Raw genomic sequence first — 144,179 nt, forward strand, 5'->3', positions numbered from 1 at the left:
TTTCCCCTCTGGGTTAGAAGGTCAGATAGTAGTGAGACAGGGAGATATAGTGAAGAATGCGGAAAAACAAGCATTTATTGTGTTGTTAGGCTAGTTCTTTTTTTCAAAATTTGAAAACGAACGCAACAGCATGCTCAAAGCCGCCTGTGAGTCAGAATCTGTTAAATTCAGGCTTAAGACGAAACAGGAGCTGAGCCCGTACACAAATTTGAGATTTTTAGGTAAAAGGTAAAAAATATCGCCGTCGCGGTGACGAGTGTGGCACCCCGTACCTAGCTAGAGACTATCCCTTGTGTGTGTACCAACAAACCAAATTTTAGACAAATATGATACGTCTTCTTCTTCTTTGTCGTTGTACTCTTTGCAGAGCGTCGTGGTCAACTGCTGATATCAGGCGCAGATGTTGCTTGCCGTACGATTTCTCGCCATTTTTCGCGGTTGGGGGCCATTCTGGCAAATGCGTTCAGGGGACCCTTCATGGCAGATTTGATTTGGTCAGTCCATCGCATAGGTGGCCTTTTGCGCGGTCTTTTTCCGTTTGCTCTACCCTGCACCACTAGACGCTCTATGGAGTCGTTGTTCCTCCTCGAGACGTGACCGAAAAAACTGAGTATGCGGGTCTTTACGAGAGTCGAAAGGCGCTGCTTGATACGGAGTTCTTTAAGGATGGAGACATTAGTCCGAAACTCGGTCCAGGATATCCCCAGCATTTTCCTCCAGCACCATATTTCTAGGGCGTCTATCGTCTTTTCCTCTGTCTTTCGGATAGTCCAGGTCTCCGCAGCGTGTAAGAATATAGGAAAAACGACGGCCCGTACAAGCCGAACCTTCGTGGTGTTTGTGACGTTTCGGTGATACGTAGCCTATACGTAAAAACTAGCCAAGACAAATCTTTTATAATTTCAGGATTTTCTACACAGCACAGAACATGGGACCCATATAGATCTCAATTCCGTTGTCGGCGAATCAACAACGACTCATATTCTTAATATTGAACTTAACTGGCTCTCATTTCACATTTATGTTTTAAATTAATTATAGGCATAGACATACCATATCATATTATAAGTACAAAGTTTCAGAGCAATCTAGCAAGTCATTTTAAAATGAGAGCGTAACTACATTTGTATGGAGAACCGAATTTGCTGCGGACGCACTATGTAGCATAATCGGATTAGGACCAACCTCGAAATCTCTGTAACAGTCATGAAATTTATTATGTATATAAATTAAAGGCCCCTTTTTCATGCCCAAACCATTTAACATTTGGAGATCTCGAGGAATCCGAGCCATCTTGGAAAATGTGTACCATCAACACAACAGTCAACATTAAAACTTATTAAATTCTACACAAAAAAGTCCTCGATATCTTTGCAGAACAATACATCTTGTTATAGAGAATACTTGCTGAATCTAAGTTTAACGCTTATACACTTCCAGGGGACATTCTTTTAAAAGGAAACTCGGAGGAATATGAATTCTATTTTTAACTATACATTTGTACGTGGTCTACCCCAATATTAACATTTTACTCTACTGTGACTATACCAGAAAGAAGGGTTATGGGTGTACGTACTGATGATTCAGTACACCCAGTAGCTAGGTATTAGGATACTGGACGGATTTTTTTAAATGACGTATCGTTAGATTTCTCTTGCCATTCACAACCTACTTTTACTTGTTCTATTAAAGAAAAATCAATACAGCCGCCTTGAGAGGACTCCGAATATTAAATCATATTTTTTCTTCTAGCGCCTAAACTATTGAGCGGAGTACAGTAAAACAGACATCAGTAGATCCACAGTTAGTATACAAGTGCTATGCAATACAAAGTTACTAAAATTAACGGAAGAAAAAAGTTTAGGGCTAAATAATACGTCATTTAAAAAATCCGTCCAGTATCCTAAGGTACAGGGTGTCCTGAATCCTCAGTACTTATACCCATAACCCTACTTTCTGGTTAAGTTGCAGTCAAGTAAAATATTGATATTGGGGTAGATTATGTACAAATGTATAGTTAAAAGTGGAATTTTTATTGTTCCAAGTTTCCTATTAAGAGAATATCCCATGAAAGGGTATAAGGGCTAAATCTGGGTTTAGCAAGTATTTTTTACAGCAAGATCATTTTTTTTCGCAAAGATGTCTAAAACTATTTTATGTAGAATTTTATAAGCTTGAATGTTGCCTTACACGATTATTGAATAAAGAACGTAGATTTAGAGTAAAACGCGAATTTCTCCTGGATGGTCCACATTTTCCAAGATGGCTGCGGTTCCTCGAGGTCCCCAAATGTCAAATGGTGTGGGCATGAAAAAGGGGTCTTTAAGGGGCGTATATACATACCAAATTTCATGACTGTTCAGACATTTCGAGTTTGGTCCTAATCCGACTGTGCTAATGCCACTATGTACGTAAACTGTAACTGTACTGCGGACTCAACCTTCACGTTATAATTTTTTAAGTATTAACGTTGACATAGTAACGAAAATAATAAACACGTCAATTGAAGTAAACAATATTATTATATGCAAGAAAATTTTGCAAAATAGGTACATTAAACATTAATGATTAATATGTAAAACACCATTAATTATTGAATTAAAATTATGATTTTGTGTTAAAAAATATGAGACCAATTATACAGCCCGATTACACGGGCTACATATTAAAAATGATTATCATGGAAACAGTAAATATACACAGGTGAACAAAGTTATAGTAAAATAGGTGCATAATTTCAGAGCTTGCCTGGCCCACCTGTACCACCTACCATGACCACGGCCGTCTCCTACTATTATTTTTTTCTAATACCTATGGCCTTACTAGCGAATAGTATTCCATGTTCTTGATCCAGAATTTAAACCCTTAACTACATATTTGTGGCACTTGGGGTTGAATTTGAAACTGTAGGGCACTAGCGTGGCTCTATGAGAGCGCCTTATTTAGGCTTCTGGTGACCAGAGGATCAGCATTGTTAACCAGCGCGGAAATGCACCCAGCCTTCTGGGCACCCTACCGAGCGACCAGAATATAGGGCAAATATTTTATGTATACGTTTTTGACTTAAGTGTTTTTATCATGTTTTATATTTAAACTTACAGATGTCGAACTACCAGCAAAGTTTTTGAAGAGGTGTAGTTTTTATATTTCCTGGTACCAAACTGATACAGGAAATTGGAACATCAGTAAATAATCTACACCGAAGACAATGAAATATAGTCACATAATACTTTAATGTTTTATTTTATTAAAGAAATCGGTAAAAAAATGTGTTAACTGAAAAAGATAAATTATTTTATTTGTAGTTGAATAACAAAATATGTATTTAATCTCCTTTTAACATAGGAATTCTCTTTGTGTAGGTACATATAAATAATAGGTACTTAGGTCTTGGTAAGTAATATAGACAGGACAGTAGGTCTTATCTTAATAATTTGAGACCTCATACATGCGTTCCGATATATCTGATGGCGACTGTACATACAATGGGGTCGCGTATACGAGTACAAAGAGCATTAAAATAGTTGTTGATAGACCAAGTGAGCGAGCTACTATGGTACCTATCTTTATATCAATTTTATGCATTATGTAATAGCGCAATACAGAATTTTTTTTTGACAAATGTAGTATTATTTTTATAGTAATAAAGGTTATTCATGAACCATCTCGTAATTTAAAAAAAACGGACTTTATCTCTAAATCATATGCCTTATATTTACAGATGTGTTAGGTTACAACTTGGTTCGTGAACGTGGTTTAGAAGCAACTTGAGACTGGGTGCGGAGTAAATTGCATCAATTTTTTTTACAATTTTGAGCGTTTCTAGGAGAATATGTGGAGCGAGCATTATTCGACGTGTAGGTGTGGGTTCAACAAAAAGATCGCATGTCAATAGTGCTTTATTGTCGTTAAAATTCAATTAATAATCGCCTTTATCGACCATCAACTGTGTGGTCACTTTTTAATTGATTGACATTGTCAGGTATAGTTTCACTACTCGCCGCCGCATTATTCATAGCGCATTACTTATACTATCGGATACAAGATGTCGCTGATTCTTGTAAAGTTATGTTTTAAAAAAAAAAGACGCCTTACTCTATGCCATATATTGTATGAAAGGAAGGGTATTCCCTGTCGTACGTCAAAAAATCCAAGATGGTGCCCAAGCCCATAGACAATAAAGTCTAGCAATAAAATCAACACTTGTCAAAATTTGACATTAGCAATCCACAGTCAGGTGACAATCAAATCAAACCGATCCACTTCGAGTTCAGGGCCATTACAAACTGTATAGTAGTAATAAACAAAGTTGATTTTAGTTTGATTATTTTTTCTATGAATGAGTTTTGATTGTTCCAAATGATAATATCCACAGTTGATAGAATCAACACTTGATACAATCAACATGCGATAGAATCAAGTGTTGATTTGATGTGGACGCGAAATTTGACAGTTGTGCATGTCGAATAAGGCCCCAGTGCTTCATACTGAAATAAGAATCAAGGAAAACTATACAATCGCTTCTACTCGTGACATCACTGCACAGGAAATGAGTTATAAAATGTAGCCACAACGTCAACGGCGAAACAAATAAAGCGGCGCAAATATGCTGTCTTTGGCGAAGGCTACGTAACATATTTGCGCTGTTTGGCGTCGTAGGGGTCCAGCGCCAAATCTTTGTTTAAAGCGATATCCCAGCGCCTTGTGGATGCCTCTGGTGACCAGAGGGCTGGTACTTCCGCCAGAAAAGGTCTGGCCATCAAACGGTAACGCTGCCAGTCTTCTGGGCACCATGACACAGTGACGACCTGGGGAGCATTTTTTATTTATAGGTTTATTTTAAGTTTTAAAATATAGGCAGTTCAGTTAGTTTATTTATTTGTTATTTAAGTTTAAGAACCAACTAATAAAAGTTATAAAATGCTACTTAAATTGCTAAATGGATTATCAAACATGTACTTTTAGATCCAAAATCTCTCAAGTATCGTCAAAAATAATTTGAATAGCTTCGTATGTATGTATGTATATCTTTATTGTATATAGAAATAAAAACACGGTTACATACTAAATTAAATACAACAAAGGCGAACTTTTTCTATGGGATGTCTTCCAGTTAACTTTGAGGAAATTAGTTGAACAAAAGTTCGTTGAATGAATGACAAACACAAACAAAAGTGTACAATCACTGAAATTAATGAAATTAAAGTTTTGAATACACATTCTTCATCTCGATTCTTCGATTCTTTTCATTTTTGCTTCGTTTACGTGTAAACATTATTGAAATGACGCAGTTCTAGGGCAAAATATATTCAATAATGCAAGAAATAACGGAGACATAATCATAATTAACATTGCTATTGATATTTAAGTTCACACTGAACTTGTGGAGCAGAGTTTTCACTAGTTGACTATAGTTATACTACGGTTTTTAATCACTGGAAAGAACTTTCAAATCTGGCATTTTTTGTGGTAAAATTTAGAAGTAAATTATAAGTATTGACCATGCTACATTAAATAATTCCATTATTATAAAAATACAGAGCCTGATAAAAACTGAACGCTTACTTCTGTGGAGTTCTTTCTAATGCTAAAAAAACGAAGTATACACGGTGCTACATGAGGAAACCGAAAGATTTTGACAGTGTATTACTGATCACATTTAGAGACTAAAATGACATATAAACTTTTCTGAACTTCGCCTAGTTTCAGAGTTAATACCAATGTAAAAAAAAAACATCTTATCGTAACTTAGTGCAAAACGCCTTTTTGACTGCGATGATGCCATTATGGGGCGTAGTCTAAATATCCTTATTGATAGATGTCAAAAAGTGACAAGTAACCTTTGCAAGAACTAGTTTTTAAAATCGTAAAAAAAAAATTTCAGTGCCAGTTTTACCATAACATTAACTTTTTATGTACAAATACGTTCACAATTTGAAAAAAAAAACTTTTTTTGGCGAAATTTACTGTAACTCATAACATTTTTTCCTTCTTTTGGCCTCAGAAGTACGTGGTTAAAATCTTGCGGGTTCCTCGTGAGCACCGTGTATATAGGTGGTTTTACCTGAATATCTAGGTATTTAGATACTAATACCTACTACACACCAACGCCAAGAAACATCAAAAGCCTAGAATTATCTGACTTATCATCTCAATTCCAACTAGCATTAAGACCTAATTAGCCCGGATTATTTAACTAAGTTACCGACTGAAGGAAGCTGACATTGGAAGAAAAACTCATTAAGTGCAATAATAGGCACTTATTACCAAAATGAACGTAAACAGAGAACAGTACAGAACTTGTTAATTGGATTCGTACATTCAATTATAATTGGAAAACACGAGCTGGTTAAAAGAAATTGCGGTACTACGGTATCTCGTGAAAAGTCATTTTTTGTGTGAAGAGTTTTCATTGGGTGTTATGGCACAGGGCAATTCAAACGTGCACCTAACATGAAACCGATATTAAAATAAGAATAACTTTGGAATCATAATTATCTTGAATTAATAGAGATATACCTAGCCAATGCAAAAAGAAAGTAGACACTATGCTTAACATAATACTTAAACAAAAAAAACTAATCTTCTGACATAATCAAACTATAAAAATCTTCTTCATCTGGCGAAAAGGAAAGATCGTCTATACATCCACCGAAGACATCTGACGCCAGTGGCGCCGTGATTTTAACTAATGAGATTTCACTTATAAAACGATTACGCTTACGCGACGCTTGGTGCCCAGAACTTCACGCGTCGCGTACTCGTAACGTTTTTACGATACGCTTTTAGCTCCGTGTGCCGAGTTTTACGTATCTCTTTTAACTTTAGTTAAAATATTTGTACATAACTCTCGGAAAATTTTGTACCGCGTTAGGATATCTATTAGCTAGCCCGACAAGCCGTGAGGCGCGAAAGTAAAGGGGCCCGCTGATTACCAGTTCGCCGGACGATATCGGCCTGTCAGTTATTCGCGATTGTGAGGTTTTGCGAATAACTAACAGGCCGATATCGTCCGACGAACTGGTAATCAGCGGGCCCCTTAAGAGGACCACTACGATGAGTATCTTCCCGCTTACCTTCAGGCGGGTTGAACGTCGTTTAATATTAATACAGTACCTGGGCGACCGAGCTTTGCTCGGTTATAACTATTTATTGTAATATAGTGGTTGTATAGGTGATAATCTTAACTACATTTTTTTACTAAATTAAACTTGTCCATAACAATAAAAATTAAAATATTATATATAAGCTTGAACATATTAAAAAAAACAAAAGTTAGTCACCGGGCGGGATTCGAACCCGTAACACTGGTTGTTTCTTGCCGCCCGCTTCTTAACCCGCTACGTCTTAACCAGACGGACAGTGGCCTGCAACACGAAATTAGCGACAATATTCGGCGTCGAAAGAAAAACGCATGAAAACTCGAAAACACGCGTTTTCCCAAACATAAGACTAATCTAGATCGATTGTTTACCCCCAAAAACCCCCATATACCAAATTTCAGCGAAATCGTTAGAGCCGTTTCCGAGATCCCTGAAATATATATATACAAGAATTGCTCGTTTAAAGGTATAAGATAATAAAATGAATAGAGAGTAATAGTTAAAAAATAACGCAGGGCAGCTTGTGATGAGCTGTTGGGGAGTAGCGGCCCCACGTACCCGAGAGCTCCTGGGGAGTTGTGTCACCCGACGGTGGGTGGGTGTGACAGGATTCTCTACCTGCCCAGAGTGGAGGCGCAAGAGTTGCGTCCTCGAGGGTTATGTGGAAACATAAGTGGTTAGTCGGCTAAATGCCATGTTTAATGTCCAGTGACACCTCTCTTCCCTCAGCCCTCACACCGGTGTTGCCCTTGAGCCATCCTAGATGTCGCTTTTTGTGGGGGCCCATGTTGTGGGGGCAAGTCACCGCCTGGTTTCATTGGAAAACTGCGTCGTCAAAATGATATTTATATTTTAAGATTTTTATTATTGTATGTATATTAGTCTGTAAGGTATGTATATATGGGCCATAGTTGCCTGAAAATAAATGATATTTAATTTATTTTAATTAGGCAGGCGTCCGGTTTTTTATCCCACGACTGACGAAAAAAATCGACAACGAATACAAAAATTGTCTTTACTCCAAAAAGGATTGTCCAATTGCGTCTTCATGCTTAAAAGACTTTATGGACAACGAAAAAAATAACTCATGTTTTCATTCTTTTCTATGTACCTAAGTGAAGTATCTGTTGGTACTTCAGTAATCTGTCCTAATGCCCCATTACGTCAGCGGGGTCTCTAATCACTTCCTAACTTATAATTGGTTTAGTTTAAGCCGTTGGATATGAAACTCTATCGAATATTCATAATAATAATCCTCATATGATCACCAGCTTCTGTCCGCGACCTCGTCTACATAGAATAATATTGCCATATTTAGGTCATAAGCCACTGAAACAGGTAAGGCTGGGTGGTCAAAGAAAATACCCAGACGCTTTCAAATAAATTATTTTATTTTAAATTAAATAAAAGCTTTGCCGTTCGAGAGCCGTGGAAAAGGTCCGTGAATTTAAATAATAGTCCGTCTGGTTCCTTGGCAGGACGGTACTCCCCTGTCGCGCTAGCTGGTCGCATCGCTGGACCGCTCCAGGTTGAGATGGGGAACGATGGGGAAGTACCGTGGACCGCTAGTGCAGTTGTGGACGGAGGCGCCTGCGTCCCTAGGTAGCCAGCTAGGTAGGTAGGTAGCTAGGTACTCTGCGGCCGGCCGCGAACAAGGAAACCGCGCCGCTGAGGGTTTTCCTAATTCGGAACTTGCACCCTGGAATTTACCACGTTTATCCTTCGGTACTTGTATGAAATAGCCGCTCGGAATGAACCCCCACGAGGTCGCTGAGCTAGGCGAAAGGGAGCAGAAGGCAGAAGGCTGGTGACGTCAGCGCTTTAAGAGGAATTCTTAGTTGCGATTTTTCCATAAAAATACTCTCGACTGTTTCCTCCCTGGATTTTTAAGCAATGAACTTTTTAAATAAGATCAATATCTGTGCTGCTATGTTTTGCTTTTTTGGATTATTTTATTTTGAAGATACTTACAGCGCCTCGAAAATTGCAAAAACGGCTCAATTCAATGGGCTGCAAAAAAAGGCGCAGTATACAAATATGACAACAAATATTCAAAAAATCAAAACATAGCAGCATTGATAATTTCTTCCTCTTGCAGTTTCCAAAATTTCATAAGGATTGGTTGCGTTTTGGAGGAGGAAACAGTTGAGAGCGAAACCTCGATTTTTGAGTTTTTTGCGTGGGATTTTTAGTCCAAGCTGCAGTTGTCCTTATCGCACGCACGCACTCCCGCCCACCGCAGCGCGACAGAAACATAGCTTCAAAAATTCGAGATTCGAAAAGTTGCTCAGCTAGGAAAAATAAAAACCTGGCGAAAACATGAAAGGAAGGCGATGTTGAAGATTTGCCTGAGCGTTTGACTGGTTTGTCTCATCTTCGCTCGGTTAGGAGTTGGAATACCGCCCCATGAGAGAAAGGGGCTATTCTGAGAGGCATGAGGTAACAAGATACACAAAGTTTAAAGTTTTGTTTTTGTGTTATTTATTGTCTTTATTCTTGTCATGTTTTATATTACTTTTTTGTTTTGTTAGTAATAAGGTGCATAAGGTTGAAATTGATTTGATACTGTGTATCCACTATTGCATGGGTTTTTCCTTATTTGTAATAAAGTATTGAATATTAAAGGTTACATTCGTATAGAGACTGCAGCAGCGTTATTGCAAATTGTATTACTGCAAGAAATATCATGGATGACGAAATGGACTTCCTACTGGTTATAGTTAGTTAGTTATGCTGGTATTTTTCCGCAATTCGACAACCATTGTGCCTATTTTGCGTGAAAACGAGGTAGCACTACTCTAGCCACCCCAGCTCCTCCACGAAATCTAGCAGTGCCTTTAGGTTGCTAACTGCCTCCTTTAGGGTGCACGGAGTCCCTAGGTATTTGTTCCTGTATAGTTCTACCTGTTTACAATCTAGGAGAATATGTTTCGCTGTTTCCTCTTTTTCCATACGCGCTCTGCACATGGGGCTGACCGTTTTACCCATATTATGGACGTGTTTGTTTAATGTGTTATGTCCAGTAATTAATCCTACTATTTTTCGTAGTTTGTGTCTGGGTGTTTTCAGTAGTATTTTGGTGAGCTTGTGGTTTTCATTTCAGCCCAGAACTTAGTATGCAGTTGTTTGTGATGTTGGTCTAGCTGGTTTTGTATGTAGGATACTGGTATGGGTATGATGGGTTCGCGTCCATGTGCCGGTGTTTCTGAACCTTTTCTGGCCAGTTCATCCGCTGCATCATTTCCTCTTGATCCGCTGTGCCCCTTTATCCATTGTATTGTTACTTTGTTGCCTTCTTTGCTCACTTTAGTGAGGCTTCGATGGCATTCGAGTATGAGTTATGATGTACTGGTTATAGTCTGCAGAATTAAATAATGCTTATGCATTTTTATAGGAAATTTTCAAATGGTCATTTGATGCATTGCTCATCTCATCACCATCATCATGTTGACGTTTTTCCGGTTGCATCCTTTAGAAGCCCAGGGTCCGATTAAGAAAGATTTTTGTTTTGAGAAAGTGAGGTCAGATGACAATCTGGCCTTGATCAGAGGGCAAACTAGATAAATCAGCCTTATTTAGGTCAATAGGCTGACCGTTTAACATCAGGCGGGCCGTATGCTTGTTTGCCAATGACGTATAAAAACGCTCTGTTTGTCGGCTGTTCTTAGAATAGTCCCCCTAACTCAAAGAAGCCAATCAGATTAGCACCGTAATAAATATCGATCAAGCGGAGGATTCTATTTGCGAGTATTCTCGCCTACTGGCTCAATGCAAATTACATTCACATTCGCATCCTGATTGGGACCTGCCAGCTTCATTCACACGACGCGACGTGAATCTACCCATAGGGGAGAGGAGCTTAAAGCGGGTACCCCACTATAAACGGCTAAGCGCTGTTTTATTGCAAAATTAAGTGCGGAAAGCAAAGTATGAAGGTATGTGTAATGAATGTAATGATTATATGAAAAACCCTAAATTTTTAGAAGTTCTGATCACTAGAGTTATGATATATAATGTTAACTAGACGCAAAATAAAGAAATAGATGAGGCTCACGCTTTAGGCCTCCCTCCCCTACATTCTGTATGGCAAATGTACAGTTACACTAGCCTACAAACAGTTAAAAACTGTAACTGTAATAGTAACCGCTTGATTCCGTGTCACTCGACGTTATTTTATAAAAACCGGCCAAGAGCATGTCGGGCCACGCTCAGTGTAGGGTTCTGTAGTTACTCTTCCGTCACAATAAGCTAAACTGGAGCTTAAAGTATAGTAAATTGTTAACCAAGGGATGAAACGGTACCTTTCACGCCAGTTAAACAAATAGGCAAATTTGCATAATCAGTACCTAATTAAAGTCTTTTTACTATGAAGGGGAAACTTTTTGCGATAACTCAAAAACAGCTAAACTGATCATATCCGCTATAGTTTTCATTTAAGTCTTTCTTAAGCTTTACTTCCACGATTTTTTTCATATTTTTTGGACCTATGGTTCAAAAGTTAGAGGGGGGGGGACACATTTTTTTTTTCTTTCGGAGCGATTATCTCCGAATATATTCACTTTATCAAAAACTGTTTGTTGAAGACCCCTATTCGTTTTGAAAGACCTTTCCAACAATACCCCACACTGTAGGGTTGAAGCAAAAAAAAAACACCCCCACTTTACGTGTAGGGGAGGTACCCTCAAAAAAAATATTTTTTTAGATTTTATTGTACGACTTTGTCGGCTTTACTGATTTATATATCCATGCCGAATTTCAGCTTTCTAGCACTAACGACCACGGAGCAAAGCCTCGGACAGACAGACAGACAGACGGACATGGCGAAACTATAAGGGTTCCTAGTTGACTACGGAACCCTAAAAACGAGCCCCGCTCAGCTTAGCCATTTCTCGCTCATTTCTCGTTCGCGGTGGAAACCGGGCTTAACAGAAACTATTTTAATATTTCTAAGCTCATTTAGAGCTTACTAACTATTTTTAGTTTATAGTTCGGGAACTATTTTACATTAAACAAAGTTATAATTACCTACACGAAATTATTCCCGCGCCCAAAACCCCAGGGTTTAATGAGTTAAGCGGGAATTATACAACGTGATCGTCCATACAAAAAGACAATTCTCCATCATTTTGACACAATGAAAAACTATGTTATTTGTTAAAGCGAAACCTATAAACCTAGAATATATTATGCTGAAGCGATCGACATCAAAATCAAAGTGATTTGTTAAGATTTACTTAGTAGATAACGTTTGAAATGGAATTTCATAGAAAAGTACCGTGCTCTAGGATCGCAAAGTTATTATTTTACAACCGAACTCTCTTCGTAGTTTGTATGTAAATATGCTTAAGCTCTTCTCTTTTTTTAATTTTGTTCAAAGCATAAAACTGGCTCCGGATTCAGTTATTAAACTCTTTCAGTCTCGAAATTGTCGGGTCTTGCTTTATTGAAGCTATTTGGGTGTGAATTTTGTTATTATGGAGAAATCTACATAATGTGGAAAGGTTCTTTGATGATTTCGAATTGTATAAAACATAACTTCCAAATTATGTTTCAAAATCTACCCGCATGCCTTACAATCGTAAAGCCCGACCAGAAATATACGATCATATGAAATTTATTTTTTATGCTCAGCACACACGAAAATATATTGCCAGTTATTTATTTATTCCCCTCAAAGTAGGGGGATTTTAACAACATTATCGAGCTTTTTTTTTTTAGCTTCGAGTCGACAATTGGCGAGAGGTCGCACAGGACCGACAAAAGTGGCGCTGTCCTGTGTCGGAGGCCAAGTCTCATTTTGGGTCGCTGAGCCAACGGAGTAAGTAAGTATTATACTTGGTTATCAATAATTTGGAAGTGTGTGCATTATATCCGTAAACCTAACACGGGATTTGCTTATTTGTTGCACTTCTGTATTATGTGCAATAAGGTTTAAATAAATATTTGTTGTTTTTCTTCATAAATTATTAATAACAATATTTCTTATTTATTTATTTTATTATATTTTGGGATTAACGTCAACTATTGACAACCAAATTACATTTGCTGTCAAATTAGAAGCACAATTTGTCTTAGACAATCATACGACCACTATCAAGAGGTCGCTGTTATTGTCATGTATAGCGTGACAGTTCAGTTTAGTATGAAACAATTAGTTCCAATGAAATTCCGCAATATGGCGCGTGATCATATATTACTGGTCAGGCTCAATATCTTTAAAGGATACTTATAAATGTTTTTTTTTTACACTAGCTAACAACTGTAACAAGCTTATTATACTAAAATTTACATTTTATAGTAGATCGTTTAAATATTCATTCACAGAATAATTGGTTTTATGTAAAATACTTTCTTTTTCTTCTTTTTCCTACTCCTCTACTGTTATCTGTCATTTATGCATTCATTAACACGAATATAAGAACATACATAAAAGATTTCAAGAAAAGTCTATATTGTCTATTCCTCATAAAAGCTCTTGTGCTTTTATAAGCTATAACGTTACTGCGATTAACGGCCACCAACCTAACAAAACCAAAACGAATACAGTTTTAAACTAAGTGCATTGCTGCCAACTTGCAAAATATTCATTTGGTTGCATAGTAAAAATAATTACTTCATAAGTCAGAAACACGCATGTGACACCCGTAATATAGCAACACCCATAGACTACGAAGACCGCTTAGCGTTGTTTGTTAGTCTACGTAGGCTACGGTGGCCAAAATTGAGAAAAAACTGTCCAAAAAATTAATTTAGCAAGTAGCAAGTACCAGGGCCTCATGAGTTACGAGGAGGTGTCGCCGACCGGCCGGCCGCGGCCCGGGGCGGGCCGGGCGCGTAACAAGGTACGCTCGCGCGTCTTGGCTATATACTTTTGCTGTAATTTGTTTACCTAAATTAAGATTTATTTTTGTTGACTCGTAGGAAAAATATTGTATGCAACGTTGTATAAGTAGGTCAAAAAATTCTCGTGGCGTATTCCTTTACAATGTTCGCCTACGCCTTCGGCTCCGGCTCACATTGTAACTCACGCCACTCGCCTTTTTTGACCCTTCTTATACAACTGTTGCATAAAATACTATTTTAATTTCTTCAGGTAATTTATTGTACAAATGTAGTTTTAATCGGAAAGGTGACGGTATTAATCTTGAATTGTGTCTAGATTGGTAGGACGAGAGTATGTCGCCTCGTCCTGTGTAAAATTCTGTGTATTTATGAACAGCAAGTTTCCAGAATGTACAGTAAGTATTTTGTGTTTTACGAAGTATGGCTTGCAACTATCGGGTTCTTCAATATTAACTATTATTCGTATCAGGTTTTTTTGCTTACTGAAAAGGGAGGGGGCATCACTACTATTTCCCCATAAGATTATTCCATACAAATTGAAAGTAAGATGCTTCGCATTTTAGCACTCTAGCATCTCAGCCGTTATCAACTCCACTCTTATTTTAGCGCTAGTTTTACGAATTATATTAATTGGAATAAATATTTTGTTTCATTTCTAATAATCCGCAATATTCGTATATTCGGATAATACAATTGTTTTCTACTCGTCGACTGTAATGGTTGAGTTAAGATTTCGTATACCAAACTATAATTGCGTATCTTTAATGAGCTCCCAACTCAACTATAAAATTTCTTTCGATACGCTGTAGTCAACTATAAAATAAATTGAACAATCACGTGCCGCCACCCTGGCTTAGAACGGGGGACGGGCGGGCTGGAGCTCGCGCGTTTATGTATTTTTGTCTACATAGATACTTATTTCATTTATTAATTGCATTCCATGGTACATACAGATGTTATCTTAAATTAAATTTTCATAACATGGACCCTGAGTAGGGTATTGCAAGTTAACCTTATTAACTAAATACTTAAAATTACCTTACAAAACATATTATTACCAATTGCCTAATATCTAAATTTAGTAGTCTACGTATACTTCCGAAAATAATTTAAAATATATTACAATCATTCGTTTTAATAGTAGTTATTCAATGTAAATAACTATACTAATAATAATAATACGGATTAAAATATTATATATTTAAAAAAAATGCAGGGATGTCAATAAACATATAATAATAATAATCGAATTTAAAATGTCGCGAGTCTTACTAACACTAATTTCTAATAATAACTAGCGTGTAATTAGCTAAATAATAATAATGTCAATTCATTAAATCATTCCATTACATTGAGACAAAGGTAAAAGAAAAAAAAAAGATAGAAAAAATAACTTACCAATTTTCATTACTTATTCAGATTTTTGATGACTCGTAGAAAATGTTGAAAATTGTATACAAATACAACAGTGATATAATCAAGCTTTTCAATCTCGTACCTCACTAGCTTCGTTGCCATTTTATCACGATTGTATAAAATACTATTATTATTAGAACTATCCGAATAAGAAAAACGGACGGATAATTCCAACCATACCTATGTCCATGCTCCTGTTACTCGAAAATCAATCAAAATGTTTACTGAATAAGGTTTATTCTCGCATAATTAAGCTACTAGTGTTAATTAGAAAATCGAAGTTAGATGTTCGATAAATTATCCTGCGTCCGACAAAAGTAATTAATGCTGTCAAAAACAAAAACAACTGCTGTCAGGGACGAGTCAATAATGGAGACTGCAATTGGCAGGGCCCCATGGAACCCGATTTCTATTTCTTTTCATTTTGCAAGGCAAAAAAAGGTATTATTCGTTTTATTCAACAGAAAATTATTTTTTCTGCCCTCCGGTCGGAAAGCGTCAACTTTGCTCACGCTGTGCGCTAAACGAAGTTGCCACTTTCCGCCTCCGTCGAGCAGAAAAATAGTAAGCGCACCACGGGAGGAATCGTAGGACATTCCATCCCGCGTATTTGCTACCCTCGCCATCGGCTCGGGTGATAATTTTACACGCGGCATGCAATGTTCTACTTTTCCTCCCTTGGGACACAAATAACTATTGGCGTCCCTAAGTAATTTATAGGTAGCATAAGTCGCTCCTACATTTTGCTCGTACTTGTTCGTACATGTACTGGCTCGAGCGAGACGCACGAGTGACTGACATCATTTAGATATCATAAAGATAGTTTATTATATATCATATTTTGCTGTACGTTTGAATTGGCCTCCATAATAAGGAATTATTTTAGCACTTGCTCAAATTGGCCTCCTAACCTAACTAGTTGGTAGTGTCCCTGCCTATGAACAAAGGTAATTTGAAATAGAGGAGTATTGTCAAAGAAAACGTTGTAGCGACGTAATTTTACTGCCACCTTTCGACACATAACGAAGCAGGATGTCCCGGGTTCGAAGCCCGGTATTTGTGCGTTTATTTTATAACGAATATTGTCCATGAGTTATGACTGTCATCTATATACGTATGTATATAGTCGCCTCGTATCCAAAGTACTTACAAGATTTGCTTAATTTGGGGCATAGAGTGTAAGATTTTCCCGGAACATTATTTTATTCATTTATTTATATGGATTATTTTGCGTTTATGTAGACTATCTCCAGTGGGTTATAATTTAGGTATAGGCATTTTCTTTATTTCGGAGGAATGCGACTTATGGAAATTAGCATTATTTGTTTTTCACTCGACTCTGTCGACAAGGACATCGATCGACATGCAACTATTTCGATAACTATTTAAACGGATGAATTCTACAAACGTACCTAAATACCAATAAAAATAATTACGTACCATTTATGTCAGTAATATATAGGTAATTATAGTTAGACCGCCCGGGTCGCTCTAATTTCCTACACTACATACATAATACAGATAGATAAGTAAACAATTCCTCAATTCAAGCCTCATCGCTTATCTAGTCTTAAAAATAGAACAAAAAAAAAAAAAAAGATGATGTGATCTTCGATGGTGGTATTTTTTGAGACCTTTGCCCTAATAAGGGGTAGGTAAAGGCAAGGGATTCGGGAACATTTTTTTTAATTTTCAACACTCGTCAAATAACAAAAACATCCTATTGATTTAACACATGCCATGTACAATCGTGTGTTTTTTGATCAAGGGAAAACTTAAATTTAATCTGGATGAGTAAATGCCAAGTTCTTCTAAAAGCATTAAGTATACAACTTTATTTAGGTAATCAATTTTATGCATAATGCATGCATGCGAATAATTCGGCCAAATACACAGAATACATTGCGAAACTTGCCGAATACTGACTAATTACCGATTATTGGGCCTCCAAGTTCGAAACATACTAGTGACATCTACAAGAGACATTAAAAAATGTATGCGTCTATTCAGCTTCCAACTTCACTGTCATGTCGATGTCGTGTCCGTGAGCCACATAAAATATTACAGAATTTTGTCGTTAGATGTCGCCGTTTGACATAATTGTTTAGTTTAAAAACACTTTATAATTATGAATGATGGATGATAAATTGTTATTAAACTTTGCTTGTATTTTATTTTCCTTTAAGAAATCGTCAACATTTTTAATTTCTTTAAAAATTAATGGATAGTGAACGCGACTTTATTGACATTACATAAAAGTCTTTCATTCACTAGTCATAGGACAGATATGACTTTTTTCAAACCTCTTCAAACCATTCACTTGTTCGTTCAATTATCGAGTGACGTCCGTAATTTTCAGTGACGTAAATCGTTTTCTTTCATGTTTCAGTTCAGTGTGGTTTCAGTTTCAATTTCTGCTTAGTTAGCTGCAGCACCTGAAAAGTCTAGTTTTGTATTAAAACACATAATAAATGTGATTATTTACATTCCAATCAAAATGTTTCCAAACATAAACACCGCAGTTTTATGATTTATGTGAAAATTGTGAGCAAAACAAAGCCATGGATGTAAGCGATAGTCCCAGCGATTATGATGATGGTGGCGAGATCCCTATCTGGCAGGAGCCCCGTCGGGAGCCCCTGGGGGCTCCTAAGGAGACGTTATGCGACGAGATGCAGGAGCAGAATTCTGGGGACAGATTGCACGCATTGGAGGAAGAACAAGAGATATTATCGTCTTCCGTGTTTTCTTTGACCTCGCACCTGGCGCAAGTGGAGTTTCGTTTGCGACAGATATTGAAAGCTTCGCCTCAGGAGAGGGATGCTATGTTGAAGGAGTTGGAGGAGTTCACGTCTCGAGGAGTGCCCGGGGCGAGGGCCGCACCGCAAGGGAGCTCCGGAGAGGCGAGTTGCGCGGAATGTGTGGAGCTGGAAACCAAGATACGTCGACAGCGCACCAAACAGGCACATTTCATTGAGAGGTTGCAAACACAGCTGAAGGAACTTGAAAGGTAAATGATGCCTTTCTAATTTGACCTTTTTTGGCTGTCTATAAGGATGAAAGATGCCACAAGTGCCTTTATTCTCAACTGAAAACATGGATCCTTAAGCATGGCTCTATAGGATTTGTTTACATTTATTCTTACAAAAAATAAACTGTGTAAAGATATTAACTGATTTTTTAAACTACAGAAGGCTCTTGGAAATGTTTGTAGCTAACTCACAAAGGCCTTAGCACGAATATTTAGTTTAAACCCAGCAAGCTGTACAGTCAGCGTCAAATACTTTGTAGCAGTCAAAGTGGCCAAATAGTTCGGTACACCATACTAAATATATGGTGTACCGAACTATTTGGCTACTTTGACTGCTACGAAGTATTTGACGCTGACTGTACCCGCACATTTTTCATTACTTGTACAATCAAATGCACATTACACTTTGTTAAGATAAATACTTACCTACTCTTTATACCTAAGATGGACGACTTACCTACCTAACCTTTATACCTAAAAACTGCTGTGTCTAAAACACCAGAACCAAAAAGTAATGAAATAAACATATTTGTATTTTGTATATTATTACAACCTCAGTCTCCTAACCTAGTTGCTAGTGACTCAGTTCGAATCCCAGTAACAGCATTTATTTGTGTTCATCGTGAATATTTGTGACCGAAACCGGAAAAATGTCCCACTTTGTTGCTTGCCATAAGGATATCTTGACAGGTTATTTGTATAAGGATACAAGCAAATCTCATCCTTATGGCAAACAGTGGGACGTTTTGTCACATTTGTTCCAGAGTTATTTGTTAATTTTTACTTGTTTACAGGTTTGCTGCAAATCCAGAAGCAAGTGACAAACAGCACAGAACTCTTATAGAACATTTACGATCTGAAATAGACCGCAGTTTGGAAGAAGGCTGTCACCAGCCACTGAGTGCCGATGAGTTGAGACATCAGATCAACTGTGCAGTCCGGCAGTATGCTGACAAACAGCTCTCAAAAGAAGAAATCATCTGTAAACTACAAGCTCATATCGAAGATATGCAGAAGTTTATAAAACTCATGAAAAATGAAGATCTGAAAAATTCTAAATCTAAAACACCAGAACCAAAAAGTTCAAAGTCACAGAACTCTTTTGACAAGACATTTAACAAGAACAAAGCTAATAATGATGATCTTCGAACAGAGACTATTAATTTAATGAGAAAAGCAAGTACATTAATTCAAATTTTCACTGTTTCACAGTTCGGTTGTTCGCCAAACTCAAGTAGAAAAGTTGAGAGGCAATCGTCAACTATTGTCACGCACTGGGGTAATCTCAGAGCAAAGCTAGAAATGTCTATTGATGCCGTTCTCCATCTAGTCTCACGTAACAGACAGAATCATAACATAATGGACACATATGACAGTGAGTCTGAAGAAGGTGGCATTGTAATCAATGATATACCATTAACAACAGCGGTAAGAAGACATTTAGCTGTAAATATCCGTGATTTGCTTCAACACGGCCTAACAGGACCAGAGTCAAATTCTCTAGTTCCTTTAATAGGTTGCTTCCCTGTCCGAAGATCATCATCTAGTGCTACACATGTATGGGATCTCATTTTGCGTTACTATGACATCAATGATGGTGACCGATTCAATTCTACACCGGCTAGGAAACTCAGTCAGAGTTTTAACCTAGATATTGTTGGTGGAAATGCTATTTCCAATAAGCAAAGTTTGTTAAGCACTATTGGCAGTATCATAGCTTCTCACACACCTTATAAGAGAAGTTATGATGCTCATTTTAAAGCATTTGTCTGTGCTGCTCTAAATTCTCACAAACTAGTGCTATGGTTGAATATTATACTTAAATGTCGGTCTCTGGTTGATTCATATTACTCGTCGACCAGCTATGTTGTTAATACTGGATTTCAAGATGCTCTTCAGAGCCTAGACCGCCTAACCCCACACAACTTTGACTTACCAGTCGATCTCGCTGTAAAACAGTTCCAAAATATCAAAGATGTATTTATGTAATTTATTAATTATTAAGAATAATTTTATACATAATCAATGATTAAGGCCTGCAATGCATTTATTATGTACAGTTGCCATCAGATACATCCGCGCGGCCAAGGTGCTCACAAATATCTGAACACGCCTCTATTGTCATGGCGTTGACCACCTCAGCCGCTCCGATATATCTGATGGCGAATGTACTTAGCCTAATTGTAAAATTGGTTCTAGTCCATTTTAGTATTCCAAGTACATATTATTAGATTTAGAAATTTGTTCTAACCACTGGTTTCTCTTATCAGAGTATATATATATATGTATATTTCTTTAGTAAATAGGTACTAGTCCTTATACACTGATCTGAATTGCTCTCTAAAAACCCTTTTTAATGCTAATGACGTGAAATGACGTCACAGAGTGATATACAAAGCACCATAAACGATTATAGTTGTCATCAAATGCTTTCAAGTGTGTTTGTCTTGTAGAGAATATGTTGGCAATTAATGACATCTATATGACGAATAGCAGCGAAAGGGAATGACAAATTTTCTCCAATCATGCAATAGTAGTTTGTAAAGCAATCAATACATTCCAGTATTGTGATATGAACACTATTTTACTTATCCTTATTATAGTTACCAGATCCGACCGTACCAAAGATGTACCAAAGTAATTGTTAAGAGCGCAACCTGTAAATTACGGAATATTATCGCTAAATATAACGGTAGCTAAAGCATCTATGTTCATTTTATTTTATTGTGCCCTATTTTTTTATACATTGCATATAGGCAGTATTATTAGTAGATATTAGCCGTTTGAAATTTTGAACGCCAAGAATACGGAAGGTGGAGGTAAGGAATTAAATCTCCATGTACCAAAAAGTGTCATCAAAAAACATTAAATAGGTGACACTAAGGTAGAAGTACTAGTGCTCGACGCTGCACTAGTATTCGACATGGGCACTTTATGTCAAAGTGACAAGGATTATGTTCGAATACAGAAAAATCTTCGTTGTTCAAATTTAACCTATATTTCCATGAAATAAAGTGCCCATGTCGGTGACTAGTGCAGCGTCGAGCACTAGTACTTCTACCTTACAATACCTAGAATACTTGAAAAGAAGATCAAATCATAGACAGCGCACTTTACTCCGTCAATAACGCCCAGGTTCTTAGCTACTCTAGCGCTACTCTGGAGAGATTTGGAACTATTATTTATAGCTGATAGCTGGACACTTTTGCAACAGTTCTACCATAAGAGATTTCACTCCTTATAAATCCACACTCCATAGCCAAGAACAAGGCGTCGCGAGTTATCGCGCCCATAAAATAGCACTAGAAACGCTCTTATGGCATGACTTATGCTATCAAAGTAACCTTGTACCAATTACTCGCTATATAGAGAGAAATTAATGCTTAAGTGAACTAACTATAGCCAACAAATGTCGACGTTATACGGAGTGAATCGTTATATCGAGCGACGTTATATGTAGTTTACACTGTATTTAGAAGCGTGTGCGTACTACCTTCCCGGAACCCAGAGGGCCTACTGCAAACCACGTTCGGGCCTTTCTGTCGCACTCGTAAATTCGTACGTAAGTGTGACAGGGAGGCAACACGTCGATCGTGGTTTACGGTAGGCCCTCAGGGGGCCTACCGCGAAAACCGAAATTCGCAAATTGCGGGATCTTTATCTTTTACCTTCACTGAGACGTAATTAGAATTGGAGTCACAGAGAAAAATGCCCGCAATTGACGAACTTCAATTTTTGCGGTTATAGCCCAGAGCACCCGCACCCGCCCGTCGTTGCGGACGCACTTTACCTACAATTCCACCGCGACCCGCGACGTTCCGGAAACCAGGAAGCTTTCGTTTTGTTATGAATTTAGCACCTTGTAATGTTTAATATGTAAAAATAAATGTTTTTTTTTGGAAACTCCTCTGAGATCTAGGAGTATATTAGTATATATAATTTTACGACTCCAAGCTAGGCGTCGTAACAAAATCCATTTAAGCCCACGCTGCCGTTTACTTAGACAAGTACTTACCTACGATCGGGTACGTGGGCGTGAATGTCAGAGGGCAGAAATACGATAGCGTGGGTGTTTATCCCCTATAAGTAGTAGGTAGGTACAGTCAGATTTAACAAATTTTCGTTTTAATCTTATTTCGCTGCGACCTTGAAGATGATGATGATTGGTACATGCCAATTAAATGAAAGCTGTGCGTGAGATGCGCACCAATCACAAAGAAGATCTTAAAGGTAGTATCAAAACCAAAACAAGTTGTTAAATCAGGCTCCTGGAATTGCTATTAACCTTTTTGACGTTAATGGCGGATATATCCTCACCGCAGGTCCAACGCCGAAGACGGATTAATCCGTCACAGATCACCATAGACCTACGTGCATATGTATAAAGTTCAATTTTGACACTACACTTCGGTGACAGTGACAGCTTTTGTGTTTGACACGGCGTCGAAAAGGTTAAATACTGAACAACTACACTGGACATTGGCAAAACCATCATAGATTTGATGAAGGGCATTTTTTAAAAGACGAAGAAGGTTAACCGTCGTAGCCACTCACTTGCTTTTGGTAACTGTAGTTACCAGCTGTCACCCTTATTTTATAATAATAATAGAAGTCACTGAAAAATATGACGCATGTGAGTGGGCAGTCTAGCTGCAAGGGTAAGATGGTCGGCTGTCTATCATTTGTCACCCTACCTGTCACGCTCTAACAAATACGTAAGTGCGAACGTGACGGATGATATGACAAGTGACAAAAACACGACCATGATACCGCTGCTGATGCTGATATTTAAGATTTACTATATCAAGCCAATTTCGCCGCAATCTGATAAATAAGACAAAACTTCGTGTAACTTCATACCGGCGGCGACACGAGCGCGCTCGATGTCAAATTCTAAGCGGTTAAAAGGTTAAGCGGGTGAGATGTTTAACCTTTTGACCGCCAAAGATGTCATATGACGTGCGCGGCTACAGTCCAATATCAACCTTCATGCGTACCGACAAGGTTCACGATTACGCGCCGCGTACGATACGCGTGGCGTTCAAAGGGTTAAGGTGAACCCAAAACAAAGATGTGTTCTGATCATTTTGAACATACCGCTACCTTCTATCTAATTGGGACCATCGTTCGGGAAATATTGGAAAGAAAAATCTCTAAATTAAGCGATACCGATAGTACTGATACCTACCCCCGCTGCCATTAAAGTACGAAAAATGTGCGAATTTACACCATACTTACGTTTTTCCTTTTTATTTATTTAATCGTATGGCGTATTAACATAAACATTTCAAAATATATAGCTAAATAAAATAATTATAAATCTACATTCAGGGTCTCAAGCCACGAGATTGCGTCTGGTGTTAATTTAAGCAGATCTTCCGGGGGGCCTGAAAAAGAGTGCAAAGGGCAGCGCTGTATAATATGCTCGATGCTTTGAACCTCTTCACCAAAGTCGCAGAGCGCAGAGTCCTACCAGCCCCATTTATGGCGAAAATAGTTACAGCGCCCGTGACCTGTCCTCAGTCTGTTTACACGACACCAGAGCTTTCGTGACAGGCCAAAACCGTCTGGTTTCGCTGTGGGATCTATGGCTTGTAGGGTAGTTCCAGCAGTAATTTTGCTCCACTCGTACTTCCAGCTCTGTCTGACGTCAAAATTCCTCAGTTTTTGGGCTGTGATGCATGCTGGGTGGCGAGACTTAAGGCGTTGGGGTGGGGGGTGGCAGAAGGGCTGGTGGCAAGGTAGAGAATGTTGCGCTTGTATTTTTGCCGCTACGTTTTTCCTTATAGCCAGTTACTAAATTCAGAAGGCTAGAAGCTAGTGAAATGAAATCCACAATAAAAAAAAATTAAACATATATTTAATGAGTAAATTCACAAAAAGCTTAGCAGTAGGTATATAATAATATTTACAATAACAATTTCAAAACATCCTAACAAAACAATCCACTGTATGTACCTATAAAACCATTAAATCTAGTATGGAACAAAGCAAATTATCTTAGGTACGTACCAAATATTTGTTACTTGAATGTATAGACACTTGATAAATGAATAGGTACCTACCTAAAGACACGGCTAGGTTGGGGACAACTGTCCCACGAGATGTGTTGCCAGCGATGTCGGTGAAGTGCCGCGACGTTGCCGTACTTCGCTCGACATGGCGGGCGACATTGCGCGTTGCATATGATGTCGCCCGACATCTCGAGCGAAGTCCGGCAACGTTGCGCCATTTCACCCGACGTCGTGGGACAGTTGTCGCGCATTTATACGATCCTACCATCTATGTTAATATTAAACTGTAACCGTGCACGTCTATGGGTGGGTGTGGGCGTCTTTGGCAGTGAAAGGGTTAAGTGCCTGCGTATTATAATGATTTACCTAGTTACCAATATCTATCAGCATTCCCTAACAACACATACTTAAATGCAACATTGTCTGTTTTTGTTTCTGCGCATTCATTCACTTGACCGCGTTTCCTGCCTGTAAGTTTGCCGGCCGCTCACTTAGGGTCATTCTACTTTTTATTGCAGGTCTACAGTTTCAAACAGTCTTGAAATACTTACACTAGCTACTAAAAAATGATAAGCACAGAATAGGCCTAAGTATTTGACCCTTTGTTTTATTTTTATTTTTAGAATTTATAGCCTGGAACATACAATTAGGTACCGTACCTCATAACGACATCTTGGTTACTTTAAAAAAATATTTTGGTTACAAGCTATCATTATTGCAGCATTAAAATGTGCTTTATGTAATTTATGTTGATATAAAATATTAAAAAAATACAAATACAAAAATGGACAAAAACACCTGCTGTAAAAAGTAAAATGACCCTTTAACAAGAAAGCCTATAGCGATAATGAATTAGTCTACTTAGGTCCAAGCATATTCTCTGGCTTCACCCATTGGTCGAACTGTTCCGCCGTGAGGATGCCCAGCTTGATGGCCGTCTCCTTGAGGTTGCCTCCTTCTAGGTGCGCCGTCTTGGCTATTTGAGCCGCCTGAATGAATTAAAATAAGATTAGGTACGGTAAGTACTTCGGTACCAGTCTTGGGCATAAGGTGTCCAACACTGGTACTGACAGGTTGTGATGGACACTTCGTTCTTGATTATAAAAATATAGGATAGGTAGAAGCAATTAGTTGTTGCAAAATTATTGCATAACTCAAGGTAACGTTCATCGCTGAATCGGTCGGTCTGATGTGTCTTTTTCCCTTTCTCCAAAAATAAATTAGGCTACATGTCAAATTTTACCTAAATCGATACAGTGGTTTATACATGTTGTGTTGCCTTATCACGTGGTCGTTTGCCGAAATAATTTCATTTCAACAACGATTTCATTTGGCAACGCAACCATTTTTTCGAATAATTTTATGCGGTAGCATTCGGCAATTATATGAGAACCCACCCAACTTATCGTATCCGATGTAAGGGTTGAGAGCGCGGTGACCAGCATGAGCGACTGCATGATCTTGGCGATCCTTTCGTTAACCTTGCCGCCGAGCAGTTTTTGTTGAAGGCTTGGCAACGATTTAGGGAACCCACCTTATCGTATCTCGTATCCGATGTGAGAGTTGAGCGCGGTGACCAGAGCATGAGCGACTCTCGTTAGCCTTTATGCCGAGCAGTTCTTGTTCAAGGCGTGCAATGATTTAGAGAACCCATATTATCGTATCCGATGTACCTAAGGGTTGAGAGCGCGGTGACCAGCATGAGCGACTGCATGATCTTGGCGATCCTTTCGTTAGCCTTGCCGCCGAGCAGTTCTTGTTGAAGGCTTGGCAACGATTTAGGGAATCCACCTTATCGTATCCGATGTATGGGTTGAGAGCGCGGTGACCAGCATGAGCGACTGCATGATCTTGGCTATCGTTTCGTTAGCCTTGACGCCGAGCAGTCCTTGTTGCCTTGGCAATGATTTAGGGAACCCACCTTATCGTATCCGATATGAGGGTTGAGCGCAGTGACCAGCATGAGCGACTCCTGCATGATCTTGGCGATCCTCTCCTCGTTGGCCTTGATGCCGAGCGCGCAGTTCTTGTTGAAGGCTTGGCAACCGTCACCTATGAAGTCGTATAGTAATTATTGAGGCAGCTGTTTAAGTTTACCCTTAGGGACGGCACCGACGGACTGCAACCCGGCTGCTATTTGTATGGAAACTATGCAGTTGACGACCATATAGATTGCCGCCGTGTTGCAGTCCGTCTATCGGACCGTATAAAACTGGTTTTACTTTGCTTTTACCTGACTACGTTTATAAGGAAAAAGTAATTCAACCTGTCTGTCGTAAAATTCTGAAAGACGAGTTTTATAGCCTTTTTGTCATACCCAAACATGTGACGCACTCCCCGACATCATTGAAATAAGTTAGCAAATATAAACGACGCCTTTATAGGTTCTTGGCCTAATAATAAGCCTAATAGACCGCAACACATTAGATACCATCATGGGCTAGTAACAATCTGCGATATAAGAAATTTCAAACTCATTTTAGACTACTTTTTCGTATATAGGGGTAAAAAGTAGCCCTTCAGGAAGTACAGAAAGGTAAAAAGAAGGCCCATGAAAAACAGCGTAGTCTAAATCGTGTATAAACATGAACCTAGTATTTTAATTGGATCAGGCATGAGCGGTGGGGGAAATGACCGAACGGGATAGTCTTATTATGTATCTTTCAGTAAGAGTAGCACAGAAAGCGCTATATGGTTTGTCCTAGTCATAGTAGTCTTCTGAAGGTGTTTGCCGACAGGTGGGACTCACCCATGTTAAAAAGATGGATCAGCCTTCACACTACTTTTGTAAATTTTGATTGGTGACATGTTTTAATTATTATTATTATTTGACGAAATTTAATTTTAATTCTATACATTTTATAATTTTCAAAATTTAATTTAATGCGTTTAATTGTAATATCTTAATTGTAATTGTTGTTATATTGTTTAATGGACAATTTAAATTACTGTAGAGATAAGTTATTGACATTTTATTATTTTACGCTCATCCGGTTATGTCTGTGTTTGTGATCTCTGTATGTACTAACAATAGTCTTGTAAGTTATGTTGTGTAATACTAATACTAACACTTTTATGGGTTTTGCCTGAAATAAAGGATTTAATAATAATAATAATAGTATCACTTGTGCTTCCTGCCTACTTCTAAAGTCCTAAGTGACGTAGATAAGTTTGTTGCCTACCGTTTTGTATGACGGGCAACAAATAACCCGACCAAATTACGTAGGTTGCTTTTGGTATGTTATCAGGAATATTAAAACTTGTTTTTTAATTTTGTCGCTTTGCATATGTCCTGTTCTCCTCACAGGCGCATGCGGTATATCACATCTATACGATCCTTCTAACCATAAAACTAACCAATAAGTCTAATAGACCGCAGAACATTAGCCACCATCATGGGCTTGAACACGTTGAGCTCGAAGTGTCCCGTGGCTCCGCCCACGGTACACGCCACGTGGTTGCCGATCACTTGCGCCGCGACCATGGTTATGGCTTCGCACTGCGTCGGATTCACCTTACCTGAGAATATTTGAGAATTAACCTGTGAAGCATAGCATTCCTGCCGGTGAGTAAGGTTGCCAGAGCTCAACGAGGGTGCGGAGTGTTAGGGTCGACAACGCGCATGGAGCTGCAGGCGTCCATAGGCTACGCTGACCGCTTACCATCAGGCGGGACGTATGCTTGTTTGCTTGCTATGCGTAGTATACAATTTTTTTTTTTACGTCAGAAATTCTCTAAAAGCTTATTTCAGTCTGACAGCCACAACAACTACTGCATGTAAACATTCATGTCAATTAGACCCCAACGTCTCCAATGTGACATTTTAGCCAGTAACCGATGTCTAAGTAGGCGAGAAATACTGGAAAAGAACAATGTTGCTAAAGGTTACCGACAAGGTAGTCAGACCAAGATGGCGGTGATTTCGACAGCCTAGACAGTGCAAGTGTTATTTTAAACGACAAACTTCTATGAAATTGCGACACTTGCACAGGCTGGGCTATCAAAATTGCTGCCAGCTTATCTTGGTCTGACTCTTGAAACCTTTTCACTTAAGCAGCTCGAACAAGCCTACTTTCGTCACTCTCCAGGGAGTGACGAAAGTGCGGCTTTCCTAACTTTAGGGAGTGACGAAAGTACGACTTTCCTCACTCCAGGGAGTAAGACAAAATAGCTTTTTAATTTAGTGAAGGCCCTGAATACAAGAATAAAAACTTTACTTGATGTTAATTTTTTTTTAACCTTTTATACGTTCTTATTACTGAGGTGAAAAGTTGTGTGTCACACGAGAGCAGTTATTTTACATCTCGTGTTTTTGACTCCCTCGCTACGCTCAAGATTCTAACTTAAAATCAACACTCGCAAGAAAAACTAACTTTCCTCTCTTGTTGCGCAAATGCTTCATTATATTCTTTGATCCCGTTTATCTTCCCCAAATAAATCAAATGCACTCAGTAACTTATACAAATATATTGCTTACAAATAATTATTATCTTTATTTTTGTATAGTAAAAACAAAAAACAAAATGAGGATCAACATGTACAATACAATAAGTTGTAAATAATCGAAATGTAGGTACAATATAATGATTTAAGTACAAATACAGAACAATTGTCGTTGTAGTTATTATTTTCGAATATTTACTCCAAAAAACAAACCAGTAAATTGAAGTAGATTAATCCTACTTTCATTTTAATTCATAGCTGAGAAATAACTCACATTAAATATAAATGCGAACACATTTATTTATTTTTGCCACAATTAGCAATCCTGACAGTTCTTTACATAAAATTCATGATAATAAATTACCTAATTTACATTTTATAATAAGATGTTTACAAAACGAAAATACTGGAATAGTGTAACTAGTCCTTGAGATTATCAAAGTATTACAGTCTCTTTCTATTTACTGTATTCATTGCCGAAGAAAATTTGAAATAGAGGTGGATTGTCAAAGAAAACTTAGCCACACTAAAATTACTGTCATCTTTCAACACATGATTAAAACTTTTAGAGCGCGTTTTGACTTTGATCCTTAATCTTTCACTAATATGTGTTAAATTGCTAAATATCAAAAAGTGGCGCCATCTTACCGGGCATAGGCCAAAAGCTGTGGCGCCATCGGTCGAAACGATGCTGCCATACCTTTGATAGCTTTTATATATATATATAAATAAATAATAAATATTATAGGACATTATTACACAAATTGACCAAGTCCACAGTAAGCTCAATAAGGCTTGTGTTGAGGGTACTTAGACAAGGATATATAAGTAAATATTTATAAATACTTAAATACATAGAAAATACCCATGACTCAGGAAGAAATATCCATGCTCATCACACGAATAAGTGCCCTTACCATGATTTGAACCCGGGACCATCAGCTTGGTAGGCAGGGTCACAACCCACTAGGCCAAACTGGTCGTCGAAATATATATAAGGATCAAAGTCAAATGGCGTTTTAAAAGTTTTAATCATGTGTCGAAAGATTGCAGTAAATTTACTGTGGCTACAAAGTTTTCTTTAACAATCCACCTGTATTTCAAATTCTCTTAGCTCGTATCCAGTTAATTAAAATGTGCCTATGATATCATTAGACGTCTAAAGTCATCAGACTCAATAGCAAGTAATTGTTCGAGAATGTCTTTATTTACGACGCAGTCAGTGGGGCGAAACTGCGCTATAACCGCGAAAATCGAAGTTCGTCAATTGCGGGCACTATTCTCTGTCACTCTAATTACATCTTACTGAGAGTAAAAGAGAAGTATCCCCGCAATTAGCGAATTTCGATTTTCGCGGTAGGCCCCCTGATTCTTTCTTTCGCCATTTTCAGCTTCGATCGGCTCAGTATTGCTTATTAGGGTTGGCAGAACTTGACGTCCTTTTGCGTGCGCAACCACAGATAAAATGACTTGAATTTTGACAACCCTAAATAGCCAAAAGGGATAGTGCTATACAATAGAAAGGGACAACATGATTTGTCCATGAATCGCTATTAAACTGCGGTTTTGTAGGAAGTTTATTTTCTGTACAGTAGTACTATTACTTACTTTGTTACGCAGTTTCAAAATGTGGATGTAGTTTTGACAGCTCAACTACACGACTACAGTTTTTTTGGATAAGTTTACACAGTTTATTTGTTATGAATAAATATGACATTGATGCATCAAGGTTTGTTTACAGTTTGTGCTAGTAGCGCCCCCTACGCAGTGTTGCCTCCTTATTAGCAAAGAGAATTTGAAATAGAGGTGGATTGTAAAAGAAAACTTTGTAGCCACAGTAAATTTACTGCCATCTTTCGACACATGATTAAAACTTTTAGAACGCCATTTGACTTTGATCCTTATTTTTTTTAGATTTAATCAAGTTATTTATTAATGAATCACGTACAGTCAAATAAGAAACAAAAAGCACAGATCCTTATTCTTTTACTAATATGTGTTAAATATGTTAAATATTAAAAGTGGCGCCATCATACCGGGTACACCTCAAAGGTTATGGCGCCATCGCTCGAAACGATGCCGCCATTCCTTTGGCCCATGATCTATTAGATGGCGCCACTTTATATATATATTTTATTTTTATATAATTTAATTTTTTTGATATTTAACAATTTTAACATATCAGTGAAAGAATAAGGATCAAATTCAAATGGCGTTCTAAAAGTTTTAAATATGTATCGAAAGATGACAGTAAATTTACTGTGGCTACAAAGTTTACTTTGACAATCCACCTCTATTTAAAATTCTCTTTGCTATTAGTTATAAGTCATCAGTGGCACATGACTCGAACGTTCTCTCCAGTATCTCAGCAGCCTCCGTGGATCTCGTTCTCATGATGAGTTGTCTACTTGGGTCCGAGCATGTCCTCGGGCCGGACCCACTTGTCGAACTGCTCCTCGGTGAGGATGCCCAGCTTGATGGCGGTTCCTTTGAGGGTGCCTCCTTCTTTATGCGCGGTCTTGGCGATTTGGGCCGCCTGGAAATGGAAATAAATAATTATATATATATTATAGGGTCATTCTGATACAAATTGGCTAAGTCCCATGGTAAGCGAAGAAGACTTGTGTTGTCGGTTTTCAACGGTCGGCTCTTTATCATTTGTCACCATGTCTGTCACGTTCTAACAAGTATGTACGTGTGAAAGTGACGGGCATAGTGACAAGTGATAAAATTGGAACCATGCTGCCACCGCAGGTGGTCTTCGAATCGAGCTAAACCAGTGAGACCGAGCGTCCATCATCATCATTACCTTATCGTATCCGATGTGAGGGTTGAGCGCGGTGACCAGCATGAGCGACTCGTGCATGATCTGGTTGATCTTGGCCTCGTTGGCCTTGATGCCCTTGGCGCAGCCGTTGTTGAAGGCCTGGCAGCCGTCACCTGCAAATAACATGTTATGTCTATAAGTCGACATTTATATTGTAAATACAATATAAATGTCACTTGAGAAGAAATGGAGAAAACGAACTCCACTATTTATTTTTTATTGCACAATACATGAAGGTACAAATCGCGGACTTAATGCCTTAAGGCATTCTCTGCCAGTCAACCAATTACTTTATTAACTATGAATTTATCAAATAAAGAATCGTCGAATTAAGAGGAAAGAGGACGGCCGCTTTTCCATACAAACGTAGTCCCCATTTTCCTCTATGGATATTGACGATATGGAAAATACTTTTATGTTATTTGATGTGTATTCATTTAATTTTTTTAGTTATTCTATAAATTAGGAGCGTAAAACAGATTTCATACACATTTTAAATGCTCCTAACTCTTATAACATCTCTCTATAGACATCTTCCCTGATACATAGAAAGGGGAAAAAAAAGAGTAGAAGCCCTCACTGGAGGACTCGCTCGTCACGTTATTAAGCATTCAACCAATCTGCTTATAGTCTGACTGATCGCAGATATAACTAGAGAAAAAAAAAACTCTTATAATAATTATAAATTCGAAGAAAAAGCAGGGGCATAGCTGTGGTTACTATACAACAAATTGTTATAAATATTTTCAAAAATGTTAATAGTCAGAGAGGAAAATGGGGACTACGTTTTTATGAAAAGGCTATTTCGCACGGGTCTTCCTCTTGAAAACTCGCGAAAAGTTTTTGAACGGGCTGTATCCAAGTGTTACTTAGTACAGGTATCAAAGTTTAAAGTTACACTTTCAAATTAAATCTGGACCCGCTGCACATTAATTATTGTTATTATTTTAGAGGTATAAATTGTTATTGGCATGAATATTTAATATTTTAATTTAATCTTCAGTAACTATTCATTTACTATATTATTAGTTTTTTTTAATACCTATTTATATTACTATATAAACCTATTTATTAATATTTATATGTCACTCCCCAAGGCCTTGGCAGAATAACAGCGTTGCAATTTGCCTCGTTTGCGAATAGCAACAATATGCTGAGACAGGGTCTTTTCCCTGCACACATTGCTGGACCCAAGTGTGTAATTTTCGGATTTTAATGTGCACATAATTTATATCTGTTGTTTTTTTGTTTTTGTTTTGTTATTCTTATCATTATCTTTCTATCTTATTTCTTTCATCTTCTTGTCCTGTGTATGTGTGCTTTATGGAATAAATGTCATTTCTTTCTTCTTTCTTTCTTTCAAAGTGAATTGAGGTAGATTTTCGAAGAGAACTTTGTAAGAAAGCATAGGCCAAAGGTTATGGGGCCATCGCTCGAAACGATGCCGCCATACCTTTGGCCTATGATCTAGTAGATGGCGCCACTTTTTGATATTCAACACATATCACTCAAAGAATAAGGATCAAAGTCAAATGGCGTTCTAAATGTTTTAATCATGTGTCGAAAGATGGCATTAAATTTACTGTGGCTACAAAATTTACTTTAACAATCCATCTCTATTTCAAATTCTCTTTAGTGTTACTTAGTACGGGTGGCACGCTTCCGTTAAGGTACGCAATAAAATTCAAAGTCCATCTAAGTTAACTTTGCACCGACTTTGACGTGACAAAACGAGGAAGTGCCATTATTATTATTAACGTCATATTTTTGTATTATTTATAGGGAGCGTGCATGAACTATAGGAGGCAGCACACGAGCCGTCAGATTTTTGGCGCGAGGCGTAAATGTGATGTTTTTTGTTCCGATGTACCCCACAACATGGCAGAACCTACTATGCACAAGAAAACACGTGACGTGTAAATGTACATGTTTATGGTTCCGATTCAGGCCACAAGATGGCAGACCCTCCAACGCGCACGGTCCCTATAGTGACACTGTGCTGCACGGAGTGACTCCGTCTGACTTTAGCTGCTCCTGCAGCGACGGCTGTGTGACGGCATAGTGACGGTTGGCGGTGGCGGAACGCGTGACGCTACATGAGCGAGCAGCTTCCACGTGTGTCACCGACGTCGCGCCGAGCATGTTCGCGTACTTTAACACTACTCATATATACTCGGTGCGATGGTCGTGACAGACGTTGGAGCTTGCTCATTTATGGATTATTATGTTAAAGTTTTTGGATAGTAATAATTATTGTATGCATTCCACAGTGCCTTAGTGTCTCACTGTAATACTGTGTAATCGGTATGAATAAAATAAAATGAAAATAGCCCAGTTTCATTGGTCGATAACTCGATGTCACGTTGGCCACGATCATGGGCTTGAACACGTTGAGCTCGAAGTGTCCGGTGGAGTGAGTGCAACATACCGAGCAGCCGGATGGAGCGCAGCACGTTGGCCACGATCATGGGCTTGAACACGTTGAGCTCGAAGTGTCCGGTGGAGTGAGTGCAACATACCGAGCAGCCGGATGGAGCGCAGCACGTTGGCCACGATCATGGGCTTGAACACGTTGAGCTCGAAGTGTCCGGTGGAGTGAGTGCAACATACCGAGCAGCCGGATGGAGCGCAGCACGTTGGCCACGATCATGGGCTTGAACACGTTGAGCTCGAAGTGTCCGGTGGCGTGAGTGCAACATACCGAGCAGCCGGATGGAGCGCAGCACGTTGGCCACGATCATGGGCTTGAACACGTTGAGCTCGAAGTGTCCGGTGGCGTGAGTGCAACATACCGAGCAGCCGGATGGAGCGCAGCACGTTGGCCACGATCATGGGCTTGAACACGTTGAGCTCGAAGTGTCCGGTGGCGTGAGTGCAACATACCGAGCAGCCGGATGGAGCGCAGCACGTTGGCCACGATCATGGGCTTGAACACGTTGAGCTCGAAGTGTCCGGTGGCGTGAGTGCAACATACCGAGCAGCCGGATGGAGCGCAGCACGTTGGCCACGATCATGGGCTTGAACACGTTGAGCTCGAAGTGTCCGGTGGCGTGAGTGCAACATACCGAGCAGCCGGATGGAGCGCAGCACGTTGGCCACGATCATGGGCTTGAACACGTTGAGCTCGAAGTGTCCGGTGGCGTGAGTGCAACATACCGAGCAGCCGGATGGAGCGCAGCACGTTGGCCACGATCATGGGCTTGAACACGTTGAGCTCGAAGTGTCCGGTGGCGTGAGTGCAACATACCGAGCAGCCGGATGGAGCGCAGCACGTTGGCCACGATCATGGGCTTGAACACGTTGAGCTCGAAGTGTCCGGTGGCGTGAGTGCAACATACCGAGCAGCCGGATGGAGCGCAGCACGTTGGCCACGATCATGGGCTTGAACACGTTGAGCTCGAAGTGTCCGGTGGCGTGAGTGCAACATACCGAGCAGCCGGATGGAGCGCAGCACGTTGGCCACGATCATGGGCTTGAACACGTTGAGCTCGAAGTGTCCGGTGGCGCCGCCCACAGTGCACGCCACGTGGTTGCCCATCACCTGCGCCGCCAGCATGGTCAGCGCCTCGCACTGCGTCGGGTTCACTTTGCCTGAAATGTTAACACTCTTGTGAGAACATTGTATTACAAAATAACAACTGTGACTGCTACATAATGAAAGGCATTAAAATACAAGAGTTGGTTTATGAAACAAAGACGAGTGTTTTAATGCCTAATTGTACTTTTACTCTTATAGAATACGACTATTAAATATACTAAGTAAAATGGACCTGGATCTTGAATCCGATATCTTCTAAATAACATGAGACTAATCATGATACAAATGAAATTTAGTGATGTTTTACAAAAAATGTACAGCAATGTACATTTAATCTAATCAATTTGATATTAGTTCTAAATGTTAATACAGCTTTGAAGTTTAAGAAGAAGAATCAACGATATTTACCCAATATTATTCTTGCAAACGAAGCATTAAAAAAAAAATTAACACTAAGGTAAAAAAGCCGTTATTATTTGCCTTTCACTATTATAAAATCACATTTATAAAAATTGTTATCAAACAAATCAAATTAAATACTTTTTTTTTTAAATCTCATACACAAATCACACTTTCTACAATATCGAAGTTTGACAGTGATTCAGGGACAAATCGTGCTGTCCCTTTCTAATGTATGGCACTATCCCTTTCGGCTATTTAGGGTTGTCAAAATTCTTGATTAGTTATCATTATCTTATTTTTGGCCGTGCACGCATAGGGAGGTCAAGTTGTGCCAACCCTAATAATTGATCGGAGCAATGCTGAGTTGAACGAAGCCGGGAATGCCCGAAGAGAGGAGTGTCGCCCCACTGTTGGATGTGAAGAGGATGTGGTAGTGAAAAAAAAAAAAGTCTTTTATCAATAATTTCAATTTACAAATAAAAAAGGTCCACGTTCTTATTATATTCCAGGCATATGGAGGGCCCAGGCTCATTCTCCGGCAACATGAGTTCTCCTAATCCACATCTGGGCTCAGAAGCTAGCAGTCGTATGTCGTTTCCGATCTTCATGAGAGAGATTAATGAGAGTTCGTGTAAGACGCCTGCGATTAATATGATGTTTGTTAACTGACTATGAATAGACCTTAATGCAAAAAAGTCTATCAAGGCTAGTGCTTCTGTTTATACCGAGCAAGATAACTGTGTGTCAGCTAGTAATGTTGTGCTACATAAGTTATATAGGTCACGATAGTTGACCTCTTACATACTAGGCATAATGGAGGGTCCAGGCTCATTCTCTAGCAGCATGAGCTCTAACCTACACCTGGACTCTAAAGCGAGCAGGCGTATGTCGTTGCCAATCTTCTTGATAGCCGGCAATATAGTTATGTCTGCTAGAAATTTAGTATAACTGGTCTCTGCTAAACTGAAAATTCCTTAACCCTATCATGTAGACGCAATGACTGTTGATTAGTTTAGAGTGATTTTGTTATAACGTACCAGGCATGATGGAAGAGCCAGGCTCGTTTTCCGGCAACATGAGCTCTCCAAGCCCGCATCTGGGCCCGGAGGCGAGCAGGCGTATGTCTTTTTTTTTTATGGATGATAGGCGTTTGACCACGATCACACCTGATGGTAATGTATGATGCGGTCTACGGTGGGGCACGCTTACCTATGAGATACCTATTTACTCTAGCCTTGAAGAGATTCAGATTGTACTCATGCGGAAACACAGACTCGGGCAGGGCATTCCACTCCTTGGCAGTTCGCATAAGGAATGTTGAAGCGAAACGCTTCGTGCGTATTTGTGGAATACCTACCATGAAGCGATGCCGAAGTGCCGATTGTCTGGTAGTCCGATGGTGAAATGGGGACGGAGGAATAAGGTTGTGCAATTCCTCAGCACACTCTCCGAAATGTATCCTATAAAAGATCGTTAGGCTGGCAATCTTGCGACGATGCTCCAGACTTTGAAGTCGAGCATTCGTCAGATCGTCGTCATTAATAATAAATCTCTTGGCCCTCCTCTCGACTGACTCGAGCGCTGGTTTTTGGCTGAACCATCCCACAGATGTGAACAGTATTCCACACACGATCGGACTTGTGCTTGGTAAAGGTCGAGCAGCTGCCTAGGTGTAAAATACTGCCTCACCTTGTTGAGGATGCCTAGCTTTTGCCGTATGATCTTCATGATAGCAGGCAATATAATGATGTCAGTTAGAAATTTTGAATAACTGGTCTCTGCTAAACTGAAAATTCCTTAACCCTATCATGTACACACAAGGACTGTTAATTATTTTTGTTATAACATACCAGGCATGATGGAAGAGCCAGGCTCATTCTCCGGCAACATGAGCTCGCCGAGCCCGCAGCGCGGCCCGGAGGCCAGCAGGCGCACGTCGTTGCCGATCTTCATGAGCGAGCAGGCGACGGTGTTGAGCGCGCCGTGCACCTCCACCATGGCGTCGTGCGACGCCAGCGCCTCGAACTTGTTCGGGGCCGTCTCGAAGGGGATGCCTGGAAACAACAAACAAGTGCCAACATGACACCTCTAGCTGCCCACCTTACAACAAATATTGGCGGTGAAATTTGAATTAACTCCTCGAGTCCCAGGCATACACAATTAGATAGTGTCAGAAACTTTTTGACTTTTATGAAATCGCGGGTGCGATATGGAGTCCGTGGAACGTGGAATCTGTGTGCTATTTTGTCATCAATGTATAACTGTTACTGGCCTTGTACTATGTAAAAATACTTATGTAAATTGTATATTTACGGCTAAAGTCTAGAATAACATTAAAATAAAATTAATAAAGTAGCAAATCGGACAATTGAACTCCGATTTTAGTGACACCTCGGGTAAACACGGCGTAACCACAGAACAGAAATCTACACCAGGCGATCATAAACAGTAAGAAACTTAATAGTAAGCGAGGCGATGCAGTTTCAGGGGTCTTAGTTTGCCAGCCAAAAAACGAGCTTGATTTTTTTCATTTACAATTGGATTTTGACTGTTGTATGAGCTTCAAATCTTCTAGTCGTTTGCTCCAAAAGTACCAGGCGATCATAAACAGTGTAGAGTTTGAAGCGATTTCCGCGGTACATTTCTCGGCGAAGCCTGATGTGGGTTATGAGGCCCGTGCTTACCGCAATACCGTCGAGAGCAAAGTATTATGTCCTAGACACTAGAATTATATATCGTTTTAGTATAAAATTGATACAAAAACAGGATTGAGTAGTAAATTGGTCAATCGAGTAATTTTTTTAATACCTAGAACATATTATCCACTGAACGCAAGTACCAGGCAACCATAAATAGCGAAGAGCTTACCAGTGAGCGAAGCGATCTCCGCGGCACATTTCTAGGCGAAGCCTATGCGGGTGTTGAGCCCCGTGCCGCCGAGCGCCAAGTAGTGCAGGCGGGGGAGGATAACCTATTTATTATGTCCTAGATACTAGAATGATCTATTATTACTATTATTAGCATATATTTCATACGAAAGCATGATTGAATAGTAAATTGGTCAAACGAGCTACCTTTTTAATACCTAGAACATAATATCTTAGCTTAAAAAATTGTGGCTTTCCGATACTTTGGTTACGACTTCCTAATTATTTGGAGTACTTCTACTTTTTTAATTTCCTTTACTTTTCTGGTTCGAATTCATATTTATTTATATTATATATTGAATATTTATTTATTTTTATTTATATATATATGTATGCATTATTTTATGTTTATTTTTCTATCTATGTATATTTGTATCAATGTGTATTCAAAACGTGCATTTCATTAATTTCAGTGATTGTACACTTTTGTTTGTGTTTGTCATTCATTCATCGTTACTTCTGTTTTACTCATTTCCTCAAAGGTTAACTGGAAGAGATCCCATACAGGGATAAGTTCGCCTTTGTTGTATTTAATTTACTCTGTAACTGTGTTTTTCGTGTTTTTATTTCTATGTACAATAAAGTATATACATACATACATACATACAATATCCACAGAACGCAAGTACCAGGCAACCATAAATAGCGAAGAGCTTACCAGTGAGCGAAGCGATCTCCGCGGCACATTTCTAGGCGAAGCCTATGCGGGTGTTGAGCCCCGTGCCGCCGAGAGCCAAGTAGTGCAGGCGGGGGAGGATAACCTATTTATTATGTCCTAGATACTAGAATGATCTATTATTACTATTATTAGCATATATTTCATACGAAAGCATGATTGAATAGTAAATTGGTCAAACGAGCTACCTTTTTAATACCTAGAACATAATATCCACAGAACGCAAGTACCAGGCAACCATAAATAGCGAAGAGCTTACCAGTGAGTGAAGCGATCTCCGCGGCACATTTCTCGGCGAAGCCTATGCGCGTGTTGAGCCCCGTGCCGCCGAGCGCCAAGTAGTGCAGGCGGGGGAGGATAACCTATTTATTATGTCCTAGATACTAGAATGATCTATTATTACTATTATTAGCATATATTTCATACGAAAGCATGATTGAATAGTAAATTGGTCAAACGAGCTACCTTTTTAATACCTAGAAAATAATATCCACAGAACGCAAGTACCAGGCAACCATAAATAGCGAAGAGCTTACCAGTGAGTGAAGCGATCTCCGCGGCACATTTCTCGGCGAAGCCTATGCGCGTGTTGAGCCCCGTGCCGCCGAGCGCCAAGTAGTGCAGGCGGGGGAGGATAACCTATTTATTATGTCCTAGATACTAGAATGATCTATTATTACTATTATTAGCATATATTTCATACGAAAGCATGATTGAATAGTAAATTGGTCAAACGAGCTACCTTTTTATTATTATTTATTTATTATTTTTTATTGTTCGGAGAACCAACAGCTATAGATTGTACAATAGTTATATATATAGATAACAAAGAGCCAATTATAGGTTCCCACCGGTAGCAACAGGTTAACAGATAATTGGTGGTTAGCACTAGATTTTTTTTTTTTTTTTACAACGTGTTACCACTAATATTTTTAAATATTAATACTTATTATATTATATACTGAACAAAGAAACCAAAACTTATTAGTAATCTTAATACGTTAATCGATACAATAATATGCCAACACATACGACTCGCTCACTCAAGTAATTTGTCTGTTAGAATCCGTCTTATAGTTGTGATGTTGCTATTAAAAACGTCTATATCCCGCTCCTTCGTTAGTTCATTTAGACTTTTACCAGCTCGTAGTAGAAAGCTATTCTTTCTGTAATTACGTGATGAAAAAGGAATTGAGAGGGGAGGGAAGTATCTTTTAGACCTAGATGGAGTATTGAAGGAGAGCTTAGCGAGCAATTCAGGACAATCAATGTTACCATTTAAAATATTAAGTATATAAGTAATATCTGCAATCTGTCGACGTTTATGTAGTGGGATAAGGTGATGTTTTTTACAAATATTCTCATAATTGGATGAATTATAAGGAGTTTTCATTTTAAAGCAGAGGTCTTTTACAAACTTTTTCTGTATACGTTCTATTCTGTTAATGTAAATATTATAACTGGGGTTCCAAATTTGAGACGCATATTCAAGTTTACTTCTGACATATGTACAATAAAGAACTTTTATAGTTTTAATTTGGGTAAAATGTAAAGAACTACGCATTATGAATCCCAAAGTCTTGGTAGCACCAGTTACTATATTATCTATATGAGTATCAAATAAAAGCTTTGAATCATGGGTGACTCCCAGGTCCTTCATACATGACACAGATTTAAGCACATGATCATTTAGCTTGTACGAAGTTGGAATTGAACTTTGTTGTCTAGTGAAGGTTAAAGTAAAGCATTTAGATACATTTAGATCTAATTTATTGGTCTGGCAATATGCAACAAGACGTGTAAGGTCATCTTGTAAAAGAGCAGAGTCATCCAATGAATTAATTTTGGTAAAAATTTTCATGTCGTCAGCGAAACATAGCAATTTGGAAGTGTGGAAACAATCACTGATGTCATTGACAAATATATTGAAAAGCAAAGGCCCCAGCAACGATCCTTGAGGAACGCCACTGGGAACAGTTACCCAGCCAGACACATAGTTGTTAATGACAACAGCTTGCGACCTATTGTCAATATAAGACGTGAACCAGCGCAACAGATCACCGTGAATACCCATATTACTTAACTTGAGGATTAGCAATTTATGGTCAATTTTATCGAACGCTTTACTATAGTCTGTGTAAACTACATCTACTTGACTACCTTCAGACATGACTTTAGTTACATAATCATTAAGGAGTATCAAATTTGAAACGGTAGACTTACATCGCAGGAAACCATGTTGGAAAGGACTAAAATAATTCTTAATTGCCGCATATACTTGAGTATAAACTAGTTTTTCAAGTACTTTAGCAAGTATACAGAGTTTTGAGATTGGCCTATAATTAGTTACTTCCGTTTTTGGGCCTTTCTTATGAACGGGTGTAATGTAGGCTGATTTCCATATGGAAGGGACGTTACATTCAGCAAATGAGCGCTTGAATAGTAGAGATATTGGAATCACAATTGTATTCGCGCAATTAATCAGAAAGAGGGCCGGCATATCATCAGGTCCAGCTGATTTGGACGGATCCAATTTTAACAGTAACTTTATAAGAGCATCTGAGTTAACTTCTATATTACTTATATGTGAGATAGAACCACCCACAGAGTCAACCGGCACCGCTTGATCAATACTAGGCGCAGAAAATGTTGTATAGAAATAGTTAGAGAAAGCCTCACATATATCAGCGGCCGTATTGACCAATCTTTCGTCATACTTTAAACAACTCGGTACACCATGTGAGCTAGAACGCGACTTAATGTAGGACCAAAACTGCTTCGGGTCTCTAACGATATTATTTTCGAGGCGTCGAACATATGTTGCAAAACATGACTGTTCAAGTTTTTTGACCCTGTCCCTTTGAAAATTAAAAGAGATTAAATCTGATATATTACCATATGTACGGAATTTTCTTAGATATTTAGATTTCTCTTTGATAGCTTTTTTTTAGCGCGGGCGAATACCACTTAGGAAAACTATCAGTATGACATATTTTACTAGGGATATATTTAAATCGCAGTTTTTTAAATGTGGAATAAAAAAAGCTAACCGACTCCTCTAATGAGCGTCGCGAGAATTCATCCTCCCAATTAATCAAGGTCAACTCGTTGTTAATGGAACTATAGTCACCTTTATTGTAAAAATATTTTATGCGAGGAGCGGGTTTTAAACTACTTATTTTTGCAAATTGAATCGAAACTAATATAGCTTTATGATATGGATCAATCGGTACTAAAGGGTCCGAACACTCACTAACATGTACTACATCATTGGACAAGACAAGGTCTAATAACTTACCATACTGGTTACGGACATCGTTATATTGATTTAAGTTTAGCGTGTTTAACTCATCAATTAAACTACACTCATCGTTAGTTTTATAATTCGAGGGAATCAAAGTAGAATGCTGATGTGTCCATATAATATTGCTCATATTAAAATCGCCTATTATTAAATACTTGTCATCACACCCACGTAATACCGCTTCACCTAGGCTGTTGAGGAAATTAGATAATTGCTGTGAGAAGGTATTACCATTATTTTGTTTACATAAGTATAAAACACATAGGTGCAGTTTAATTGATGTGTTTTGATGGCCCTTAATAGTCAAGGTCACCCATAGATCCTCGGCTGTTGATTGATAGGTAGGTTGCGGAATGACTGCCAGCTCCCTGCGAGTAGCTATAATAACGCCACCTCCTCGATTTTGGCCAGTTACAAGCGGATCACGGTCTCGCCGCCAAACGACATATCGATCATCAAATAACTCCGTGTCCAATACTCCATCTAGTAGCCACGTCTCTGTTAGTAAAATTATGTCATAAGATGAAATGTTTAAGTTACGATAAAATAAAGAAGTTTTGGAACGGAGTCCCCTCACGTTTTGGTAATAAATTGTAGGATAAATACCTCCCTCGTTATTATTTAAAGCCATTTACGAGTGCAATATACGCAATAATAAAATATCAACAAATTAACCGAGCTAGGTAAACAGTGAATTAACTTAAATAAGCGTATTAGGTAAAATAACTTCATTTGCAACTGGAAATAAATGTAACGCAAAGTAGAAATCGTAAGAGGACATAAGCGGTTTCTAGTAAGTGCGAAAGAGCGAGTAATTAAGCATAACTTAAAAGGTCGATGATAGACGAAGACAAATATAGTTAAGTGAGCATGCCCTGAGCGGCGCATCTGGAATGCGTATAGCGATAAGCCGTGCACCCGATAACAATAAATAGCTGGACCGGCCGGGCCGGGCCATGCAGTGATACTCAAACTTTGGCATACATGGCCGAAATTATTGTTAGCACAGGTTGACACAACTTTAGCGAACAGAGAACACTTTAAAGACAAAAAGAAAACTAAGATCCAAATTAAAGTAATCTGTTTAAATCACTTTCGTTGTTAATGACGTAAACTTTCGAGTTGTCATCCTTGCGTACGTGAATCTTCGCAAATTTCACCCACACATATTTATAGTTCTTGGATTTCAATTCGGTTTTCGTTTTTGTTAGCAGCATTTTATAATCAGGTGTTAGATGATCATTTACAAAGATCTTGTTATGACAATCCTTGAATCCGAGTTCTTCCGCTGATATAGTCTTCCTCAGTCTCGCCGAAGCAATGAAGTTTTCTTTAATATATCGATTAACGAAACTAACGATGATGGATTTTTCTTTAGAATTGTGAACAGGAATCCGGGATATGTAATTAATACTGTTGGTTTGTATCGGGAACCCAACTATCTCGCCGATGTGTTTCATGATGGTGAAGAGGTTCTCATTATTCTTGAGTGGGACACCTTTAACTTCTAAATTTTTTAGACGGTACCATTGGTCACGATTTGTGATCTCACTCTTAAGCTGAGCTAACTGTTGGCTAAGTGAATTAATTTTGACATTATTTGCTTCGAGATCGGGTATTTTCTTCTCAACTTCGTCTAAACGCAAAGTGCATTTAGTCAAATTAGCACTATTTGATTCGCAAGAATTTTTTACCTCAGCCAGCTCCAATTTTATATCTTTTACGTCTTTCACTAGACCTGGGAGACACGCAAGGTGAACCTCCATTTGATTCAGCTTCACCATAATGGAATCAAGATCAGTAGCCTTGGAAGTTGTAGGTGTTGGCTTTTTGCATTTTAGGCACTTCCACGCCGCTTTTCGACTAGCGCTGGGTTTTCTGTATTCTTGCTCAGTTTGGTTAGCACAGCAATATCCTATATTATTTTCGCAAGATCCACAGCGAATAGCGTCACTAACATCGTCACCACACAAAGCACACTGCATGATAGAAATATTTGTAAACAAAAATGAAACTTTGAGAAACACTGGCTAGTAAGACAAGTTCCGTAGGCTAATAAGTGGACACGTGCGACGTAGGCGAGCGAGCGCACCAGACTCTTTTAATACCTAGAAAATAATATCCACAGAACGCAAGTACCAGGCAACCATAAATAGCGAAGAGCTTACCAGTGAGTGAAGCGATCTCCGCGGCACATTTCTCGGCGAAGCCTATGCGCGTGTTGAGCCCCGTGCCGCCGAGCGCCAAGTAGTGCAGGCGGGGGAGGATAACCTATTTATTATGTCCTAGATACTAGAATGATCTATTATTACTATTATTAGCATATATTTCATACGAAAGCATGATTGAATAGTAAATTGGTCAAACGAGCTACCTTTTTAATACCTAGAAAATAATATCCACAGAACGCAAGTACCAGGCAACCATAAATAGCGAAGAGCTTACCAGTGAGTGAAGCGATCTCCGCGGCACATTTCTCGGCGAAGCCTATGCGCGTGTTGAGCCCCGTGCCGCCGAGCGCCAAGTAGTGCAGGCGGGGGAGGATAACCTATTTATTATGTCCTAGATACTAGAATGATCTATTATTACTATTATTAGCATATATTTCATACGAAAGCATGATTGAATAGTAAATTGGTCAAACGAGCTACCTTTTTAATACCTAGAAAATAATATCCACAGAACGCAAGTACCAGGCAACCATAAATAGCGAAGAGCTTACCAGTGAGTGAAGCGATCTCCGCGGCACATTTCTCGGCGAAGCCTATGCGCGTGTTGAGCCCCGTGCCGCCGAGCGCCAAGTAGTGCAGGCGGGGGAGGATAACCTATTTATTATGTCCTAGATACTAGAATGATCTATTATTACTATTATTAGCATATATTTCATACGAAAGCATGATTGAATAGTAAATTGGTCAAACGAGCTACCTTTTTAATACCTAGAAAATAATATCCACAGAACGCAAGTACCAGGCAACCATAAATAGCGAAGAGCTTACCAGTGAGTGAAGCGATCTCCGCGGCACATTTCTCGGCGAAGCCTATGCGCGTGTTGAGCCCCGTGCCGCCGAGCGCCAAGTAGTGCAGGCGGGGGAGGATAACCTATTTATTATGTCCTAGATACTAGAATGATCTATTATTACTATTATTAGCATATATTTCATACGAAAGCATGATTGAATAGTAAATTGGTCAAACGAGCTACCTTTTTAATACCTAGAAAATAATATCCACAGAACGCAAGTACCAGGCAACCATAAATAGCGAAGAGCTTACCAGTGAGTGAAGCGATCTCCGCGGCACATTTCTCGGCGAAGCCTATGCGCGTGTTGAGCCCCGTGCCGCCGAGCGCCAAGTAGTGCAGGCGGGGGAGGATAACCTATTTATTATGTCCTAGATACTAGAATGATCTATTATTACTATTATTAGCATATATTTCATACGAAAGCATGATTGAATAGTAAATTGGTCAAACGAGCTACCTTTTTAATACCTAGAAAATAATATCCACAGAACGCAAGTACCAGGCAACCATAAATAGCGAAGAGCTTACCAGTGAGTGAAGCGATCTCCGCGGCACATTTCTCGGCGAAGCCTATGCGCGTGTTGAGCCCCGTGCCGCCGAGCGCCAAGTAGTGCAGGCGGGGGAGGATAACCTATTTATTATGTCCTAGATACTAGAATGATCTATTATTACTATTATTAGCATATATTTCATACGAAAGCATGATTGAATAGTAAATTGGTCAAACGAGCTACCTTTTTAATACCTAGAAAATAATATCCACAGAACGCAAGTACCAGGCAACCATAAATAGCGAAGAGCTTACCAGTGAGTGAAGCGATCTCCGCGGCACATTTCTCGGCGAAGCCTATGCGCGTGTTGAGCCCCGTGCCGCCGAGCGCCAAGTAGTGCAGGCGGGGGAGGATAACCTATTTATTATGTCCTAGATACTAGAATGATCTATTATTACTATTATTAGCATATATTTCATACGAAAGCATGATTGAATAGTAAATTGGTCAAACGAGCTACCTTTTTAATACCTAGAAAATAATATCCACAGAACGCAAGTACCAGGCAACCATAAATAGCGAAGAGCTTACCAGTGAGTGAAGCGATCTCCGCGGCACATTTCTCGGCGAAGCCTATGCGCGTGTTGAGCCCCGTGCCGCCGAGCGCCAAGTAGTGCAGGCGGGGGAGGATAACCTATTTATTATGTCCTAGATACTAGAATGATCTATTATTACTATTATTAGCATATATTTCATACGAAAGCATGATTGAATAGTAAATTGGTCAAACGAGCTACCTTTTTAATACCTAGAAAATAATATCCACAGAACGCAAGTACCAGGCAACCATAAATAGCGAAGAGCTTACCAGTGAGTGAAGCGATCTCCGCGGCACATTTCTCGGCGAAGCCTATGCGCGTGTTGAGCCCCGTGCCGACGGCCGTGCCGCCGAGCGCCAGGTAGTGCAGGCGGGGGAGCGTGGCGCACACGCGCTCGATGCCGTACGTGAGCTGCGCCTCGTACGCGCTGAACTCCTGCCCCAGCGTTAGAGGCACGGCGTCCATTAAGTGGGTTCTGGAAGTTAACAATAAATTATTATCAACAAGCTATTTTTTTTAAATATAGAAAATCCGAAATGTTTGTAGAAAATTTTTGAAGTGAAAACTTCTTTAGAGGCGCTGTGCACTTTTTGTGATGGAGAAAAAATGTTAAACTCGCGACAGGTCCCGTGACCGATAGATTTGACCGATTGAAATTTCGTAAGACGGACACGTGACCTGATCGAATAACTGTTACAATGTCACTGAAGCCAGTAGTTAAATTTTTAATGTAATACACATTGTCATGTTTGTGTACGATAGCGCAATAAATGAATATTGTATTTAACCACATAAATGATAGTACTTTTATACTGATAATTAAAGCATTCGTGCAAAATTATTCTCTAACCATTCCAAAATATCAAATATGCACAACATTAATATTCAAGTTTTCACTTCTGCCGGCACTCCCGGATAGCAATTCGTTGTTTTTTTTTAAAGAATAGTAGGAGAATAGAGGAGGAGCCTCATTCTCGCAACTTGGCCTTCGGCCTCGCGTGCTTGGGCGATCCAATGGGACGCTCCGGGCCTTCGGCCCTACGCAAACTCATGGATATATGTATTCTTCCGATCCTCACCTACGGTGCTCAGACTTGAAGTTTGACTAATGCTCAAAAGTTTTCGCTCAAGGTTTGCCAGAGAGCGATGGAGCGCAGTATTCTTGGTGTCAAACTGACTGACAGAATCAGAAATCTTGCCCTCCAAACTAAAGTAACCCACTTGGACCTGACAGCCGCTAAGCTTAAATGGGACTGGGCTGAACATATCTGCCGTATGCCAAACGACTTGTGGGCCAAGCATACTACCGAGTGGACACCAAACATAGAGCGGCGTCACGGCAGACCTCGAAGGAGATGGCGGCATCATCTTGACGTCTTTCAGAAAAATTGGTCTAATATTGCCATAGACCGAGACGCGTGGAAGAGAGGGAGGCTGTTTCACAGCAGTGGAACACAACAGGCTAACAAGACAAGAGGGTCAAAATGCAATCCCAATGCATTCAAAGTTCCCAAATCCTTCGTGGAGAACGGGCTGTGAAACTCACCTGCCAATCTTTATGATCTTGCTGAACTCCTTAGACTTGGCGGCCATGGTGTCCCTCAGCGCGACCAGGCCCGGCATGAGCCTGTCCCGCAGCTCCATGGCCACGGCTATGTGCATGGCCGTGGGGTAGGTGTCGTTGGAGCTCTGCGACTTGTTGACGTGGTCGTTGGGGTGCACGGGGTTCTTGGAGCCGAGCTGGCCGCCGAGGATCTGGATGGCGCGGTTGGAGATCACCTGGAGATTGTAGAGTGTGGCTTAATTTTCAAACACGCACAAAGATAACAAGCGACAAGCAGTCTGACTGTCAGGACTGTTGCATTTCAAACGTAGACAGAATCGTAGTCTTGAAGTTGGTAGAAAAGAAAGGGATGAGTATAGTTTTTTTTGTTGTTACTGATTGAAAAGTTGTGTTTGCCAGACTATATTATCCGATAGATATGTTTGCCGACTGTGGAGGCACCTGGTGGCTTTGACTGAGTGACCTGTATGTTTTTAGTTTATTTTAGGTTAATTAGTAAATAATACTGTTAGCGCTGTGGCAACACCGCTAGTTTTGTCTACAACCAATGATTGATGGAGATGCGGCTCCAATCTGCCAACATAGACGACGGAACGGCGGCCAACCAGAGAGCGCGATGCCAGCGCCGGAGTTTCGCACATGCGACACATCGACGTGCAGCGCGACCCGAGCATCGACCTCTTGCATTTTAACCACTGAACTGAACGCGCGTGTCCTAGACAAAGAACCTATCAGTTGTAACTTGTAATACACCATTAAAACAATGGTACTACTTTAAATATATTATTTTTTATTTAAATAGCGCAATAATGCGCTAACAAATACTAAGAGTAGTTTTATTAGGTACTCCGTGAAGATGAATTAACAAAATCGATGGATTCAAAATATCTGAAATAAATGATTATTTAATCAAATTTAAAGATGATCCACTACAAGGTTGGACAGAATCGAGAAACCAAAAGCTCTGAATATTTTGCCTCCGACAGCTCACTCAGCCCAGGAAAGATGGTCCTAAATTAGAAGCTCGTAAAAACTCGACTCGTTTTTACGAAACTAAGCTCTTACGAAACTGATGAAATGCATGTTTCGATAATTTCAATGCAATAAAACAGGGGTTGTAAGTGCGTTGCCGGAATTTAAGATGGGAGTACACTTTTTTCTTGAAGGTTTGAAGGTCGTATTGGTCCGGAAATTCCACAGTTCAGCTGTGCGAGGCAGGAAGTGGATATATGAACATGATCGCAATTTTTTTTTAATACTACGTCGGTGGCAAACCAGTCATACGACCCGCCTGATGGTAAGCAGTCTCCGTAGCCTATGTACGTCTGCAACCTCAGAGGAGTTACATGCGCGTTGCCGACCCTAACACTCCGTATACTCGCAAGATCTATGAATATGAATGGCCAGAAACAGTTTTTGGTGTGAACTCTTCAAGGTTATAGGCTCTTTTCTTCTACTATTTTAATGAGTAGGAGCGAGTTTTTTCCACTGGGTCGAAAACGACTCAATGGGCATAAATGGGTTAACCCAGAATGACCCAGTAACAAGTAACCATGACATTCCTAACTTCAAGTGACAAGAATCGAATTTATCATCAGAATATTTAGCATCATTTGTATTTATTTAATACCTACATTCGATTGCAAAATTGTATATCCACTTAAATGCATTCATTCATAAAGTATCCATACAATTTTACACCACATGATCATATTCAATTTCCTATGATTTTTATGAGGTATATAATAAAATGCGTAATTTGATATTCATTTTATGACTTTAACTGAGGATAAACTTAATACATGAGTACTAAAGAATAAAATCAGAACAATATAAACATGAAACAATGAAGTATTTTGCAGCATTGTTTGCGCCATTGAAATATTTCTCTTATCGCTGTCATTTATCGCATTGTTTATGGCAATACAGTAAAACAATAAAACGTTATATAATTTTATACCGACATTATGTTATACTGAAGCTCTCAGTCGGTTACTTGTATTCGATAAACATATTGAGCCAAGTAAAGTTCTGTATAATTGGTAATACGGGGTTTTTGAAATAAGAATACATGTTTTTTTTTTTATCTGACCATACTCTGAGGGGCGAATAATGTGAATATGTAGGTCATACTAAATAACATTTACTATAGAATTAATTGTTAACAAGCAGAAACGTCTGCGACCGATGCTATTAAGCTTAGAATAAATTTAACAGTGGAAAAATTACTGTCTTGGGTGAGACTTGAACTCACGGCCTCTGGATCGATACTCCAGCGCTCTGCCATCTGAATTTGCTCCCTATGGATGAGGTCTTGGTGGCTCAGATGGCAGAGCAAAAATGAATCATCGGACGAATTATTTGGTCGCCGATTGAAGGAACTTTTATTGACCAAAACGCTGTATTCTGTCAAAGAATATAAAGAATAAAATGCCAATTATTTGATTTGATTTTTAATATTATTTATATTTATAAATTATTAATTAGAAAATTTTGACATTGCTGCATTCTTTTTTTGTCCCTATTATTGTATTATTTAAATTTTTGACTTTCTGACATTACCTAGGTTGTCCTAGCTGTATTTTTTATTTTTATATTCTTAATTATTTTGACAAATATTTCTATTTATAGAAAGTGTTTTTATAATTATTTTATTATTATTTGTTTACTGTTTTATTTTATTCCGATTCGTAGTTATTATTATTATTGTTGTTATTGTGTTGTGACGATCTTTTTGTGAATGCATTTTAATTTGACATGTAAAATATAATGTACATTTCCAACAAGAAAAAAAAAAGAGCGCTGGAGTATCGATCCAGAGGCCGTGAGTTGAAGTCTCACCCAAGACAGTAATTTTTCCACTTATAAATTTATTCGAAGCTTAATAGCATCGTTCGCCGACGTTTCTGCTTGTTAAAAATTAATTTAGTATGGGTAGCACATTGTTACTGGTGAATTTCCAATGTGACTTGGAACTCCGGTAGCCGTCTAAGAAGTGTAACGTTCTTACAGTAGATGTCGCTAGGGTCCCCTAGACCCATATGGTGGAAAATTTGCTGCCTATGGATGAAGTCTTGGTGGCTCAGATGGCAGAGCGCTGGAGTATCGATCCAGACGCCGTGAGTTCAAGTCTCACCCAAGACAGTATTTTTTCCACTTTTAAATTTACTATCGAGCCAACCCCTAAATCGCGAAAAAGATATTTGCCTAGTTTTATCATAGTATTCTAACTGCGGTGTCCATCATCAGATCAGCTAGATAGTACGATTAGTACAATAATATTGCATTGTCACTCAACTTACGCGAGTAGAGTTCCAGCTCAAACGAAAGATGGGAAATGGGTCCAAGTAAGCTTCCAAGGTTTGACCCGAACATACATACATACATTGCAAGTTTAATAAAAGCTTGTAAAAAGGGAAAATGTAACCTACCTCATTGGTGTTCATGTTGGACTGTGTGCCAGATCCGGTCTGCCAGATGACGAGGGGGAAGTGCCCCTCCTTGTACAGCTTTCCAGAGATCACGTCGTCACAGGCTTGCATTATGGCATCCGCTGGATTGCAATTTAAAAATACAAGTTAGGATAGTACATTGTATTTATCCTCGACGTATAGCGGTCCTCGCTTCACCTCGGCCGATAAATTGCATCGAATAAAATGGGTATTTATGCTATATGAGTTAAACCCTACGCTTTTCACTTCTAGATATTGCGAGAACATAGGTACAGGCGTATTTTACATATTTAAGTGTATTTTATGTTCTCATGTGCAGGTCTCATATTTTTTTTATTTTTGTTAATATGGCGGAACCAAGGGGGTTGTCTACAGCTTACTTCTAGACCGAGTGAAGCGATGGTCTCCATTTCAACTTGGGAAAAATGCTTTCGTACAGTCACGTCTAAAAATATCGATACGGACAAAGTGCCAAAAATATGTATACACTACCTTAATATATAGGCAATAAGGTCGTGGATGTATATTTTTGCCACTTCGTCCGTATCGATATTTTTTGACGTGACTGTATGTCCTTATGTTCTCTTCTACAGTTCGCATTTTTCAACCGATTCCCTTGAAATTTGGTGAGCAAGTTCGATGATAGTATGGATTTTTTGTCGATTAAGTTTTTGTTTTTTTTTTCTCTTTTAGGGCAGAAATCACGCGAGTTTCGATAGGAAGTATAAGGGGACCTCACGTGTATTTTTCTACAGTTAACGAAACCACATGTGTAGACACTTTTTCTGGGGTAAACATAAATTTAACTTCGCACTTCAAAGTAGCGAGTTTTACGAAATTTTGGAGCGCGTATAATAAATATATCATCATATTCATACCAAAAATAGAAAATTTACTAAATAAATTACTATTTATCTTAAAATTAGATTAAATTAATAAAAAAAAAAACGTGAGGTTATGTGGGGGAGGGGAGGGGTAGCCAAAAATATCACCAAAGGGGAGGGGGGGTCAAAAAATAACGCAAAAGACAAAGCCGATCTTTTAGGTAAACTCTTTGCGTCCAACTCGACTTTGGATGACGGGGGATACGCGCCGCCGACCATACCGCGGTGCGAGAGCTGTATGCCGGATGTCCGGTTCAACCAAAGTTCAGTGCGTAAAGCACTTCTTTCCCTCGACACTCATAAGTCGAGTGGGCCCGACGGAATCCCTCCGATTGTGCTGAAGATATGTGCTCCTGAGTTGGCACCGGTCTTAACGCGTCTTTTTCGGCTCTCTTACTCTTCTGGCGTAGTCCCAACCTCGTGGAAGTCAGCTTTGGTACACCCGATCCCTAAAAAAGGCGACCGCTCAAATCCATCCAACTACAGGCCAATAGCTATAACCTCCCTTTTCTCGAAGATAATGGAGTCCATTATCAACTGCCAGCTCCTTCGGTACCTAGAGGACCACCAGTTGCTTAGTGACCGACAATACGGATTCCGTAGAGGCCGCTCGGCTGGTGATCTTCTAGTTTACCTGACACATCGTTGGGCACAGGCGATCGAGACAAAGGGTGAAGCATTGGCTGTTAGTTTGGATATAGCGAAGGCCTTCGATCGCGTTTGGCATAAAGCACTTCTTTCGAAGCTACCATCTTATGGGCTTCCCGAGAGATTATGTGTATGGGTCAGGAGCTTTCTAGCAGACAGAAGCATAAAGGTCGTAGTTGACGGTAAATGCTCAGACTCCATGTCTGTGAATGCTGGTGTCCCCCAAGGCTGTGTGCTATCACCCACCCTATTCCTTCTTCATATCAATGACATGCTGCAAATCAGCGGCATTCATTGTTATGCTGATGATAGTACGGGTGATGCGTCTTACACCGGCCGCACCAATATCTCTCGGGAAAACGTCATAGAGAGCCGGAACAAACTTGTGTCTGAAATTGAGACTTCCCTAAAAGAAGTCTCTGAATGGGGTCGACTTAACTTAGTCCGTTTCAACCCTACCAAGACACAAGTTTGCGCGTTTACCGCAAAAAAGTTAGAGTTTGTCGTATCACCTCGTTTTGAGAGCACTCCCCTGACTGCCACACCCGGTATCGGAATCCTTGGCGTCGACATCTCGAGTGAAGTCCAGTTCCGCGGCCATCTAGAGGGTAAGGCTAAATTAGCCTCAAAAAAGCTCGGTGTGCTCAACAGATCGAGACAGTATTTCACACCGGCCCAACGCCTACAGCTTTATAAGGCGCAGGGGTGCCCGCACATGGAATACTGTTCTCATCTATGGGCAGGGGCACCCCAGTACCAGCTTCTTCCTCTGGACCGCATCCAACGAAGAGCGACTCGAATTGTCGACTGCCAGTGCATTTCGGATCGGCTTGACTCCTTGGCGCTGCGTAGAGATGTGGCCTCGCTCTGCATTTTCTATCGCATGTACAACGGGGAGTGCTCCGAGGAATTGTTCGGATTAATCCCTGCCGCTTCTTTTCGCCATCGCCCTACGCGACAATATTTCCATCCTCACCACTTAGATGGTTGGCAGTCCTCAACTGTGCGTTTTTCCAGGAACTTTCTGCCTCGCACAGCTAAACTGTGAAATGAACTGTCGCCTGCGGTATTTCCGGACCGATACGACCTTCAAACCTTCAAGAAAAGAGCGTACTCCCATCTTAAAGGCCGGCAACGCACTTACAACCCCTCTGGTGTTGCAGGTGTCCATGGGCGGCGGTAATCGCTTACCATCAGGTGATCCGTCTGCTCGTTTCCTCTACCATCTACCAATCCTCTACCATAAAAAAAAAAAAAAAAAAAAAAAAAAAAATAACCGAAAAAACGCGCGATTTGTTCACAAGCCCTTACCCAGAGACCTATAAAGAGGCACTCACCGATTTTTTTATCAAGACCGAACTCGATGTTCACTTTGGCGGCGGCCTTCTTCAGGATACCAAAAGCCACGATAACGGGGTACTGTAACACAAAAAAATATATTCAAAAAACGTGGCTTCTACTATCGTTAACACTGTTCATTGATGTATACCTTATTGCCGCGACATTAGGTCCATTGATGGTTAATAAAACGCCTGTGCACACCGGATGCGTGTACGTAGACTTGCGCGTGCAAGTACGCGTTGCAATATACAGATCTTTATGAGAAACGTCACACCGCTTGCGTGACGTGTGCGTGTACAGCTCCAACATCTTAGCGCACGCGTGCACACGCATCTAGTGTGCACAAGCGTTAAGAGTGTTGCTGTGAGTACATGCCTTGAGAGCGTAATCTGAATGTATGGAACAGATGCGTTTACTTAGATATTGACCGACGACGCGCATCCTAAACCGTTGATAGTAGGACCTTGAAATTTTAACAATTTATATTAATGCAATATAGAAGGGCTCCACTCAAGAGTTTTTGACATGACGGGGTAACAAATATAAAAACCGGTCAAGCGTGAGTCGGCCTAAAGGATAAAAATAAAACTCATCTGGCAAACTAATCTGTTGGTAGGGCATGACATTCAAAATTTATGTGAGGGGTCCTTTTGCGCCTACATTTATTTCAAATGTGCCGCCTTTTTCAACTAAAAATGTTTACTTGCCTGGTACATATGAAAAAATATACGGAATATTCATTATCTATCTTATCTTATCTTCTAATTACCGGGGGCCCTTGCGGATACACTTCGACCCATAGGGATCTTTTGTGTAGTTGCCCCCTAAGGAAAGACCCATTAGCTACTCAAGAGCCTTTTTGACAATTTCCATGTGTCGGATGATGGAGCTCATGGGTAGCCTTTTGAATTCCTTTGGTTCCAGATAGCCTGTTCCAAAGTCCTTCATTCTTTGTCTGGCGAGGGCGTGACATTCACAGATTAGGTGTGTAACTGTCTCTTCCTCTTCACCACACATTCGACAATCGGTGTTGTCAGAGTGTCCCATCCTGGCCAAAACCCCTTTGACCCCATAATGGCCCGTAAACACCCCTGTTATAATTTGGAGTTGTCTCCTGCTAAATTTCCATAGCTTTTTGCTCCAACATTATATTCATATTCATTATCTAAGTCCTAACCGACAATTAATAGATACAGATGGCTCCCAAACCACAAACGACATTTCCAATCAATTCTAAACCAATTTCATTTGATATCACCGCTGCATGTAAATGTGGTTAGTTTTAGTTAGCGTGTGGTCGCTGCGTTTGGCCCCAATTTTGTATTACATTTCATCACTTGTTTGTGTATAACTTGTGGAAATATAACTGACCTTACGGTAACCTTTTGTTTAATTGTTTGTCATTGGGTAAATAGCGATGATTTTAGTGTTTCGTACAAAAACGGAATCACATCTGTAATGGAAACGTTAAATGGGAGAATCAACTTTTTAGCGTCACTCGTTGCCATGGTTACGATTAGTTGTCCAAGGGACAAAAGTTCATTGAAATACTTAAATGTATCAAACTTGCGTTTTTGTGGTCGTTATAACCAATGTCCATAATTGGCCCCCTACTAAGCATGTTTATAGAACGGCATACAACGTCTCTTCAAACAAACTGTGCCACTGTTGTCCCTTGGACAACGGGACAGGATAACAAAACAAAAAAAGTTGATTCACCCAAATATCGTACCTATTAAATTTATAAATGTACTTTTAGAGCCCGGCCAGGTCATTTTCCCTCCTTTTTTCGAAAGCTCTGTACGACCAATTAGGTTTCAGTTTATAGAAATAGTTTAAGTACAAAATGATTTTATTAAAATTGATTATTTTGTCTAGCTAATACATTTCTTTAAAAATGGTCAATGTTCTTCTATCTGTACTAATTTAAAACCAACGAATCTTTTTGCATTTTATTAGAGTCAGGGGCTGTAACCTAACCCTAATAATCCTTCTCGTAGTCGGGTAAAAAATATTGGTTGTTAATTTCTGTCTAATTTGTAGAGGTCTCTGAACTACGAGTCACATGACAAACAGTATATATGGAAACATGTCGCAATACTGTCAATTCGTCATGTCATGCGTACTGAATAACAAAACGCGTTATAATGCCGATAGAAAGTGGCTCAGGGTCTATAGCAACACACAATTATAATCAAGGTGACATTAGTCCTAGCTTTTATATATAACGAGTTTTTTGAAATGTGTAATTGTAATACTAACCTAACATTATAGGTATTACATTAAATTCTCAGATTCGCTGTACTTTTACACTTCTTCTTCTTCCTCGCGTTGTCCCGGCATTTTGCCACGGCTCATGGGAGCCTGGGGTCCGCTTGACAACTAATCCCAAGATTTGGCGTAGGCACTAGTTTTTACGAAAGCGACTGCCATCTGACCTTCCAACCCAGAGGGTAAACCAGGCCTTGTTAGGAATAGTCCGGTTTCCTCACGATGTTTTCCTTCACCGAAAAGCGACTGGTAAATATCAAATGATATTTCGTACATAAGTTCCGAAAAACCCATTGGTACGAGCCGGGGTTTGAACCCGCGACCTCCGGATTGCAAGTCGCACGCTCTTACCGCTAGGCCACCAGCGCTTTACACTTATAGTTCTAAAATTATCGTCCAAATCGTGTCACGAAACGAAATATGAAATAAAGATCACATTTTTACCTCCGAACGAATAGGTATGCCTAAACGAAAACAGCGTAAAAATATTTATAATACATATGGTGCTACTTTACCGCACTAGTGCGAAAATTAGCGTATTACGTTACTGTGTCGAACATTTAAAGGGCCATATGTACTGTAAAACGTTGTACGATACATGTGCGAATAGGTTTTTCGCAACTCGTGTCGATTTAAAACACTCCCTTCGGTCGTGTTTTAATTTATCGCCACTCGTTTCGAATTCCTATTTTTCGCACTTGTATCGTAATGTACTATTACACTACATGTGGTGCTACTTTACCGCACTAGTGCGATAATTAGCACATTACGTGACTATGTGATGCCTATGTCGAAAATTTAAAGGGCCATATGTACTGTAAAACGTTGTTCCTACGATACATGTGCGAATAGGTAATTCGCAACTTGTGTCGATTTAAACTCCCTTTGGTTTTATCGGGTTATCCGCCTCTGGTCAAACGAGTGATTAGTCAAAATACGCTTTTTGTCAAAGGCTCGTTTGGTCAAACAAGCGATATGCCAAAGTCGCATTTCGTCAAAACGTTTTTGTCAAAGGCTCGTTTGGTCAAATGTGGGTTTTGCCAAAGACGCGATTCATCAAAGTTGTTTTTGGTCAAAGGTAGGCTTTGCCAAACTATAATATTGTCTAAGTCGCGATTCATTAGATAATGCTTTCGATAGTTAATGGTACAGTCAACCTCATAAGTAGCTGAACACTTTACTACCTGATTTTAAGAAAACGGGACTTAATCGCGTATATTCATGTTTATTACCTTGTCGCTTGTTCGCTTTACTACCGTGTCGCTTTCACTCATTAAAACAAATTCGTATGGTACAGTTAACATGACGCTTAATGCGACAAGGTATAAAACTGTTCAGCTCACCGTACCCCCTCTGGTACAGTAGTACTACCAGGTAGTTCTACTGAAAAAACTAACGATTATAAAACGAAACACTAAAACAAACAAAATCGTCAGTTTGTGTATGGTTTTGCCCCTTCTCCCAGAAGCTAATATTGATGAAGGGTTACATTATATACTAAAAGAAAATAAAGTTATGGGAAGTAACAATAAGCTGGAACTATTCTTATCTTATGTTCAAGATCATTGGATGCCGAAGAAAGCTTTGTGGTGCACTTTCGGTGAGCGGCACCGGACAAATAACGTCTGTGAGGGTTGGAACGGTCAGTTCAACAAAAGTTTTAAAAAAAGACCAACCATTTTGCATCTTTTAAAAATCCTTAAGAAGGATGCCATGTTTCACGCTGTTAACGCAGTGACATCAGAACCTGCAAAAAAACGGTCTAAGCCTGTTGTAGATAGGAACACTTATATTCAGCATGTTCAAATGCAGCTAATTACAGGGGAAATCGATGTTCCATTATTTATGGAAAAATTACGTTAATTTGTTCTCGAGTTAATCTCAAAATTAACTATAAATAAAAATAAAATTACATTCAGTTATTTATTTTATTATAATAGGTACGTTTAACATTTTACTTCAATGCCGATGTAACTGTTAGTTGTATGCAGGGACTGAAAAGGTACCCTTAAAAACGGTTTTGACCGGTCTTTTTAAAGGGTACCCGACCGTTAAACTAGCATTTCGGTACCGATATCAACGCTTTGGGTATCCAAATAAGCTTCCGACCAAACGGTACCGTTAAATAAAAGTACCTTTAAAACCATTTTGAAACGGTACCCGACCGCTGAAATAGCATTACGGAAGCGGTATCAATACTTTAGGTATCCAAACAAGCTTCCGTTCAAACGGTACCCTTAGACTTTAAAACAATTTTGAAAGGGTACCCGACCGTTAAAATAGCATTCCGGAAGCGATATCAATACTTTGGGTATCCAAACAAGCTTCCGTCCAAACGTTACCCTTAAGTAAAAGTATCTTGCCACGCGATCGGATACCCCAATACAAACCGGTCACTCAATTTGAATGATCGTCCGCCATCTTGGATTTGGGCATTTAAGCTCAGATTCAAATGTAAATCGATATCTGAGGATCCCAGAGGACCTTTATTATGATTCCGAGGTCAATTTTTTAGAAAACGCACGCCATTTTAAATTTCGGCATTTAAGCTCAGATTGAGATGAAAATCGATATCTGAGGATCCCAGAGGACCTTTATAATGATTCCGAGGTCAAATTTTTAGAAAACGCACGCCATTTTAAATTTCGGCATTTAAGCCCATAAAGTTTCCCATAAAGTTTTAAGTCATAATGTATTGTTTGTCCACATTTTCGTTAGTCATAATTTGGTTTTTCTCAGAAATGCGTAACTTTTCAGGATTGCCATAAAACAAACCTAACCTAACCTAACCTATTTATAGGATAATCTAAGGAAATTCCTGAAAAGTTAACGGTTTCAGAGTTATGACTAATGATAATATGACTATCATTACATTATGACTTTCAATAATTATGTCAAACAAAGGGATCCGGTATGTTAGTCTGTAAGGTATTTGTAATATGGGCCTTGTTGCCTGAATCAAATTTTAAATAAATAAATAAATAAGCTCAGATTGAGATGAAAATCGATATCTGAGGATCCCAGAGGACCTTTATTATGATTCTGGGGTAAAATTTTTAGAAAACGCACGCCATTTTTGTTTTCGGCATTTAAGCTCAGATTGAGATGAAAATCGATATCTGAGGATCCCAGAGGACCTTTATTATGATTCTGAGGTCAAATTTTTAGAAAACGCACGCCATTTTAAATTTCGGCATTTAAGCTCAGATTGAGATGAAAATCGATATCTGAGGATCCCTGAGGACCTTTATTATGATTCTGAAGTCAAATTTTTAGAAAACGCACGCCATTTTTGTTTTCGGCATTTAAGCTCAGATTGAGATGAAAATCGATATCTGAGGATCCCAGAGGACCTTTATTATGATTCTGAGGTCAAATTTTTAGAAAACGCACGCCATTTTTGTTTTCGGCATTTAAGCTCAGATTGAGATGAAAATCGATATCTGAGGATCCCAGAGGACCTTTATTATGATTCCGAGGTCAAATTTTTAGAAAACGCACGCCATTTTAAATTTCGGCATTTAAGCTCAGATTGAGATGAAAATCGATATCTGAGGATCCCAGAGGACCTTTATTATGATTCTGAGGTCAAATTTTTAGAAAACGCACGCCATTTTTGATTTTGGCATTTAAGCTCAGATTGAGATGAAAATCGATATCTGAGGATCCCAGAGGACCTTTATTATGATTCCGAGGTCAAATTTTTAGAAAACGCACGCCATTTTTGATTTCGGCATTTAAGCTCAGATTGAGATGAAAATCGATATCTGAGGATCCCAGAGGACCTTTATTATGATTCTGAGCTCAAATTTTTAGAAAACGCACGCCATTTTTGTTTTCGGCATTTAAGCTCAGATTGAGATGAAAATCGATATCTGAGGATCCCAGAGGACCTTTATTATGATTCTGAGGTCAAATTTTTAGAAAACGCACGCCATTTTAAATTTCGGCATTTAAGCTCAGATTGAGATGAAAATCGATATCTGAGGATCCCAGAGGACCTTTATAATGATTCCGATTCCGAGGTCAAATTTTTAGAAAACGCACGCCATTTTAAATTTCGGCATTTAAGCTCAGATTGAGATGAAAATCGATATCTGAGGATCCCAGAGGACCTTTATTATGATTCCGAGGTCAAATTTTTAGAAAACGCACGCCATTTTTGATTTAGGCATTTAAGCTCAGATTGAGATGAAAATCGATATCTGAGGATCCCAGAGGACCTTTATTATGATTCTGAGGTCAAATTTTTAGAAAACGCACGCCATTTTAAATTTCGGCATTTAAGCTCAGATTGAGATGAAAATCGATATCTGAGGATCCCAGAGGACCTTTATTATGATTCTGAGCTCAAATTTTTAGAAAACGCACGCCATTTTTGTTTTCGGCATTTAAGCTCAGATTGAGATGAAAATCGATATCTGAGGATCCCAGAGGACCTTTATTATGATTCTGAGGTCAAATTTTTAGAAAACGCACGCCATTTTAAATTTCGGCATTTAAGCTCAGATTGAGATGAAAATCGATATCTGAGGATCCCAGAGGACCTTTATTATGATTCCGAGGTCAAATTTTTAGAAAACGCACGCCATTTTTGATTTAGGCATTTAAGCTCAGATTGAGATGAAAATCGATATCTGAGGATCCCAGAGGACCTTTATTATGATTCTGAGGTCAAATTTTTAGAAAACGCACGCCATTTTAAATTTCGGCATTTAAGCTCAGATTGAGATGAAAATCGATATCTGAGGATCCCAGAGGACCTTTATTATGATTCTGAGGTCAAATTTTTAGAAAACGCACGCCATTTTTGATTTCGGCATTTAAGCTCAGATTGAGATGAAAATCGATATCTGAGGATCCCAGAGGACCTTTATAATGATTCCGAGGTCAAATTTTTAGAAAACGCACGCCATTTTAAATTTCGGCATTTAAGCTCAGATTGAGATGAAAATCGATATCTGAGGATCCCAGAGGACCTTTATTATGATTCTGAGGTCAAATTTTTAGAAAACGCACGCCATTTTTGATTTCGGCATTTAAGCTCAGATTGAGATGAAAATCGATATCTGAGGATCCCAGAGGACCTTTATTATGATTCCGAGGTCAAATTTTTAGAAAACGCACGCCATTTTTGATTTCGGCATTTAAGCTCAGATTGAGATGAAAATCGATATCTGAGGATCCCAGAGGACCTTTATAATGATTCCGAGGTCAAATTTTTAGAAAACGCACGCCATTTTAAATTTCGGCATTTAAGCTCAGATTGAGATGAAAATCGATATCTGAGGATCCCAGAGGACCGTTATTATGATTCCGAGGTCAAATTATTAGAAAACGCACGCCATTTTAAATTTCGGCATTTAAGCTCAGATTGAGATGAAAATCGATATCTGAGGATCCCAGAGGACCGTTATTATGATTCCGAGGTCAAATTATTAGAAAACGCACGCCATTTTTGATTTCGGCATTTAAGCTCAGATTGAGATGAAAATCGATATCTGAGGATCCCTGAGGACCTTTATTATGATTCTGAAGTCAAATTTTTAGAAAACGCACGCCATTTTTGTTTTCGGCATTTAAGCTCAGATTGAGATGAAAATCGATATCTGAGGATCCCAGAGGACCTTTATTATGATTCTGAGGTCAAATTTTTAGAAAACGCACGCCATTTTTGTTTTCGGCATTTAAGCTCAGATTGAGATGAAAATCGATATCTGAGGATCCCAGAGGACCTTTATTATGATTCCGAGGTCAAATTTTTAGAAAACGCACGCCATTTTAAATTTCGGCATTTAAGCTCAGATTGAGATGAAAATCGATATCTGAGGATCCCTGAGGACCTTTATTATGATTCTGAAGTCAAATTTTTAGAAAACGCACGCCATTTTTGTTTTCGGCATTTAAGCTCAGATTGAGATGAAAATCGATATCTGAGGATCCCAGAGGACCTTTATTATGATTCTGAGGTCAAATTTTTAGAAAACGCACGCCATTTTGAATTTCGGCATTTAAGCTCAGATTGAGATAAAAATCGATATCTGAGGATCCCAGAGGACCTTTATTATGATTCCGAGGTCAAATTTTTAGAAAACGCACGCCATTTTTGATTTCGGCATTTAAGCTCAGATTGAGATGAAAATCGATATCTGAGGATCCCAGAGGACCTTTATTATGATTCTGAGGTCAAATTTTTAGAAAACGCACGCCATTTTTGTTTTCGGTATTTAAGCTCAGATTGAGATGAAAATCGATATCTGAGGATCCCAGAGGACCTTTATTATGATTCTGAGGTCAAATTTTTAGAAAACGCACGCCATTTTAAATTTCGGCATTTAAGCTCAGATTGAGATGAAAATCGATATCTGAGGATCCCAGAGGACCTTTATTATGATTCCGAGTTCAAATTTTTAGAAAACGCACGCCATTTTAAGTTTCGGCATTTAAGCTCAGATTAAGATGAAAATCGATATCTGAGGATCCCAGAGGACCTTTATTGTGAATCTGAGGTCAAATTTTTAGAAAACGCACGCCATTTTAAATTTCGGCATTTTAGGTCCGATTAAGATGAAAAACGATATCTGAGGATCCCAGAGGACCTTTATTATGATTCTGAGGTCAAATTTTTAGAAAACGCACGCCAGTTTTGATTTCGGCATTTAAGCTCAGATTGAGATGAAAATCAATATCTGAGGATCCCAGAGGACCTATTTTATGAATATAACATAACTTACTTTTACTTTTCACTTTATCTAAATCCACGAATTCCATGGTGAATGTCTTGCACTCGCGTTTCAACTCTGGCCTTGTCGGTGTCAGTCTTACTCATGGGGCGACACTTAGAAATTTAGTTAACATTAGTTAAGATGGAGGCGATTTATATTAATTGAAGCGAGACATCTCTAACTTTTGCTTAAAGTCGACTTCCGATTATGCAAACTACGCCACCAGATGTCACTATAAAATTGATACAATTTAAATATGGAAGTCGGACGTAAGGAATACAATCTCCATGTACCTACCAAAAAATGACCGTCCGTCCGTCTCTAGTTAGGTGACAAAACGGCGCACGGTGGGCTGAAAATCGGCCTTCATAGAAATAGAAACCGAAGTCTTAAATTTGAACTTTTTTTATTGGAATAGCTTTTGTTGGGTTTTATTATGTCCCAAAATTAATCTATCGTAAGTAGCGTCTAAGAATATATTATTAAAAAATAAAAAATAAAAACTACATTAAAATATATCTTAAACAAAACTACATAAAGATAAAAAGGAAAAAGATTCAAAACTAAAACTACAACTAAAGTTATAAGTAAAAAGCGGCCAAGTGCGAGTCGGACTCGCGCATGAAGGGTTCCGTACCATTTAAGACGTATTAAAAAAAATCTACTTACTAGATCTTGTTCAACATTTTACCACTTTGGACACACATTTTACCACTTTGGAAGTGTCTCTCGCGCAAACTATTCAGTTTAGAAAAAAATGATATTAGGAACCTAAATATCATTTTTGAAGACCGGTTTGATGAAAAAAGATTTTTTGAGTTTCAGTTCTAAGTATGGGGAACCCCCAAAATTTATTGTTTTTTTTCTATTTTTGTGTGAACATCTTAATGCGGATCATAGAATACATCCACTTACTAAGTTTGAACAATATAGCTCTTATAGTTTCGGAAAAAAGTGGCTGTGACAGAATCGGACAGAAAGACGGACATGACGAATCTATAAGGGTTCCGTTTTTTGCCATTTGGCTACGGAACCCTAAAAATTGGCTCCAGCTCGGTGCCTTGTGGCAAGGTGCCTAGAAGGCTGGCGGCATTGCCGCGCTGGACAGCAATGCCAATGCGTTGTGCGAGGTAAGAGCCAGCCCTCTTGTCACCCGTTGCCTACACGAGGCGCTTCGAAAGCTCTTTAAAAATGTTGTGAGCGCCAGGTCCCCACGGGCCAAGGGTTTCCACCCCAAAAGGCTCAAACATATAGCTCAAATCTTAGCTAATTTGGTTGGAAAAATAATTAGTTATATTTTTTTTTCAAAATCTTTGTATGGCGCGTATCAGAAAAATCGAGTTTTCTCCGAAAATAAAATTTTACCGTAATATCCTGACAGATGATTTTAAAACCAATTATTCTTGATTTTTCCACATAATTAGAATTTTCCTACGGGGTGCACTTTGTTTTAAATCGATTTTTTTTTAATACGGTTATATTCGTTATTTTGACTACAAAAAATGAATTTGAGTTTGATCGAACCAATAACTTACGCGTAGTGAATGATGGATGTAATGGTTTTATTTTCAATTTTCTACTTGTAACTTGTGTGTTTATTATTTATCTACTTAATTAAAACAATGAGCAAAAGTTATTTCAGCATGAAAAAATAAGTTTTTTTTATTTTTTATTAGATAAGTGCATACGGTAGAAAAGTTCGCGTTATGTCAAAATATCCTTAATAATTGATACAAGGTTGGTACATCTGCAAGGATATTACGGTATACAATTAATTTTTGAAAAAAAAGAACCGTTTTACTCGTACGCTCCATACATTTGGTTAAAACAAAAATTCACTACGCGTAGATTATTGGTTCGATCAAACTCAAATTATTTTTTTGTAGTCAAAGTAACAAGTTTAACCGTATTACAATAAAAAAATACAAAAAAAAAATTAAAAAATTACATCGATTTAAAAAAAAGTGCACCCCGTAGGAAAAATCTAATTATATGGAAAAATCAAGAATAATTGGTTTTAAAATCATCTGTCAGGATATTACGGTTAAATTTTATTTTCGGAGAAAACTCGATTTTTCTGATACGCGCCATACAAAGATTTTGAAAAAAAAAAATATAATTAATTATTTCTCCAACCAAATTAGCTAAGATTAATTTTTGGACATAATAAAACCAAACAAAAGCTATTCCAATAAAAAAATTCAAAATTAATACTTCGGTTTCTATTTCTATGAAGGCCGATTTTCAGCCCACAGTGCGGCCGCCATCTTGGATTCCAAAATGGTCATCATTTTCGAAATCTGCACTCCCTAAAACCTATGAAACGATATCCATGACGACTTTTATGACAGTGCACGGCCGCCATCTTGGATTCCAAAATGGTCATCATTTTCGAAATCTGCACTCCCTAAAACCTATAAAACGATATCCATGACGACTTTTATGACAGAGTGCACGGCCGCCATCTTGGATTCCAAAATGGTCATCATTTTCGAAATCTGCACTCCCTAAAACCTATAAAACGATATCCATGACGACTTTTATGACAGATTGCACGGCCGCCATCTTGGATTCCAAAATGGTCATCAATTTCGAAATCTGCACTCCCTAAAACCTATAAAACGATATCCATGACGACTTTTATGACAGAGTGCACGGCCGCCATCTTGGATTCCAAAATGGTCATCATTTTCGAAATCTGCACTCCCTAAAACCTATAAAACGATATCCATGACGACTTTTATGACAGAATGCACGGCCGCCATCTTGGATTCCAAAATGGTCATCATTTTCGAAATCTGCACTCCGTAAAACCTATAAAACGATATCCATGACGACTTTTATGGCAGAGTGCACGGCCGCCATCTTGGATTCCAAAATGGTCATCAATTTCGAAATCTGCACTCCCTAAAACCTATAAAACGATATCCATGACGACTTTTATGACAGAATGCACGATCGCCATCTTGGATTCCAAAATGGTCATCATTTTCGAAATCTGCACTCCCTAAAACCTATAGAACGATATCTATGATGACTTTTATGACAGAGTGCACGGCCGCCATCTTGGATTCCAAAATGGTCATCAATTTCGAAATCTGCACTCCCTAAAACCTATAAAACGATATCCATGACGACTTTTATGACAGAGTGCACGGCCGCCATCTTGGATTCTAAAATGGTCATCAATTTCGAAATCTGCACTCCCTAAAACCTATAAAACGATATCCATGACGACTTTTATGACAGAATGCACGATCGCCATCTTGGATTCCAAAATGGTCATCATTTTCGAAATCTGCACTCCCTAAAACCTATAGAACGATATCTATGATGACTTTTATGACAGAGTGCACGGCCGCCATCTTGGATTCCAAAATGGTCATCAATTTCGAAATCTGCACTCCCTAAAACCTATAAAACGATATTCATGACGACTTTTAAGACAGAATGCACGGCCGCCATCTTGGATTCCAAAATGGTCATCATTTTCGAAATCTGCACTCCCTAAAAGCTATAAAACGATATCCATGACGACTTTTATGACAGAGTGCACGGCCGCCATCTTGGATTCCAAAATGGTCAATATGTTCGAAATCTGCACTCCCTAAAACCTATAAAACGATATCCATGACGACTTTTATGACAGAATGCACGGCCGCCATCTTGGATTCCAAAATGGTCATCATTTTCGAAATCTGCACTCCCTAAAACCTATAAAACGATATCCATGACGACTTTTATGACAGAGTGCACGGCCGACATCTTGGATTCCAAAATGGTCATCATTTTCGAAATCTGTACTCCCTAAAACCTATAAAACGATATCCATGACGACTTTTATGACAGAGTGCACGGCCGCCATCTTGGATTCCAAAATGGTCAATATTTTCGAAATCTGCACTCCCTAAAACCTATAAAACGATATCCATGACGACTTTTATGACAGAATGCACGGCCGCCATCTTGGATTCCAAAATGGTCATCAATTTCGAAATCTGCACTCCCTAAAACCTATAAAACGATATCCATGACGACTTTTAAGACAGAATGCACGGCCGCCATCTTGGATTCCAAAATGGTCATCATTTTCGAAATCTGCACTCCCTAAAACCTATAAAACGATATCCATGACGACTTTTATGACAGAGTGCACGGCCGCCATCTTGGATTCCAAAATGGTCAATATTTTCGAAATCTGCACTCCCTAAAACCTATAAAACGATATCCATGACGACTTTTATGACAGAATGCACGGCCGCCATCTTGGATTCCAAAATGGTCATCATTTTCGAAATCTGCACTCCCTAAAACCTATAAAACGATATCCATGACGACTTTTATGACAGAGTGCACGGCCGCCATCTTGGATTCCAAAATGGTCAATATGTTCGAAATCTGCACTCCCTAAAACCTATAAAACGATATCCATGACGACTTTTATGACAGAATGCACGGCCGCCATCTTGGATTCCAAAATGGTCATCATTTTCGAAATCTGCACTCCCTAAAACCTATAAAACGATATCCATGACGACTTTTATGACAAGAGTGCACGGCCGCCATCTTGGATTCCAAAATGGTCATCATTTTCGAAATCTGCACTCCCTAAAACCTATAAAACGATATCCATGACGACTTTTATGACAGAGTGCACGGCTGCCATCTTGGATTCCAAAATGGTCAATATTTTCGAAATCTGCACTCCCTAAAACCTATAAAACGATATCCATGACGACTTTTATGACAGAATGCACGGCCGCCATCTTGGATTCCAAAATGGTCATCATTTTCGAAATCTGCACTCCCTAAAACCTATAAAACGATATCCATGACGACTTTTATGACAGAGTGCACGGCCGCCATCTTGGATTCCAAAATGGTCATCAATTTCGAAATCTGCACTCCCTAAAACCTATAAAACGATATCCATGACGACTTTTATGACGAGTGCACAGCCGCCATCTTGGATTCCAAAGTAGAAGTCTACTTGAAACGGTACCGTACGGTACCCTTTCAACTGTAGCGGTACCGTTTGAAAAATGTACCTATTACATTTTATTTATTCGGGTACCGTTACAGTTGTATAGCTTTTCAATTGATACCCTTAGTTTAGGTATCGGTCTTGTGCGATTTTATTCGGGTACCGTTAGCTTTGGATACCTATTCAATTGATACCCTTTGTGTAGGTATCGGTCGTTTGCGATTTTATTCGGGTACCGTTACAGTTCTATAGCTTTTCAATTGATACCCTTAGTTTAGGTATCGGTCTTGTGCGATTTTATTCGGGTACCGTTAGCTTTGGATACCTATTCAATTGATACCCTTATCTTAGGTATCGGTCTTTTGCGATTTTATTCGGGTACCCTTAGCTTTGGATACCTATTCAATTGATACCTTTATTTTAGGTTACCGGTCTTTTGCGGTTTTTCAGTCCCTGGTTGTATGCATTGCAATACGCTCTTAAATATTTCTACAATGTCTTCCGTATGCTCCTTTTCAAAGCTGTCTGCGGTTGTAATTGCTTCATCAATAATATTAGTCCACTCTTCCGTGTCCATGTGCTGCGAACACAGTAGTGTATCTGGTTGTAAATATAAAGAATATTTACTGAGTAACATTGCCTTGTGAAAATCGGAGGGCCGGTGAAGTCTCAATTCGTTGCACCCATTAATAAGACATTTGTCTTCGTCTGCTGCAACTGCACGTCTTAACATATTTTTTCCGGAATTTAAATGTTTTATTTTTCAAAATTCACACAGTTGATATGTCATGAATGTCGTGTAATCTGTCACAGAAATATATTTTCACGAAAAGAATAAAAATTCACAGATATTAATAAGTGGCCAGTCTAATTATGTAAGTAAAGAGCAAAGAGGCGAGAGTACCTTTTCTTTGACATAGATTTACTTTCGCGATTATCATAGTGTTCTGAGCGAGCATTCGTTCGTTCTTGGGCGGATGAAAACAGGATTTCACATAGTAAAATGTTCGTTCGTCAGCACACGAACAAGTAAATGCTCGCTCAGAACACTACGTGAAAACGCGGCTTAGCAATACAATCTAAAAAAATGTGTTTTTTATACATTTTGACCGATCGATAACGACATTTTTTTTAAACTTTATTGCACAGTATAAAATACAGTTACAAAGGGCGGACTCAATGCCATAGGCATTCTCTACCAGTCAACCTACAGGCCAAACAGAGAATAAAAAACTTTGGTGCAGAATACGAAGAGAACACGAACACTTCATAAATAGTAGACATTTTGTATCATATGTACTACCAGTTGAACTTTTAATACAGTGGTCTATGACAAAACCCGAGGGATATTCTTGTATTTTTAGAAGTAGTACTAGTGTCCCTAAGGTGTATCATCTGTACTACCAGTAGAACTACCTGGTAGTACTACTGTACCAGAGGGCCGTACCTACTAACATTAAGTTTTAGATATGGAGGGGGCATGATGGTCGCATCTGTCCGTACAATCTTTATCCAGGAGGAAGGCATAGATAGACTTATGGCCATCCTCGTGGAGCACTTAACACGAATATTTTTGTTATTAAATTGCATTCCAATTAAACAACTAATTTCTTTTTATCAATTTTATTACAAATTTTATTAAGTGAGAACCTTTTAATGACTATTACCTACCTGGTTTATAATATTATATCCGCAATTGCCTCGGCAATAGGTGCCATAGCTAGTTTCATTAGTTTGATTATATCTTCGACGTGTCTCCTGTCGAAATTCACTAAATTATCAGGGGCCTCTGCTATCTCTTCCCAATTTTGCCCGGAGCGAAGATGATAGCTACACGCTCGTGATCCCGTAGAAATATATACATTTAATTTAGTTAAAAGTAGCACCCTTAGTCTATCGGGAATTGGTATTGGTGACATGGGGCAACCACCAAATATGCACATGTTGTGGCTTTCAGGCGTTCTAGTTAGCCCTAAAGTCTCATTTGAATTGTCACTGTCTTCATACTGCCGGGTTGATACACGTTCGCCATTCATTTCGAAATAAGACATTGAGCAAACCCATAAATATATGCCGACTATATTATATTCACACCAACTTTTGACGTTGACGACTGTTGTTGTTATTTATATTTAACAAACTACCAAAGAGAATATAACACTACGTCAATACTATGGGATACGTCATTATATATTCAACCAGTATCAACTTCTCTAAAACAACCTTAAGTAGGTATTGTAGTTACTAGAGGCAGGCCACTTATTATTATCTTGATTATAAATGTTTATCTAATTGACAATGATTAATATGACACATTATAAACTATCAATCATTAAATGCAATAAGCAAAAGTGAATTGCAATAAAATGGCTTCATCAAGTAAGCCAACTGAACTAGAGTTCATACGTAGTAAAAGAGACAAGCCTATGCTCATACGTGGTGGCTACAAGTATCACTTGAATTTGACTTATGATAACGGGAAATCATTATGGAGATGTGCTAAAAGAGGTCAGTGTAATGCTTCGGTTACGTTGTGTAAGAAACGTGAAAACCTATTAAGTGATAAGAAACACAGTTGTCTTCCCGATTTCGTACGGAACAAAATTGACAAAGTGTTGGATACATGTAAAATTCAAGTGCAGGAAAATTTTGAACCTATACAGCAAATTTTTGAGGAGCAGATAGAAAATTTAAAAGTTGAATGTAAAAGCGTTTTTATTCCGACGTATAAAAGTAAAAAGGATTCACTAAGACGATCTCGATTAAAGGCTTGGAATGTACCAGGTACACTATTTTCGAGTTTAGAAGATGTTGTGATTCCGACCATACTATCGACGGATTTTTTGATAGCTGAAGATGGTGACTCTGACAAAATACTGATATTCGCTACAAAGTTAGGTAAAAAGTATATTAAAAAATCCAAAAAAGTATTCGGTGATGGATTATTTAAAGTGCCAAAACCATTTAAACAGCTCTATACGCTACACATTGACCTAAATAGCACAGACGAATGCACTAATTTAATCCCAATAGTGTATGCCTTTCTCCCTAACAAATGTCAGCAAACATACCACCGTTTGTTCCATATCCTTAAAAACAAATTTGGATTGCAAGTAGAACAATATCGTTGCGATTACGAATTAGCAACTATCAATGCTGTTGAAGAAATATTTCCTGAGGCACAGGTGATTGGATGTTATTTCCATTTTCAATACGCTATATGGAGAAACTCAACCAAACAAAATTTTGCAGACAGTAAAGAAGGAAGGAAAATAACTAGATTGACAGCTCATATAGCATTGTTGCCTGCTTCAGCCATTCCAGAAGCGTGGCTGTCTATTCAGGAACTTGGAGAAAACGTAGTGGGAATGAACGATTTCATCGAATATGTTGATAGGGAGTGGATTAATATTATTACCATCAACAGATTCTGCTGCAGTTCTGAACGTCATCGAACAACAAATATGGTGGAAAGTTGGCATAAACGATTGCAGTCAAAAGTTAACCGGAAGTCCACATTGTTCAAATTCATTAATCAATTGCGTAAAGAAGGAATTCACTACAATTATGAAATTCGTAAAAGCGAAGTTTATTACGATGTCAATAAAGATCTCGAGCTAGCGTTCTCTACGACGAAAGCTTGAGCAGACTGATAAAAGATTATTGCGATGGGAAGATAGGCGTAATAAGATGTTTAAAAAAAATTGTCACGTTAAGATGGATCCAATATAATAAGTATGATCAATAGAAAACAGAGACACGTAGTTAGTACACTCACGGACATTAATTGTTAAGCCATTTGGGGTTCAAGTGATTTGTATAGTGAGATAGTGACTTTTAATATAAAATACATAAATATAAAAATGTAACCAATTGGCGAGCCTTGTTTTATTTCTTTCTAGCATGGCATATAAGGTCAACGACTTTAATTTCGGACCCATTTTGTACCTTGTAACACAGTAAAATCTTTAAAAAAACCGCAGTGTCTGTCATATTGATTGTCACTGTGACAAGGTACAAAATGGGTCCGAAATTAAAGTCGTTGAACGTATTTATTTGTATAGTCAGATAAATATTGTCATCACATAGTTGCTAGCATAATATAGTTGTTAGGCATCCAAAGTAGCCAAATAGTTCGGTACACCATAGATTTTATATGTAGTAACAAACTATTTGACTACTTTGAATGCTACGTACTATATGACGCTGACTGTACAGTGGGGTTCAAAGTTGCATGGACAGTTTATGAATGAATTCATTCATAAATTGTCCATGCAATTCTGAACGCCACTGTACATCAGATAGATATTGTTATCAAGAGTAGCCGAATATATCTTAACACGACTTTATCCCGATAGCACCAAAGGCGTGTTAAGATAAATTTGGCTACTTTATGTGGCAAGATCTATCTCATTCTGACTGAAAGAAATATTTTTAGGAATATCACTTTTGACAAGACCATGTTTGGCCAAACGAGCCTTTGACAAAAAGCACATTTTGACGAATCGCACTTTTGACAAAACCATGTTTGGCCAAACGAGCCTTTGACAAAAAGCACATTTTGACGAATCGCACTTTTGGCAAAACCATGTTTGACCAAACGAGCCTTTGACAAAAAGCGTATTTTGACTAATCACTCGTTTGACCAGAGGCGGATAACCCGTTTTATCACTCGTTTCGAATTTCCTATTTTTCGCACTTTTATCGTAATGTACTATTATGTAGCTTTAGCCCTATTTAGTACGAAAAAGAATAGTAAAGCAGACTTGTTAATTTTTTTCTCCCAACAAGAGGCAGGAACTTGTTTTTCGGCGTTGTATTAGATATAATACATTCAACGAGATATATATTTATACTCAAGGACTAACATCAGTAGAAAATGTCATAAAAAAGATTTTATATCATGGACATTAAGTGTACGATTCCTTACCTTTGTTTGAGTTTATGATCGCCGTAAATTCCATTTAATGACAACATTGTGATGTTTCAGTAAAGGTATTGTCAATGCTCTAGCAAGTTAGTGAGACGATTGTCATTGTTCATTTCTTGCAAAAGTGCAGGCGATGTTATTAAACAAGTGCGAGTCGGACTCGCACACCGAGGGTTCCGTACTTTTTAGTATTTGTTGTTATAGCGGCAACAGAAATACATCATCTGTGAAAATTCTATCGCGGTTCATGAGATGCAGCCTGGTGACAGACGGACGGACGGACGGACAGCGGAGTCTTAGTAATAGGGTCCGACGGTCTGGGCTCCATAAAGCTTGTCATCGGGGACGTCTAGTTCGCCCATGGTGTCTTTTTAGTTTAGACTTACCGGCATACGTTCTTCAATGCCGCCGATGGGGAAATTCATGATGGATCTGACTGTCTGGGCTCCATACAGCTTGTCATCTGGGACGTCTAGTTCGCCCATAGTGTCTTTTTCTTTTCGCTGCGGACAAAAAGATTGTTATGTTAATGTACCATCATAAGTGTGTTTTAATTTGCCTAATGCCAAGAATATTGGGACCAATCAAGGCGATTTTGCGACCGCATGCAACACTTCAAACGTATATTTCATGTTTAATGAGTAAAAGGACCATGGGCAACTTTGTATGGAGCCTGGACCCAACGCCAACAGAAATGAGAGTAAGGTCATTAGATAGGTATTTCTATGCACTTCATTTTGTTCTATGGGCACCAAGCGGAATTCCATTGCAGAACTGAGATATTGGTATTTTAGCCAAAATGTCGTCACCCTTATTACCTAGGCAATAGAGTCCAAGTAAGTAAATTAATTACTGCAGGGTAGATGTTCGCGCACCGCCGGGCGAGCACACTGAATGATTTGCCGCGCTGGCCCGGCGGTGGACTATATTGCCTAGGTAATAAGGGTGACGACATTTTGACTAAAATACCAATATCTCAGTTCTGCAATGGAATTCCGCTTGGTGCCCATAGAACGAAATGAAGTACATAGAAATACCTATGTAACGACCTTACTCTCAACTCTGTTGGTATTGGGGCCATTTTGACGCATAGTCCTTTTCTTCTGTCAGATTTGGACTGTCAGCCCGGGTAAGGGCTATGCTCATTTCTTAACTTAGCGGGAAAGAGTACGTGTCAGTTATGTTCCTGACATGAGAAACATCAGCTCATCGCCAACAAACTGTCTCGCAAAAAAAAAAAAGATATATAAACTTAGATATCAAAAAAAAAAAAAAACTTATTCTCAGGTCAGGTAAATACATTCGGAGGAGTACCCCGCATCCGCGTATCCTCGCCAAACAGAAAGATATAATGCATAATACCTACTGCAGCGAATCATCGCCACTAAGGGTCGGAGCGTTCGCTAAATTTTATTGTATGGGAAGTTTCATAGACCTCTATGACGTTGATCAATCTGTTAACGGTGGTTGGTGCAAGTGAGGAAGGGCCCAAGAGGGTTGTTCGTACGCAAAGTTTTTTGGTGATAGATATGTGTTCGGCCAGCATGAGCAGTTGGAAACAGGGATCGGAACCGGTTTTTTTGCAAAAACATGGAAATAACCATATATTTCGGTTTATTTTATACTCAAAATGTAGGACTCAGTTGTGTTTTTAGGTAACGACTTCGTATTATTAGATTGCCCGATTAGGAATGAAAGAATTAACAAAGAACGAAAAAATACCGTTTTCGTTCCCATACAAAAAATACCGGTTTCCGATCCCTGGTTGGAAAACCGGCTGTGTTTACGAGAATTGTTTTAAAATCTCTCAAAAACGAAACATTGTTTACTAAGATAGTACTCACAATATTGCCTTTGGTATTTGAATCTGAATTCAACTCCATATTTTTGGATAACTTATCTTTCTGCGGCGAACAACACAATGAATACATCGCCACTTGTAGTCTAGATTCTAGTGGCCTAATTAGATTTAAACTTTAATTAGGTTTTAGTAATGGAACGACGTGTTATCACTGCCAAGGTAATAGGCAATATGCATTTTGCAATGGGAATTGGATTTTCCATTAAACTTAACACTCATTATTTTACACAGGTACCTAACCTCAACCTATATCGAAGACGACCGGTCTGGCCTAGTGGGTAGTAACCTATGAAGCCGATGGTCCTGGATTCGGTATCCCGGTAAGGGTATTTGTTTGTGTGATGGATGAGCGTGATATTTCTTCCGGAGTCTTGCGAGTTTTCTATGTATATTTATAATACAGCCACAGCCAGGGATACATGGAACACTTTGGGGGAGGCTTTTACCCAGAAGGGGTCCACACACCTATGATTTCATTTTAGTTCTTATAATTTTTCTTTAATAATTAATTTTATTTTCTACTTATGTTAAATGTATATTTATCTTTTTACTACCTGTAAATCGTTGTGTGTGGAACTAAATAAAAATATTATTTTTATTGTATTTTTTATTTTTTATTTATTTATACTACTATATCATTGAAGCAGGCAGCAAGCTTCTTAAGAATCACTATAGGAGATATTACGCAAAAGTCTGCGTAGGGGCCTCTAGCACATACTGAAGGCCTACCGCTTCTTTACTTCACTTCGAGAGAAAACTCAAAGAACTGTTTAAGGCATAGTATGTATGAGTTATTCTGTGGTTTAGAATATGTGCAAGTGTTGCTCTCTGGCGGCAAAACATTAAAGAAATACTCCCTATTGATATTAGGTGAAAACCGCATGAAAATCCGTTCAGTAGTTTTTGAGTTTATCGCGAACATACAGACAAACAGACAGACGCGGCAATATGAATGGTTTTCTCGACACTTTTTGAGTTTATGGATTGGTTATGTACATTAAAATTATTCGTGTAGGTAGGTACTGACTGATAACGTGTCCGTGATAACAAAACTTAGGAAAACCTTACTGTTACTGCTAAGTAAAAATAGTTGGATATGCAGTAATAAGGGATGATAAATTATTAAAATATTATGAGGACTAAACGAATAATATTAGGACAGTTAATAATACATACCATTTTAACCGGCTTGCCGTCGGCACGCAAACACTTTGTACATGCCATGTTTTATTACCTATTTATATTACTCCAGAATTTCACACAACACGATTTATTGTTAAAAAATACACATAAAATTTCGAAAATCGCTACAAAAACTGACAGCGAGAGCCAAAAAGACTTTCTGAAATTTGAATTTGTCAATGACAATTTCTTTTTTTTCTAAACTACTACGCAAGTCCGCGCGCAGACAAGACACGTTCAAGTTGCGAAGTTATTTTAGTCCAAATGGGACTAAAACGAGTTCCAATGCTCGCCGGGAGAAAGGAAAAGAACCGGTTGCGCTCTGATTCTTCAATTATTTGGCCACGTACGTCGCAGTTGAAAGTCCGAGCTCAACTGACGTGTGATCTTGAAAACTTTACCAAGATAACAGCTTATCAATTTACATATGGTGACCCCCTCGCAATTTACATAGATAATTTACTTTAAGTTTATTTATAGTGAAGTGTGAGATAATAGACTGGTTGCCAAGCATGTTTATTTGGTTTAATATCATTTTGGGCGTTTGTTTAAAAACTAACTTTAATTAACAGTCCTTTTATTGATAAGACCAACTTTGTAACAGTTGGTCTTATCAATAAAAAGCGATCTAATCAAAATATTGCAACCACTCATAGTCTTATATACGTAAGGGCTATTGTTGACCAACAACCAGCAGTAGGTATATGTATAATAAATTAATAATATATAATGAAAAGTTCATCACACAAGCACACACACACACACACACACACACACACACAAGCACACAACACACTTCTAGGTAATTATCCTAACAGTATAATAAACAATAGTAATAGTCCAATAGTAAATATATATAAACATATATAATACGGGTAGTTGAAAATGTTGTCACAAACAATAGCTGATATTGTATACGTATATACTTAATTAAGCAAAATGATTACCCAATTTTTAGATTTGTGTACCAAGGGTGGTTCCCTGATCCCTATAAGACAGGTTTACCTAGTTTAGGGCTCAGGACACTATTCCTAGGCTTTCCAACAATAGAATGCTTCTAAAAATGTAATACTTTTCTACTGTGTAATAAGCTGCAATTTTGATACCTAAATAAATCATTTTTCATTTTCATTTTCATTTTTCATTAATTAAGTTTAAGTATCATATTCAAAGTGTATGATTTCGATCGGTTTGATACGAGTAGTAATTAAACACTACGGAGCAGTGTAATCTAATTTTAATAATGCAAAACATAATGAAGCGGAAATCCTTAAAGGGAAAGATAATCTTATCAAATACCAATTTAATTAGTTTTGAGACTAGGTATTCCTGCGACTGCACTCTGAAACTAAAGGAAGCCTTCTTCATAAGCCTCACCTATACTTCATATAATACATGTAAGCGAAAATAACATTATCTGTCTTTATTTTAATATTTATTTACAATAACAATATACATAATGGATATATACAGATGATTACTATAACTAGGTTATATCTAAAATAGGCCCTTGAGGCATTGTACCAAGGATGCTGGCGGCATTTCCTCGTTGTATCGCAATACTGATACGTTGTGCGAGGAAGCCGCCAGCCCTTCGGTCATCAGTTACGTCAACCAGACGTTTCGCGATTTCTCCAAAAAACTTGTGCACGCTGGGACCCTATGGACCTAGAGTTTCAACACCAAATGGTACATAATGGTACTCTCTACCGAGGCTCTTATATTTATTACGTTTCAAAATTTCGGCGCTTTCCGCCGCTGCGCCCGCTTTTACATTAGTTCATTGGAGGTGGGACGGTGTCTTTTACATTTTGACGGGTAAATTACTGAACCGATTTTGATAAAATTTAGAATGTTGGTGTTGTGTTAGAGATGACTTTATTATTAGGTATTGCCAAACATTTTTGGCACACAAGCATACAACAAATTGGCTCTTGGACACCACAATTCTAGACTCTGTAATAGACTAACAAAAGTAAGTATTTGGGATGACTGGTCTGGCCTGGGTAGTGACTGTGCATATGAAGCCAATGGTCCCAGGTTTGAACCCCAGGGCAATTATTTGTGTGATAAATACAGAATTTTGTTCCAGAGACAAGGGTGTTTTTTCTATGTATATAATAAGTATGTTTTTATCTATATACCCAAGCCTCAATGCCGGATTTAGAGGTCTGGAGGCCTCAGGCAATAAAGGAGAGGAGGCCCCCTGGCCCCAAATTATTTTCCAAATAAAATGATAAATTTTCCGAAGTCTCTATTGGGGACCCCTCTTTTGTAAAGGCCTCGGGGCTGTAGCCCCGGTTGCCCTTCCCTAAATCCGGCCCTGCCTAGCCTAGTATCCATAGTACAAGGTTTGTTCAGTTTGGGGCTAGGTCGGATTTTATTTTATTTTATTTTAACTGTGTAAGATTGTCCCCAAATATTTATTATTATTCATTTATTTAAAAGTCTCACGATGTAGACAACTTGAACACGCTTGACTTGACCACTGCCAATCTCATTAGCAGTGGCCATTAACGGCATGAAACATGTCAAGTGATTTTCGACTTAAAATACCTGAATGTCCCATTTTTAATATACTTTATGTCTGTGTCTCATGGAAGTTTTGTTGTTAAAATTGCAATTGACAATTAGTTCCTATAAAATTGAAATTATGTTAAGAATCAAATTTCTTTCTTCCTAGCGTTGTCCCTCAAGTAGCGTTGTAGCTCAAGGGACCCTGGCGTCCGCTTTAACAACTAATCCCAAGATTTGGCGTAGACACTAGTTTTTACGAAAGCGACTGCCATCTGACCTTCCAACCCAGAGGGTAAAACTAGGCCTTGTTGGGATTAGTCCGGTTTCCTCACGATGTTTTCGTTCACCGAAAAGCGACTGGTAAATATCAAATAACATTTCGTACATGAGTTCCGAAAAACTCATTGGTACCAGCCAGGGTTTGAACCCGCGACCTCCAGACTGCAAGTCGCACGCTCTCACCGCTAGGCCACCAGCGCAGCTTTATAAACGTTTTTCATAGAAAATTCTACTAGCTTGATTTTCTTTTTATTACAAATTTTTAGCATAGATATTGTTACCAGATATAAATATATGTTACTCAAATGTTCATGGCAAGTTTCATGTTATGTCATCATGTTGTTTGAATGAGAGTGCAACTTTCATTGTATGGCAATATGTGTCATGTCACTCTTAAATAATTGACAAAAGTTGTCATTCAAACTACACAATAATGATGTATGAAAAAATATATGTACCTCCAGGAAATATACACCCCTGCTTTAATTATTTTTTCAACAAGATATTCAGAATCAGAATCAAATACTTTATTCCTATTAACTATAAGCTAAAAGCATACATAAAATAGGTAGGATTAAAAGTTTATCACGAAATAGTCTCGCCTCAGCATAATACTGACCCAGTCAGTGCTGATCTTCCCGCGAGACCATTTGTGGGCCATAATCGCAGCCCCACAACACAGCCCTACCAAAAGCTGAATGAAGCCTTTGCGATGGCGACCAGCGCCATCTTGCCTGCTCGCTATGGCTGTAGTTGACAATGACATTGTTGACTGACAATAACAAAAGGGCCATGCCAACAACTCAAAGTAGATTTTTACCTTTCATTCATCTAAAATTGACTTTTCCTACATATTAGGTGCAAAATATTTCATGGTACAGTTGTAGAATAGATAGATCCTTTCCAGTTAAGATAACCTTTACTTGAATTATGATTAGTTGTTCTCCAATCTCTCCAAAACATTATTAAACCATTATATTTACTGAATAAATTATTCAAGGAGATTTCCTTATGTTCTCTTCTCACATTTGATTGAGCAATACATTGATATAAAAAACGAGGTATGTGCAATAAAGAGATTTGTATTGTATTGAAAGCACTTAATATGCCAATATTTTGCTATCCTTGCAAGAATCAGGATCACCACAGTTCAATGAGGGCAGTTGGACAAATATTGCGACTTCCTCTAAGACGACATAGAGCGTCATAACAGGGGTAAACTAAAATCGTTAATATTATGAATGAAAAATTGATATGTTGTACAATGCTGATCCGTGTAATGGATCAAAATTCCAACAGGCGTTTTTCATTGTCAAAAAAACACTTGCAATTGTAGCAGGACACAGTAAATTATGCACGTAATTTTGCTATCTTGTTGTGGAAAGTTAACCTCAAACACAAAACGTTATGTTATTGGGAACGCCAAATAATTACAACTGCCACTACGATAAGCCTGGAATATTGCAGGATACCGGCGTTTAGTTAAATTTGACTGATGGACTATACTACCTATAAGACCAATGTTATTATAGATCATTGATTATGCAACTTACCGCTACGATTTTTGTTGTGGTGAAGTTTCGCTGGTCCGCAAGTCGAACGACGCATCGTAAGTTCTTTGATGAATGAACCAAGGCAGATGTTACTTTAAACATGGACATCGCCATGATTTAGTAAGAAAAGTATTATAAATAAGTTTATAATATCTTTTTAGGATTTTGAACGTCTGCCTTCTATTTTAGTTTGACATTGACAATTTTGTCATCTGTTTCGTGTTTTCGTTCACTCATTGAATCTATAGTCATTGGATATAAATTCATTCGTTCTTTTAAGTTGCCAACGTAAAAATAAAATACAGCGTACATCTTTTATCAAATTTATCAAATGAGGATAATATCGATTTGTTAATCATATATTAAAATTTGAAACAACCAACATAACGAAAATAAATTAAATCTAATAATCATTCAATTAATTAAAATGTAAAATTTTATTTCTCTGTAAACAATGTTTTATTTTGAGCGCATATTAAGATAGTGCTGCCTCTAGTGGCGCATCAGGAAACTATAGCTTCGCCTCGGCAGTGTTCGGCTTTTCTCGGCTCAGTCACGCCTAGACTTGTTCGAAAAGGGAAACCAAATTCATTCCACGACGAGCAATGTACGACGGCTGATGCCCTTGCCGCGGACTCATTGTGCAAACGGGCTCCTCTCCTCGGACTAGGATTTTTATAAGTGTAATGTTGTGAAATAAGTCGTCAATAGTGGTGTTTAGTGTTTACATTACAATAACAGTGAAATACAGAAAGAATTGTGTTCAGTGGTTTACTAGTGTTTGCAGTTCAATACCGATCGTGGATTCCAAAGGATTGTTTCTATAATCGAGAGATTATCAATACCAAGGTGAGTTTTAGTGTTAATCTTGCTTTACTGCAGTGAAAAATAGGTACTCGTGGCATTTATATTGGAATGGCTTCCGACTATCGACTCGTGTGCGCGATAATGGCTGACTTTTCTCCGTTCCCTGCGTCTCGAATGCATTCGTAGTTACAACGCGCCCGTTTAGCTACTTCGCAATAGTAGCGCTAGTGATAATTGTGTAGTTTTTGTATCGGTCCGCGTGCGTAGGTGGTTTAGATTAGGTCGAGTGGGTGGGCAGGGAATGCAGCGAAGTCAACAAACGAAACTACGACCGGTTGGTGTCGGTCGTGGTGCGCTAGGTAGTTATAGCGGGCAGTAGGCGGCGCCGGGTCCGCTGCGCTCGTGGCGTGCATCGGCGGCTCGCGCCAGCGGATCGATCGAGCGTCCAAGCGGGCCCAGCTTTAAAATGATGTTTGTTTGCAGGTCTCCCGCTCTGCTGTCCCCGCACTATGCTAGTGCTGTTATAGCGAGCCACCATACATATCGAAGCTCATTATTCCGCCATGGCAATCCTGTGAGTATTCGTAATCGGTGTACTATCGGTGTATTTAGTTGATCCAATGTTTGTTTTTATCGTTGCCACGTTGAGTCCCGTTACGAGCATGCCATATCGCACTTTTGTTTTATCCCTCCCCTGTCTGATAATGCTGACTGAGGCTTTCGTCGGTGTGACCTTATAAAAGCACTGACCGCGCCGGGACAGCCGTGACCGAACATTCCAACGACCAACCTATTTTCGTTCGGTTCATTGATTGAACGTCTAATAATAATTACAGTTCGCTTTGAATTGTCAAGGCGAGACGCTACTATCAGCCGTAAGCTGCTTTAATGATGTGAGAACAATGAGATGATTAATAGACGACCGGTCATGACTAATTGATTTTCGTAATTAATCAGCTAGTAATGCATGCACGAATTGGTTGTTAGTCGTCGTTGGAAGCGGTCACTAAGCGTCGTCGCTTGATGTCGCGAACGCTCCGATCGCACTAGACCTCTCCGAACTCGAAACTCGCGCGGACATTCGTAACACACTCGATTATAGGCTCAATAACACACGAGGGCTTCGCCGGACGCAAATATAGGTGTATCGAACATTTGTACAGTCCCGCTGCATCTCATGAGGGCATCTGACTTTTATAGGTACACAAAAATTACTGTTTACTTGACGCGACATCGTTTGGTCCTGTTCAGATGCTGCGGGAACCGCGCGGTTACGAAATCGCGCGATTCCAATATATTTTACCATCCTAGGAGTTCTGTGCGACCTCGCGGTTGTCTCACTCTGAACGGGGCTCAGACTGAGGGAGTCAGACGTCGCCGTGAGATGCAGGTAGCCGAGTGGCAGGGTGTGGAGCGGTGCGGTGCGATGGGAAGCGGACGCGGCCCATGCTGAGCGGTGTGTCGCTTGCAGGCGTTGGGGGGCTCGAGGCGGGGGCGGCGCGCCGCGGTAGGCCGGGCACATGCGCGCGCGCCATGTGGCGAGCCCTGCTGGCCCTGGCGCTGGCGCTGGCCGCCCGCGCCGACCAGGACGTGGTGCGCAGCTTCAGCGACCCCTCGGCGGCCTCCCTCTTCAACCACCTCGTGGTCGACCGCAACACGGGCCGCGTCTACGTCGGCGCCGTCAACAAGATCTACCAGCTCTCCCCCGACCTGGAGGTCGCGCAGTCCATCGTCACCGGCCCCGTCAACGACTCCGCCCAGTGCACCTTCGACTGCCCGCCCAACTTCATCAAGAAACCGACCGACAATGCGAATAAGGCGTTAGTGATCGACTATGCCACCAGCCGACTCATCACCTGCGGGTCCGTGCTTCAGGGGCTTTGCTCCGTGCGCAATCTGCACAACATTTCGAAAGAGGTGCGCGAAGTCCGCGAGCCTGTGGTCGCCAACAATGCGTCGGCGTCGACGGTCGCGTTCATCGCGCCCGGTCCGCCGAACCCGCCCATGACACAAGTTATGTACGTCGGCGTCACCTTCACGGGCAACTCGCCCTATCGCTCCGAAGTTCCTACTGTCAGCAGCCGCTCGCTAGAGGAGGACCGTCTATTTATGATAGCCCGAACGGCGGTCACGACCGGCACGAGAATGTTCGTCAATTCATTATCCCGCGAACGCTATCCCATAAAATACGTGTACGGCTTCAGCTCAGAGGGATTCAGCTACTTTCTAACCACGCAGCTACGAGGCGTGGGATCCGACAGCTATTACAGCAAGCTAGTGCGAGTATGCCATGATGACGAAAATTATTACTCTTATACAGAAATTCCGATGTCTTGCACGGGCGAAGGCGGACGCAATTTTGGATATAATCTAGTGCAAGCGGCGTTCGTCGGGAAAGCCGGCTCCGTGCTAGCGGGTGAGCTCGGTATTACAGCGCAGGATGATGTATTATTCGCCGCCTTTAGCCAGAGTGAAGATATAAATATGAACACGCCGTCAGACTTGTCCGCTTTATGCGTGTATTCCCTCAAAGCGATTCGACGCAAATTTATGCAAAACATAAAGACGTGTTTTAGCGGCAATGGTTCTCGGGGCTTGGATTTCATATCGCCATCCCATCCTTGCATCGGAACTAAGTTACAATCTATAAGTGAAGATTTCTGTGGCTTAGACGTGAATACGCCTTTAGGAGGAGAGCAGCCGGTAGAGGCGGTCCCGGTGGCCGTGTTCAACAAGAGGCTTACTGCTGTGGCAGCCACGTCAACGGGCGATTATACTGTAGTATTCGCCGGAACGGCCGAGGGGCATCTGAAGAAAATCGTCGTTGAGAGCGCCACTTCTGCATTTGAATATGGCGACATCGTCGTGGATGAAAAGTCACCAGTTAATAAAGACTTATTCTTTGATACTCAATTGATGCATTTATACGTAATGACTGAACGTAAAGTGTCTAAAGTGAAAGTTCAAGAGTGTAGCGTCTATAAATCGTGTTTGACGTGTCTCGGAGCCAAAGACCCTTACTGTGGATGGTGTTCTCTAGAGAACAAGTGTAGCCTCCGATCGGACTGCCAGGACGCAGCCAAAGATCCCCTATATTGGATCTCGTACCGCAGCGGTCGTTGCACTACGATTACTCAAGTGACACCAAATCAATTGCAACGAACGACTGCAAGGACATTAGACTTAGTTATCGAAAACTTGCCTACACTTAATGGACAATTTCTGTGTGCATTTACAGCTTTAGATCGTACTTTAATAACCAATGCTACTAGGAAGCCTTACGGCGTTAATTGTACTACTCCGCGCACCGACACGCTCCCACCGATCCCCGCGGGCCAGCATCACTTCACGGCCAAGCTGTCGGTGCGCACGACTCAGGGACCCGATTTTGTGGCGACTAATTTCACGTTCTTTGACTGCAACACGTACAGCTCGTGCACTCAGTGCGTTAGTTCCTCGTTCCCGTGCGACTGGTGTGTCGACGGACACCGTTGCACTCACGACACGGCCGAGAATTGCAGAAACGATATATTAGTTACCGGTGTCAGCAGAATAGGTCCCAGTTATCGCTCCGGGCCCGGTTTCTGCCCCACTATAAACTCCACTTCAGACGGCTCGAACGAAATCCTAGTTCCTTCCGGCGTCAAAAAAGCAATAAAAGTTAAAGTACACATAATCGGGCAATTTATAGTCCAGACTCGATTTGTTTGTCAGTTTAATATCGAAGGCCGCGTAACCCATGTGAATGCTCAACTTCTTGCCGATACTATATATTGTGAGCCCGTTGAATTTACCTACACGTCCCGCGCTCCTAATATTACCGCGTCTTTCGCCGTAATCTGGGGAGGCTCTAAACCGTTAGATAATCCGGATAATACTCACATACTCATTTACCGTTGTAACGATATGGCGGATAATTGCGGAATTTGTCTTGCGCTCCCTGAGAAATTTGGATGCGGCTGGTGCCAGGGCTCGGATAGGTGCGAAGTTCAAGAACAATGCGGCACGCCTAGTGTTTGGCTAAACCGTACTCAAACATGCCCTAACCCGGAGATTCACTCGTTTAGGCCGCAGCTAGGTCCGTGGGATGGGGGTACTAACATCACTATTGAAGGCATAAATCTAGGTCGCAACATTTCCGATATTTATAACGGCGTCACTATTGCGGGTATTAAATGCCAACCAATTATAGAACTGTACGTTAAAACAAGGCGCATTGTTTGTACCGTAGACGGCCCCGGCGAAGAAGTACCACGGGATGGCCCTGTTGTCGTCAGAGTGGCAGATTATCGCGGGGAATCTAAGCATCATTACGCATTCGTCAATCCGAAAATAAACTCTATTCAACCGAAATACGGTCCGCAATCAGGGGGCACTATTTTACGTATCACCGGCGAGTATCTGAACGCGGGAAGTAACATTCAAGCATTTATCGACGATTTGCCTTGCGCTATTCTGACTGTGACTCACGAAGAAGCAGTTTGTAGGACGAGTCATTCTTATCAGCTTAAAATGGGTACATTACGTATGCGTTTTGACAACGGTATGCGTACTTTAGAACGCGAAAAGTTTGAATACATAGAGGATCCCGAGGTAGTTGCAGTTGAATCTGGCCCGCCGCTCGCGACACAGCGCAAGCAGCCTAAAGGAATTCCATCCGGGGGCATAAAGATTAAAGTAATGGGCCGTAATTTTCATTCTATTCAGTTCCCTCGGATGTACGTATATCACGACAATCGACCTTACATCGCGCCTTGCCACAGAGTCGACTTTCAAACACATCTCATTTGCGAGTCTCCCGGGATTGAAAGCGCCGGGCTCAGCCTAGATCCGGATAGGCCTTTGGAATTAGAATACGGTTTTTACATGGACGACGTGCAAAGCGTGCAGAATCTTACCAGCAAGACACATGACGCTTTCCTGCTTTATCCCGATCCGTATTATGATAAATTTGACGAGGACGTAAAGTATTATAAATCAGAGTATTTGACGATAAACGGTCAGAATTTAGATAGGGCGTGTACTGAGAGTGACGTGGAAGTTCACATAGGAGAAAGCCTTTGCAACGTGACGTCTCTCGCAAGACACCAGTTGACTTGTCGGCCTCCCTCGCGAGACGAACTGCCCGACGGAGTTGACACACCCGAGGTGGTCGTCAAAGTAGGTCGCCATCTCATGTATAAGATCGGCAAGTTGTCGTATTCCTCGCAGGCGGGCCTACAGGCGGCTATCGGAAAGCCAGTATTATTCGGCGTAATCGCCAGTATAGTTATACTCATATTAGTATTTGTCGTGTTTTTAGTTATGTATAGGAGAAAATCAACTGAAAATATTAGGGTACTGAAGAATATGCAGGAGCAAATGGATATTTTAGAATTAAGGGTAGCTGCGGAATGCAAGGAGGCGTTTGCGGAGCTGCAGACTGAGATGACAGACTTGACGGGAGACGTGACGGGTGGGATTCCTTTCTTGGACTATCGCACGTACGCCATGAAGATCTTGTTCCCCAACATCGACGACCATGCCGTCCTCCAGTGGGAGCGTCCAGAGCTTATTAGGAAAGATAAAGGTCTCAGAATGTTTGGACAGCTTATTATGAACAAAACATTCCTTTTATTATTTATTCGTACTTTAGAAAGCAATAGATATTTTTCAATGCGCGATCGTGTCAATGTTGCTTCCCTTATTATGGTAACTTTGCAAAGTAAAATGGAGTATTGCACTGACGTTCTGAAAACCCTGTTGGCGGAGCTTATCGAGAAGTGCATGGAGGGTAAAAGCCACCCTAAACTGCTATTGAGGCGAACTGAGAGCGTTGCTGAGAAAATGTTGAGCGCCTGGTTTACTTTTCTCTTATATAAATTCCTCCGTGAATGCGCTGGCGAACCGCTCTATCTTTTGTTTAGGTCAATGAAAGGTCAAGTAGACAAAGGCCCCGTAGATGCAATAACCTCTGAGGCGCGATATTCGCTCAGCGAAGAAAAACTTATTAGGCAGTCGATAGATTTCAAACCGATAGCGGTGAGCGTGTCCATATCCCAACAAACGATCTTCGTGAGCGGCTTAGACGCTACGACGGAAAACGTACAAGTAAAAGTCCTCGACTGTGATACCATAAGCCAAGTAAAAGAGAAGTGTTTAGATGCCATTTACCGCGCTACTCCATATTCGCAAAGGCCGAGTCGTGACGAGCTAGACTTGGAATGGCGCACGGGCGCCTGCGGTCGATTAATTCTGTACGACGAAGACAGCACTACTAAATGCGAAGGCGAGTGGCGCAAACTTAACACCCTCAACCACTACCGCGTGCCAGACGGCGCTTGCCTCAGTCTAGTTGCTAAACAGAGCTCCGTTTATAATCTGTCCAACATGGAGAAAAACGATAAGTCGCACACTTATGAAACTCTCAATAGGGGTAAATACGGCTCCGCCAGTCCGCCGGCGAGTCCTTTCAAATACGAACACGGCGGCGGCTTCAAGTACTGGCATTTAGTTAGGCACCACGATGGTGACGCACACAAGGAAGGGGAGCGCGGAAACAAAATGGTCTCAGAGATATATCTCACGCGTCTCCTTGCCACTAAGGGTACGCTACAAAAGTTTGTGGATGATTTATTCGAAACTATTTTCAGTACCGCGCACCGCGGATCCGCGTTGCCGCTCGCCATAAAGTATATGTTCGATTTCCTCGACGACCAGGCACTACAGCACGCTATCTCAGATCCCGAAGTAGTACACACTTGGAAGAGCAATTCGCTACCGTTACGCTTCTGGGTGAATCTCATTAAAAATCCTAATTTCGTGTTCGACGTACACAAGTCTAATACGGTCGATTCGTGTCTTTCGGTAATCGCTCAAACGTTTATGGATTCGTGTTCCACGTCCGATCACATTCTCGGTAAAGATTCGCCATCCTCTAAGCTTTTGTACGCGAAAGACATTCCGGTATATAAGGAGTGGGTGGAACGGTATTACGCGGATATTAAGTTGATGCCGGCGATATCGGATCAGGACATGAACGCAATGCTAGCGGAGGAATCGCGCCTCCACACGAAGGAGTTCAACACGAACTGCGCACTGAACGAGCTTTACGCGTACGCGGTGAAGTATAACGAGCAACTGATGGTGACGCTCGAGGAGGACGAGTTCTCGCAGAAGCAGCGGCTCGCGTACCGCCTCGAGCAGGTGCACGGCCTCATGACGCACGACTACAACGTGTAGGCTCTGTCTGCTCCGCTCGGGTAGTCGCGCGTCGGCTGCCAAGCCACCCACCGCCATGTATATAACGCCCTCGCACATATCTATGCTGGCAACTTTTGTATATATTAGATAGTGTACAGTCTTAAATATTGTAATTTTTGTATAATTTCAGCGGTCCGATGTCGTTTTTTAATTTTATATAATGAACTTTGTATTGTTTTTACACGACGAACTCGGCCGGCCCCGGTCGTGCCACAGTATGCATCGTAAAATAAAATTGTGTATGTCTGTCTATGTGTGCTCGCGTCGTACGAGTTAATGTTACGTCGAATCGGTGTAAAATGTGTGTCGCAAACGAAATCGCATGTAAGCTCGCCGGCGAGCGCGAGGTTCGCTCGCTGACGGGCAATTTTTAAATTTGTACTTGCAGTCTACTTACGAAATAACCGACAGTGAACCGGTGAACGATTCCATTAATAAATATCGTCGAATGTACGTTGTGTTTTGATTGTGCACGGCGCAGCGCCAGGTCCGCAAGCCGCCCCGAGCCCCGACGAAAGCCCCCGCGGCAGTATCAGCAGGGAGGACGCACTGAACCGTCTCGCCCGGGCCTCTCGCGAGTAATCAAACCCCCGGTCTCACTCTGTGGTGTTCGCACGTCACTGTCCTCTCACATGGTCGTCGCTTTGTGTCCGTGTCGCGCGGGGCCCGGCGTGGCGCGTGCCGTGACGTGACGTGTCGTGGCGAGACGTGAGGTGACGCAGCCCTGCTGTTTCAGCCGGTACGTGCGGATCGCGGCGCGCACGGCATTCGCGGTCGTGAACAACTTGTACTGCATCCCCGCATACGTGGTGTGGATGATGGCGCTGCGCCTGATCAGACCCTTCTGCGCCCCCCTCTATTGGAAGATCGAAGGGCTAATGTACCACTGGCTGCTCGCGATGGTGGCGCTGTGGTCGTGGACGGCAGGATATGAAAGTAAGTCATTTTCACCTACGAGCGCACGCCGAGCGGGCAACAGGAAATCGGTCACCATAACCCGCGGCTAAAAATAATTGCTCCACGCTGAGGATGCTTCCAGATGTGATGAATTACACTTTTAGTCACACTATACGTAATTTGAATACAACTTTCTTAGAAACTCCTCGTGGTCTTAATGACGAAGGGAAATATAGTCTTAATTTAGCACAAGTAATCAACATTAAGACACTTGAGTTACATAGTCATAAAATTGTTATTACAAATTTCTATTGCAGCAATTCAAGCATGGTTCATAATTTAAGTTTTAAGACATATTTCTTGTTCCCAAAATAAACTGTAACATGTGTTGTAAACTTGAAACGCGATCCCGTTTCTGTAGTATAATCTACGCTTTTTTCTTTTCGCTGTAAACTTGGTCCGCCCCGAGCACTAATACTCGAATGGCGTTCGAAGGTAAACAGCATTGCATTGCACTTTTATGTAAACTTAACCATTGTTCGTGGAAAACTGCATTGTTTGCAGGAGAGATTCTATTACAGTTTATCAGCTCGGCGTGCCCTCAACTTTGCAGTTAAAATAACGTAAATAATTCACATTTATCGAGGAAAAACAGATAAAGCTATAAATCATATTTTTAAAATTGCCTTCGCAACAGTAAACCAAGCGTCGCTTTTCGCAGTTAATTAATTTCGTAATGAGCTCAGAGTACGATAAAGTAAATATTTCTGTAAGCCGAGTCGAGCGGATGTCAAACAAAGTGAACAATAAACGGGCGCTCGACCATTTTGTTTAAAATTAACTTACTGATACTGTTATCTTATTAGTCTTGTAACTGATGAATCAGGCCAATACCTACACACAGTGTCTATGTAGGTTCATTTGACTGATAGGTTCTGTTTGTCCAAAATTGAACTCTATTTCTTACAAATTCACCTCGAATACATTTAAGGAATTTGATTTACGTACCATTTCGTACCTTATCAGAGTGACAATCAGTATGAAAGCTGGGATATGATATCATTACCTCTCGGTATGTCACTGAAGATACGAAGTGGTAGAGAAATTTAATTGCTACGTTCGTAATGGGGTAATTGAATTGATCAATAGTATAACCACAGGGAACAGTGTTTAGGACGGTTGCCAATGCGTTGGCCTTGTGGTTAATATTGCATTATGTCATTGCTGGACTGTTACATGATTCCTACACATATATTTTGTGCAGGTTTGTAGCAAAAGTAGCACGTATTCTAGACACGCCTTTATTTACTAACTTGATACCAACTGACATTTTCTTTGTTAAGTTTAAAGATGTTAGATAATGATCGTCGTTACTTACCGACCTAGAAACTTATCGATCAAGTTAGCGAAATACAGGCCTTGCGACAAAGGTTACAATCTAACTTTTCAACAGAGTTAATGTGTCTAAAACTCCGACATAAAGTGTTCGTCCCTTACCAGCTACTGGAGTATGAGAAGGACGAAAGTTTTATGCCGGACGCGAAAAATATGCTACCGGTGTAGGATTATACATTCTAGGTTTAAAGGCAGAAGGCCACTGCGGCGTAAGGTAAGCACGCGAGGCATTTAAGATAATTCCATTTTTTTTGCTGTTGTTTTTACTCTTCATTTGAATACGAAGCGAATGTGATAAAACTTGCGTAAGCTTAACCGTGCGCTGCAGTGGGTTTCTGACCAAAAAAATACGTCGATGGTCAAGAAGAAATGCTCGCGGTAAGGTAAGTACCATTTATTGTTACATTAATATCTTACAAAGTCTCACGATGACATCATACGTACTATGACCAGGAAAAACATGACATGAGATTTTTTGTCGTTATATCATCCAAGTTATCGTTATCTCTCGGCATGCTTGGCCACTGTATGGTATAATCTGTATGTATATTTAAGTGACTCATGGAATCCGGTGACGTTCAGTTAGCAGCTGGTCGCTCACACAGGTTATTAAGTATTTAGACAACGTCGTGGGGCTGGATGTTACGGTCAATATTTACTAATCCTTTGTAAAGGTCATATAGCATACACACAAGCAGACTTACATTGAAAACACAACGTTGATACAATACAAATGTAGCATCAAATCTTTGACAAGAGTCAACGTACAACTCATCGGCATCATTTTTTAACCTTATTCATAAAAATATGCACGCTTGGTGAAGCGTTCCAACTAACTCTTATTCCATTTTTGTATGAATAATTAACCAGGCGCTAAAAATGTAAATTAGGTCATTTTCTCTTTCACATATTGTCTGAGAGACGTTTACAGATGTAACACGCGTGTAATACATCAATATTGCCTCATCCTGATGTTTATTGCCGAGTAAAAGTAGCTTAGCGACAGTTTCGATGCGTGTGACGACAATACGCAGATAATCTAATTTACAGATATCCTCTTGCGCAATGCATTAGATTCGTGTGTGGGCCCATAATTGGTTTCGGGTTACGAACAATAGTTGCGAAAGCAATGGGTTCAGTTTGGTCGTATTGACCTTATGCGGCTGCGTAGTTTATGCGCGCCGCGCGGAGGACGGTCGATGACCGCCCCCCCACTCGGCCGTCCTGCTAGGAATGCCGTCCCCCCTCGTCATGTCACGTTGCATTTCGAGTGGCGAATTTGCATGCCACCGACTCCGTGTGGTCTCGGCTTCGTGCTGGTGAAAGTATTGTATCATGTTTCTCTAGAGGCTCTTCGTCTCCGCGACCTCGTTCTAAGTGATTGATAGTTCGCTTTATTTTCAGTCTTTTGTTACGTTAACGTTGGGCCGATTAATCAGAACTTTACCGCTCGCTTGACAATGAGAGCGAAAATGAATAAGCAACATTTGGAATTCGAAATTGTTTACGTCCAAAATTGATTAGCAGCAATACAATTAGACAGGCGCGTCACGTTTGAAATTAACATTGAAAGACAAAAGTGAAACAAATGTATATTCGAGGGGTGTCCGCCTACGTGGGCATTACTTTGATCGTCGCGTGTAATAATTCAAAGAGTAAATTCCTTCGGCCACATCCTTCGATTGTAGTTTTAAATTGAGATCTTCCTGTGGTTGGAATCAAGCGGAACGTCTGTGGAAATCTGTCCCTTATCGCTGTTTGCTTGCACAAGTGTAAATAAAATATACAGCCGCGTTTATTGAGGTCGCGGTGCCAGATGTCGGAGAGGACTAGCATTTTTGCAGCGGCCGGCAATTTACATTAACACTGCTGTATCGAACGGGAACACGGAAATTCCGGGCTGCAGTTTTCGTTAAAAGTTTTGCGACATTGCAATTTGACTTTGTACCGTGAATCACATCCGTTCGGGAATGAATCAATAATCACCTTAGTAAGTTAGCTTACTTCTGTGTATTCGTGACTCATTTTCCTGTTAAGATAACGTATGGTGTATAGCACCAAACACTTACATATATGCTTATATTATAATATTTTGTCTTCATGTTATCAAGCTTTTATGTAACAACTATTAACGTAGTTCAATATCATCCAATTCAATCATACAGTATGGTGCGTGCTCAAAGACAATGGAAATGTGAAGCGCGCATCGGAAAATAACAAACAATACATTCCCACAAAATATTTAGAACACGTAACAATAAAATTGACGTTGGCAGATATTGCGTTAGGCTAGCGTAGCACTTTATGAATTGGGGACGAATTCTCATATAGATGTTATGTAAAGGCCGTATAGTTGGCGCCCATGAATTATTAATAATTTACACATGTAGCTTCCAAAGGTGTCACTACATTTACAATGTAGATACCATCGGGATTTGTCGTTTCCGCGTCACTGACTTTATGTAGCGTGTTGTAAAAGCCGTGCTCGGTCTAAAGCAGCAATTTCTGTGCAAGGACGACTAGCCGCCTACCACGGGATTAAACCATCTCCCAAATATATTACAGCACACGTTTAACAGTCCTGTATTTGAACGGAGCCTGCAATGAATGTCGTAATAGCAGCATTTATCGGCCGGTCTCGTAGTACAGGGTCAGGCCTATACTATTTCATGCTCGTGTAACAAAGAACTGGTTTTCTCGTTGAACAGTGAGACTTTATGGCCCACTCATCGGACAACGAAGACTAATTTTAGATCACTTATATGCGTCAGCTTGCATTTGTTTTTAATGAGTAATTGCCCGCTGAGACATTTTACACTTTTTAGTTTTATCTTATTTCTTATAGCCGGGTAGTTAATTCATTCATCCCGTTTATTTGTTGTTGGTACAAGCTTTAAACATTGTAAATAACATTTGTGTTGAACATTTTCATTTTTGAAGACAATACAATAAAAAGATTAACAAGAAAGCAGTTTGTTAACAATCAATATTTAATCCTTCGCGTGTCAAGACCGTTCAGTAATCTTTCAGTAACATTTATTTAATTCAAGGTTGCGTAATGTAATCTAAATCTATACTTCCTTATCATACGAGTTCGGACAAAGTAAACCATATTGAATAACACATCGACACTTACTCGTACGTATCAAATACCTACCTTACAATTAACAATAGTTGACATATTTTAATATTTTTTTAAATAAAAAAGTTTATGACGTACATATTAATTAATATCACATGTCAAAAATAGAAGTGCTGTTGTTTAATGTCACACATTAATGATGAATGTGTGAGAATAGAATTCACCACAAAATCACTAGAGCCTGGCGCAGAATCGTGCCACCCGACCGCATTGTCAACGTAATGATGTGGACTCTGTAACGAGCGATTATCTACTTTATATCTGAAAGAGTAAGACCTTTTTTTATTCGTGCTAGTAGGTAGTAGTCTATATATTCCAATCGACTATTTGTGTCCTAAGTATTTCGCCCGCGGTGAACCAGTATAATAACTGTAACGTTGGGATGTGTAACTACCGCGTAATCAGAGCTCATACATACACTGGTCTTGCTCAGATGCACACTAAACGTGTTTTAGAAATTATTCAGCTCGAGAAGAACCAATAGTAAAAACTCGTTGCTTGTGTGCGTGTGTCATTGTTTGTGACCATCGTTCTGTCACAAGCGGCCGTTTCAAGTAGATGTCTTCGTTCTTGAGGCCAATTCCTAAAGTTTTGATATTAAAATGATGTCTGTCCGTGTCCGTGCGAGACGAACAAATTCGAGCGAAGTTCACGCGCGAATGACAAAATGATATCATTTGGATATCAAAATGTACGTATGAATCGGCCTTCTTGTTATTGTAGGGAATTTCAGGTATATCACAATAGGACAGAATCCAATTTTAACTAATCGCTGTTTTAATGGGTTCTGCAAATTCAGTAAGTACAATATCAGAAACGTCACCAAAAACCCTATTAAGAAAAGGATTTACCTGTTTCATTTTCACTAACGGCTTCAGAAATTAAATTGACACTCGGAAATGTTGTAATTTCATTTTCGCGAAAGCGAGGACTAAATGTAACGAGCCAACACAATTCCTACTTTATTGCCACTGCAATAAGTTGAAAGTGCTCTGTGCTGGTTATGACACTATTGAAATGGATATTGTATGTAAAATAGCGTACAATTTTATTTACCAATTAGTCATTGTGTGTAATGAATGAGTTTTTATAAATCAGTTGTGGGTTGTTTGATAACTGATGATGATTGACGGGAAAATGAGTTCTACTTATACAATAAAATACAATAGGTATACTCTTTATCGCATCGCACATTGTTAAAAACAAATATATAAACTACTTATACTTATATTGTTGGTATATCATTTTAAATACTTGATTTTGGCTTTTATGTATTAACATAGATTTTATACAATCTTACATCAGGAGCGTTTTATGCCGATAAAATTAAGTATGTATATATTAAAAAAACGAGACTGCTAAGAAACATTATGATTCTGTTCTAGACACCATTTTAGTACGGACCAGACCAGACGCGTATGCACCATATCTCCAGCGTGCCTGGACAGGGTAGTAGTCCTAGATGAAAATATATGCGAGCTGCCAAATCGTTTGCGTTATGCGTAGGCCATCTTGTGCCCACAATAAATCTAGATGTTTCAAATCGACGATTTACGCACGATGCGAATGAGAAGATCACGTCACTGATTATTTTGGTTGCATCCAAATGAATCACTTACCAAGGTGACTCCTCACAAAAGTACTATACTCTCAAGCCTCTAAGGCCAGGCGATATTCCATATGCCATTCTCATTAAGATATGGTATAGTTTTTACCAGTTAACGCGTTGGCGTATGCCTTCCTTTTCTAATCTGAGAAAGGGATCTAGACAAACCCAGTCTGGTTTTCGCTTATCTCAATCTGTGATTCTACACAAGTCCTACTTCAGAGTCCGGAAAAATGGGAGATTGACTGCTTAGAGCGAGTGAGAGATATTCTGAAACTGTAAAATAATTTTTTTATGTGTTCCTTTTTTGTCTGTTTTTTTTTTCGGTTTCGTTAGCGTATGTGCCTGAAAACTAGCGCCACAGATTGCCGCGGCATTATGCTGAGTGGGGATCCTATTTTAGCATCCAATGTTTTTTTTCCCTGTATGTTCTTCTTTTCCCAAATGTAATGTGTTGTGGCGTTAAATAAATGTATTTTCTTTCTTTCTTTAAATAAATAAAATAAAAAACCAACGATGTGAAACGTATGGGCTGATTTTGACTAAGTTTAAGATCCACCGCTAGAAAACGTACTGTCAAATAAAACTGCCGCATCCAAATCGGTTCACTCGTTTAATAGTTGGCACAGAAAGACACACACACATAGCGGTCAAGCTGTCACCCCTTTTTGCGTCGAGGGTAAAAAAAAACTAAGTAATGTTCGCGGTCTACATAATACTGGTTATTCGAAAATAGAAACCTGCATAATTGATTTGAAAAAAAAAAACATTATCTAAAGCACGGTCGGTACATGTAGATAGTTATGTGTTGTGATAACACATCCGTATCCCGGCACGTTCTGGGAAACGTGGGGATATGTGCATTTATATAAAAATACGAGTACCTTCACGTCATAAATAATTATCAGTATGTTACAGTTATAACTACAAACAAAACAAACGCAAATTATGAGGCATATTGTTGCTGTGTTTACTATAAAATTTATCAGTCTACATAATTGAGTACTTGACACATGTTGAATATTATAACAAAATTTTGTTAAATGGATAGAAAATGAGCCATCCATTATAAAAAAATGGAATTTAAAAAATTATATTGATATTATAAAAAAATACAAGGCTCCGATTTCTCCAAAAAAAATTGTTTTGTCCGTCAAAAATAGAAAAGAAAATGGTACCATTCGATTCCTTATATTTTATTGAAAAATAAATTGTAGTACAACTATACACATAAACGCAATATTTCAGGGTCAAAATGGCAATTTGCTTGATCTTTACATTTAGGACATACTTATATGATGTGACGTCACATCACCTTATCATTTTGTTAGAGGCGTTTTAATCGTCGAGTGCGAGCGTCAGACTTTAACTCTCATTTCTGATCTTTGTGTTGCTTAAACGCCATGAGTCCCATATAGACATTTGATCCTCTGGAAAATCAAGATCGTTTGACATTATTTACAAAAAAACAGTCAAGTAGCCAATTCGACACAGACAATATCATTGCATTAATAATATTGACATTCCTTCGGTCGTCATATTTCGTCAATAGTAGTACAAACAAAGGCAAATAATTTATTGAAAAAAGTATTATACACTTATAACTCTTAAATCCTAAGAAGTGTACTGTCGTTAGTTAAAGACTCGTATACCAAACATTATTAAATTACTAAAATTCACAACCCAGGTCTCTTGAAAAGTTCACAAAGAGCACCTGTCTTCACAAGCTTCGTACAATATTTCACATATATTCAGCCACACAGGAATATTAAAACGGGTCACTCACGTACACACACACACAGGAATCGTCGAAAATGTACAAGAATAATCCGCCACACGACACGCGTCGTAAGTAAGTACTCTCAGTCATAATGACACTGCCAGTATAGGTAATAATGACTGATAATGTGTTGATCGTATTACATTTTGTACCTATTTCTTTGTACAGACTGCATCAATAGAAGCGTATGAAACAACGCGACTATAGTGTCTGCCACCTTCAAATACTATTCCAAATCAAATAGATATATCTCGACCAATACTCGACATTCATTCATTATTTTAAAATTATGGCTTCAGTCCAGTGGGACTACTTCGCCGGTATCAAGGTATTAGGAGCTTTAAATACGATTAAAATTGTACGGTTTGTACAAGACAGTGTACAGAGATTTAGCTCTTGTGAAGCAATAGCTGAACTTTACAGGTAGCACGTGGGCTACCGGCCGTTGGTTCAAAAATGGTGGTTAAACGCGTTTCAAGATCAAGTATCCATTCACTGCACGCTACCACATTATATAGTTTACTCATATATGTCTCAACAGTTCGCGTTCAAAAGTATCTGCAACAGACTATTACACGGACTATTGACAGTAATTAACATGTGTGTGGTGGGTGGTTTGAAATTGAGACATCACAATTTCAACCCCAAAACTTTTCTTAGACTTCGTCGGGTAGTTACACAAATCTCTGTTATGACATTTTGCTGGGACATCAGTACCCCTAGTGTACATTTATTCGATAGCGAAACGTGACGTACGCGTTTGCGTTAAGTCTCATTTTGTATGGGATTTTGAGTTTCCAAAACGTCCCGCTTGGCGCGCTGTTTCTAAATCCCATACAAAACGAGTCTTAACGCAAACGCGTACGTCACGTCACGCTATCGGATAAATTTACACTAGGGGTTCAGTGAAACTTCTAAACGTCGAAAATAAAGGTAACAAAATAAATTCGCGATACACCCAGTTATAAATTATGTTCTCTGCAACAATTACTCTATACATATATTTTTTTGTTAAGCTATTAGGGAACGGTACATACTTTAACGCATAGCTACTTTTGACTGTACTCACTGAAGTATAACAAAATGTTCAAACGGAGACCCTATTTAGATCTTTTTGTGCACTTGAGCTAAAAATAACACCACAAACACATGTTTCGGATTCCCCGGACCTCGCGAAGCACTGTAAATCACTTGCTCGCTGCACAAAATAAGAGAAGCTGTGTGAATCATATTGTGGAACACAAATTGCCTCGTGCCTGACTTCTGTTTTATTAATTAGGTACAATATTGTAGTGGATTTAGCACTGTTTTAACAGACTTGGTGTATTATTAAGTTAGTTCGATATTTAATTTTATCTACACACATATCATAACCCTCTAACCCTCTATGATGCCTTCAAAATCTGTAAATAATGGCCAACATTACGATAAACTGTTTTGTTACAACAAATTTCTTATCTGTGATAATGATAATGTATTTATTGCTTCATAACTACATCAAAATCGATTTGGTTATGCATTTAAATTTGGAACATCTCTGAAAAAAAAAGCAATTCGATTTGACCTCTATTCTAATATCAGCCGAGATGCCTTTTAAGACAAGATGTATGCACACGTGTATTTTAATGCCTTTTATTATGTAGCAGTTACATAACATACTATTATTTGTAAGATTATGTTATGTGGAAAAGCATGGTTGTAAATCATTGTTTTGTATGCGACACTTGCAAACAAGGTATATATTTGTTTCTTTGTGGTTAAGGTCCTTTATCTACATTTTAAGCTGTCCAATAAATGAAAAAAATTAATGAAAACGAAAATAATTTATTTGAAATACATCAATTATAATATTTCTCAATACAACTTACGATTTTGTATATACTACTCTACATGTTACATATCATAATTATAAACAATAATAAACACGTCCACGAACCTCCACGTAAATAAGTCCTTCCGCATCCATAAATAATAACTGTGGTTTTTCCTTACTATCGGAAGACCAGTTTCCTAGTCCTTTCCAGGCATAGGCTGGCTAATAGGCCTCTAAGAAATCTTTAATGAGGTTCCTTTCCTTCTAATAATGATGTTAGGGACATGGACGGGTTGATACAGAAGTGAACCTTATAGGAATCTGCAATCATTTGATTTATTTCTTATAGGGACTTGAATCAGCAAAATTGTATGCATTAGATATAAATTATAATAAAACATTAACTTACTAAATTAAAATAATTAATCACTGTGTATATGACACCTATGGTTGGCCAGAGAATGCCTTTAGACATTAAGTCCGACATTCGTATATTTTTTGTATTTTGTGCAATACATTTTAAATAAATATATCTACACTTTAATTAGAATAAATAATAATAAATAAATAACAGCTAAATAACACTAGACCCTACTCTCATACCTATACCTAGTGTTGTGTTCCTGCCGGTGAGTAAGGTTGCCAGAGCTCAACGAGAGTGCGGGGTGCTAGGGTTGGCAATATGCAAGCAACACTTCTGGGGTTGCAGGCGTCCATAGGCTACGGCGACCGCTCACCATCAGGCGGGCAGTATGCCTGTTTGCCATCGACGTAGTATATAAAAAAAAACCCTCCGTGTTTTTTTAGATTTGATATACAAGGACTTTTATCTTGTTTAACAAAAACTATGTAAACTTGAACATACTTAAATGTAAAAAGTGGGTGTATAATGATAATGCAATGAAAGCTAAACTAGTAAGAATCAAAAATGTATGATCTACTCCACAATTACAATTTTACATTGTTACTTAGAAAATTCTATTCTTGGTGCACTTCTGCTTATAGCCATGCCTATCCCAGGGCCATAGTTATGATATCGAGAGCATGTATCGGAATTTAAAATAACAAGACATAACGTACTTATAAAGGCAATGACTATGGCCTAGGTTGTAGATCATCGACAACTATGAAGAATCACGTTATATGCTCTGCCTGGAAATGGTAATATAAATATTGTAGTCACATACTTTTTTTGATGAGAACCAGTTGCTTGTATGGTATAGTAATGCATAGGACATGCTTCAATGTGACATTCGTCATATAATTCCACACATTGCAACTGATGTGTGAACACGCACAAATAAAAAGGGAGCGACCAAAAATATTTTTTTTTAGTTTTGTACTCGTAATCCAAAGGAAACATCTAATCTGATCAGTCGAATGTATGAAACGGACAAGATTTTGGATTTAGTCACATGTCACATCGTGAAATTTGCTTGTTTGCCTTAAGGCCCGTCACAGACGCAGCGATAAATTAATATACCGTAAGATACCGACAGATATCTTATAGTATAGCTAAGCACCATACACTCGAAAGATACCAAAATGTATATCGCTCTCTGTCTAGCATCTACATTGTGAGAGAGATGAAATATACCACAACATAAATCACTTATTGCTTGAAAAGGGTACAGTGCAGTTATAGATGTTCACATTTTTTGTTGTCCGCCTTATTCAGTCCACAAACAGCATGCAAACATACAATTTTATAAGCAAGAATGTTAAAAATATGATTAGATTAGATTAGATTAGATTTATTTATTTTTTAAAGAAAAAGACACAGTATTTTACACAAATGGATAAAACAAAGGCTTTCACTAAAAGATCGTCAACTTAACATTAAAACAAAAAATATAAAATTAATAAATAAAGAAATGTCACGACAAAAAAGGAAATGTCAATGTATACATAGCTAGGGACAACCTAGGTATTGTCGAACCTAGGTTTATGCCTTCTTATATGATATTACACTTATTACCTTATTATTAATAAAAAGTCCATGCCTATATACAAGAATATGCACGTGCACACAATTAAATAATATAAGTAAAATTTTATTTTCATAATTAATATAGAATCATACAAATAGATAAATAAATAGGCATTATTAATTATTGTTAGATTATATTTATGTGTAAAAAGCGTTGGCTCTGCCAGAAGGCAAAAAACGAGGAGGACGGCCCCATCTGACATGGTGGACGAGTATGGCCAAACTATTGGAAAAAGCCCAACTACCCTTGCGCGAGGCGTAAATTTGATGTTTATTGTTCCGATGTAGCCCACAAGATGGCGGAACCTACTATGCACAAAGAAAACACATGACTGTGAATTTACATGTTTACTCGTACAAATACAAATTGTTTATTTATCAAATATAAGTTTAAACAGTGTTACATGTTATACTGACCTCCAAACTAGGCTTAGCCTGTCTCGTAGAGGACATAATAAGATTGACATATAGTAAGCATTAGCGGCTAGTAGCAACAGTAAGTACTTATTCTAAAGGTAATACATATAATTAATTTAAGTAGCAATTAAAAACAGATAATACTTATGACCTAGTGGGATAAGGCAAAGCAAAAGAAGAAGATTGTTAGATTATATTTATATTAAATTGGTTTACCTAAGGAGTCAATAAAAAAACTACCTAGCTTTAATTGTCGATATCGTGGTTCATTACTTTCATTATCTAAGAATTCTTTCACACCTTTGTATGAGCCATGTGTGTAGAGCCGTTTTATTGAATTTATGGTAAGGCATTGGTCCGTATATCGTAATAAAGTGTGTATTTATGATATAACCGCAAACTTAGACGTAGGTCTTAGTGTTATAAAACGATTCTGAAAGATATTTTTTTAATTTAGTCTTTACTACCTGGCCATAATTAATTTTTGAAATTTTCTTCAGCGCCAATGTATTTTGTACATTATAGTCACTTGTGACAGGTGTGACGTCGAGTCATTAAATGCGGCGTTTTAAGTTATAACAAAGTCATACATTGCTTGCTGAATTATTTTATATGAAAGAAAGAAAGAAAGAAATGACATTTATTCCATAAAGCACACATACACAGGACAAGAAGATGAAAGAAATAAGATAGAAAGATAATGATAAGAACAACAAAAAAAAACAAAAAAAAACAACAGATATAAATTATGTGCACATTAAAATCCGAAAATTACACACTTGGGTCCAGCAATGTGTGCAGTAGGGAAAAGACCCTGTCTCAGCATATTGTTGCTATTCGCAAACGAGGCAAATATATATGGAAAAATACAAATCGTATGATTTTTATAAAACCTATGAAAGTTTGTTCATTAAAGCCTAAAATAACTATCATTTGGTTATGTGGTCGTATCAAAAATACACGCTGTATACCGAGCTATATCGCAAGGTATCTTAAGATGGATCGGACTCTGTCAAATGGCACGTAATAGTACATTACGATACAAGTGCGAAAAATAGGAAAAAGGCAACTCGTGTCGATTTAAAACACTCCCTTCGGTCGAGTTTTAATTTATCGCCACTCGTTTCGAATTACCTATTCGCACATGTATTGTACAGATTGTACAACGTTTTACAGTAAACGTTCGACACAGAAACGTAATATGCTAATTTTCGCACTAGTGCGGTAAACTAGCACCATATGTACTGTAAAATATATCATATGATGCTTAGCTATATCTTTTGGTATGTTATAGCTCCGTCTGTGACGGGCACACCGTGTTGAAATAGGTTTGAAAAATACATATAAACATTGTAAGTTAAATAAAAGCTTGTAAAATCACTGCTTGTTAAGTGACTGAAAGCTAAACATTCACTTAAGCTTTAAAACATCCCATTCCATTTCACGAAACTCTACATTCATGTAATAAAACATAAAGTACTGTTTAAATCGAGATTAAACACGGCTGCTGCCGCAAAATGTACACATAAAATTAAGCTCTTTTAACTACTATAAAAGCGGACGGACTCATTCATTTCGCCTGATAAAAGTATGATAAGCCAGGAACATTAATTACTTGGTGTATAAAAGTTAGGACCGCGTCGACTAAGCTGTTATATGTGTTACGTTTCTTTCAAAATTTTTGGAGCAGAAATTGCTGATGTGGGTTTTGGAGGCTGTTAAGTGATTAGTGGAGACTGGGAGACGGATCGCAAAGTACGGAGAATGTTTGGGCACAGCAGAAAATGAGTTATTTTTAATTTCAAAACTCATTGAGATAGAAATCAAAGTTGTAATTTCTTTTTTTTTTATTGCAATTGGTTTGGCCATCATTGTTATGGTAACTTTTGAATTTGGGAGAATTTGGCATACAGTGTCTAGTTATGTTTTTTTTTAATGTATGAAGTAGGTACAAAAAAAAAACAATTTATTTTAAAAACCGCAAAGAAACTGTAATATCCTCGCCTCAAGTCACGGGGTTCCAACTTGTACCTTAAGTAGAGGGATTGTTATTTACCACTAAGTCTACTGAATAAATAAGATGAAACACAAGGAATGCCTTTAAAAGTAACATCGGCTTACGGTTTATCGTCGGTACAGTCGCCGGCATTCGACGGTTTACTTTAAGCACTCAAACTAAACAAAGGCGATTCATAAACATTCCAAGGGCTAAGTTAAAATATCAGGACAGTACATTGACTTCATACCCATTAACACACGCCTATTTTTTGGAAACTCAAATTTGCGGATACTTCTATATTATATGGATATTATAAGTAACAAAATATCAGATTTAACGTCCCTAGTTAGCCTAGGTACGTATACAGTGGACGCTAATGAGTTAAACATTCAAACTTTAAGTTTTATTTATTTACTCTTAAAGCTTTTAAAAGGAGCATTTTATCTAAGTAGATATATTTGAGGATGATCTTCGGTCGACGCAAGTGACAAAAGGGAATGGATGATTTTTTTTAGTCGAACGGCCAGAACACGCATCATCAAACGCGAACATAGACGGCAATAGCCTTGTCTTACATGGCTAGCACATCAAACATCAAGACGTCTACGACACGACACATGTCGGGCACCAGAAAACTACCAATTTAAATGTGAACGGCCTCCTAGCCTAGACGGTAGTGCCCACGAAGCAGGAGGTCCCGGGTTCAAATGCCGGTAAGGGCATTTATTTCTGTGATCATGGCTGATATTTGTTCCTAAGTTATGGATATTTTCTATGTATTTATCTATGTCTAATACCTGTGGGTATTACACAAGCCTCATTGAGCTTACCGTGGAGCTAGGTCGATTTGTGTGTAATTGTACCATAATATTTATAAAAAAAAATACTGACCAATATCTTTTGATTTTGTGTGCGAATCTGCACTAAGCGTTCCGACATAGGTACTCGAAACTAGCCGCGGAGTCAAGATCAAGATACTGTATACATTAACTTTGGCCTAAAATGTATTTATACCAAAGTTATCATCAGTCAGCAGAGACACGCAGCAGACCATTCCTGGACCAATAAACACGCTGGCACTAATTATGAGAAGACGGACGGAAGACGTGCGAGCATTAGACGGGATACTTTTACCATAAATAGGATTTACGGCTTTTAGAATTGTCACGAGTTTCTCGTGAGAACGAGAAATATTTGCTATATTTGATCATCATCATTGGCCATATCATGTTTGTGGATGTCAGTTGCAGCGTCTAAGGAGGTATTTTTAGGAGGTAGTCTACACTTACAGCGTAATCTCGCACTTTTTATAAGCTTTTATTTAACTTGCCCTCTTAGTATGTTTGGGACAAATCTTTCAAGTTAAATTTGACCCACTTCCCGGTTTCCGATGAAGCTGAAAATTTGCATACATATTATGGTACCATCAAGCTGATCTGATGATGGAGACAGGACAGGAACTCTGTGATAAAACAACGCAACCTAATTGTGTTTGGGGTTTTTAGAATTGTTGCGATGAGTATTAGTTGCCTGTGGAAAAAAAGTACAGTCAGCGATAAATTGATTTGATTGTACCAAAAATGAAATTTTTGCCAAAAACTTTAAAGACAGCCATGACCTATCAACAGTTAAATACACTTAAATTTGAAATACAGAAAAAATTTTTTTACGCAAAACCTATAATAAATTATGCTCAAGCGATCGACATCAAAATCAAAGTGATTTTTTAAGATTTAGTTAGTGGGAAACGTTTTCTCCCGAATTAGAATTACATACAAAAAATATCGTTATTTCGCCAGGATCGCAAAGCTATTCTTCCCTCTGAACCAGTAGGTATTTCATTCTATTTCTGAACAATATTATAACCTTCATTACTGACACGCAAATATAAAAGTAACATGAATTGTAGTTCACTCAAATAAGCATCTCTTGCATATAGATCGTATCTTACTCGTTCATACCTACGTCCCTGGTGATGAACTGATGATGAACTAGTGGTTTCTAACCTTTTAAATATACTACCCCTCTGACCTAAGCTTTATTTTCAAGCTGATTACTAAGTGCGCTGTAGATTTGGAACCGCTCTCGCCCGCGCCAATACAGGGTTGTTAACTAAATAACATGATTTAAATATAGGTAATTCTGATGTTAGTGTACGTTCTTGCAATGCGGAGGTCGCGGGTTAAAACCCCGGCTCGCACCAATGAGTTTTTCGGAACTTATGTACGAAATATCATTTGATATTTACCATTCGCCTTTCGGTGAAGGAAACCGGACTAATCAACAAGGCCTAGTTTACCCTCTGGGTTGGAAGGGCAGATGGCAGTCGCTTTCGTAAAAACTAGTGCCTACGCCTAATCTTGGGATTAGTTGTCAAGCGGACCCCAAGCTCTCCCATGAGCCGTGGCAAAATGCCGGGACAACGCGAGGAAGAAGAAGTTGTTCGGACGCAATCTTTGAACCCGTTATCGGCGCCAATGAGTTTTACGCGCCCATAAACGCTAGCGACTGCGTGAACTCAAACGCAGTGCATTTCGCTTGCGCCAATGTCAGTACGAGGGAGATACATTGTGACTTATTTACGCATTCGCTAGTGAATATGTCGGTGTCAAACTCGTGGTAAGGAAGGACACTGGGACAACGTGATAAACGAACTTTCCCTTTCCAAAATCGGTTTTCTTAGGCTGGGTACACACGGCGTAAATTTTTCCCGTATAAGGGATTTTATCGAACACCGTAGTAACAACAAATTTGTATGGCAGCTTACAAAATCTTTCACACGGCTAGTAGACAGCTTTCCCTCATGGAACCTAGCCACAGTGTGAATTCTGTACATTCTGTGCCATGGGGCATCGACTTTAGTAAAACTTATGTCAAAGCATTTGTGGTTGGTACAGCAGTAATGGGCTAAAAATAATACGTATTGTTTTCTTATATCAAATATATCAATTAGTATTCCAGTCCACAAAAATGCTCTTAACTAGTCAAGTTCCAGTAAGAAAAACATTTGTTCGGGTTGCGTGGGACGCGCGGTGCGTTTCAACCCTTTTTTTTTAAATCCCAACGGTTTCAACAAAAAGTGATTAAACATACTGACAGTTTGAGCGTCATCGATATGTGGGAACTGGTTTACTAATGGGGAATTCGAATCGATTCCCATGTTTTTGAGTTTGGGGTTCAGTGGCATTTAAGAAATCCGTCCAAGAGGCTTATTCTAACTGTAATAACCGGTTGAGAATTTGATCTGGATTTGTTACGGATATGATCTGTCAGCTGTCAAAAGTGACATTTCTGACCGAGCGAGTGCGAAGCGTCTCCATTTCAGTTTGAGAAAAAATGCAAAAAACGCTTACGTATGTCCAGATGTTCTCATTTTTCAACCGATTCTCGTGAATTTTTGTGAGCAGGATCGATAGTTGATCAAATTTACAAAATGGCGAAGCCAACGGAGTTAGCGAGGTCTACAGCTCAAAGAGCTACTAGTGGTATTTTCCTTATACATGATCCAGTATTTGTCCATTTTAAAAGAGTTTTTTTCTACTAACTACTATACATGTACGTAATATTCGTATTATACATATATCACATGCGCATAATATATTGCTGTTCCGTACGCACATTGACAAAGTTAACCTCGCTGTTTCCCATAAAATAATTTCCCATTTATTAACCCTAATATATTTCTTTACAGCGAATATGTTCTTACGAAATATTATCAAAGTGAAACAAAATTGAAAGGGAATCAATTTCAATAAACGGATAGGAAAGTTACAATAAATCGTAAATACTGTTATGAGACTTAATACCTACAAATGTGTGGGCCGTGAACGATATTATTTATTACCTATCTGGATAAGATGTCTGATTCATGCCAAATGCTTGTAATAATAACTTCTTACTTGATATAAAACATGGCATATTTAGATTTTGCAATGGAGCTGGCGCCAAGCATATATATTACGTAACTGACAAGTAATATTAATATGAAAACTACTTTACTTACTGTGGCGCAGTGACCCGAAATGGATCTCAGCCTGTGACACCCAAGACCCGCCATGCTTAGTGTCCAAAGCCGTTTCTGTCCAGTCGACAGCGCCGACTTCGCTTCGCTGCGAAGTCTTTCTGCACTTCGTCTTTCCAGCTCTCAGCGGTCTCTGACCAAATGGCCGAAGACCGTCTAGACGCCCTGGGCACCGCTGAAGAGATGAAAACTACCCGATTAAAAATATTATCCTCTATTACTACTTCATAATCTAACTCGCGCTTTAAAATGATGATAAACGCAGATGGCGCTGCAATGCTTTAAAAACGTACGTTATTATGTACGCTTTAACCAAATCCAGGTATGGTTTTATTACTATATTTTAAAATAACTATTAGTGATAAAATTAATTTATATATTAGTGATAAAGAAATACGCAAAAATTACATACGCGGGAAAACATCTTCTTCATATTTTCAAACACTTCTTCGTCGGTCAATTAGATACAGGACAGGACTATAAGAAGGTTAGGTGCATAGATAATAAATACTGGCCGCTTTATGAGAAAGAAAAGTAAAGCTGTCAACTGACAGTCAGTCTCTTAGTTCGTATACAGAAAATCTGTTTGCCTTTATAAATTAAATAATTAAATGATAAATAAACCTTAAGAATAATCCAGTTCGAACAAATCCAATTTATCCAGTTGTTACAATAATTATTTAAGTATTTTTAAGTGAAAATACTGCGGCTATCCCCTGATAGTAATAGTTAATAGAGTTATTCAATGCAACTTTTAATAGTGTTATTAAGTGAATACGCATATACGCAGTGTCGTGGAAAACAGGTACCTTATCATCATCGGATGACAGAGGAGCGACTGCATTGGTAAGCTCCGATATAATTATTCTCACTTCATAGTAGCTTTAAATTATTGGCTCATAGCTAGGTAGGAATGGAATTAGATAATAAACTACGTAAGAATAAATAAATAAATAAATATTATAGGACATTATTACACAAATTGACTAAGTCCCACAGTAAGCTTAATAATGCTTGTGTTGAGGGTACTTAGACAACGATATATATAATATATAAATATTTATAAATACTTAAATACATAGAAAACACCCATGACTCAGGAACAAATATCCATGCTCATCACACGAATAAATGCCCTTACCAGGATTTGAACCCGGGACCATCGGCTTCGTAGGCAGGGTCACTACTCACTAAGCCAAACTGGTCGTCAAAACAGATCATAGGAAGAAACATCATAGGAATGAGTATTAACTAAAATAAAAGAACAAATAGTCAAACATATTTTAAGTCCCTTTTGCACACTCCACCCGCAATTTTATACGACCAAGGGCCTGTCTCGCGTAGCTTATAAATACTCGAGGAAAACTATTTTTATCCTCTTTTATTAGGAAGGGACTTCCGCATATTTTATAAGTAACATTCTTTCTTCTTAGCTTCCGAGAAACAACGCGCTGTGATCATTCTCAGTGACCTGATATCGATACCCATACTAAGGGCTCTTTCACAAAGTACCTATGAGTAAAGTATTGGATAGCTTATTTTCGAATAAATTACCTGCCAGATAAAACTACCTTAAGTTAAGCTTATTTGAAGGTTGCGAAACGCCAACGATGACTTTATTCGTCAGATAAGTGGCAAGTAGCTTATTCAAAATTAGAACTTTACTTGGACATTTAGAAACAGAGGGCCTACCGCGAACCACGTTCGACGTGTTGCCTCTCTGTCGCACATGTAAATTCGTGCGTAAGTGTGATAGGGAGGCAACACGTCGAACGTGGTTCGCGGTAAGCCCTCAGGCTCTTAAGCTATATTTTTCGATGAGTCGCCTCAAACCTGGGTATGGATGTTGGATATATATAAGAACTAAACGTAGACCGTGTATGGCAGCATTGGGAGCCAATCATGTTATTTAAAATACGTGGCCAGATTAGAAATAATAATAATAATAATAATTCAGCCTATATACGTCCACTGCTGGGCACAGGCCTCCTCTCATGTGCGAGAGGGCTCGGGCTATAGTCCCCACGCTAGCCCAATGCGGATTGGGGACTTCACATACACCTTTGAATTTCTTCGCAGACGTATGCAGGTTTCCTCACGATGTTTTCCTTCACCGAAAAGCTAGTGGTAAATATCAAATGACATTTCGTATATAAGTTCCGAAAAACTCATTGGTACGAGCCTGGATTTGAACCCGCGACCTCCGGATTGAAAGTCGGACGTCATATCCACTCGGCCACCACCACATCCAAACCACATAGAAAAGTTTATTAAAATCTTAACTAAACTAACTAAAAAGTAAAACATTTTACGTGAAGTTTACGTTTATGAATTATAAACAAGTTAATTCTATTTTATAATGCCTACAATTTACAATTTCACAAGACTAAACCTAGTGTTGGTTGAGACAGTCTTTTGAGCCCTCTGCTGTAAGAGTCGACTCAGTTTTTCAGACTCTAGTCATTGAGTCGAAACTTGAGTCCTTATCGAGACCTAAGTCTTTTGTAAAGACTTGAGCCCTTTAAAGAGAAATCTCAAATTATGTACAAACGTTTTCTAAAAGATATTGTCTCCATATTAAATTCATGGGCACAATACAAATCATTAAAGAATGTCAATTCTCCTTTGTGCCCCTCGGAGATGAAAACCTATATTTTTTTTAACGAAGTCTTTATTCGAAGAATCGAATTCTTTTAAGTTGCAAAAACTGAATTAAGGACTCTACTCAGGACTTAAAAAACTCGGAAGTTTTTCGAACGGAACGGAAAAACGACTAGTTTTTCAAATTTAGACTTAAAAGACTCGATTTCTTACCAATTCTATTTGAACCAGCAACACTGATCTTTGCCGTTTTAAGGGCTAAGTAATAACATAATACATCTTATACCTGTAAAATGTTACATCCCGAACCCTCCTCCCATACATTCCCAGTGTTTACCCGAGCCAGACATCGATGATTGATGGATCTCTGGATTTACTTTGTTTGTATTTATACTTAACGATTCTACTGATTTAGAAACTTGTGATTGACATAGATGACAATTCGAACGTACATTTGGCATCAAAATGATGTCATTGTCAGTTATGACCCGCGCGTGCATTTCGCTCTCCGTACGTGTATTGGCGCGAGTGAGAAGCACTGGCGATTGAGAACAAAATTACACCATTTTGATGTAAAATGTAAGTTTTCATTGGCGTCCTTGTGGCTTTGTTGGCCCCGTTGAAAGGTTTTCCGCACACTATATCAAATCCACACACCATTGTAACACTGAACTCACTTTTGGTTCAGCTTGAGCACGAAGCTTTGACCACCCGTCGTGTACTACGATAACACTTTTGAAAACTTTATTGTACAACAGCAACTCTCTAAACTGTCGGTGGACCTTATGCCTTTTGTAATAAGGTCCACCGATGGACAGTTAATAACTCTTCTACTAGCCCAGCGCTGGATCAGCGAGATGGCCATGCGATGGTGATGACTTCTCTACACGATGGCCCAGCGAGATGGCCATGCGATGCTTGAGAGCACGCACTATGGAATGGCCCACGTGTAGATACATACGCAGTACGCACCATTGCTGGCACACTACCTTTGATGTGCGGACGATAGCAATATCACTTGCTCCGTCTAACGCACAAGTGCGTCCCTTGGACTGGCCTACGCTGGGCCATCGTGTAGAGGAGCCATTATAAGCCATCCAACACCACTACCCTCATTACACGCTGGCCCATCTTAGTGGGCCAGTATGATGACCCAACGTGTAGAGGAGCCATAACAGTGTGAGCGATGGTACTGTAGAAAATGCGACATGCGGTAATTTCAATATTTATTTTTGAGTCGAGTAGCTGTTGAATTCTAATACTGTGCTAAGAGCTGAACTCTCCTGCTTGCTAGTGACCTGCCCCTTTATTCTAATCTCTGCCATATAGTCCGGTAGACTACAGTTAACACTACTTTATTTGCATTAAGTTAAAGCGACGTGGGAACCATTGCACCTTCAACCCACACCGTATCGAGAGTGGGTGTGATACCGGCGTGTCCTGTGATCTCATCACTTGCACACTAGATAAAGCATCAGCTTTGCTTCTTTTTACCTAATCTACTCCGATGTGGCGAGACCCGAAACGGGCATCTGTCACTGTGGCGTTTTTTCTCAACTTCGAGGTTACTATTTCAATAAAAGTTTTTGACAGCTACACTTGAGAGGTTATGTGTAGTACGGTAGTATATATATAGTTAACACTTTATTTCACGTTAATGCAATATTAGAATTAAGGCGCAGGGTAGGGCAAGGCATTCTCCATACAAACCTTGTGCAAGTTTTATTCGTTAGTTTTGACACTATAGCATTTGATTTCATGTTTTGCTTGTATATATTGAATATACGCAGAACTTGATCTAGAAATTTTTCTTTATTTAAAGAAAATAAAAATACAAATATACAAAAAATATAATTAAAAAAAAAAAATACTACAAGCCCTAGCTAATAGAAAAATAAGCATATTTACCAAAAATAATAACTGTAGCGCAAACACAAACGAAGAAAAGCGCGCACAATGTTTGTATGGATAAGCTCTTTAGCTTGCCCTGCCCTTCGCCTTAAGTTAAAGCGACGTGGGAACTATTGCACCTCACACTCACACAGCCCACACAGGGCCGGATTTCCGCCTAGGCTCCGGCTCGCTGGCTTAGAAAGTAGTTGGAAAGGTAAAACGCGAAGTCTTAGGAGGGGTAGTCTATACCACTGATACATACGATGTGTAAGGTGCGTTCATTAGAACTTAGGTGTTTCCTTTCAAGTATTGCTTAAGGGCCGCCGCCTGTCATGTTCGATTCTTATGCGGTTTGAGGGGCTTGTTTTTTTTTTCAAAATTCACTTAAATTAAGAGGAACAAAGGTATAGTTCGTATAAATGAGAAGTTGCGTAATTGTTGTTTGGGGTTGTTGGTTGCCATAAACTTATTTTATAACTCTACATAATACAACCTTGCACTATAAATCGTTACAAGGCATTTGTGCGGTTAACCACCAGCATGTACTTACATTTGATACGCGAGTTGTATAGACTAGATCAAGTTTAAAAATACTGCAACTGATAACATCGTTAGACGATGAATGTTATCACTTATGAAACGTGATAGAGCTTGGCGGTTACGACAAGCGTGATACGACAAGATGTACGTAAAATATATTTATTTTATTTTTATGAGCCCATATTGTCCGACTGCTGGGCAAGGGTTCCCTCTTATTCTTTCACTTATCCCTATCCTCGCCATCCTCGGAAGTCCCCCACCAGTTTCTGACAAAGGCGTCAAGCTCGTTCCGCCATCTCCGACCAGGACCGTGACGCCTTACAATTTGTGGGACCCAACGGTTCTTGTGGCTTATAGATCATCCGACATACGGCAGACGGGCTGCCCTGTGCCATTTGATCCTGACGGGTTACTACGCCAGTAAATCTAGTTTCGGAGCTATACGGTCTATTATATTTATCTTTACCATATCATCGGTCTTTTACCATACCGACGTTGATTCAGTTTCAATATTTTCAATTGATAAGTCAATGTTTTTGGATTTGTCATACCTGATTTCAATCATTGGTGTCGTCAATCAACATTTCTGTTAATGGCCTTCAATCACGAAACTTCGACAATCGCATCAATCTGGGTTTTAAACCGTCAATCTGGGTTTTAAACAGTCAATCGTGAGCGACCGTCTCGTCTCTTGTGCGCCCGCTACCTGGTGCGGTTCAGCTAGCGAATGGCCTTATTATGACGCCCGGAGCGGATTTACGAAAATAGTATGAGCGAATACTAACCGGCGCGGACGCGTGTGTGACGATTTTTCCCTACAATGGCACCCGCGTGCGTGTGCCCGCTCCGTGCACTCGCACCAGCTAGCGGACGCCCTAAAACTCATCGTAAGTAATACATACTTATCCTACCTTTGAGTCACATGTATTCGGCATACCGGCTTTAAGCGTATACCCGCTCCATCTCCTCTCAAATTACCTCCATTAAAATTCCAGTAAAGCCCATAAAACAGTAACTACTAACTAAACGTTATGGAAACGCATTTGTAATTGGTCAATTACTGAAAACCGGCCATTTTATGCGCGTGAAGTGCATCAATTGAGTAATTTGACACACGCAACAATTAGAAACAAGGGCTATCCAAAACTGATGGCGGTATCTAATGGATGTGGAGGCCGTTCACCTGGGATTAGGTGGTTGACATCCTTTTACTGTTTGTATTTAGGCATTATATGTACTCTTTGTGATTTGCCCGAGTCTGTGTTTCCGTATGAGTACAATCTGAATCTCTTCAAGGCTAGAGTAAATAGGTATCTCATAGGTAAGCGTGCTCCGCCGTAGACCGCATCATTACTTACCATCAGGTGTGATCGTGGTCAAACGCCTGCCTATCCTCCATAAAAAAAAAAAAGATGGGTAGTATATTGTTTCTTTGGGTTTGACGTACTCTGTTAGCTCAGTCACACAAAACAAGGCTGGCCCGGAGTCGGATGTCGGAATATTAGTCCGCCTCCTTCAATATCAGGTTATGGCTCCTTTACACGATGGCCCAGCGTAGGCCAGTCTTAGGGACGCATTTATGCGTTAGAGGGAGCAAGTGGTATTGCTATCCCATTTCACCGCATAGGTGCGTCCCTTAAACTGGCCTACGCTGGGCCATCGTGTAGAGGAGCCCTTACTGCTTGCCAATTCTTGACTAAGTGTTCGCCCAGATCCGACTCCACTATGTCGCTCCAAGACCAAGTATATCTGAGCCGCCTACAGGATATCCGCCTGTTGTTGCCGGGTGTTTTTTCCGATCGTCAGTTATCTCAAGATAAAGTTTTTTTTTGTCTGCCTCTTTCGCACTTATGAAATGTTTCTAAACGTGATGGCTTTGGCTTCCCTTTTACACACTTCAACTGTCTTTAATTAAGCGTACCTAAGCGTCATTCTAGATCTATGATCGGTTCTACAAGCAATTAGTAACTGTAACAGACGTCTTGCAGTTTTCTGCACCATGTCGTTTCTCCTACGGAACCCCTTCTTTTAAAAATACTAAAACCAAAGAGAATTTGAAATAGAAGTGGATTGACAAATAAAACTTTGTAACCACAATAAATTTACTGCCATCTTCGACAAATTATTAAATCTTTTAGAACGCCATTTGACTTTAATCCTTATTATTTCACGGATATGTGTTAGATTTGTTAAATATCTAAAAGTGGCGCCATCTAATAGATCAAAGGCGAAAGGTATGGCGTCATCGTTACGAGCGATGGCGCCACAATCTTTAGCCGATGTCCGGTAAGATGGCGCCACTTTTTGATATTTAACAAATTTAACACATATCTGTGAAAGAATAAGGATCAAAGTCAAATGGCGTTGACGTTGGCCCAGCTAAACTATGTTGACTAAGTAAATTCAGGTTTCACAGCTAACTTACTTTAAATATAAATGGCTTAATCTAATTTTACACACTCGGAAGTTAATATCCTTCCTGCACTACAATTTACAGTTAGCACATTTGCTAACACTAGACCGCGATTACTTTAATCAAGTTAATGACAGGTTTACAAAAGTAACGGAGCGCTAATGTTATGTGAATGGGTCTCATTAGTTTAATTTGTTACAGTATTTGAACTGTCATCGTCATTATATAATTATTTTAAGTAGGAATTTAAATCATTAAAAAGTTGGACATTCTTGATTAATGTATTTCGCTAGGGACAGTAAATAAAAAAATATACAATTAAAAATTAATATTTGTAATTTAAAAGGCCAACGTTCCAAAAATATATTTACACGACCTTTTTGTCAGTGTTTTTGAGGCGTGTAAGTATGCACGATTTTTTTATTTTATTTAAAGTCCGTTAATTTCAAGGGTGCATTCATGAGCTTAAATTAAGCAACTCTCTCAAAGAAATTGGTATTCTAATAAACTCTATTTTGGGGATAATCAATGATTTATTTTTATATAAGGCCCCTACGATCGTGTACACTTGCCTTCGGGCATGTTTATATATTGATTAGTGTTCATGTGAGTTTACACATTTGGTACTAAACGCAAGTACTATCTCGGACGATCGATATTCGAAATGTCATTGGTATGTCATAGTTTTCAATTGTTTAGTGGATTTTAATATTATGTCCGTATTACAACAAAGCTATTAATTTCATTTTTACAAAAAAAAATAGTTAAGATATTCAGTTTCCTTAAATGTACTTAGCCATACTTAAAAAAAAACATCACGTATCTTTAGAAGTTGGCTTGTAAAGATGTTTATGAACTCGACTGTACGAGCGAGATGCACTACAACATTGCCTGTAGTGCATCTCGCTCGAACAAATCAACACAAGATCAAATTTTTAAAGACTCAACATCGTGTGAAGGACCGTTACATATACAGTCCAGTAGAGCTAAGATGGTCGGCTCTTTATCATTTGTCACCATACCTGTCACGTTCTAACAAATATGTAAGCGCGAAAGTGACGGGCATAGTGACATGCTGACAGGTGATAAAAATTGAACCATGCTGCCATTACAGGTATTAAATATCGACACGGACAAAGTGACAAAAATATGTACACACTACCTTAATATATAGGCAATAAGGTCGTGTTTACATATTTTTGGCACTTTGTCCGTATCGATATTTAATACCTTGACTGTACAATTCAAAGTATCCATAGTGTGTTTTATCGAAATTAGGTACATGGCCAGTAGATGGTCAAGTATCGTATATATATGGATTTGATGTGGTCAGTCTTTAGCGGTTTTCACACATTATTATAATTATACTGAAACGGGACTTAATCGCGTTTAAAAACCACAGCCGACTTAATGTCTCGTCCGAATGGCACCTTTGGATGTAGTTCATATTTGATTTTATACTTGATTAAGTCCCGGGCTATAACCGCGAAAATAGAAGTTCGTCAATTGCGGGCATTTTTCTCTGTCACTCTAATTACGTATTAGTTAGAGTAAAGGAGAAAGATCCCCGCAATTTGACAATTTCGGTTTTCGCGGTAGGCCCCCTGATTTATGGTGCCCACATTGGCTGTTATAAAATGTTATACAAAATCGTGTGACAGGGACATCATGATAGTAATTTATTATGTTGTCCCTGTCACACGATTTTATATAACATTTTATAACAGCCAATTTGTGAGCACCATTAGGTATAATGGCACTATTATTACATTTTATATACTTATTTATATTCCGTGTCAGAAAAGGCTCTAATTTACATAAACGATGGCCATCTGGGTGCCAATTTGAAATTAGTTCACATTAAAATAAACAAGGTATGACAAATAAATAAATAAATAACTATCAGGGTACATCTTACACAAATCAACCTAGTCCCAAACTAAGCAAAACTTGTACTATGGGTTCTAGGCGGCGTTAAACACATACTTATATAGATAAATATGTAGTTATCTACAGGAACAAAACATAGGGTTAGGACATTTAAAAAAATGTCTACCTACCCACATCAATATTTCTTTGTATAGTTTTGCAAGAATATAATAAAATTTGCACTTAATGTTATAAATAGATAAAAATGTACTCGTCAATATAATTAATTATTGATATGAGTATGTTTTACTCATGTAAGTGAATTGTAATATTCTTATGAGTAATAAAGAAATAAACCTATTTGTGTGATGAACGCAGATATTTGTTCCTGAGTTATGGGTGTTTTCTATGTAAGTATATAAGTATACTTATGTATAACAAATAAATGTTCTCACCAGGATGAAATGATCGAGGATTCATTATAATACAAGTAATTATAAGTAAGCAGGCCAATCACGTGACCGAGTTTCGAGCGCCCTCAACCACCATCTTGAATCTTGAACCTAAGCTACACTTGAGAGCCCTCCTCCTTAAGTGCAAGACTTGCAAATCTTGAGGACTTGGAAACCCGGAAATTCATTCGGGGCGTTAACCCTCTTATTCGTCAAACTTGGCAAACTTTAGTTTAAAACAAGAAATATTACTTTGCTAATCCGCGAGAAAATAACGTGTTAGTCAATCAGTGCTAACCCGTTATACTTACTTGCGTATTTTTACATGCAATTAATGTTCCCACCCTCCCACCGCAAAAATAAATACGCAAATAAATATAACAACCCACCACCAAAAGTACAAAACTCGACACGTGTTTCGCCTCTCTACGAGGCATCCTCAGGAGATGCTGGAGATGTTGACGGTCTGACACCCGACAACTGACTGAGCTGTCTAGAACGGTCGGCCATATTTATACCTTGACCAGTCCCCCTACTGTGCAAGTGTGAGTGAGATGGAAAAATTCGTAATAACGGCGATGACGCAACATTCAACTGTTCGTTAAGAATCATCCCCCTATTGTTGTACCTAATTATTTCCAACTGTTCCGGAACACTCAAACGCAATCCTTTCTCGCAAACATGTAAAATATCAAAAGAATGATTCTCAGGTAAAGCATGGCCACTGTCTAAAAACACTTGAACACTTGAAGCACTTGATAGACAGTGGCCATGCTTTACCTGAGAATCATTCTTTTGATATTTTACATGTTTGCGAGAAAGGATTGCGTTTGAGTGTTCTGGAACAGTTGGAAATAATTAGGTACAACAATAGGGGGATGATTCTTAACGAACAGTTGAATGTTGCGTCATCGCCGTTATTACGAATTTTTCCATCTCACTCACACTTGCACAGTAGGGGGACTGGTCAAGGTATAAATATGGCCGACCGTTCTAGACAGCTCAGTCAGTTGTCGGGTGTCAGACCGTCAACATCTCCAGCATCTCCTGAGGATGCCTCGTAGAGAGGCGAAACACGTGTCGAGTTTTGTACTTTTGGTGGTGGGTTGTTATATTTATTTGCGTATTTATTTTTGCGGTGGGAGGGTGGGAACATTAATTGCATGTAAAAATACGCAAGTAAGTATAACGGGTTAGCACTGATTGACTAACACGTTATTTTCTCGCGGATTAGCAAAGTAATATTTCTTGTTTTAATTAGCATGGATTTCCGCAAAGTAACGCCTGATTCTATTAATTAAACTTTAGTTTAATTTTGCCTTTCTGACAAAACTAACATGTCGAAATGAGAGATAAAGGGGAAACCATTTTCAACGAGATTTTAGTTTACTTTATTTTTTGGCGAAATGGTCGATTTGGCGCTGGCTGTATTTTATTTTGGAAATCAGTGGAAATTTGCTAAGACCATTTTGTCGTAGCAACATTGGATTTGGTAGCTGCCCTCTTGCCCCATTTAACATTTCACCCTAATATAAGTAGTGTTACGAGTAGTTTACATTTTCCGCGGTATTACCAAGGAGTAAGGAGATTGAGGGTCTACCATCAACATGGAGAAATCTAAAAACGTTATCAGCCTTTGTCGCTCGAATACGCGACAGAGAGACAAATTTTTCGATTTCTCGATGTTAGCGGTAGGTCGTATGACCGCGTAGCCAACGTTACAATCGTTAACGCTCCGTAGCGTAGCGTAGTCATCTCTCTCTATCACTCTTCCATATTAAGTACAACTGTGACAGTTGCGTTTCGTCCGCACGGAGCGTGAACGATATGCACGTTGACTACGCGGGCTGGTTCGCTCCGCTTCAAGACCGCTGCCAATTTTATGAACGATGTGTTCATTCCCTTCGTTCTACACATATAAAGACAGAAGCATACCTGGAGCCATCGCGTACTTCGACACGTGCCAGTTTTGCAGCTGTCCTCGACCCCTCCCTCGTGTTGCATGTTTTGAAATTTACTTGCATTCCAGATGTAAGCATGCAAGTTAGTGCATGACAAATGGCATATACAAAGAGGTGTTGTTTATCTATTAATTTAAAATTTTATTTAGGCTACAAGGCCCATATTACAAATACCTTACAGACTAACATACATTTTATAAAATTACAACTAAACACTATTTCGGCGAGAACACGTCGTGGCTCCGTTGAATCGTCTGCCTTTTTCGGATTCGGCAGTCTACCCCGGAACCTTCGAAACACGACGCTCTACGGCCAGAAGTCGGCGCACTCGATGGTCCCCTGCAGCGGTTGCGGCACGTGAACCACAAAAGAGTTGAAGTGCGCGTAGTAAATCGAAGCTGGAACACCCTCAGCGTGAGCCGGTCTTCTGGTGTACATACTCCACCAGTTCAGCAGGCGTGGAAAGCAAGTGCAAGTTATGCAAGTGTGCTTTTAACATGGTATTCCCGCCCTAAATTTTGCATATTCATGACTATCATCTATAATAATGATAAAATGGTAATTAGCAAAGCACACCATTAAATATTTAAATGTCATTATTACCATTATTATCTCAACGACTCACAATGACGTGTTTGTCTCGTAATCGACTTTGAACTCTGTTGACCTTCACATTAAAAAAGTAAATAGCCGACGGAATCCGGAGACATTTTTGTGAAGTCACATTCTTGATTGTGTCATTTTTAGGGTTCCGTAGCCAAATGGCAAAAAAAAGGAAACGTTTTAGATTCGTCATGTCCGTCTGTCTGTCCGATTATGTCACAGCCACTTTTTTCCGAAACTATAAGAGCTAGTTCAAACTTGGTAGGTAAATGTATTCTATGAACCGCATTAAGATTTTTACACAAAAATAGAAAAAAAAACAATAAATTTTGAGGGGTATCCCCATACCCCTTACAACCATACTTAGAACTGAAACTTAAAAAATCTTTTTTCATCAAACCCATACGTGTGGGGTATCTATGGATAGGTCTTCAAAAATGATATTGCGGTTTCTAATATCTTTCTAAATTTTCTAAACTGAAAAGTTTGCGCGAGAGACACTTCCAAAGTGGTAAAATGTGTCCCCCCCCCCCCTGTAACTTCTAAAATAACTGAATGAAAAATCTAAAAAAAAAAAAACTTCCACCAAAAATTGGTTTGAACGAGATCTTAGTAAGTAGTTTTTTTTAATACGTCATAAATGGTACGGCCCTTCATGGGCGAGTCCGACTCGCACTTGGCCGCTTTTTTTTATGCTGAATTATAACGGAACAGGAAACGCAGCTTGCCCAGCCGTGTAAGCATGGCTGCATTTTTGTCACTATGCCTGTCACTTTCGCACTTACATACTTGTTAGAACGTGACAGAAAGTCTCTGGATAAAGAGGAAAATGAAGACTACGTTTGTATGAAAACGCGTCCGTCTTAACTCGATTGTATGATAGCGGCTTTATGAGGGTTGTGTGACTGTTAAATTTCCGCAATAAAATTCATTATATTGCTGTTACGCTCGCACAGTGACGTTTGTAGCCGGCATCATGGGCGGGACAGCAAAATTCCAATTTATTCCTTAAATTAACACTTACAGCCAAGCTACACATGTTAAAAGGAGTGACATTATATACGTATTGATACTAACAATTTACTTACTGCTAACTATACATTGATTGAGCTGGTCGTCGTTATTGACTCTAGGTATCGGCTACTAACTGCCAAAAAACTAGCTTCAGAGCATTGGAATATATCTAGTTTGCTGTCGCTGTCCAATATATCATTCAAGAGAGACAATGCGCGGTGCACGGTGCAGCGGTGAGTAAGATAATTATGAACGTGCAATACAGATAGCAACAGGCAGTTCAATGATCGAAAATTCTGTGGTAAATACCTTTCTTAATTTGAGTATTTATAATTATATAACCGTATATTATATATATCGTCGTTTAGTATTAACAACACGAGCTTTATTGAGCTTATTGTGGGACTAAGTGGAACTACCTGTGTAATCCTATTTATAAAAAAACGTATTAATAAATAAATAATAATAATTAAATAAATATTATAGGACATTATCACACAAATTGACTAATTCCCACAGTAAGCTCTATAAGGCTTGTGTTTTGGGCACTTAGACAACGATATTTAATATAGTCAAATACATAGAAAACACCCACGACTCGGGAACAAATGTCCGTGCTCATCGCACGAATAAATGCCCTTACCAAGATTTGAACCCGGGATCATCGGCTATATAGGCAGGGTCATCCCCACTAGGCCAGACAGGTCGTAAATATTCTTTATTCATATTATTAATAAACGAACAGGACATCCCGTTAACTTCAGGCGGCTCGTTTACCACTTTTAAAAATAAATCCAGTATTAATATAATAGTGAATAGTTATGCACAGACAACCGGACAGACATCCTGTCTCCGAGCCCCGAGGCATGCGCAGTAATATCCTGTTTAGGCGACATTTAGAAAACGGACAAACGAAGTCAACAAGAACGCGGATCAGGTGCGAAATGTCAAGAGCGCGTACATTCTTTTTAGGGTTCCGTACCCATACGGTAAAACGGGACCCTATTACTAAAACTCCGCTGTCCGTCTGTCACCATGGTGACAGGTGACAGCCTGTAGGCTGTATATCATAAACCGAGATAGCATTTCTGTTACCGCTATAACAACAAATACTAAAAAGTACGGAACCCTCGGTGGGCGAGTCCGACTCGCACTTGTCCGATTTTATATCTGGGAGATCGAGCTTTACTCGGAAAACATATAAAAACTCAAAAATGCGCATTTTCCCAGAGACGGCTTGCTATATTTTTCTCCCCCGAAAACCCCCATATAGCAAATTTCATGGAAATCATTAGAGGCGTTTCCGAGATCCGAGAATTGCTCGTTTAAATGTATAATAAATATAGTTATGAACATAATATCTTTCAGCGAAATGACTAACTAAAGTCAATAAGTATATAAATTTTATGATAATAATTTGTTCAATTATGAAGTTAATAATGTTAATATTTAGCATGAAATCAAGTTAATAAAAAAAATATATATAAGTAATACAATTAACTAAACTAAAACTACTATATAAAACTAAAAATCTAAATCTAAAATGGGCCCCCGTGGCAAGGTACCGAGGATGCTGGCAGCATTTCCTCGCTGGATCGCTATGCTCAAGCGTTGGGCGAGGAAGCTGCCAGCTCTCTTATCCCCGGTCCCATCCACCAGCCGTTTCGCCAATTGCCCGTATAGGCCCTGCGCTGCAGGGCCCCACGGACCAAGAGTCTCGACTCCAAATGCAACAAAGTTGTAGTTGGTGTCGAGACTCCCGTATTTGCGCTTTTTGAGCGCCTCTGCCGCTTCCGCCGCCGCGCCGGCTTTGTGTGTAGTACCGTGGAGGTGGGAAGGTGCCAGCGTGTCAACACAAGTTGCGTCCCACACGAGCACACGTCCCATCCTCCACGGAATCAAAGACATCCCGTCTGGTCTCTTGCCATCGTCTCTGGCAATACCGGCAGGCTCCAGCATAGCCGGAACGTTGACGGTGGCAAGTGACCGACGGATTATGTCGTTAAGTGCAGCGTGGCGCGAAAGGCGACCCGCGCTACGTTGGCAAGCAAGTCCGTGGCGTCCCAGTTGGTCCACCTCAAAGCCACAGGAGCATTTGTGCGGTGCTCAGATTGGGGCCCCTAAGCGTAGCCCCATTGCCAATCGGAGTGTTTCGGAGTCTAGGTGGGTACCAATATTGGGCGATGGGTAGGCATTCAGCCAGTGGCCTGCCTCTCTGCAGCCGACAGCCAACAGCCGGGCTCGCTCAGCTCCTGCGCTTGTTCAAGTTGGTTATTGATTTACTGTGTTAGGTGTTGATAGTTAATATCTAATTAATAATATTATTTACAAGTATGAACGATTAAACTTGTACATTTTGTATCAAAATTCTACTAATAACCGTTTTCATTTTTGACAATACGATGTAGTCTTTTGACGGGGCATCCTTTTAACTCTATCTCCAGCAGCTTACCAAACAGCTCAAGCCAACACCCTACAAAAAATCTTAATATTTTACATACAATGTATGCCCCTCTGCGGTGTTGCCCCTCCTGCCCCCCCTAGGCAGGCGATATCAACTTGGCCCCCTAGTTCACTGGCTGGCTACGCCCATGGAGTGGCCTCTTCCGTATCCCTGCTGGGAGGCTTTGTGGCGTTGCACGCACACTACAGCAGTATGAACACACTCGCTCTCGGCTTGTCTTCGAGTCTCTCGCATACGAGATGAAAACCCAATTTTAAACTCTCAATCAAAAAGTAGACTTTAATCTCTTAAGGGCTTATCTAATCATTACGCCATCGATGATATTTCGCCAACTAAATACCGAAAACTGCGACAAACAAACATACCAATGATTAGTAAGTACGATTATCTTATCGTAACTATTTCCGACCTAATATCGTTAGGATAAAGGAATGTGAGTCTTATGTAGTTCATAATTAGGTTGAATATATATGGGGTTTGTTTAGATAAGATTGTCGATGACGCGACGACAGTTTTGGGTCAATCTGTCGACACATCGTTTTTACTAGAATGATTTTGAATGCACTTAACAATTGTTTTCTACGAGTATGTTTATTATTTTATTTCGACTCGCTGTCATTAATTTTCATTTTACTATATTATGTACATTTATTCATTTAACTTTTAACTTAGTTTCCAGCTTCCAGTAGTCAACAGAGGTCCTACCGCGAAACACGAAAATTGACATTTCGTTATCTCTGCCTCCCGCTTTTCACACGGTGTTGTTGTTTTTTTTTTTATACCACGACGGTGGCAAACAAGCATACGGCCCGCCTGATGGTAAGCAGTCACTCCAGAGGTGTACATGCGCGTTGCCGACCCTTTAAAAACCTGTACACTCCTTTTTTGAAGAACCCCATACTGTAGACCCTCGGGAAAACCTCGGAAAGGAGCTCATTCCACAGCCGGAGCGTCCGCGGGAGGAAATCCTGTTGAACCGCACAGTACGCGCCCATTTAGGTTCTAAGGTGTGAGGATGAACACCCTGCCCTTTGTTTAGATATCAAGATAAAATTGAGAGCCCCAAATAAACTTTCAAGGGAAGATATTTCGAAAACTATTCAAGATATCGAAAAACTTGAATAAATTCTAGCGAGTAGAAGTTTCATATGCAAAACTTCCGGATTCTAGAAGTTTTATAGTTAGTGCCAGACATTGATAAATGTTACGTTAATGTCAAAGCCAAGTTTCATGTAATTTTTTTAATAGCACATCGGTGGCAAACAAGCATGCAGCCCGCCTGATGGTAAGCAGTCACCGTAGCCTATGGACGCCTGCAACACCAGAAATATTAACATGCGCGTTGACGACCCTATTAATAGTTAATTTAAACATGTCGTTATAAAAAAAAACAACGGCTTGCACTCCGGGAGTGCCGGCAGAAGTGAAAACTTGAATATTAACGTTGTGCATTTTTGATATTTTGGAAGAGTAGCAGTTTTATAAAAAGATAGAATTCCTACGTAAATAAATTTGAGTGTGGAAGATATTTTGAAATGCGAATTGAATGGAGCAGGACTACATCCTACACAATCAGAAAATGTCTAATGAATCGTTCACCACCATATTAAGTAAAACAATCACGCTTCTTTTCTGTTATTTAACTTTTTGGTAAGGAAAAATTTGTGTAAGTATCTACAATCATGGACACCCAACAACACAAAGATACAATACAACACAATTAACAAAGATTTAACCTTTTTAACCGTTATGACGGCACTTTGATTATGAAGAAAATAAAATGTCACACTTGAATGAGATACGATTTTTCAAAAGTAACCAGGCTTCGATGACAGTCATTTGCACGTCACCATGATGTCACGTGTCCGTCTTACGAATTTTCAATCTGACGGTCACGTGACACCTGACGCGAGTTTAACATTTTTTCCCCATCACTAAAAGTGCACAGCGCCGCTAAAGAAGTTTTCACTTCAAAATTAGAGCTTAAACTTCGATTGTATTGGAGCGGCGGGTACGTGTGACTTAACTAATTTAAGTATAGTTCGTGTCATTCCGGATGAATCACGATTTGTCAAATCTAACCTTTCATAACACGACAATACGTATCAAATCACGCGTCTTCGTGAATGACATGATCTATATTTATCAACTTAGCCACAATAGTATGTACAAATACATATGTATTAAGCTAAGAAACTAAGTGAAACCAAACGCTTATTAAAAAAACTTTACCAATTGGACACGTTCATCAAGCGAGCCAATTGAATGCAAGTACAACCTGTTTTTTTGCGCGTTGGTATGTCGATGTATTACTTTTCAAGCCTCATATCTCTTTCAACCGTTACCTTAATCTTAGAACTTTATCGTCATGAGAATAAGGTTGCTTTTCCAATGTTACTCTTGAATAATAAAAGAGGTTTCCAAAGTAAAGGCGTTTCGTCGTGAGTCGATCACTGGGGAAAGGCTTTCGAGTCTTATAACTCGAGCAGTTGTTGAAACCAGTTTGGTGTGAACATTCGCAGCGTGGCCTCCTTATGAAGTCCTGATCCATTTTTTTTTTTTCAAAAATGTATTGTGTATTGTGAACCGAACTTCTCCGCCAATCACCAAGTCTTCACATTTCCTTTAATTGTTGTTCGGAAAAATAAATATTGATTACTTACTTCAAAAAAAAGTTACTTCAGGGAACAAATAATTTTTTTGATTTGTGTTTTAAAAATAGTCACAATACCTATCTATATAAACTGAAATCTTCTTCTTTATCGTTGTACTCTTTGCAGAGTGTCGTGGTCAACTGCTGACATCAGGCGCAGATGTTGCTTGCCGTACGATTTCTCGCCATTTTTCGCGGTTGGAGGTTGTTTTGGCAAATGCTTCAGGGGTCCCTACATGGCAGATTTGATTTCGTCATTCCCATCGCATAGGTGGCCTTTTACGCGGTCTTCCCGTTTGTTCTACCCTGCACCACTAGACCCTCTATGGAGTCATTGTTTCGCCTCAAGACGTGACCGAAAAAACTGAGTATGCGGGTCTTTACGAAAGTCGAAAGGCGCTGCTTGATACGGAGCTCTTTAAAGATGGAGACATAAACTGAAATTGATGTCATGTACTAAAGGAAAAATTACCAATCACTCTAGTGGCCGTATTGAAATAGATGTTATTATTATGAGCCCATATTGTCGCACTGCTGGGCAAAGGCCTCCCTCTTATTCTTCCACGTGTCCATATCCTCTGAAGTCTCCCACCAGTCTCTGTCAAAAACTGATGTCATGTACTAAAGGGAAAATTACCAAGCACTCCAGTGGCCGTATCCGGCCTCCGCCACCAAAGTGACCAAACCCTCCAGTGGCCGTATCGGGCCTCCGCCACCAAAGTGACTAAGCACTCCAGTGGCCGTATCCGGCCTCAGCCACCAAAATGAAGCCTGTCTTTTCTTTTGTATATATACGACATAATAGTATATCTATTCCAGTACCAGGTTGCATTGCCAGATCAGTAAAGACCTGAATACTTAATCGGTGATTTAAACCAATACAATCACCTTATACCTTCCGTCATCGTGTGACTCACTTTTGTTTGTCTTACATAGTATGCAAGACCAAACTAAACATACGTAAGTTCTTTTAAAAACATATCAACGAACACAGTGATCTAACTGTCAAAAGACGCAGTGCGAAAATCTGTCTTATTTCATGCTGAATATGGTTGAGAATCGAATGAAAACTGTATGGATTTAAGCCTTTTTTGATAATGGGTAGGCGAAAGGGCACGCATACCTGCGCTTGATCCCCTAATCATAAACCGTTTTCTACTCATCTGTACATTAACACGTTGAACGCCATGGGGGGCACCGGCGACCTCACGAAGTCAACTGCAACACGCCATGGGGGGCACCGGTGACCTCGTGTTAAACCTGTTTTTAAGACGCTATCCTGCGCCGCGTGTAGCAGTTATAAGCAATGCGTTGTATGCAAGGGACCGGCATGGCGCTCGTTAGTAAAACGGTGGCTTGGGACGTGGGTGCAGTTAGTGACATAGTAGATTTGTTGAAAAAATGAAAAAAACAAGGCATTTTTTTCAAATCACAGCTTTAATTCTATAATTTATATAATTAAGTATTTGCAATCATTATATAATTAATAGAAATTAATTTCAATTATCTGGAGATACACGACAATTATCAAAAAATAAGAAAAAATAAATTTCCCAATGCAGACACACACCTGATACATGCATTCCACAAAAAAAAACATCATAAAAACCCAAAATTAACAAAAATAAACAAAAACAGCGTATCTTCTTGAACCAGTAGCAGGAATTGCCAAACCAAGCTATTGTCACACAATGCCAAAGCAGTTAAATTTTATATTATAAGCATATTTTAGCGGGTGCGAATGTGACAGTATAATGACCGGCACAGTGACCGGCGTGGCCGGCGGGGGGACCGGCGTGGCGTCATGGTAACGGTTTTTGAAATATGAACTTCACAGCGCCACGGGGGTCATCGGTGACCGCGAGTTTTTTTTTTTTAATAACTTTTTAACTAAACCTCCAATAACAAAATAAAATATATATCTATATACATATCAAAGTAATAATTTAATTTACATCAAGTTTTTTTTTAAGAAAAAATGAATATTTTGGTCTGGCGTTTAACGTGTTAACCAATATAACTTGAACCGGAGATATGTTACACGTAAACGTAATCAAAGGTCAGACATACTTGGCGGGTAATCGTGAGATTGTCAAGCCTCAAGTATGGTAGTACCTTCGCATAGTTTATACTCTCATGAGACCAAGTTATATTAGGGATCCATTGCCACAATTCACTGGAAATGAACCTTATTGTAAAGGAATAAGGTCTATCATTAGTCAATTGCTGTTCTAAGAAAGGTTTTATGAACGCTGCGCTTGCGATGCCCGATCCACATCCGTTGGAGAGGGGAGAGCGGGGAAACTTGTTCCGGCAGGCCGGGACTTGCATTCGTTTTGTTGTCAGCGCTGCTACTGGTTACTTATTGGATTATAGAAGGTTTATGATAGCGTTTAACGCGTTGTGACTTGTTTGGGTATGATTCATTACTGCTCAGGGTATATTCATAATGCCTGCTTAGTTTTTATTTGTTTGCTTTCACGTCAGAGTGAATGATTTAATTTAACAGCACCGAGTTGAATATGAATCATCAATAAAATGCCTTCTAAGTTTCATTTTACGAATTTTAATGTTTTATATGACCTTTCGTATGCTTTGTCCATTCCATAGTAACAGTTTGAACTTTTTGAAACTTCAAGGTCACTTCTTCAATAGCAAACTTTGACAAGGGTATACGAAAGTAATAAAAACATTATGATCAATTAGAAATTTCTAAACATTTATAGTAGGATAGTTAGGTAAACACAAATGTCAAAATTGCTATCAGACATCGAATAAAAAAGTTACCTTGGGGATATGACTTATGTGTGTGGTGGTCAAATATCGTGGGTTTAAATCCTGGTTGTGCTATATTGAGTAAAATTAATCGTTATCGAAAAAACTTCGTTGCCAAAAGATTCGGCCTGGATCTTCACCTTTATTTAATGTAACAACATAGTTACTTTCATCCTCCACCTTCTCCAGCTGATAATACAGGAGAAAATCTACGGCAACCGAAAACCGCGAAGATTACGTACCTCCTGGCTCAAAAGCCTCAGGTGCTGTTACAAGATTAGCACCAAATAGCTCTAATGATAGCCAACCTCCGGCATGAGACGGCAAGAAGAAGAAGAATAGTCACTTAATTGTAACTTAAACAGATCTCAATTTTACAAATCGTCGATACCTACAAAATATAAACTCGTCTGTCACGAACGGTATGCACGGGACATTCCGACTGCTCTAAATTCCACGCACATCTCGAACATTCTTGAATGAGCGTGTTATGAATTGTAAATATGCCAAAAAAACTCATTAGGGTTGTTGGTTTAACCCTGCGAGGGTACAGTGGGTTATTTGCCTGATATTTCTAGTATTTTGTACCCTTACCAAAGGTTTGCTTCGGTCGTCTTTAGTCTTAGTATAATATACAGTCAATTCGCCCGTTCGTATTACCTCGCTTTAAAAATTCGAAAATATTTTTCTCACAGATTTTGTCGTTTGTGGTTTCTCCCACTGGGAATTAGTATTCTCACCACGGCTGCCTTATCAGTGTCATATTCGCTAACGTTTGCGTAACTTACTTTCTATACATCTATCTCACTCTTAATTAATATGCCAGTACGAGCGAGATGCATAGAAAGCAAGTTACGCTCACGCTAGCGAATATGTCAGTGTCAAATTCATGGTAAAGCCATAGTAGTATTTTCTATACTGATTCTAAAAATGTTCCACATTTTAAATGAACTTTTAGTTTCCACTATGTCTCTGATCTCAGATGTTACACTACGTGTTGCGAAAGCGAGATGATCTGCAAGTGAATATATGCAGACGCCAGCGCCTAATGGCTTTATTCTTAGTAGTCTGCCAGATCTTATAATGATTGTCTCTATCGGTCTCTAAAATTTGGGTTTATTAGAAAGAGATAAAATAAGGGAGCCGAGCTACGAGTAAGCTCATGGTAGGGGAACTGGTCTGTTTGGGCGTTGTGTTGACGCTTATCGGTGAAATAACATGATGGAATTACATTTGCGGGCCCGCGTTCAGAGTATGTGATGGTTGTTTGTGATATTGTTTAGATTTTGTGCTTCCTAACTACCTAGTGGCTCTGTGAGCTGTATGTAGACCTGGCGAACCCCCATGGCTCCAACTTCACGAAAATCGGTTCAAAAATGCGACGTGTAGAGTAGAACAGCCGAACAGTAATACTAAAGGATTTTAAGGCATATAATATAGATACAAATGTTGATATTTTCAATAGTTTAATAAATGAGTATCATGAATCATGTGAATGATTTTACCAGCGATTGGGAATACCGTACAATAACAGGCACTGATTTCCATTCGTTAAGTGTTGAACTATAATAGACTTCATATTATTATTATTATTGTAGTTTGTGGGCCTTTGAATGCCACGTCGACCAGGCATTGGTCTATTGTGACAGCCCTTTAAAGTTCATTACTGATGCCCGTTGAATCCAGGAAATTCCAGATTCTTTGGGCCGTAATGTTCTGTACCTCATAGGGTTGCAATACGTGCCGCCCTAGGTGGGTACTTCTTTTTGACATTAGTGGTCCACAGGAGCAGAGAATGTGCATTGCAGTCTCCTCTGACTCATGGCAGAACCTGCATGTCGCGTCTTGTTTCTTTCCGATTTGAAACATGTGTTTGTTCAAGTTACAGTGTCCAGTCAAAATTCTGGTCACCGCGCAGGCTTTGTGTCTTTTGAGCCCTAGAAGCTCCCTAGCAGATTTACTGTTGAACCCTTTGATAGACTTCATATATACCATGATAAATATTGAGGACTATTACACAGATCGATCTAGTTCCAAACAGCAAAGTTAATACAATGGGTACTAAGCGATGTAGATACTTAAAAATCATACTTTCCATCAGGTGAGATTGTGGTCAAATGTTTACCTTTTTCGTAATAAAAAAAAAAAAAGAAAACATCCGCAATTAACGAAGAAATATTTGTGATAATCACACTGCAATTAAATGCCCTTACTAGATTTGAACCAATACTCCAGCTTCGTTGGGTCACTACGGCCAACTAGGCCAGGAACGTTTAAAGATAAAGCCAACTTTATACGTCTTTAACTCGCCCGATGGGGTTTTAAAACTACGCACTAACGTTAGTAAAATTTCTAGTGGCCCCTTATCTCTTCGCAGGTCATTAACTCTTCGACTCCCTAGCTAAAGTCTGCTGAAGTTTTTACCTGGGTTTTAAACTTTTAAATCTGTACCCCTAGTGTAAATTTAGTCGATAGCAAAACGTGACGTACGCGTTTGCGTTAAGTCTCATTTTGTATGGGTTTTTGAACAGCGCGCCAAGCGGGACGTTTTGGAAAGTCAAAAATCTCATACAAAATGACACTTAACGCAAACGCGTACGTAACGTTTCGCTGTCGAAAATATTTACACTAGGGGTACTGAACTAGCGATCGGCTCTAAATAAGTTTTTTTTTTTGAGTATTTTACGGTATCATTTTTACCATGCCATTAAGCCATTCACACCTACACGCAATATGCGAAATATTAGTCTAAACACGACTTGGTACTTTAGAACTATTCAGTTTTATAATGAAAAATAAATATCATAGGACATCCTTGCATAAATGGACTAATCATCATTGTAAGCTCAAAAAGGCTTGTCTTGTGGGTACTGAGATAACGATATGTAATAAACACACACATATAAACACTTAAACACAAACTGACTCTAGAACATTATCTGTGCGCATCACACAAATAAATGCCTTAATAGGTATTTGAACCCAGTAGTATTGGTTTCATAGGCAGGATCACTATCGACTAGGCCAGACCGGTCGTGATTTTTTTTTTGTCCAATCCGATGGCAATCCGGCGCATTTTGCATACAAACAGACAGCCTTAGCACAGTTTTATAAAACTGACAGTAACTTAACCTAAGTTGGCCTACTGGCGTTTCTGGCTTTAAAGAGTTTAAAGTGGACTGTATATCTGAAATGAAGCCGTGACCTACAGGCCATCAAGCCGATATAGCAGCCGTCCGGCCGCGACTGATGGCAATGGAATCCAGTATTTTGATGTCCAATCAGATGTGCCAGACAGTGCAAGTGGTAAATTCCAGTACTGTTGACAACACCGAGCTTTACGCTACTCTCAACAATAGTGAAACTGTACCTCACTCGTTTTCAGAGCTCTCGGTTACTCAACGTGTAAAGTTTAAAAAAAACTTAGTCATTTTACTGAAATTTGGCAAATCGATTGTGTACCAGACACGTTGTATTCCTTCCTGCAGAGTCATGTCCTGCTTGACTATTAGAGACTAAGTTTTTGATTAACCCATCATAAGCTAAGGTCAATGTCAGTGCACTCTATGTGTGATCGTAATAAATTCCGTTCAAATGGAAAATATTGACGGCGACATACGCAAGGTTAATAACAAACTACCTACCTAAAGTTTCGAAATAGTGCCGGCTGACCCGGGGCTATCACCGCGATACGGCGTCCGGCCGCGGCCGTCGACCCGACTATCTGGCCTGTGCAGATTCCCTTGCTTTTGTCCCGCTATCAATCCCGACCACTGCGGTCTGAGGTTTAGTGTTGTGAATAGTGATGACAGATGAGATGACTGTAGGACCTACCTAGCACAATATTTTTGCCACATTGGTGAACTAGCATCCTGCGTGATGGCTGGGTAATACAGCTATGGACTTAATGCTTTGCCAATTCTTGTTTCGCTTGCCTTTGTTCCGTTATCAATCTCGACCACTGCGGTTTGAGGTTTAGTGGTGTTGTACGGAATAGTAATGAATTGTTGACAATATATCAACATCGAGTGCGCGGCGAGTGTCGCGACAGTTTATCGCGTGCGAGATAATGTCGTGCTAAGGCTGCTGGTCTCATAGAGTCAACCAAGCTAAGTTGGCAGCGATTTTGGTAGGGCAGACTTTGCATGTGTTAAGTAGACGACCATAGAAGTTTGACGTTTAAAAGAACCCTTGCGCAGTCTACTTGCTCTGACTCTAAAAAGTTATAAGCTGGCCAAGTGTGTGTCGTATTAAGAATTGCGTATGCGATAATAGAAAAATACATATGTATGTGTAGAATATGAGCCGATTCTTATTATTATAATCATTTAACCTTTCATGTGGTCAATAATCGTGGGTTCATATCACAAATAGGTACAGAGCAGAAAAAAATGCGTACAGATGACTGAAACATTCGGTCAGAATTTTTACCATGCACAGACAAGAGGTACAACAAGCATTTGTACAATAACATTCAAGTAAATAAGAGAAGAAAAAAGTAAGATTATTTTGAGACTCATTTGTGTCAGCTGTGGAACTCTAGCGGCTTTTTTTAACGTGATTAACAGTTTTCTAAAATCATACAACTAGTTAATTAATGCCTACATGGTCTGGACACGCGCTTTATCCCAAAACATGAGATAATCGTCATAGAACGCCCGAGACTCGGACACGGCCAACCATTTAATATCTCCATCATGGAATGATGTAACCGCACAGCACAGTATGCTTCGCTGATGACTCACAATCCATCGCCAACAACTATAAAATCTCATAGGCCAATTCGAGTTTTAGTTATTCGATCTGTTCCCGACATGATACTGATCTGTCATCAAGTGACGTTTTTGGTTGAAGAACACACTTTGACACTGATGGCTCCTCTTCACGATGGCCCAGCGCTGGCCCAGCGAGATGGCCATGCGATGGCTGACACGCCACTACACGATGGCGACATTCAGTTGCGATCTATTCGTCTTCCAAGATGGACGTGGGAGCATTAGCCGCTGCAGCAATTTATTTATACGCCACGTACCAACCTTTTCTTAATCTGCACAATAATAAAGTAATTAAAAAGAAATGACGTAGAAGATTATGGTGGATGTTATCTATCCATCGCAATAAATAAATAAACTACTTATTATAGTTATTATGGGACAGTATTACACAAATTGACTAAGTCCCACGGAAAGCGCAATAAGGCTTGTGTTGTGGGTACTTAGACAACGATATACATATTATATACATTTTTATTTTTTATTTTTTTTAATACTACGTCGGTGGCAAACAAGCATACGGCCTGCCTGATGGTAAGCAGTCTCCGTAGCCTATGTACACCTGCAACTCCAGAGGAGTTACATGCGCGTTGCCGACCCTAACCCCACCCCCCCTCGTTGAGCTCTAAACACATAGAACTAAAAAAAATACTTAAATACATAGAAGACATCCATGACTCCGGAACGAATATCCATGCTCATCACACGAATAAATGTCCTTACCAGGATTTGAACCCGGGACCATCGGCTTCATAGGCAGGGTCACTACCCACTAGGCCACACAGGTTGTCACCTAAGTCAATTTAAATTTGTGCAATAAACTCTTCAAAGCTTTGAAACCTTACTAAAAATCATTACTTGTCTCTTCCTTAATGTGCCGCTGTGTTGGTATATATTGTGAATATATATAATTTATGTATATATATTTAGATATGTAGGTATCTAATATTAATTTCTTTTATTATTGGTATATTTATTTATTTAAATTGTGAATGTACTGTATATACAGATGTCTGCGTAATGTATAAGTTTTCCTAATCCTCTAACTAATTCGTGCACTATTTGTTTTAAAAACTTGTTTTTTTAATATCCTGCTACCTTATTTCTATAGTTTTGGTCTTTATGTTTGGGGTTCCATGTTACGGTTTCTCCCCGATATAACTCTAAAAACTTTATTCTTTCGTGATGCGGCCACATACTCGTCATTTTTAATCAAAATAATACACAGCACGAACGTCCTCACTCGACCGCGTTCGAGCACGCACTGAGTGATGGGCCACGTGTAGATGCGGACAGCCATCGCTGGTCCACTGCCTTTGATGTGCGGACGAAAACCCGACACCGCGGCCATCCCACCGCCATCCCGCGCGCCATAAGCCATCCGACACCACTACCCTCTCTACACGCTGGCCCAGCTTAGTGGACCACTATGATGGTCCATCGTGTAGAGGAGCCATGACAGATCAGTACCATATCGGAAACAGATCGAATAACTAAAACTCGAAGGGCCTATGAGATTTAATAGTGGCCAATTGGCCTATTAGTCTTTATACCCTTGATAATAGAGTTGATAACCCTGTGAAATGTAGACGCGACGCGGCTGTTCTTAATTCGGATTTGTAGGCACAATTAGAAGTAAGTGTACGAGTATAAACAGCTTTTGCGTCAATAAGAGATAGTGGTATATCTAATAGGGCGAAGTCGAAGTGATTGTTGGGGTAGGTAAAAGAAGTACAAATAAATGTGACTTATAATAGATATTAACTAATAAATTTAGTTACTATAAAAATATGAAACATTCGAAAAAAAATGATTTATAATTGTTGACAGTTTTCTGTCACATGTCAGATTTTTTATCTGATTAGAGAGATTTGAGGCTTGGCTCACGAGAAAAACGCCATGCGGGATGTTGATTCGACGATCATTGTCTCGATAGTCGTTTCAGCGAACGGTCTCCTAGAGAAGAATCTCAACACTCTCATTCAACACCTAGAGAGACTCTCGCTAGGTGGATTAAGGGTCAGATGCAGAAGGCGGTAGTCTTGGACACGGCGCCGATAGTCCGGTGGTTCCTCTATCTGCGGCATATTTTTATAAGTATTTTGTATGTTTATTCTGTATTTTATTTTTATATCCATATTATAAAATAATTTAACTTAAGAAGAAAAATAAATTATGGAATATTTACGTGGCTTCAATAAGGAAAACTAGGTATATTGTAAGCATAATATTTGCATAACTAAGTACATCGTTTGAACGCAAACTGTAGAGGTATATCTCTATTTGAAAAAGTATTCCAGCGTTGCAGATACTTTTGGCGCGTTGTGTCATTCGCTACTATTGATGACTGACTGACATTGTTGACTATACTTATGTCTCATACAGAGTATAAATAACCTACTCCACTCTGTTAACTGTTATCTAAATTCATCCTTATTACAAAGAGAAGAGAAGAAGAAGGTTGTTGATATTATCTTCTTCACTTCACTCTGTTGTCTACTTATATGGCTACCGCGCAGTTAAGAACAAAAAATAAGGTAGGTTTAATATGGGTTCAATATTTTCCTTTATAATTTTGATTCCCTGTCTGTCTATTCTATAACCAAAAACATCTATACTTTTTCGGAAAAACTTACACTTTTCGACTTTTAATTTAAATTCACATTCTTTTAATTTACTTAAAACCAACTCAAGTGTAGTAGTCATTTCCTTCATTGTTTTTCCGCACATGTATATATTGTCAATAAAAACAATCACATTAGGAATGTCCTGCAATTTTTGAGCCATCAACCTTTGAAAAGACCCAGGCCCCGTACTAACACCATAGGGTAGGTATTTATATTTAAATGTGCCTATTTCTGTTACTATTACAGTTAAATCTTGGGACTGGTCATCCAGTGGTGCCTGTAGATAGGCTTCTCGAAGGTCCAGTTCGCAATAATACTCTGCACCCCTTAATTTATTGAAAATATCTTCCACATGTGGTAGTGGGAAGCGGTCTATTTCTAATTGTGGGTTTAAAGTTACTTTATAGTCACCACACAAGCGTACTGATCCATCTGGCTTTAATATAGGCACCACCGGCGTTCCCCATTTGCTATATTTGACAGGTTCTATTCTTTTGTTGTCTAACAACCTTTTAATTTCTTGGGATACTTTTTCTTTGAGTGCAAATGGCACTGTTCTAACAGGTAAACATTTGGGTTGTGCATTTTCTTTTAATTTCAAGGATATGCATTCACCCTTAAAATTACCCCACCCAGGTGTAAATATCTCGGAAAATTTTTCCTTTATGATGTTGACGGGGTCTGTCATTTCATTTTTAAATATGTTTAATGGCCACATTCCAAAAAATTTTAGCAAATCTCTGCCCAATAATCTAGGTTTATTGTTTTCAACCACAAATAAGTTTACATTTTTAGTGTCATTATTAATTTTAAATTTTATGTTATGTATTATTCCCAATGGCTGTGTGACGGTTTGGTCATAGTTCTTGAAATTGACATTTGTCTCTTTTATTTCATGGATTAAATTTAAAGTTTCCACATCTTTTTGCAAAATTGTTGATGTTTCAGCGCCTGTATCCAATTCAAACTTGAATGTCACACCATTCACACTACCATCCACCAAACATGGAGGTACCTTATTTGTGGTTGATTTACAACTGTAAATATTATAATAGTCATCACTTTTTGGAAAAAGTCCTTGAATAGATTGCTCAATGTCAGAGTTTTGATTTTCCATTTCACTGTTAATTTCAAGTGCATTAATTTTGTGAGTTTTAGTACACATTTTGTACAGGTGACCTTGCTGGCCACATTCTGAGCAATATTTATATTTTAAACTGCACTCACTTTTTAAATGGTTATTTTTACCACAACAAAAACACTTCAATGACTTACCGGATGCTGTTGACTCACGGTTGGCTTTATTCGGAATTTGTTTTGGCTTACTCTGTGTATTCCGCTTGACAAAAAACATACTAGAGGCTGGTTCCTCCAGTGGCATCTTCATTTTAGTCTGCAGCCACGCCGCCTCTACAGTCCTTGCTAAAGTGGTTAATTCATCAAGTGTCTGGTTGCCGTTCTTAAGTAATTCAAATTTAACAAGAGATGAATACACTCCGTCGATTAATTTTTCTTTGACCTGGTCCTTGAAATCCTTAAAATTACATTTTTTGGCTGCTTTCTTCAGTCGTATAATGTAGTCTTCTATGCTTTCTTCTGCTTTCTGGTTACATTTCCTAAATTCTGCTCGATCCACAGGAATAGATGTGGATTTGTTGTATCTATCTTCTAATAGCTTGATGAGATCAGTAAATGACTTTTCTGTTGGTTTTGCAGGAGCACATATATGATTAAGGGTTTCCAATACTTTTGGTGTAATTTTAGTGATCAGCAGAGCTACTTTCTTATCCTCCGGCACATTATTCAAGCTAATCAAGCACTGCAATTGCAACTCGAATGTATCAAAGTCACGTCCATCGAAGGGTTCTATGTGGTAATTCACATAATTCGCCGCCATGACTGGTAATTCCTGCGTTTCTCGAGTCTTTATAAGCTTCCCGGCGGTTATCAAAGGTTGTCCACTTTTGATCGCGTCCCTTAGAAATTTCCTTAATTCGTCGATTGTTTCACACCCGTGGTCCAGATGCAATTCTTCTAATATTTGTAATAGTTCACTTTTGCTTAAAGTTTGCACAAAACTAGTCTTTTTTAGAGAAATATCACTCCCAAAACGTTCACTCAGAGACATTTGAAGGTTACCTCACACGAGTATCACTAATATAAAGTTTTTACTTTTTTTATCTAAAACTTGACGTATTTCAGTCCACACGCGTATAACGTTATTTTCTCGTCGCCATTATTGTGATTTGGAGCCAAATAAAACTGTAAATTAATTAATTACGGTTTATTCAGGGTTATAACACGCGTTCTTTACATGACCTCTTTGGTGACAGAACTCTTTTTGTGTTGCCACTGTAAAATACTGTGACAGGTTATTACAACTGCCAAAAACAAGTATTGAGTTTCACACAGCTGACATGAGAGTAGATCATAAATCCGATAGAAAGATAACGTTAATTAGTGTAATACCTGGAACAAAATACAACGGACACAATTTAACATCAACTACCACCAATTTAGAACCAATTGTTCGAAAAATTAGACATTTTTAAATGTTTATTTGGGCACAAACGGTACATGTTTCTTATAGCTAGTATCTATACATTCATAAACCAATACAGTTGCTACCACTTAGAAGCTCATTAAAGAAAAACAAGGTACGGGATAACTAAACTTAAAATAAACAACCACAGAGTTTCTCCTTCTTTAAGTGCCTTCTCCATCCCGGACCGACATTATGTCTATATGCCCTACTATCTGAAGTCATGCGAATTAGTTTCTCTGTACTGCCCACGTCCAACCAGTCTCTTGTGTTCCTTGTCCATGATATTCTCCTTCTCCCACGTCCTCGTTTCCCTTCAATCTTACCTTCAATAATTATCGTAACTTTAGTACACGTTTATGAATAAGGGGGAAAGTGTATAAGTAGTTTTATGTTGTTTTAGTCATAAATTTGTTTACGGCACATATAACTTTTGTGTTATCAAATAGATATAAATGTGAGGTCATATTAGCGGGTAACGGTACGTTAAGTCTTGTTAGGTAAGGATAAAGGTCAGGGTTTGTTATTAATTGGACAATGAAAGAAAATATGATCGATATTACCTACTTCATTCCCACAATCGCACATGTAATATTATCATAGTTCTTAAATTCATGTAATTGCACGGCCGTACAGATGCGGCCTAATCTAAGTCTAAAGATAAATAATGAAATGAATGAAAAAAAATTTTTTTTAATCGTATGGCATACATATCGTAAAAATAGAGACAATATAATTAATTAAATGTCTACACATAGACCAGTTAGCCACTTCATGGTTTCGTCGCTCAGGGTGATCAGGTCTTCGGGAGGACCGGCGACATAACGCGTTATAGGGCAGTCTTGAATTATGTGCTGGATGGTTTGGGCTTCCGCACCGCAGCTGCAGGCCGGAGAATCCACCCACCCACAGCGGTGTTTGTAGTAGGCGCATCGACCGTGACCAGTACGAAGTCTATTAATTCTACACCAGTCTCTTATAGGGAGGTCCGAACCCATTATTCTAGGGCCAGGCGTAATTTCAGAGCCTAGTTTTCCCGCCATTGACAAATACCACGATTTTGCCCACTCGCGTTTTAGATTAAATTGAGTATCTATTAGGTGTTTGGCGATACTACACGCCTTACACGAGGGATTTCTAGATTTGAGGCGTTGCTTATTTGGCTCTAAAAACTCTGCGAAACATGGTAGGTTAGGGTGAATGAAAATGAATGAAAATGGAATGTTTTTTATTCCAGAAATAATATTCCATGGGTATGTACAATAAAATTAGGCTATTTAAAGTCAGGCTAGGTAAAGTTAGGCTATTTAAAATAATAATTAATACTAGTGTGTCTATTAGAAAGAGTTCTGTGTTTGAAAAATAGGATCAGGTCCATATCTAATCCAGATCTAATTCTTAACCTATTACTAACAAACAAACAAACATTTATTCAGCAAATAGGCCACAGGGACACTTTTACATGTCAAAATTTACACAATCATAAAAATAAAAAATACAGTTACAAATAAGGAATCAATTGAATATTAGACATTTTATTAGAGATGTCAAAAAAATATGATAAAAAATACAAACAACAATTAATAAAACTAAAATAAAAATACGCTTCATAGACATTAGTGCCCGTTATAACAGCTAAGCTCTCTGCATAAAAATGTATCCGGTTTTGATGACACTGGTTATAAATCTTATACAGATTTAAAATGGAAAAAAGTAGTTAATGCTAGTCTAGGAATTTATAGGCCAATAATGACATGCCTCTCGCATAGGCGAGGAGTCCGATACAGATTTAACAACTTGTTATGGTGTTGATACGACCTTGGTGATTGGCGCGCATCTCACGCATGACTTTCCGCGTGAGCGATCTTTAAGCAGTGGGTAGACACTAGAACTAGAGCTTTCGGGCATTCTCGGCTCAGCATAGCTCCGAGCAATTATTAGGGTTGGCACAGCTTGACGTCCTAATGCATGCACGACCACAGATGTGATAATGACTTGAATTGACAACCCTAAATAGCCGAAAGGGATAGTGCCATACATTAGAAAGAGAGAAAATGATTTGTTCCTGATCGCTGCTGTCATACTTCGGTGTTTGTAGTAAATAACATTGATTGATTGATTGAGTCAGTGTCATTTCTGTACGGCACTACTATTACTTACTTTGTGCTTTAAGGACATAATCTGAATCGGGCTTAAGATGTGTATTGTGTACAGAACAAAGGCCAGAGCACACCGGCTGCGTGTGCGTAGACGCACACATCACGCAAGCGGTGTGCCGTCTCTTATAGAGAGCTGTATAATACAACGCGCACGCACGTGCACGTCTACGTATATACACGCAGGCCTTAAACTTGGAATAAAATTATGTCAAACTATCTTACAGGCCAATTCGAATACATTGATATCAGAATGCCATCTAAGTTATGTCATTCGTTATCGTGCATTTCACTCGTACTTGTTTGCACATGACCCACGATAACTAAACAATATGATTCGAATATCATTCTGATGTCAGTGTACGTTCTAATTGACCTGTTACAATGATGATTTCTGTGGTAAAAACTATGTCCTTATCCTATGTCCTTCCACGGTACTCAAACTATCTCTGTACCGAATTTCATCTAAACCGGTTAAGCCATTTATATATATTATTAGCAGGAAATTCCAACAGGAGCCGTTTTTCAGTTTTAAATCTTTATTTTTCCCATAAAAACGCTTTTGTGAGGTTCCCATTTTAAACTACAGTCATGAAATAGAAATGCAATACCAATAAAGTTCTGCATTCTAGATCATAAAATATGAAATAAAATATAGAAGTTAATGCCTGTACAAAAATGCGAAGCATCTAAAACCTATCGTTGGAGAAATATTTATTCAAAATTCCGTGCAATCTTAACATTCCTATCCGATAAGTAGGATTCTCATCGACCGGGGCGGATCTGTCGCCGCCAGTGTTGCCAGGTGAGCGGAAGAGAATTATCGTATTTGAGTGTCAAAACTATCGTACCGATGACAAATTATCCTACGCCTATGAAGGCACCACTTCTAAAAAATTCTTGCAAAATAAGCCTACATGTTAAAAAAAAAACGCATTTTCGACTAAATTGCGCAAAAATCAGTTTTATATTTGTGTATTTTTGTGATACATCCCAACGGTTTATAGGAAATTTCGACATTTTTGACGTAAACCAATGAGCCGAACATCCAAAAAAGTGCTCATTTCTTAAGGAACGTGCATATTACTGAAGGAAAGTGTCATATTTTGCTTCAACAACTAGACTTTTTTGGTGGCATCGTCCATGGGCTGAAATTATCGTAACGGTACGATAATGCTCTATGGAACGTACATCGTACCGGAGCCCAAAATATCGTATGTGTACGATAATTATCATACTCCTGGCAACACTGGCCGCCCCATCAAATTAAAGTAAACATTCCAAGCGCAACAGCATTGCAGCACTTCGTTGCTGCAGATTGCGTTACTGCAAGAAATTGACATTATCCGCAGCTATGCTGTTTGCAACACTGACTACTCGAGGAAACCTCGATACTTTTGTCATTCATTCGATTTAATATTATATGATTTTCACATCAGTGTTGATGACCACATAATAAGCATACATCGTTAGTTCGAGTAATTCCTCTGGTAACTAGTAAAATGCTTCGCTCCAGTTGGGTCCGGTCGGCGATGGTCGTACATTACCGCTCTTTCGTAACTGTGCATATTCATCAAGCCCGTAGGCGCCTACTAAAATATCCATAATATTTGAATACTCCATAAAAATCTAATAAATTATCTTTGAACGAAGTTGGGTCTTTATATGATGTCACTCAATGTGACATTTCAATTTGTGTAGGTAAGTAGGACAATATTTAAATGATTCATTCTTTACATACCTACTTGGATTTTCTCGTAAAAGTATTCTATTTTCTTTGTTTTGTAGTTGACAAAATAGTGTATACCTAACTACTACGATTTGTTATTTATAACAAATAACGAATATGTTTTTGGTCATTAGTTACATTTTTCCTTTAATATTATAAAAACAGAAAACGTCCGTCTGGGCGCCCCAGATACCGCTGGAGTGACGAAGCCCTAAAAGACCTATCCGCCCTCGGAATATCCAACTGGCGTAAAGTGGCGCAGAATAGGGCAGAGTGGCGCTCTCTTGTGTCAGAGGCCAATATCCTATTTGGGTCACTGAGCCAGTGAAGTAAGTAAGTCTTATAAAAACATGATTTGAATTATAAGCAATACCAAGTAAAACGACCACATAAATATCAACATTCGTGTTTATATAAAGGTGATGTTCAAACTGTTGCTACGTCGTTATTGCCGCTGCTGTATCTGGGAATTTATTGGATAAAATGAGTGACGATCGCCGCATTACTGCCGTGATTATGACGTACATCCGTCTCATATTTTATTAACCTTTTGACTGCCAAAGACGTCATATCCCAATATCAACTTTCATGCGTACCGACAAGGTTCACGATTGCGCGCCGCGTGCGATAGGCGTGGCGTTCAAAAGATTTCAGAAATTTAGAGGTTCAGTGGCAGTAAAAAAGACACTTCAGCAGTAATGCAGCTGCTGTTGACGTCATTTTAATTTGAAATGATTATTTCGATACGATTTTTACCTGCGTTATTGATATCATTCGTATCATTCCACATGTGGGTCTACATTAAATACACATTGTTCTTAATGCCAAAGAAGATTATCTTCAATCAATGTAAGACGACTCCGACTACGAGAGATCTCTGATAACATAAAACATATTAAGAATCTAAGAATGAAGAGCTTAAATTATACTCACAAAGTTTTGTGTAGTTCACCTGCGTTTAACACTTGACGCTGCCGGCGCCACATTCAAATGTAAATCGTACGTTATGCTCCAATTCGTTCAGCCTTACGCCCGACAGTCTGACCCAGTTGGTAGCTTCTTGTATCGACTCCATAGGTAGTCTGATTTAATTTGCGTCTTAGAATTTTTATCTTTTTAGTATTTTTATAATCATCAACATTATCAGGTTTTATAATCATCAAACAAGGACCTACC

The 144,179-nt window shown here is 39.1% G+C and overlaps 4 protein-coding genes across 7 annotated transcripts; 2 read left to right on the top strand and 2 right to left on the bottom strand.

Moving 5' to 3' along the window:
• Positions 1–17,500: 17,500 nt before the first annotated feature.
• On the top strand, positions 17,501–21,099 carry LOC133525573 (RUN domain-containing protein 1). Its single transcript, XM_061861876.1, has 2 exons — positions 17,501–18,372; positions 19,188–21,099. The coding sequence occupies exons 1-2, from the start codon at positions 17,924–17,926 to the stop codon at positions 20,380–20,382; spliced, it is 1,644 nt and encodes a 547-aa protein (XP_061717860.1). The 5' UTR covers positions 17,501–17,923; the 3' UTR covers positions 20,383–21,099.
• Positions 21,100–24,231: 3,132 nt separating this feature from the next.
• On the bottom strand, positions 24,232–81,054 carry LOC133525574 (fumarate hydratase, mitochondrial-like). 4 transcript variants are annotated; one of them, XM_061861878.1, is made up of 10 exons: positions 80,831–81,054; positions 73,825–73,941; positions 54,525–54,606; positions 51,635–51,756; positions 48,186–48,418; positions 46,909–47,114; positions 37,468–37,671; positions 27,765–27,926; positions 26,329–26,459; positions 24,232–25,396 (listed from the first exon to the last, which is right to left on the bottom strand). In XM_061861878.1, exons 1-10 carry the CDS (start codon positions 80,942–80,944, stop codon positions 25,265–25,267), a joined length of 1,503 nt encoding a protein of 500 aa, XP_061717862.1. In that variant the 5' UTR covers positions 80,945–81,054; the 3' UTR covers positions 24,232–25,264. The 4 variants fall into 4 exon arrangements, with proteins under 4 accessions (XP_061717862.1, XP_061717864.1, XP_061717861.1 ...); XM_061861880.1 differs by lacking the exon at positions 27,765–27,926 and adding an exon at positions 35,107–35,268; XM_061861877.1 differs by lacking the exons at positions 24,232–25,396; positions 26,329–26,459; positions 27,765–27,926 and adding exons at positions 28,859–31,386; positions 31,660–31,790; positions 35,107–35,268 and having other exon boundaries at positions 80,831–81,053.
• A 333-nt stretch (positions 81,055–81,387) lies between these two features.
• Positions 81,388–89,332, top strand: LOC133525571 (plexin A3). Its single transcript, XM_061861872.1, has 3 exons — positions 81,388–81,679; positions 82,121–82,211; positions 83,109–89,332. Exon 3 carries the CDS (start codon positions 83,171–83,173, stop codon positions 88,856–88,858), a length of 5,688 nt encoding a protein of 1,895 aa, XP_061717856.1. The 5' UTR covers positions 81,388–81,679; positions 82,121–82,211; positions 83,109–83,170; the 3' UTR covers positions 88,859–89,332.
• A 30,642-nt stretch (positions 89,333–119,974) lies between these two features.
• LOC133525825 (uncharacterized) lies at positions 119,975–138,473 on the bottom strand. Its single transcript, XM_061862215.1, has 2 exons — positions 137,852–138,473; positions 119,975–120,066 (listed from the first exon to the last, which is right to left on the bottom strand). Exons 1-2 carry the CDS (start codon positions 138,471–138,473, stop codon positions 119,975–119,977), a joined length of 714 nt encoding a protein of 237 aa, XP_061718199.1.
• Positions 138,474–144,179: the final 5,706 nt, after the last annotated feature.

The sequence above is a fragment of the Cydia pomonella genome, chromosome 15, assembly GCF_033807575.1.
Source record: "Cydia pomonella isolate Wapato2018A chromosome 15, ilCydPomo1, whole genome shotgun sequence".
Taxonomy (NCBI): domain Eukaryota; kingdom Metazoa; phylum Arthropoda; class Insecta; order Lepidoptera; family Tortricidae; genus Cydia; species Cydia pomonella.

What these genes read in the sequence shown, in the direction of transcription:
- LOC133525573 (XM_061861876.1), top strand. Translation starts at nt 17,924, where the DNA reads ATGGATGTAAGCGATAGTCCCAGCGATTATGATGATGGTGGCGAGATC. An exon ending in CAGCTGAAGGAACTTGAAAG is followed by an intron (nt 18,373 to 19,187) that starts GTAAATGATGCC and finishes ACTTGTTTACAG; the next exon opens with GTTTGCTGCAAATCCAGAAG.
- LOC133525574 (XM_061861878.1), bottom strand. Translation starts at nt 80,944, where the DNA reads ATGGCGATGTCCATGTTTAAAGTAACATCTGCCTTGGTTCATTCATCA. An exon ending in CCACAACAAAAATCGTAGCG is followed by an intron (nt 73,942 to 80,830) that starts GTAAGTTGCATA and finishes TTTTGTCCGCAG; the next exon opens with CGAAAAGAAAAAGACACTAT. An exon ending in GCATTGAAGAACGTATGCCG is followed by an intron (nt 54,607 to 73,824) that starts GTAAGTCTAAAC and finishes TTTGTGTTACAG; the next exon opens with TACCCCGTTATCGTGGCTTT.
- LOC133525571 (XM_061861872.1), top strand. Translation starts at nt 83,171, where the DNA reads ATGTGGCGAGCCCTGCTGGCCCTGGCGCTGGCGCTGGCCGCCCGCGCC.
- LOC133525825 (XM_061862215.1), bottom strand. Translation starts at nt 138,473, where the DNA reads ATGGCGGCGAATTATGTGAATTACCACATAGAACCCTTCGATGGACGT. An exon ending in CCGTGAGTCAACAGCATCCG is followed by an intron (nt 120,067 to 137,851) that starts GTAAGTCATTGA and finishes AGGGTGTTCCAG; the next exon opens with CTTCGATTTACTACGCGCAC.